The 132,565-nt window shown below is 46.0% G+C and overlaps 1 protein-coding gene across 1 annotated transcript; it reads left to right on the top strand.

The window, feature by feature from the left end:
• Positions 1 to 12,365: 12,365 nt before the first annotated feature.
• GPC2 (glypican 2) lies at positions 12,366 to 103,045 on the top strand. Its single transcript, XM_069767380.1, has 11 exons — positions 12,366 to 12,441; positions 51,479 to 51,661; positions 53,439 to 53,597; positions 59,553 to 59,866; positions 61,290 to 61,370; positions 61,700 to 61,865; positions 71,496 to 71,626; positions 72,094 to 72,228; positions 72,307 to 72,443; positions 75,591 to 75,766; positions 96,821 to 103,045. Exons 2-11 carry the CDS (start codon positions 51,508 to 51,510, stop codon positions 97,066 to 97,068), a joined length of 1,701 nt encoding a protein of 566 aa, XP_069623481.1. The 5' UTR covers positions 12,366 to 12,441; positions 51,479 to 51,507; the 3' UTR covers positions 97,069 to 103,045.
• Positions 103,046 to 132,565: the final 29,520 nt, after the last annotated feature.

Here is a 132,565-nt window from a genome sequence, read left to right as displayed (position 1 = left end):
AGCGCTGGGACGTGAGCGCACTGTGGGGACGTATGGGCAGCGGGGGATGTGAGCACAGCATGGATACGTGAGCGCACCGTGGGGACGTATGCGCAGCGGGGGATGTGAGCGCAGCATGGAAACGTGAGCGCACTGTGGGGACGTATGCGCAGCGGGGGATGTGAGCGCAGCATTGGGACGTGTGCGCAGCGCAGGGACGTATGCGCAGCGGGGGATGTGAGCGCAGCATGGAAACGTGAGCAGACTGCGGAGACATATGCGCAGCGGGGGATGTGAGCACAGCACGGAAACGTGAGTGCACCACGGGGACGTATGCGCAGCGGGGGATGTGAGCGCATTACGGAAACGTGAGCGCACTGTGGGGACATATGCGCAGCGGGGGATGTGAGCACAGCATGGAAACGTGAGCGCACTGCGGGGACGTATGCACAGCGGGGGATGTGAGCACAGCATGGAAACGTGAGTGCACTGCGGGGACGTATGCACAGCGGGGGATGTGAGCACAGCATGGAAACGTGAGTGCACCGTGGGGACGTATGCCGGGGATGTGAGCGCAGCATGGAAACGTGAGTGCACCACGGGGACGTATGCGCAGCGGGGGATGTGAGCGCAGCATGGAAACGTGAGTGCACCACGGGGACGTATGTGCAGCGGGGGATGTGAGCACAGCATGGAAACGTGAGTGCACCGTGGGGACGTATGCGCAGCCGGGGATGTGAGCGCAGCATGGAAACGTGAGTGCACCACGGGGACGTATGTGCAGCGGGGGATGTGAGCGCAGCATGGGAACGTGAGCGCACCGTGGGGACGTATGCGCAGCGGGGGATGTGAGCGCAGCAAGGAAACGTGAGTGCACCACGGGGACGTATGTGCAGCCGGGGATGTGAGCGCAGCATGGAAACGTGAGTGCACCGTGGGGACGTATGCGCAGCGGGGGATGTGAGCGCAGCATGGAAACGTGAGTGCACCACGGGGACGTATGTGCAGCGGGGGATGTGAGCGCAGCATGGGAACGTGAGCGCACCGTGGGGACGTATGTGCAGCGGGGGATGTGAGCACAGCATGGAAACATGAGTTCTCTGCACCGCTGAGACATGAGCGCACTGCGGGGACGTGAGCACAGCGGGGACATGAGTTCTCTGCTGGGACGTGAGCGTGCTGTTAGGAAGTGAGCGCAGTGCGGAGACGTGAGCACACCGCTGAGATGTGAGTGAACTGCAGGGACGTGAACGCAACGCTGGGATGTAAGCACAGCACAAGGACGTGTGCGGGGACGTAACGCAGAGACGTGAATGCACTGCTGAGACGTGAGCGCACCGTGGAGACATGAGCGCATCTGGGACATGAGCGTACGGACCTGAGCTCTCCACTGTGACGTGAATGCAGCGCAGAGACATGAGCGCACCGCTGATATGACAGCACAGCGCTGAGACGTGAGCGCAGCTTCTACATGAGAGCATGGACCTGAGCTTTCCGCTGTGACATGAGCACACCGCTGAGACGACAGCGCAGCGCGGGGACGTGAGCGCAACTCTGACACGTGAGTGCAGCACAGAGACTTGAGCGCACCGCGGGGACGTGTGTGCAGCGCAGGGACGTGTGCACACCGCTGGGAAGTGAGTTCACCGGGGGGGCATGAGCGCACCGCAAAAACATGCATACAAATTCACATTAAACTGAGGTAATGATGGTTTAATGGGCACAAGGTTTTGTCAGAAAAAATACCGCTGTGTTTCTGCATAGTTGCATGGCGCATGTTTTTGCAACTTTTTTAACAGTTATTATATAACTAGATGGAGGCCCGATGCGATAGTAATGTCCCGATGGGGGCTGGCTTTCCAGCGTTGAGAATCTCCCCCATGTGCTCACCCACCTATCCACTCTCTCTTTCCCCATGTGCTGACTTCTCCCGCCTGTGCTCTCTTCTTTGACCTGTCTACCCCATGTGCTATCCCCTTTGTCTGCTGTCTCTCTCCTTCCTGTGCTGTGTTCTCCCCTCATGTGCTGTCCCGTTTGAGCTGTCTCTCCCCCATCTGCTGTCTTCTTCTAAATTAGTCAATTAGACTGCCGCCATCTTTGTGCAGACAGATAGCGGCTGTCATATTAAAACTGCGCATGCGCTCCTCCTGTACAAAAGATGGCGGCGGTCAGTGAATCATTCAGCTGATCCCGGCAGCGGTGTGTTCACGACAGTGTTCCACTTGTGATACCTTGCAAGAGGCTGCGTATGGTGTATACAGTGTGGTGTGTACGGCATATACGGTGTGTGTGTGTGGTGCGACGGTGTTCCGCTGGTGGTATCGCGCAAGAGGCTGGTACCACCAGCAGTTTCCATATTGAAACACCCATCACTTGGGTGTCCCAATATGGAGGTCGGTGAACTTCTGCCGCTTGGAATTCTGGGATCCGGACACATCTGGACAGACCAGGATGTGAAGGCATTACAAGGCAAGTATATATTAAGATTACAACTAGTATATAGCGCACTGAAAAATTCAACACATGCACAAAGTATTTTGTGGCTCTGGGTATGTTTTTTACTTTTTTTGTCCCCCCCCCCCCTCTGGCCATATTGTCACAGAGCAGAAATGCTGTGTTTTTCTATATGTGTCTGAACCCAGTAGAAATCTGCCCCGATTTCTGTGGATTTTTTTTATGTTTTTCCTCTTTCTTTATGTTTTCCTCTATTTTTATGCGTTTTCCTCTTTTTCTATTCATTTTCCTTTTTATGCATTTTTCTCTTTTTGTGTGTTCCTCTTTTTTTTGTTTTCCTCTTTTCTATGCGTTTTCCGTTTTTTACTCGTTTTCCTCTTTTTTATTCATTTTCCTTTTTATGCATTTTCCTCTTATACTTTTTCCTCTCTTTTATTCGTTTTCCTAATTTTTTTATACGTTTTCCTCTTTTTCATGCACTTTCCTCTTCTTTTAAATGGTAAAAAAAAAAATCCAACATTTTTCTGAAAACATTTTGTTTGTTATTCTCCGAGACCCGTATAGTCTCCATTTTTCGGGATCTGAGGCAGGGTCAGGGCTATACCTAGCAGATTAATTTACCTTATATTTTCAACTTTATATTTTGATAAATCAGACATTTCTAAACGCAGCGATACCAAGTATGTGTATTTTTTTATTGTTTTATTTTCAATTGGGGTGATTTGAACTTTTTTTTTCATATTTTTAAAGAGTTGTTTTCCACTTTTTACTGTATTTAATAGTCCCCTTGAAACTGCGATCATCTGATCACTTGTGTTGTTCATAGCAGGGCTTCAGCACTGCGATGTGTAGCAGAAATCATGATCTCCTATGAACACCAGCCTCAAGCCCACGTTCACACAAGGTTTACAATGACAGGCATGGGGGTCTTCTGCAGACTCCCAGCTGTCATAACAACCCATCATCGCTCCCCAATCATGGGACAAGGGCGCCGATGGGTAGAATTTGAGATTGACAGTGGATTGACAATGGGATTTAACTAGTTAACATCCGTGGATGGAGCTTCAATCCACCCACGACTGTTTGGCCGACGTCACACTAGCAAGTTTTACGGACGTATGAGAGGCTCAAAAACTGCGCATTGCACACGGACCAATGATTTTCTATGGGGCAGCTCCTATCTGCTGTATATTTCTCGGCCATATTTTACGGCCGTAGAAAATTGCAGCATGCTGCGTTTGTCAGCGTATTGAAAAAAAAAATCTGCCAATGAAAGTCTATGGGGGTGAGAAAAATACGGATTACACACGGACCATCAGTGTGACTTGCAAGAAATACGCAGCGGTGTTCTATAGAAAAGCCGGCAATTCAGCGCGGTGTACAGTAAAATCACACTGACAGGTTAGAATAAAATAGCTAAGATAAATGTCTACACATAGTATAGGGATATATATATATATATATATATATATATGTATATACATACATATATATATATATATATATATATATATATATATATATATATACACATATATATTTCATACAGCGCTAGATAGCAGAAAAGCCGGTAATTCAATTGCCGGCTTTTGCTATCTTCTTATCAAACCCGACAGGATATGAGACATGGTTACATAGAGTAAACCTTTTCATATCCCTTTTTTTTTTTTTTTACATGTTCCTCACTACTAATGTTAGTAGTGTGTGTGAAAAATTTGGGGGCTCAGGCTGTTAAAATAAAGGGTTAAATCGCGGAAAAAACTGGCGTAGGCTCCCGTGCAATTTTCTCTGCCAGAGTGGGAAAGCCAGTGACTGAGGGCAGATATTAATAGCCTAGAGAGGGGCCATGGTTATTGCCCCCCCCTCCCCCCGGCTAAAAACATCTGCCCCCAGCCACCCCAGAAAATACAGATGCGCCTATTCTGGCACTTAGCCTCTCTCTTCCCACTCGCCTGTAGCAGTGGGATATGGGGTAATAAGGGGTTAATGTCACCTTGCTATTGTAAGGTGACATTAAGCCAGGTTAATAATGGAGAGGTGTCAATAAGACACCTATCCATTATTAATCCAATAGTAGTAAATGGTTAATAAAACACACACACATTAGGAATAAAGTACCGTATTTTCCGGCGTATAAGACGACTTTTTAACCTCTAAAAATTGTCCCAAAAGTCGGGGGTCGTCTTATACGCCGGGTACGGCGTGTGCAGGGAGCGATCCTTGATGTTCCCAGGGTCTGAAGGATAGGAGACTCTCCTTCAGGCCCTGGGATCTATATTCATGTAAAAAATAAAGAATAAAAAATATGGATATACTCACCCCTCCGCCGGACCCTGGCTCTCAGCGCTGCTATCGTCTGCCTCCGTTCCTAAGAATGCAGTGAGTAAAGGACCTTCGATGACGTCACGGTCAGATGACCGGTCACCTGACTGCTCACGTGACCATGACGTCATCGAAGGTCCTTCACTCACTGCATTCTTAGGAACGGAGGCAGACGCATCTTGGCACCATCCAGGTTGAAAACTGTACAGTGGGGCAAAAAAGTATTTAGTCAGTCAGCAATAGTGCAAGTTCCACCACTTAAAAAGATGAGAGGCGTCTGTAATTTACATCATAGGTAGACCTCAACTATGGGAGACAAACTGAGAAAAAAAAATCCAGAAAATCACATTGTCTGTTTTTTTATCATTTTATTTGCATATTATGGTGGAAAATAAGTATTTGGTCAGAAACAAAATTTCATCTCAATACTTTGTAATATATCCTTTGTTGGCAATGACAGAGGTCAAACGGTTTCTGTAAGTCTTCACAAGGTTGCCACACACTGTTGTTGGTATGTTGGCCCATTCCTCCATGCAGATCTCCTCTAGAGCAGTGATGTTTTTGGCTTTTCGCTTGGCAACACGGACTTTCAACTCCCTCCAAAGGTTTTCTATAGGGTTGAGATCTGGAGACTGGCTAGGCCACTCCAGAACCTTGAAATGCTTCTTCCAGTTCCAGTTTGGTTTCATCAGACCATAGGACATTCTCCCAAAACTCCTCTGGATCATCCAAATGCTCTCTAGCAAACCTCAGACGGGCCCGGACATGTACTGGCTTAAGCAGTGGGACACGTCTGGCACTGCAGGATCTGAGTCCATGGTGGCACAGTGTGTTACTTATGGTAGGCCTTGTTACATTGGTCCAGCTCTCTGCAGTTCATTCACTAGGTCCCCCCGCGTGGTTCTGGGATTTTTGCTCACCGTTCTTGTGATCATTCTGACCCCACGGGGTGGGATTTTGCGTGGAGCCCCAGATCGAGGGAGATTATCAGTGGTCTTGTATGTCTTCCATTTTCTAATTATTGCTCCCACTGTTGATTTCTTCACTCCAAGCTGGTTGGCTATTGCAGATTCAGTCTTCCCAGCCTGGTGCAGGGCTACAATTTTGTTTCTGGTGTCCTTTGACAGCTCTTTGGTCTTCACCATAGTGGAGTTTGGAGTCAGACTGTTTGAGGGTGTGCACAGGTGTCTTTTTATACTGATAACAAGTTTAAACAGGAGCCATTACTACAGGTAATGAGTGGAGGAAAGAGGAGACTCTTAAAGAAGAAGTTACAGGTCTGTGAGAGCCTGAAATCTTGATTGTTTGTTTCTGACCAAATACTTATTTTCCACCATAATATGCAAATAAAATGATAAAAAAAACAGTCAATGTGATTTTCTGGATTTTTTTTTCTCAGTTTGTCTCCCATAGTTGAGGTCTACCTATGATGTAAATTACAGACGCCTCTCATCTTTTTAAGTGGTGGAACTTGCACTATTGTTGACTGACTAAATACTTTTTTGCCCCACTGTATATCCCCCAGATATGGATTACTGCGTGGGACACAACGACTGACAGGTATGGTTATATTGTTGGTTTATTATTTTAATTTTATTACAGGAGATCAAGGGCATCGGGTAATTAGGTGTGACAGTAAGGCTATGTGCACACGTTCAGGATTTCTCGCAGAAAATTACTGAGAATTCCGGACATTTTCTGCAAGAAAACCGCATGCGTTTTTGCCGCGGTTTTGACGCGTTTTTGCCGCTGTTTTTTCCGGACACTTCCCAATGCATTTTGGAGTGGAAAATTAATGAACATGCTGCGGTTTTTAACACGATGCGTATTTTTCGTGGAAAAAAACGCATCATGTGCACAAAACATGCAGAATTCATTCTAAATGATGGGATGCTTATTGTATGCGTTTTTTTGGCAGTTTTATAGCGTTTTTATCGGAAAAAAACGTGAAAAAAACGCAACGTGTGCACACAGCCTAAGTTTGGTTAAATTTAGAACATTAAAGGAGTCTGCGTCTTTATTTCAATTCATTTAAAAAACTGACCGTCACATCCAAACATAGACTAAGTGTGAACAGGTGCTGAATCTAGAGTAACCATCTCGTATACAGTCAAGTAAATAAGGCAGCACACTGCAGAGCTGAAACATGCAAACATGAAACACGAAAATTGAACTGCATTACTGCACTAGAAATATGAAAAATGAGAGTGTGTACCTGGTAGTTACTTTAGGGCATCTCTCTTATACCAGGTCCTACACTTTCCTTTCCTCGCTGAGAATAAGCAGGTCCAATACCCCTCCACAGAGAGAGAATTTTAGTCTAAGAAGAGGTTTCACAGGTACCCATTCAGATGGAGATGTTTAACCCCTTACCGGCATCGGACGTACTATACCGTCCGATGCCGGCTCCCCTGCTTTGATGCAGGGCTCCGCGGTGAGCCCGCACCAAAGCCGGGACATGTCAGCTGTTTTGAACAGCTGACATGTGCCCGTAATAGGCGCGGGCAGAATCGCGATCTGCCCGCACCTATTAACTAGTTAAATGCCGCTGTCAAACGCAGACAGCGGCATTTAACTACCGCTTCCGGCCAGGCGGCCGGAAATGACGTCATCGCCAACCCCCGTCACATGATCGGGGGTCGGCGATGCTTGTGAATGGTAACCATAGAGGTCCTTGAGACCTCTATGGTTACTGATTGCCCGTCGCTGTGAGCGCCACCCTGTGGTCGGCGCTCACAGCACACGTGCAATTCTGCTACATAGCAGCAATCAGCAGATCGCTGCTATGTAGCAGAGCCGATCGTGCTATGCCTGCTTCTAGCCTCTCATGGAGGCTATTGAAGCATAACAAAAGTTAAAAAAAAAAAAGTTTAAAAAAATGTGAAAAAAATAAAAAAAACATAAAAGTTTAAATCACCCCCCCCTTTCGCCCCAATCAAAATAAAAAATATCAAATCTACGCATATTTGGTATCGCCGCGCTCAGAATCGCCCGATCTATCAATTAAAAAAAAGTATTAACCTGATCGCTAAACAGCGTAGCGGGAAAAAAATTCGAAACGCCAGAATTACGTTTTTTTGGTCGCCGCGACATTGCATTAAAATGCAATAACGGGCAATCAAAAGAACGTATCTGCACCGAAATGCTATCATTAAAAACGTCATCTCGGCACGCAAAAAATAAGCCCTCAACCGACCCCAGATGATGAAAAATGGAGACGCTACGAGTATCGGAAAATGGCGCAATTTTTTTTTTTTTTTTTAGCAAAGTTTGGAATTTTTTTTCACCACTTAGATAAAAAATAACCTAGTCATGTTTGGTGTCTATGAACTTGTAATGACCTGGAGAATCATAATGGCAGGTCAGTTTTAGCATTTAGTGAACCTAGCAAAAAAGCCAAACAAAAAACCAATGTGGGATTGCACTTTTTTTGCAATTTCACCGCACTTGGAATTTTTTTCCCGTTTTCATGCTAAAACCAATGATGTCGTTCAAAAGTACAACTCGTCCCGCAAAAAATAAGCCCTCACATGGCCAAATTGACAGAAAAATAAAAAAGTTATGGCTCTGGGAAGGAGGGGAGCAAAAAACGAACACGGAAAAACGAAAAATCCCCCGGTCATGAAGGGGTTAATTCAATTTTCAATGTTTCAGCGCTGCAGTGTGCTGCCTTATTTACTTGACTGTATACGAGTTGGTTACTCTAGGTTCACACTTAGTCTATGTTTGGATGTGACAGTCAGTTTTTTGAAATGTATTCTTTAGCCTTCTGACCGAGCACTCCGCCTCCTAGCCACAGGTGTTTTCATCGCAGCAGGTCCAATACCCCTCCACAGAGAGAGAGAATTTTAGTCTAAGAAGAGGTTTCACAGGTACCCATTCAGATGGAGATGTTTATTCTCAGCGAGGTAAGGCAAGCGTAGGACCTGGTATAAGAGAGATGCCCTAAAGTGGCTACCAGGTACACATAAAATTGGCCATTTTTATGCGCTAAAAACTCTCATTTTTCATATTTCTAGTGCAGTAATGCAATTCAATTTTCGTGTTTCATGTTTGCATGTTTCAGAGCTGCAGTCTGCTGCCTTATTTACTTGACTTTATTTCAATTCAAGGAATTATTATTGGGTGTAAGTGTTTTCTTAACAATTTGACTAGGGGGTTAGTAATGAGGGCGTCTTATTGATGCCTCTCTATTACTAACCTCTGGGCTTGATGTCACAAAGGTGACATCAACCCCCACAACTATTACCCCACTTGCCACCGCTACAGGGCAAGTGGGAAGAGCGAGGCTAAGTGGCAGGATTGGCGCATCTTAGAGATGTGCCTTTTCTGGGGCGGCTGAGTGCTGATGGTTTTAGCCAGAATGGGAGGGGCAATATCCATGGCCCCTTCCTAAGCTATTAAAACAGTGCCTTGTGAAAGTATTCGGCCCCCTGGAACTTTTTAACCTTTTCCCACATATAATGCTTCAAACATGAAGATACCACATGTAAATTTTTGGTGAAGAATCAACAACAAGTGAAACACAATTGTGAAGTTGAATGAAATTTATTGGTTATTTGACATTTTTGTGGAAATACAAAAACTGAAAAGTGGGGCGTGCAATATTATTCGGCCCCTTTAACTTACTACTTTGTTGCGCCACCTTTTGCTGCGATTACAGCTGCAAGTCGCTTGGGTTCTGTCTCTATCAGTATTGTACATCGAGAGACTGAAATTCTTGCCCATTCTTCCTTGGCAAACAGCTCCAGCTCAGTGAGCTTTGATGGAGATTGTTTGTGAACAGCAGTTTTCAGCTCTTTCCACAGATTCTCGATTGGATTGAGGTCTGGACTTTGACTTGGCCATTCTAACACCTGGATATGTTTATTTGTGAGCCATTCTATTGTAGATTTTGCTTCATGTTTTGGATCATTGTCTTGCTGGAAGACAAATCTCCGTCTCAGTGTCAGGTCTTTTGCAGACTACAACAGGTTTTCTTCAAGAATGGTCCTGTATTTGGCTCCATCCATCTTCCCATCAATTTTAACCATCTTACCTGTCCCTGCTGAACAAAAGCAGGCCCAAACCATGATGCTGCCACAACCATGTTTGACAGTGGGGATGGTGTTTTCAGGGTGATCAGCTGTGTTGCCTTTACGCCAAACAGATCGTTTGGCGTTGTTGGCAAAAAGTTCGATTTTGGTTTCATCTGACCAGAGCACCTTCTTCCACAGGTTTGTTGTGTGTCCCAGGTGGCTTGTTGCAAACTTTAAACAACACTTTTTATGGATATCTTTGAGAAATGGCTTTCTTCTTGCCACTCTTCCATAAAGGCCAGATTTGTGCGGTGTACGACTGATTGTTGTCCTATGGACAGACTGTCCCACCTCAGCTGTAGATCTCTGCAGTTCATCCAGAGTGATCATGGGCCTCTTGGCTGCATCTTTGATCAGTCTTCTCCATGTTTGAGATGAAAGTTTGGAGGGACGGCCGGGTCTTGGTAGATTTGCAGTAGTATGACACTCCTTCCATTTCAATATGATCGCTTGCACAGTGCTCCTTGGGATGTTTAAAGTTTTGGAAATCATTTTGCATCCAAATCCGGCTTTAAACTTCTCCACAACAGTATCACAGACCTGCCTGTTGTGTTCCTTGGTCTTCATGATGCTCTCTGTGCTTCAAACAAAACCCTGAGACTATCACAGAGCAGGTGCATTTATACGGAGACTTGATTACACACAGGTGGATTGTATTTATCATCATTAAGCATTTAGGACAACATTGGATCATTCAGAGATCCACAATGGCAGAGATGCACTTACAGGGGTTCTCCTGTGAAAAAAGTAATCACCTCTCCACAGGATAATTGATGACGTACTCATTGGTGGGGTCTCACTGCTGGGACCCAATCGGCAGAATGTGGAACTTTTATCCCCATTAGACTGGAGTGGCAAGGAGAGCAGGACGCACCGCAAGCTACAGAACCGGGCGTGTAGACAAACACAGAGGAACCATTTGGATGGTATACCCTGGAGGAGGTTTGATGTGATCTTCAACCACTCACATGGGATACACAGGAGGAGGGTGGAAGTGATCCGAAGCCTGTAACCAAGTATCCACACAGGAAGAAACAGAAAGTAATCCGGAACCACTCAGCTTGGCTACACAGGAGTAGGTTGGTGATCTGGAACTATAAAGTGAGGATACAGTGAAGGAGGCTTATAACGTGCACTTAGTTGTACCTGAGGTTTCTGAGGAGCCAGCCAGTCGCTGTTTGTCTTTGACTTGCCATCTTGTTCCATCAGCTGCATCTTCTCTGTAAACTGCAGTTGATTCTCCCTCTTGCATCTGCTGCTTCTGAGACCTGCTGGCTAACCCATCGCCTGCTGTAATTGCTGTTATTACAGTCTGTTCACATTACACTGCAGACTGCTGGCGATACTACAACTCAACTTGGCATCCACTGACTCCTGCTGGTGAACCCATCGTTTGCTGTAAGCATTATGCACTGTTATTAGAGTCTGTTCACATTGCGCTGCAGACTGCTGGCGATACTACAACTTGGCATCCACTGACTCCTCCTGGTGAACCCATTGTTTGCTGTAAGCATTACGCACTGCTAGTCTGTTCACATCACGCTACAGACTGCTGGCGATACTACAACTTGGCATCCACTGACTCCTGCTGGCTAACCCATCGTTTGTTGTATGATAATTGGTTACAGCACCAAGTCGCAAGGCAAAAGTAATAACTAAGGGGCTTGATGAGCAAAACATTGACATTTTAGATCCAGGAAACTCCCCAGACATCAATTCTATTGGTTTATCCTCAAAAAATGACAAAGACTCAGAAAATATGATAAACTTTGAGCCCTGATGAGACAGGATTTTCCCACAGAAGCTGTTTCAGGGCGGAAGTCTTAGATTTGTGAATAAAATTGTAAAAACTTATGAAATTCTGATAATTTTTATTATTATTTTTTATGGTGATCATTATGTGCGTCAGATAATGCGGTTATTATCCAGCTCTGGGCACCACTGATGTGACCAGACTAATGATGTGCCAACTGTACTGAATATGTTGGAGCTATATAAATAAAGATTATTATTCTTATTCTTATTATTACTGCTTTGCACTGACAATGTGCTAGGTGTAGGAGCATTTGATGATGCCCCAATTTCTCTATAACCCTGCCTGTCCCCTATCCTGTGAGAGGCAAGAGGAGGCGACACCCTCTGCTCATCATCACCAGCTATCTGTACTGAGCCCACTGCCAAAACCAGGAGGAGGCCATATATATATATATATACATCTATACAGCTGTATCTAATCTATAAATAAATGTATCTGCCTGTTCTGTCTAATCTATCTCTAGCTATCTGCTTATCCAATATCCATCACGTGCTGGTGCTGTCCTGCAGCCTAGGTGTGGAGGATCATGGATGTATGGAGGGGCTCTGACCCCCCTGTACACCCCCTGTACACGCCCCCTGTGCACGCCCCCTGTGTACGCCCTCTGTACACGCCCCCTGTACACTCCCTCTGTACACGCCCCCTGTACACTCCCTGCCTGTGCTCAGCATCCAGTGAGTCAGCAGCAGCCGGCGGCGGTAGGACCTGGGGGCGACGCACAGCCTCTTTGTCTTCCAGCTGATGCAGCGCCGGGGTCTGCTCTCCGCTGAGCTCTGGACGTGGTCCCTATAGGTAATGTATGCGGCTTATATCTGTGTGTATGGGGTCTGGCGGTAGCTGTATGTGCGCTGTATATACCTGCAGTACAGGGAGCCTCCATCCCTATATATACTGTATATACATCTGTGTCCTCCTGCACAGCACCCATGTGTCTCCTCTGTATATACCTGCAGTACAGGGAGCCTCCATCCATCCCTATATACTGTATATACACATCTGTGTCCTCCTCCTCAGCACCCATGTGTCTCCTCTGTATATACCTGCAGTACAGGGAGCCTCCATCCATCCCTATATACTGTATATACACATCTGTGTCCTCCTGCACAGCACCCATGTGTCTCCTCTGTATATACCTGCAGTACAGGGAGCCTCCATCCATCCCTATATACTGTATATACATCTGTGTCCTCCTCCTCAGCACCCATGTGTCTCCTCTGTATATACCTGCAGTACAGGGAGCCTCCATCCATCCCTATATATACTGTATATACACATCTGTGTCCTCCTCCTCAGCACCCATGTGTCTCCTCTGTATATACCTGCAGTACAAGGAGCCTCCATCCCTATATATACTGTATATACATCTGTGTCCTCCTCCACAGCACCCATGTGTCTCCTCTATATATACCTGCAGTACAGGGAGCCTCCATCCATCCCTATATATACTGTATATATACACATCTGTGTCCTCCTCCTCAGCACCCATGTGTCTCCTCTGTATATACCTGCAGTACAAGGAGCCTCCATCCCTATATATACTGTATATACATCTGTGTCCTCCTCCTCAGCACCCATGTGTCTCCTCTGTATATACCTGCAGTACAGGGAGCCTCCATCCATCCCTATATATACTGTATATACACATCTGTGTCCTCCTCCACAGCACCCATGTGTCTCCTCTGTATATACCTGCAGTACAGGGAGCCTCCATCCATCCCTATATATACTGTATATATACACATCTGTGTCCTCCTCCTCAGCACCCATGTGTCTCCTCTGTATATACCTGCAGTACAGGGAGCCTCCATCCATCCCTATATATACTGTATATACATCTGTGTCCTCCTCCTCAGCACCCATGTGTCTCCTCTGTATATACCTGCAGTACAGGGAGCCTCCATCCATCCCTATATATACTGTATATACACATCTGTGTCCTCCTCCTCAGCACCCATGTGTCTCCTCTGTATATACCTGCAGTACAGGGAGCCTCCATCCATCCCTATATACTGTATATACACATCTGTGTCCGCCTCCTCAGCACCCATGTGTCTCCTCTGTATATACCTGCAGTACAGGGAGCCTCCATCCATCCCTATATATACTGTATATACACATCTGTGTCCTCCTCCACAGCACCCATGTGTCTCCTCTGTATATACCTGCAGTACAGGGAGCCTCCATCCATCCCTATATACTGTATATACACATCTGTGTCCTCCTCCACAGCACCCATGTGTCTCCTCTCTCTGTATATACCTGCAGTACAGGGAGCCTCCACCCATCCCTATATATACTGTATATACACATCTGTGTCCTCCTCCTCAGCACCCATGTGTCTCCTCTGTATATACCTGCCGTACAAGGAGCCTCCATCCATCCCTATATATACACATCTGTGTCCTCCTCCTCAGCACCCATGTGTCTCCTCTGTATATACCTACAGTACAGGGAGCCTCCATCCATCCCTATATATACTGTATATACACATGTGTCCTCCTCCTCAGCACCCATGTGTCTCCTCTGTATATACCTACAGTACAGGGAGCCTCCATCCATCCCTATATATACTGTATATACACATCTGTGTCCTCCTCCTCAGCACCCATGTGTCTCCTCTGTATATACCTGCAGTACAGGGAGCCTCCATCCATCCCTATATATACTGCATATACACATCTGTGTCCTCCTCCTCAGCACCCATGTGTCTCCTCTGTATATACCTGCAGTACAGGGAGCCTCCATCCATCCCTATATATACTGTATATATACACATCTGTGTCCTCCTCCTCAGCACCCATGTGTCTCCTCTGTATATACCTGCCGTACAAGGAGCCTCCATCCATCCCTATATACTGTATATACACATCTGTGTCCTCCTCCTCAGCACCCATGTGTCTCCTCTGTATATACCTGCCGTACAAGGAGCCTCCATCCATCCCTATATACTGTATATACACATCTGTGTCCTCCTCCTCAGCACCCATGTGTCTCCTCTGTATATACCTGCAGTACAGAGAGCCTCCATCCATCCCTATATATACTGTTTATACACATCTGTCCGCCTCCTCAGCACCCATGTGTCTCCTCTGTATATACCTGCAGTACAGGGAGCTCCCATCCATCCCTATATATACTGTATATACACATCTGTGTCCTCCTCCACAGCACCCATGTTTCTCCTCTGTATATACCTGCAGTACAGGGAGCTCCCATCCATCCCTATATATACTGTATATACACATGTGTCCTCCTCCTCAGCACCCATGTGTCTCCTCTGTATATACCTACAGTACAGGGAGCCTCCATCCATCCCTATATATACTGTATATACACATGTGTCCTCCTCCTCAGCACCCATGTGTCTCCTCTGTATATACCTGCAGTACAGGGAGCCTCCATCCATCCCTATATACTGTATATACACATGTGTGTCCTCCTCCACAGCACCCATGTGTCTCGTCTGTATATACCTGCAGTACAGGGAGCCTCCATCCATCCCTATATATACTGTATATACACATCTGTGTCCTCCTCCACAGCACCCATGTGTCTCCTCTGTATATACCTGCAGTACAGGGAGCCTCCATCCATCCCTATATATACTGTATATACACATCTGTGTCCTCCTCCACAGCACCCATGTGTCTCCTCTGTATATACCTGCAGTACAGGGAGCCTCCGTCCATCCCTATATATACTGTATATACATCTGTGTCCTCCTCCACAGCACCCATGTGTCTCCTCTGTATATACCTGCAGTACAGGGAGCCTCCATCCATCCCTATATACTCTATATACACATCTGTGTCCTCCTCCTCAGCACCCATGTGTCTCCTCTGTATATACCTGCAGTACAGGGAGCCTCCATCCATCCCTATATATACTGTATATATACACATCTGTGTCCTCCTCCTCAGCACCCATGTGTCACCTCTGTATATACCTACATTACAGGGAGCCTCCATCCATCCCTATATATACTGTATATACACATCTGTGTCCTCCTCCTCAGCACCCATGTGTCTCCTCTGTATATACCTACATTACAGGGAGCCTCCATCCATCCCTATATATACTGTATATACACATCTGTGTCCTCCTCCTCAGCACCCATGTGTCTCCTCTGTATATACCTACAGTACAGGGAGCCTCCATCCATCCCTATATATACTGTATATATACACATCTGTGTCCTCCTCCACAGCACCCATGTGTCTCCTCTGTATATACCTGCAGTACAGGGAGCCTCCATCCATCCCTATATATACTGTATATACACATCTGTGTCCTCCTCCTCAGCACCCATGTGTCTCCTCTGTATATACCTGCAGTACAGGGAGCCTCCATCCATCCCTATATATACTGTATATATACACATCTGTGTCCTCCTCCTCAGCACCCATGTGTCACCTCTGTATATACCTGCAGTACAGGGAGCCTCTATCCATCCCTATATATACTGTATATACACATCTGTGTCCTCCTCCTCAGCACCCATGTGTCTCCTCTGTATATACCTGCAGTACAGGGAGCCTCCATCCATCCCTATATATACTGTATATACACATCTGTGTCCTCCTCCTCAGCACCCATGTGTCTCCTCTGTATATACCTACAGTACAGGGAGCTCCCATCCATCCCTATATATACTGTATATACACATCTGTGTCCGCCTCCTCAGCACCCATGTGTCTCCTCTGTATATACCTACAGTACAGGGAGCCTCCATCCATCCCTATATATACACATCTGTGTCCTCCTCCTCAGCACCCATGTGTCTCCTCTGTATATACCTGCAGTACAGGGAGCCTCCATCCATCCCTATATATACTGTATATACACATCTGTGTCCTCCTCCTCAGCACCCATGTGTCTCCTCTGTATATACCTGCCGTACAAGGAGCCTCCATCCATCCCTATATATACTGTATATATACACATCTGTGTCCTCCTCCTCAGCACCCATGTGTCTCCTCTGTATATACCTACAGTACAGGGAGCCTTCATCCATCCCTATATATACTGTATATACACATCTGTGTCCTCCTCCTCAGCACCCATGTGTCTCCTCTGTATATACCTGCAGTACAGGGAGCCTCCATCCATCCCTATATATACTGTATATACATCTGTGTCCTCCTCCTCAGCACCCATGTGTCTCCTCTGTATATACCTGCAGTACAGGGAGCCTCCATCCATCCCTATATATACTGTATATACGCATGTGTCCTCCTCCTCAGCACCCATGTGTCTCCTCTGTATATACCTGCAGTACAGGGAGCCTCCATCCATCCCTATATATACTGTATATACATCTGTGTCCGCCTCCTCAGCACCCATGTGTCTCCTCTGTATATACCTGCAGTACAGGGAGCCTCCATCCATCCCTATATATACTGTATATACATCTGTGTCCTCCTCCTCAGCACCCATTTGTCTCCTCTGTATATACCTGCAGTACAGGGAGCCTCCATCATCCCTATATATACTGTATACACATCTGTGTCCTCCTCCTCAGCACCCATGTGTCTCCTCTGTATATACCTGCAGTACAGGGAGCCTCTATCTATCCCTATATATACTGTATATACATCTGTGTCCGCCTCCTCAGCACCCATGTGTCTCCTCTGTATATACCTGCAGTACAGGAAGCCTCCATCCATCCCTATATATACTGTATATACACATCTGTGTCCTCCTCCTCAGCACCCATGTGTCTCCTCTGTATATACCTGCAGTACAGGGAGCCTCCATCCATCCCTATATATACTGTATATACACATCTGTGTCCTCCTCCTCAGCACCCATGTGTCTCCTCTGTATATACCTGCAGTACAGGGAGCCTCCATCCATCCCTATATATACTGTATATACACATCTGTGTCCGCCTCCACAGCACCCATGTGTCTCCTCTGTATATACCTGCAGTACAGGGAGCCTCCATCCATCCCTATATATACTGTATATACACATCTGTGTCCTCCTCCACAGCACCCATGTGTCTCCTCTGTATATACCTGCAGTACAGGGAGCCTCCATCCATCCCTATATATACTGTATATATACACATCTGTGTCCTCCTCCTCAGCACCCATGTGTCTCCTCTGTATATACCTGCAGTACAGGGAGCCTCCATCCATCCCTATATATACTGTATATACATCTGTGTCCTCCTCCTCAGCACCCATGTGTCTCCTCTGTATATACCTGCAGTACAGGGAGCCTCCATCCATCCCTATATATACTGTATATACACATCTGTGTCCTCCTCCTCAGCACCCATGTGTCTCCTCTGTATATACCTGCAGTACAGGGAGCCTCCATCCATCCCTATATACTGTATATACACATCTGTGTCCGCCTCCTCAGCACCCATGTGTCTCCTCTGTATATACCTGCAGTACAGGGAGCCTCCATCCATCCCTATATATACTGTATATACACATCTGTGTCCGCCTCCTCAGCAACCATGTGTCTCCTCTCTCTGTATATACCTGCAGTACAGGGAGCCTCCACCCATCCCTATATATACTGTATATACACATCTGTGTCCTCCTCCTCAGCACCCATGTGTCTCCTCTGTATATACCTGCCGTACAAGGAGCCTCCATCCATCCCTATATATACACATCTGTGTCCTCCTCCTCAGCACCCATGTGTCTCCTCTGTATATACCTACAGTACAGGGAGCCTCCATCCATCCCTATATATACTGTATATACACATGTGTCCTCCTCCTCAGCACCCATGTGTCTCCTCTGTATATACCTACAGTACAGGGAGCCTCCATCCATCCCTATATATACTGTATATACACATCTGTGTCCTCCTCCTCAGCACCCATGTGTCTCCTCTGTATATACCTGCAGTACAGGGAGCCTCCATCCATCCCTATATATACTGCATATACACATCTGTGTCCTCCTCCTCAGCACCCATGTGTCTCCTCTGTATATACCTGCAGTACAGGGAGCCTCCATCCATCCCTATATATACTGTATATATACACATCTGTGTCCTCCTCCTCAGCACCCATGTGTCTCCTCTGTATATACCTGCCGTACAAGGAGCCTCCATCCATCCCTATATACTGTATATACACATCTGTGTCCTCCTCCTCAGCACCCATGTGTCTCCTCTGTATATACCTGCCGTACAAGGAGCCTCCATCCATCCCTATATACTGTATATACACATCTGTGTCCTCCTCCTCAGCACCCATGTGTCTCCTCTGTATATACCTGCAGTACAGAGAGCCTCCATCCATCCCTATATATACTGTTTATACACATCTGTCCGCCTCCTCAGCACCCATGTGTCTCCTCTGTATATACCTGCAGTACAGGGAGCTCCCATCCATCCCTATATATACTGTATATACACATCTGTGTCCTCCTCCACAGCACCCATGTTTCTCCTCTGTATATACCTGCAGTACAGGGAGCTCCCATCCATCCCTATATATACTGTATATACACATGTGTCCTCCTCCTCAGCACCCATGTGTCTCCTCTGTATATACCTACAGTACAGGGAGCCTCCATCCATCCCTATATATACTGTATATACACATGTGTCCTCCTCCTCAGCACCCATGTGTCTCCTCTGTATATACCTGCAGTACAGGGAGCCTCCATCCATCCCTATATACTGTATATACACATGTGTGTCCTCCTCCACAGCACCCATGTGTCTCGTCTGTATATACCTGCAGTACAGGGAGCCTCCATCCATCCCTATATATACTGTATATACACATCTGTGTCCTCCTCCACAGCACCCATGTGTCTCCTCTGTATATACCTGCAGTACAGGGAGCCTCCATCCATCCCTATATATACTGTATATACACATCTGTGTCCTCCTCCACAGCACCCATGTGTCTCCTCTGTATATACCTGCAGTACAGGGAGCCTCCGTCCATCCCTATATATACTGTATATACATCTGTGTCCTCCTCCACAGCACCCATGTGTCTCCTCTGTATATACCTGCAGTACAGGGAGCCTCCATCCATCCCTATATACTCTATATACACATCTGTGTCCTCCTCCTCAGCACCCATGTGTCTCCTCTGTATATACCTGCAGTACAGGGAGCCTCCATCCATCCCTATATATACTGTATATATACACATCTGTGTCCTCCTCCTCAGCACCCATGTGTCACCTCTGTATATACCTACATTACAGGGAGCCTCCATCCATCCCTATATATACTGTATATACACATCTGTGTCCTCCTCCTCAGCACCCATGTGTCTCCTCTGTATATACCTACATTACAGGGAGCCTCCATCCATCCCTATATATACTGTATATACACATCTGTGTCCTCCTCCTCAGCACCCATGTGTCTCCTCTGTATATACCTACAGTACAGGGAGCCTCCATCCATCCCTATATATACTGTATATATACACATCTGTGTCCTCCTCCACAGCACCCATGTGTCTCCTCTGTATATACCTGCAGTACAGGGAGCCTCCATCCATCCCTATATATACTGTATATACACATCTGTGTCCTCCTCCTCAGCACCCATGTGTCTCCTCTGTATATACCTGCAGTACAGGGAGCCTCCATCCATCCCTATATATACTGTATATATACACATCTGTGTCCTCCTCCTCAGCACCCATGTGTCACCTCTGTATATACCTGCAGTACAGGGAGCCTCTATCCATCCCTATATATACTGTATATACACATCTGTGTCCTCCTCCTCAGCACCCATGTGTCTCCTCTGTATATACCTGCAGTACAGGGAGCCTCCATCCATCCCTATATATACTGTATATACACATCTGTGTCCTCCTCCTCAGCACCCATGTGTCTCCTCTGTATATACCTACAGTACAGGGAGCCTCCATCCATCCCTATATATACTGTATATACACATCTGTGTCCGCCTCCTCAGCACCCATGTGTCTCCTCTGTATATACCTACAGTACAGGGAGCCTCCATCCATCCCTATATATACACATCTGTGTCCTCCTCCTCAGCACCCATGTGTCTCCTCTGTATATACCTGCAGTACAGGGAGCCTCCATCCATCCCTATATATACTGTATATACACATCTGTGTCCTCCTCCTCAGCACCCATGTGTCTCCTCTGTATATACCTACAGTACAGGGAGCCTCCATCCATCCCTATATATACTGCATATACACATCTGTGTCCTCCTCCTCAGCACCCATGTGTCTCCTCTGTATATACCTGCCGTACAAGGAGCCTCCATCCATCCCTATATATACTGTATATATACACATCTGTGTCCTCCTCCTCAGCACCCATGTGTCACCTCTGTATATACCTGCAGTACAGGGAGCCTCTATCCATCCCTATATATACTGTATATACACATCTGTGTCCTCCTCCTCAGCACCCATGTGTCTCCTCTGTATATACCTGCAGTACAGGGAGCCTCCATCCATCCCTATATACTGTATATACACATCTGTGTCCTCCTCCTCAGCACCCATGTGTCTCCTCTGTATATACCTGCAGTACAGGGAGCCTCCATCCATCCCTATATATACTGTATATACACATCTGTGTCCGCCTCCACAGCACCCATGTGTCTCCTCTGTATATACCTGCAGTACAGAGAGCCTCCATCCATCCCTATATACTGTATATACACATCTGTGTCCTCCTCCTCAGCACCCATGTGTCTCCTCTGTATATACCTGCAGTACAGGGAGCCTCCATCCATCCCTATATATACTGTATATACACATCTGTGTCCTCCTCCTCAGCACCCATGTGTCTCCTCTGTATATACCTACAGTACAGGGAGCCTTCATCCATCCCTATATATACTGTATATACACATCTGTGTCCTCCTCCTCAGCACCCATGTGTCTCCTCTGTATATACCTGCAGTACAGGGAGCCTCCATCCATCCCTATATATACTGTATATACATCTGTGTCCTCCTCCTCAGCACCCATGTGTCTCCTCTGTATATACCTGCAGTACAGGGAGCCTCCATCCATCCCTATATATACTGTATATACGCATGTGTCCTCCTCCTCACCACCCATGTGTCTCCTCTGTATATACCTGCAGTACAGGGAGCCTCCATCCATCCCTATATATACTGTATATACATCTGTGTCCGCCTCCTCAGCACCCATGTGTCTCCTCTGTATATACCTGCAGTACAGGGAGCCTCCATCCATCCCTATATATACTGTATATACATCTGTGTCCTCCTCCTCAGCACCCATTTGTCTCCTCTGTATATACCTGCAGTACAGGGAGCCTCCATCATCCCTATATATACTGTATACACATCTGTGTCCTCCTCCTCAGCACCCATGTGTCTCCTCTGTATATACCTGCAGTACAGGGAGCCTCTATCTATCCCTATATATACTGTATATACACGTGTCCGCCTCCTCAGCACCCATGTGTCTCCTCTGTATATACCTGCAGTACAGGGAGCCTCCATCCATCCCTATATATACTGTATATACACATCTGTGTCCTCCTCCTCAGCACCCATGTGTCTCCTCTGTATATACCTGCAGTACAGGGAGCCTCCATCCATCCCTATATATACTGTATATACACATCTGTGTCCTCCTCCACAGCACCCATGTGTCTCCTCTGTATATACCTGCAGTACAGGGAGCCTCCATCCATCCCTATATATACTGTATATATACACATCTGTGTCCTCCTCCTCAGCACCCATGTGTCTCCTCTGTATATACCTGCAGTACAGGGAGCCTCCATCCATCCCTATATATACTGTATATACACATCTGTGTCCTCCTCCACAGCACCCATGTGTCTCCTCTGTATATACCTGCAGTACAGGGAGCCTCCATCCATCCCTATATATACTGTATATACACATCTGTGTCCTCCTCCTCAGCACCCATGTGTCTCCTCTGTATATACCTGCAGTACAGGGAGCCTCCATCCATCCCTATATACTGTATATACACATCTGTGTCCTCCTCCTCAGCACCCATGTGTCACCTCTGTATATACCTGCAGTACAGGGAGCCTCCATCCATCCCTATATATACTGTATATACACATCTGTGTCCGCCTCCTCAGCACCCATGTGTCTCCTCTGTATATACCTGCAGTACAGGGAGCCTCCATCCATCCCTATATATACTGTATATACACATCTGTGTCCTCCTCCTCAGCACCCATGTGTCTCCTCTGTATATACCTGCAGTACAGGGAGCCTCCATCCATCCCTATATATACTGTATATACACATCTGTGTCCTCCTCCACAGCACCCATGTGTCTCCTCTGTATATACCTGCAGTACAGGGAGCCTCCATCCATCCCTATATATACTGTATATATACACATCTGTGTCCTCCTCCTCAGCACCCATGTGTCTCCTCTGTATATACCTGCAGTACAGGGAGCCTCCATCCATCCCTATATATACTGTATATACACATCTGTGTCCTCCTCCACAGCACCCATGTGTCTCCTCTGTATATACCTGCAGTACAGGGAGCCTCCATCCATCCCTATATATACTGTATATACACATCTGTGTCCTCCTCCTCAGCACCCATGTGTCTCCTCTGTATATACCTGCAGTACAGGGAGCCTCCATCCATCCCTATATACTGTATATACACATCTGTGTCCTCCTCCTCAGCACCCATGTGTCACCTCTGTATATACCTGCAGTACAGGGAGCCTCCATCCATCCCTATATATACTGTATATACACATCTGTGTCCGCCTCCTCAGCACCCATGTGTCTCCTCTGTATATACCTACAGTACAGGGAGCCTCCATCCATCCCTATATATACTGCATATACACATCTGTGTCCTCCTCCTCAGCACCCATGTGTCTCCTCTCTCTGTATATACCTGCAGTACAGGGAGCCTCCATCCATCCCTATATATACTGTATATACACATCTGTGTCCTCCTCCTCAGCACCCATGTGTCTCCTCTCTCTGTATATACCTGCAGTACAAGGAGCCTCCATCCATCCCTATATATACTGTATATACACATCTGTGTCCTCCTCCACAGCACCCATGTGTCTCCTCTTTATATACCTGCCGTACAAGGAGCCTCCATCCATCCCTATATATACTGTATATACACATCTGTGTCCTCCTCCTCAGCACCCATGTGTCTCCTCTGTATATACCTACAGTACAGGGAGCCTCCATCCATCCTTATATATACTGTATATACACATGTGTCCTCCTCCTCAGCACCCATGTGTCTCCTCTGTATATACCTACAGTACAGGGAGCCTCCATCCATCCCTATATATACTGTATATACACATCTGTGTCCTCCTCCTCAGCACCCATGTGTCTCCTCTGTATATACCTGCAGTACAGGGAGCCTCCATCCATCCCTATATATACTGCATATACACATCTGTGTCCTCCTCCTCAGCACCCATGTGTCTCCTCTGTATATACCTGCAGTACAGGGAGCCTCCATCCATCCCTATATATACTGTATATATACACATCTGTGTCCTCCTCCTCAGCACCCATGTGTCTCCTCTGTATATACCTGCCGTACAAGGAGCCTCCATCCATCCCTATATACTGTATATACACATCTGTGTCCTCCTCCTCAGCACCCATGTGTCTCCTCTGTATATACCTGCCGTACAAGGAGCCTCCATCCATCCCTATATACTGTATATACACATCTGTGTCCTCCTCCTCAGCACCCATGTGTCTCCTCTGTATATAACTGCAGTACAGGGAGCTCCCATCCATCCCTATATATACTGTATATACATCTGTGTCCTCCTCCTCAGCACCCATGTGTCTCCTCTGTATATACCTACAGTACAAGGAGCCTCCATCCATCCCTATATATACTGTATATACACATCTGTGTCCTCCTCCTCAGCACCCATGTGTCTCCTCTGTATATACCTACAGTACAGGGAGCCTCCATCCATCCCTATATATACTGTATATACACATGTGTCCTCCTCCTCAGCACCCATGTGTCTCCTCTGTATATACCTGCAGTACAGGGAGCCTCCATCCATCCCTATATACTGTATATACACATGTGTGTCCTCCTCCTCAGCACCCATGTGTCTCCTCTGTATATACCTACAGTACAGGGAGCCTCCATCCATCCCTATATATACTGTATATACACATGTGTCCGCCTCCTCAGCACCCATGTGTCTCCTCTGTATATACCTGCAGTACAGGGAGCCTCCATCCATCCCTATATATACTGTATATACACATCTGTGTCCTCCTCCACAGCACCCATGTGTCTCCTCTGTATATACCTGCAGTACAGGGAGCCTCCATCCATCCCTATATATACTGTATATACACATCTGTGTCCTCCTCCTCAGCACCCATGTGTCTCCTCTGTATATACCTGCAGTACAGGGAGCCTCCATCCATCCCTATATACTGTATATACACATCTGTGTCCTCCTCCTCAGCACCCATGTGTCTCCTCTGTATATACCTGCAGTACAGGGAGCCTCCATCCATCCCTATATATACTGTATATATACACATCTGTGTCCTCCTCCTCAGCACCCATGTGTCTCCTCTGTATATACCTGCAGTACAGGGAGCCTCCATCCATCCCTATATATACTGTATATACATCTGTGTCCTCCTCCTCAGCACCCATGTGTCTCCTCTGTATATACCTGCAGTACAGGGAGCCTCCATCCATCCCTATATATACTGTATATACACATCTGTGTCCTCCTCCTCAGCACCCATGTGTCTCCTCTGTATATACCTGCAGTACAGGGAGCCTCCATCCATCCCTATATACTGTATATACACATCTGTGTCCGCCTCCTCAGCACCCATGTGTCTCCTCTGTATATACCTGCAGTACAGGGAGCCTCCATCCATCCCTATATATACTGTATATACACATCTGTGTCCGCCTCCTCAGCAACCATGTGTCTCCTCTCTCTGTATATACCTGCAGTACAGGGAGCCTCCACCCATCCCTATATATACTGTATATACACATCTGTGTCCTCCTCCTCAGCACCCATGTGTCTCCTCTGTATATACCTGCCGTACAAGGAGCCTCCATCCATCCCTATATATACACATCTGTGTCCTCCTCCTCAGCACCCATGTGTCTCCTCTGTATATACCTACAGTACAGGGAGCCTCCATCCATCCCTATATATACTGTATATACACATGTGTCCTCCTCCTCAGCACCCATGTGTCTCCTCTGTATATACCTACAGTACAGGGAGCCTCCATCCATCCCTATATATACTGTATATACACATCTGTGTCCTCCTCCTCAGCACCCATGTGTCTCCTCTGTATATACCTGCAGTACAGGGAGCCTCCATCCATCCCTATATATACTGCATATACACATCTGTGTCCTCCTCCTCAGCACCCATGTGTCTCCTCTGTATATACCTGCAGTACAGGGAGCCTCCATCCATCCCTATATATACTGTATATATACACATCTGTGTCCTCCTCCTCAGCACCCATGTGTCTCCTCTGTATATACCTGCCGTACAAGGAGCCTCCATCCATCCCTATATACTGTATATACACATCTGTGTCCTCCTCCTCAGCACCCATGTGTCTCCTCTGTATATACCTGCCGTACAAGGAGCCTCCATCCATCCCTATATACTGTATATACACATCTGTGTCCTCCTCCACAGCACCCATGTGTCTCCTCTGTATATACCTGCAGTACAGAGAGCCTCCATCCATCCCTATATATACTGTTTATACACATCTGTCCGCCTCCTCAGCACCCATGTGTCTCCTCTGTATATACCTGCAGTACAGGGAGCTCCCATCCATCCCTATATATACTGTATATACACATCTGTGTCCTCCTCCACAGCACCCATGTTTCTCCTCTGTATATACCTGCAGTACAGGGAGCTCCCATCCATCCCTATATATACTGTATATACACATGTGTCCTCCTCCTCAGCACCCATGTGTCTCCTCTGTATATACCTACAGTACAGGGAGCCTCCATCCATCCCTATATATACTGTATATACACATGTGTCCTCCTCCTCAGCACCCATGTGTCTCCTCTGTATATACCTGCAGTACAGGGAGCCTCCATCCATCCCTATATACTGTATATACACATGTGTGTCCTCCTCCACAGCACCCATGTGTCTCGTCTGTATATACCTGCAGTACAGGGAGCCTCCATCCATCCCTATATATACTGTATATACACATCTGTGTCCTCCTCCACAGCACCCATGTGTCTCCTCTGTATATACCTGCAGTACAGGGAGCCTCCGTCCATCCCTATATATACTGTATATACATCTGTGTCCTCCTCCACAGCACCCATGTGTCTCCTCTGTATATACCTGCAGTACAGGGAGCCTCCATCCATCCCTATATACTCTATATACACATCTGTGTCCTCCTCCTCAGCACCCATGTGTCTCCTCTGTATATACCTGCAGTACAGGGAGCCTCCATCCATCCCTATATATACTGTATATACACATCTGTGTCCTCCTCCACAGCACCCATGTGTCTCCTCTGTATATACCTGCAGTACAGGGAGCCTCCGTCCATCCCTATATATACTGTATATACATCTGTGTCCTCCTCCACAGCACCCATGTGTCTCCTCTGTATATACCTGCAGTACAGGGAGCCTCCATCCATCCCTATATACTCTATATACACATCTGTGTCCTCCTCCTCAGCACCCATGTGTCTCCTCTGTATATACCTGCAGTACAGGGAGCCTCCATCCATCCCTATATATACTGTATATATACACATCTGTGTCCTCCTCCTCAGCACCCATGTGTCACCTCTGTATATACCTACATTACAGGGAGCCTCCATCCATCCCTATATATACTGTATATACACATCTGTGTCCTCCTCCTCAGCACCCATGTGTCTCCTCTGTATATACCTACATTACAGGGAGCCTCCATCCATCCCTATATATACTGTATATACACATCTGTGTCCTCCTCCTCAGCACCCATGTGTCTCCTCTGTATATACCTACAGTACAGGGAGCCTCCATCCATCCCTATATATACTGTATATATACACATCTGTGTCCTCCTCCACAGCACCCATGTGTCTCCTCTGTATATACCTGCAGTACAGGGAGCCTCCATCCATCCCTATATATACTGTATATACACATCTGTGTCCTCCTCCTCAGCACCCATGTGTCTCCTCTGTATATACCTGCAGTACAGGGAGCCTCCATCCATCCCTATATATACTGTATATATACACATCTGTGTCCTCCTCCTCAGCACCCATGTGTCACCTCTGTATATACCTGCAGTACAGGGAGCCTCTATCCATCCCTATATATACTGTATATACACATCTGTGTCCTCCTCCTCAGCACCCATGTGTCTCCTCTGTATATACCTGCAGTACAGGGAGCCTCCATCCATCCCTATATATACTGTATATACACATCTGTGTCCTCCTCCTCAGCACCCATGTGTCTCCTCTGTATATACCTACAGTACAGGGAGCCTCCATCCATCCCTATATATACACATCTGTGTCCTCCTCCTCAGCACCCATGTGTCTCCTCTGTATATACCTGCAGTACAGGGAGCCTCCATCCATCCCTATATATACACATCTGTGTCCTCCTCCTCAGCACCCATGTGTCTCCTCTGTATATACCTGCAGTACAGGGAGCCTCCATCCATCCCTATATATACTGTATATACACATCTGTGTCCTCCTCCTCAGCACCCATGTGTCTCCTCTGTATATACCTACAGTACAGGGAGCCTCCATCCATCCCTATATATACACATCTGTGTCCTCCTCCTCAGCACCCATGTGTCTCCTCTGTATATACCTGCAGTACAGGGAGCCTCCATCCATCCCTATATATACTGTATATACACATCTGTGTCCTCCTCCTCAGCACCCATGTGTCTCCTCTGTATATACCTACAGTACAGGGAGCCTCCATCCATCCCTATATATACTGCATATACACATCTGTGTCCTCCTCCTCAGCACCCATGTGTCTCCTCTGTATATACCTGCCGTACAAGGAGCCTCCATCCATCCCTATATATACTGTATATATACACATCTGTGTCCTCCTCCTCAGCACCCATGTGTCACCTCTGTATATACCTGCAGTACAGGGAGCCTCTATCCATCCCTATATATACTGTATATACACATCTGTGTCCTCCTCCTCAGCACCCATGTGTCTCCTCTGTATATACCTGCAGTACAGGGAGCCTCCATCCATCCCTATATACTGTATATACACATCTGTGTCCTCCTCCTCAGCACCCATGTGTCTCCTCTGTATATACCTGCAGTACAGGGAGCCTCCATCCATCCCTATATATACTGTATATACACATCTGTGTCCGCCTCCACAGCACCCATGTGTCTCCTCTGTATATACCTGCAGTACAGAGAGCCTCCATCCATCCCTATATACTGTATATACACATCTGTGTCCTCCTCCTCAGCACCCATGTGTCTCCTCTGTATATACCTGCAGTACAGGGAGCCTCCATACATCCCTATATATACTGTATATACACATCTGTGTCCTCCTCCTCAGCACCCATGTGTCTCCTCTGTATATACCTACAGTACAGGGAGCCTTCATCCATCCCTATATATACTGTATATACACATCTGTGTCCTCCTCCTCAGCACCCATGTGTCTCCTCTGTATATACCTGCAGTACAGGGAGCCTCCATCCATCCCTATATATACTGTATATACATCTGTGTCCTCCTCCTCAGCACCCATGTGTCTCCTCTGTATATACCTGCAGTACAGGGAGCCTCCATCCATCCCTATATATACTGTATATACGCATGTGTCCTCCTCCTCAGCACCCATGTGTCTCCTCTGTATATACCTGCAGTACAGGGAGCCTCCATCCATCCCTATATATACTGTATATACATCTGTGTCCGCCTCCTCAGCACCCATGTGTCTCCTCTGTATATACCTGCAGTACAGGGAGCCTCCATCCATCCCTATATATACTGTATATACATCTGTGTCCTCCTCCTCAGCACCCATTTGTCTCCTCTGTATATACCTGCAGTACAGGGAGCCTCCATCATCCCTATATATACTGTATACACATCTGTGTCCTCCTCCTCAGCACCCATGTGTCTCCTCTGTATATACCTGCAGTACAGGGAGCCTCTATCTATCCCTATATATACTGTATATACACGTGTCCGCCTCCTCAGCACCCATGTGTCTCCTCTGTATATACCTGCAGTACAGGGAGCCTCCATCCATCCCTATATATACTGTATATACACATCTGTGTCCTCCTCCTCAGCACCCATGTGTCTCCTCTGTATATACCTGCAGTACAGGGAGCCTCCATCCATCCCTATATATACTGTATATACACATCTGTGTCCTCCTCCACAGCACCCATGTGTCTCCTCTGTATATACCTGCAGTACAGGGAGCCTCCATCCATCCCTATATATACTGTATATATACACATCTGTGTCCTCCTCCTCAGCACCCATGTGTCTCCTCTGTATATACCTGCAGTACAGGGAGCCTCCATCCATCCCTATATATACTGTATATACACATCTGTGTCCTCCTCCACAGCACCCATGTGTCTCCTCTGTATATACCTGCAGTACAGGGAGCCTCCATCCATCCCTATATACTGTATATACACATCTGTGTCCTCCTCCTCAGCACCCATGTGTCACCTCTGTATATACCTGCAGTACAGGGAGCCTCCATCCATCCCTATATATACTGTATATACACATCTGTGTCCGCCTCCTCAGCACCCATGTGTCTCCTCTGTATATACCTGCAGTACAGGGAGCCTCCATCCATCCCTATATATACTGCATATACACATCTGTGTCCTCCTCCTCAGCACCCATGTGTCTCCTCTCTCTGTATATACCTGCAGTACAGGGAGCCTCCATCCATCCCTATATATACTGTATATACACATCTGTGTCCTCCTCCTCAGCACCCATGTGTCTCCTCTCTCTGTATATACCTGCAGTACAAGGAGCCTCCATCCATCCCTATATATACTGTATATACACATCTGTGTCCTCCTCCACAGCACCCATGTGTCTCCTCTTTATATACCTGCCGTACAAGGAGCCTCCATCCATCCCTATATATACTGTATATACACATCTGTGTCCTCCTCCTCAGCACCCATGTGTCTCCTCTGTATATACCTACAGTACAGGGAGCCTCCATCCATCCTTATATATACTGTATATACACATGTGTCCTCCTCCTCAGCACCCATGTGTCTCCTCTGTATATACCTACAGTACAGGGAGCCTCCATCCATCCCTATATATACTGTATATACACATCTGTGTCCTCCTCCTCAGCACCCATGTGTCTCCTCTGTATATACCTGCAGTACAGGGAGCCTCCATCCATCCCTATATATACTGCATATACACATCTGTGTCCTCCTCCTCAGCACCCATGTGTCTCCTCTGTATATACCTGCAGTACAGGGAGCCTCCATCCATCCCTATATATACTGTATATATACACATCTGTGTCCTCCTCCTCAGCACCCATGTGTCTCCTCTGTATATACCTGCCGTACAAGGAGCCTCCATCCATCCCTATATACTGTATATACACATCTGTGTCCTCCTCCTCAGCACCCATGTGTCTCCTCTGTATATACCTGCCGTACAAGGAGCCTCCATCCATCCCTATATACTGTATATACACATCTGTGTCCTCCTCCTAGAGCACCCATGTGTCTCCTCTGTATATAACTGCAGTACAGGGAGCCTCCATCCATCCCTATATATACTGTATATACATCTGTGTCCTCCTCCTCAGCACCCATGTGTCTCCTCTGTATATACCTACAGTACAGGGAGCTCCCATCCATCCCTATATATACTGTATATACATCTGTGTCCTCCTCCTCAGCACCCATGTGTCTCCTCTGTATATACCTACAGTACAAGGAGCCTCCATCCATCCCTATATATACTGTATATACACATCTGTGTCCTCCTCCTCAGCACCCATGTGTCTCCTCTGTATATACCTACAGTACAGGGAGCCTCCATCCATCCCTATATATACTGTATATACACATGTGTCCTCCTCCTCAGCACCCATGTGTCTCCTCTGTATATACCTGCAGTACAGGGAGCCTCCATCCATCCCTATATACTGTATATACACATGTGTGTCCTCCTCCTCAGCACCCATGTGTCTCCTCTGTATATACCTACAGTACAGGGAGCCTCCATCCATCCCTATATATACTGTATATACACATGTGTCCGCCTCCTCAGCACCCATGTGTCTCCTCTGTATATACCTGCAGTACAGGGAGCCTCCATCCATCCCTATATATACTGTATATACACATCTGTGTCCTCCTCCACAGCACCCATGTGTCTCCTCTGTATATACCTGCAGTACAGGGAGCCTCCATCCATCCCTATATATACTGTATATACACATCTGTGTCCTCCTCCTCAGCACCCATGTGTCTCCTCTGTATATACCTGCAGTACAGGGAGCCTCCATCCATCCCTATATACTGTATATACACATCTGTGTCCTCCTCCTCAGCACCCATGTGTCTCCTCTGTATATACCTGCAGTACAGGGAGCCTCCATCCATCCCTATATATACTGTATATATACACATCTGTGTCCTCCTCCTCAGCACCCATGTGTCTCCTCTGTATATACCTGCAGTACAGAGAGCCTCCATCCATCCCTATATATACTGTATATACACATCTGTGTCCTCCTCCTCAGCACCCATGTGTCTCCTCTGTATATACCTGCAGTACAGGGAGCCTCCATCCATCCCTATATACTGTATATACACATCTGTGTCCTCCTCCTCAGCACCCATGTGTCTCCTCTGTATATACCTGCAGTACAGGGAGCCTCCATCCATCCCTATATATACTGTATATACACATCTGTGTCCTCCTCCTCAGCACCCATGTGTCTCCTCTCTCTGTATATACCTGCAGTACAGGGAGCCTCCACCCATCCCTATATATACTGTATATACACATCTGTGTCCTCCTCCTCAGCACCCATGTGTCTCCTCTGTATATACCTGCAGTACAGGGAGCCTCCATCCATCCCTATTTACTGTATATACACATCTGTGTCCTCCTCCTCAGCACCCATGTGTCTCCTCTGTATATACCTGCAGTACAAGGAGCCTCCATCCATCCCTATATATACTGTATATATACACATCTGTGTCCTCCTCCTCAGCACCCATGTGTCACCTCTGTATATACCTGCAGTACAGGGAGCCTCTATCCATCCCTATATATACTGTATATACACGTGTCCGCCTCCTCAGCACCCATGTGTCTCCTCTGTATATACCTACAGTACAGGGAGCCTCCATCCATCCCTATATATACTGTATATACACATCTGTGTCCTCCTCCTCAGCACCCATGTGTCTCCTCTGTATATACCTGCAGTACAGGGAGCCTCCATCCATCCCTATATATACTGTATATACACATGTGTCCTCCTCCTCAGCACCCATGTGTCTCCTCTGTATATACCTGCAGTACAGGGAGCCTCCATCCATCCCTATATATACTGTATATACACATCTGTGTCCTCCTCCTCAGCACCCATGTGTCTCCTCTGTATATACCTGCAGTACAGGGAGCCTCCATCCATCCCTATATATACTGTATATACACATGTGTCCTCCTCCTCAGCATCCATGTGTCTCCTCTGTATATACCTGCAGTACAGGGAGCCTCCATCCATCCCTATATATACTGTATATACACATCTGTGTCCTCCTCCTCAGCACCCATGTGTCTCCTCTCTCTGTATATACCTGCAGTACAGGGAGCCTCCATCCATCCCTATATACTGTATATACACATCTGTGTCCTCCTCCACAGCACCCATGTGTCTCCTCTGTATATACCTGCAGTACAGGGTGCCTCCATCCATCCCTATATACTGTATATACACATCTGTGTCCTCCTCCTCAGCACCCATGTGTCTCCTCTGTATATACCTGCAGTACAGGGAGCCTCCATCCATCCCTATATATACTGTATATACACATCTGTGTCCTCCTCCTCAGCACCCATGTGTCTCCTCTGTATATACCTGCCGTACAAGGAGCCTCCATCCATCCCTATATATACACATCTGTGTCCTCCTCCTCAGCACCCATGTGTCTCCTCTGTATATACCTACAGTACAGGGAGCCTCCATCCATCCCTATATATACTGTATATACATCTGTGTCCGCCTCCTCAGCACCCATGTGTCTCCTCTGTATATACCTGCAGTACAGGGAGCCTCCATCCATCCCTATATATACTGTATATACACATCTGTGTCCTCCTCCTCAGCACCCATGTGTCTCCTCTGTATATACCTGCAGTACAGGGAGCCTCCATCCATCCCTATATATACTGTATATACATCTGTGTCCTCCTCCTCAGCACCCATGTGTCTCCTCTCTCTGTATATACCTGCAGTACAGGGAGCCTCCATCCATCCCTATATATACTGTATATACACATCTGTGTCCTCCTCCTCAGCACCCATGTGTCTCCTCTGTATATACCTGCAGTACAGGGAGCCTCCATCCATCCCTATATATACTGCATATACACATCTGTGTCCTCCTCTTCAGCACCCATGTGTCTCCTCTGTATATACCTACAGTACAGGGAGCCTCCATCCATCCCTATATATACTGCATATACACATCTGTGTCCGCCTCCTCAGCACCCATGTGTCTCCTCTGTATATACCTGCAGTACAGGGAGCCTCCATCCATCCCTATATATACTGTATATACACATCTGTGTCCTCCTCCTCAGCACCCATGTGTCTCCTCTGTATATACCTGCAGTACAGGGAGCCTCCATCCATCCCTATATATACTGTATATACATCTGTGTCCTCCTCCTCAGCACCCATGTGTCTCCTCTCTCTGTATATACCTGCAGTACAGGGAGCCTCCATCCATCCCTATATATACTGTATATACACATCTGTGTCCTCCTCCTCAGCACCCATGTGTCTCCTCTGTATATACCTGCAGTACAGGGAGCCTCCATCCATCCCTATATATACTGTATATACACATGTGTCCTCCTCCTCAGCACCCATGTGTCTCCTCTGTATATACCTGCAGTACAGGGAGCCTCCATCCATCCCTATATATACTGTATATACACATGTGTCCTCCTCCTCAGCACCCATGTGTATCCTCTGTATATACCTGCAGTACAGGGAGCCTCCATCCATCCCTATATATACTGTATATACACATCTGTGTCCTCCTCCTCAGCACCCATGTGTCTCCTCTGTATATACCTGCAGTACAGGGAGCCTCCATCCATCCCTATATATACTGTATATACACATGTGTCCTCCTCCTCAGCACCCATGTGTCTCCTCTGTATATACCTGCAGTACAGGGAGCCTCCATCCATCCCTATATATACTGTATATACACATGTGTCCTCCTCCTCAGCACCCATGTGTATCCTCTGTATATACCTGCAGTACAGGGAGCCTCCATCCATCCCTATATATACTGTATATATACACATCTGTGTCCTCCTCCTCAGCACCCATGTGTCTCCTCTGTATATACCTGCCGTACAAGGAGCCTCCATCCATCCCTATATACTGTATATACACATCTGTGTCCTCCTCCACAGCACCCATGTGTCTCCTCTGTATATACCTGCCGTACAAGGAGCCTCCATCCATCCCTATATATACACATCTGTGTCCTCCTCCTCAGCACCCATGTGTCTCCTCTGTATATACCTGCAGTACAGGGAGCCTCTATCTATCCCTATATACTGTATATACACATCTGTGTCCTCCTCCACAGCACCCATGTGTCTCCTCTGTATATACCTGCCGTACAAGGAGCCTCCATCCATCCCTATATATACACATCTGTGTCCTCCTCCTCAGCACCCATGTGTCTCCTCTGTATATACCTGCAGTACAGGGAGCCTCTATCTATCCCTATATACTGTATATACACATCTGTGTCCTCCTCCACAGCACCCATGTGTCTCCTCTGTATATACCTGCCGTACAAGGAGCCTCCATCCATCCCTATATATACTGTATATACACATCTGTGTCCTCCTCCTCAGCACCCATGTGTCTCCTCTGTATATACCTGCAGTACAGGGAGCCTCCATCCATCCCTATATATACTGCATATACACATCTGTGTCCTCCTCCACAGCACCCATGTGTCTCCTCTGTATATACCTGCAGTACAGGGAGCCTCCATCCATCCCTATATATACTGTATATACACATCTGTGTCCTCCTCCTCAGCACCCATGTGTCTCCTCTGTATATACCTGCAGTACAGGGAGCCTCCATCCATCCCTATATATACTGTATATACACATCTGTGTCCTCCTCCTCAGCACCCATGTGTCTCCTCTGTATATACCTGACATACAAGGAGCCTCCATCCATCCCTATATACTGTATATACACATCTGTGTCCTCCTCCTCAGCACCCATGTGTCTCCTCTGTATATACCTACAGTACAGGGAGCCTTCATCCATCCCTATATATACTGTATATGCACATCTGTGTCCTCCTCCTCAGCACCCATGTGTCTCCTCTGTATATACCTGCAGTACAGGGAGCCTCCATCCATCCCTATATATACTGTATATACACATGTGTCCTCCTCCTCAGCACCCATGTGTCTCCTCTGTATATACCTGCAGTACAGGGAGCCTCTATCTATCCCTATATACTGTATATACACATCTGTGTCCTCCTCCACAGCACCCATGTGTCTCCTCTGTATATACCTGCAGTACAGGGAGCCTCCATCCATCCCTATATATACTGTATATACACATGTGTCCTCCTCCTCAGCACCCATGTGTCTCCTCTGTATATACCTGCAGTACAGGGAGCCTCCATCCATCCCTATATATACTGTATATACACATCTGTGTCCGCCTCCTCAGCACCCATGTGTCTCCTCTGTATATACCTGCAGTACAGGGAGCTCCCATCCATCCCTATATATACTGTATATACACATCTGTGTCCTCCTCCTCAGCACCCATGTGTCTCCTCTGTATATACCTACAGTACAGGGAGCCTTCATCCATCCCTATATATACTGTATATACACATCTGTGTCCTCCTCCTCAGCACCCATGTGTCTCCTCTGTATATACCTGCAGTACAGGGAGCCTCCATCCATCCCTATATATACTGTATATACACATCTGTGTCCGCCTCCTCAGCACCCATGTGTCTCCTCTGTATATACCTACAGTACAGGGAGCCTCCATCCATCCCTATATATACTGTATATACACATGTGTCCTCCTCCTCAGCACCCATGTGTCTCCTCTGTATATACCTGCAGTACAGGGAGCCTCCATCCATCCCTATATATACTGTATATACACATGTGTCCTCCTCCTCAGCACCCATGTGTCTCCTCTGTATATACCTGCAGTACAGGGAGCCTCCATCCATCCCTATATATACTGTATATACACATCTGTGTCCTCCTCCACAGCACCCATGTGTCTCCTCTGTATATACCTGCAGTACAGGGAGCCTCCATCCATCCCTATACAGTGGGGCAAAAAAGTATTTAGTCAGTCAGCAATAGTGCAAGTTCTACCACTTAAAAAGATGAGAGGCGTCTGTAATTTACATCATAGGTAGACCTCAACTATGGGAGACAAACTGAGAAAAAATAATCCAGAAAATCACATTGTCTGTTTTTTTAACATTTTATTTGCATATTATGGTGGAAAATAAGTATTTGGTCAGAAACAAACAATCAAGATTTCTGGCTCTCACAGACCTGTAACTTCTTCTTTAAGAGTCTCCTCTTTCCTCCACTCATTACCTGTAGTAATGGCACCTGTTTAAACTTGTTATCAGTATAAAAAGACACCTGTGCACACCCTCAAACAGTCTGACTCCAAACTCCACTATGGTGAAGACCAAAGAGCTGTCAATGGACACCAGAAACAAAATTGTAGCCCTGCACCAGGCTGGGAAGACTGAATCTGCAATAGCCAACCAGCTTGGAGTGAAGAAATCAACAGTGGGAGCAATAATTAGAAAATGGAAGACATACAAGACCACTGATAATCTCCCTCGATCTGGGGCTCCATGCAAAATCCCACCCCGTGGGGTCAGAATGATCACAAGAACGGTGAGCAAATATCCCAGAACCACACGGGGGGACCTAGTGAATGAACTGCAGAGAGCTGGGACCAATGTAACAAGGCCTACCATAAGTAACACACTACGCCACCATGGACTCAGATCCTGCAGTGCCAGACCTGTCCCACTGCTTAAGCCAGTACATGTCCGGGCCCGTCTGAAGTTTGCTAGAGAGCATTTGGATGATCCAGAGGAGTTTTGGGAGAATGTCCTATGGTCTGATGAAACCAAACTGGAACTGTTTGGTAGAAACACAACTTGTCGTGTTTGGAGGAAAAAGAATACTGAGTTGCATCCATCAAACACCATACCTACTGCAAAGCATGATGGTGGAAACATCATGCTTTGGGGCTATTTCTCTGCAAAGGGGCCAGGACGACTGATCCGGGTACAAGAAAGAATGAATGGGGCCATGTATCATGAGATTTTGAGTGCAAACCTCCTTCCATCAGCAAGGGCATTGAAGATGAAACGTGTCTGGGTCTTTCAACATGACAATGATCCAAAGCACACCGCCAGGGCAACAAAGGAGTGGCTTCGTAAGAAGCATTTCAAGGTCCTGGAGTGACCTAGCCAGTCTCCAGATCTCAACCCTATAGAAAACCTTTGGAGGGAGTTGAAAGTCCGTGTTGCCAAGCGAAAAGCCAAAAACATCACTGCTCTAGAGGAGATCTGCATGGAGGAATGGGCCAACATACCAACAACAGTGTGTGGCAACCTTGTGAAGACTTAAAGAAAATGTTTGACCTCTGTCATTGCCAACAAAGGATATATTACAAAGTATTGAGAAGAAATTTTGTTTCTGACCAAATACTTATTTTCCACCATAATATGCAAAAAAAAATGATAAAAAAACAGACAATGTGATTTTCTGGATTTTTTTTTCTCAGTTTGTCTCCCATAGTTGAGGTCTACCTATGATGTAAATTACAGATGCCTCTCATCTTTTTAAGTGGTGGAACTTGCACTATTGCTGACTGACTAAATACTTTTTTGCCCCACTGTATATACTGTATATACACATGTGTCCTCCTCCACAGCACCCATGTGTCTCCTCTGTATATACCTGCAGTACAGGGAGCCTCCATCCATCCCTATATATACTGTATATACACATCTGTGTCCTCCTCCACAGCACCCATGTGTCTCCTCTGTATATACCTGCCGTACAAGGAGCCTCCATCCATCCCTATATATACACATCTGTGTCCTCCTCCTCAGCACCCATGTGTCTCCTCTGTATATACCTGCAGTACAGGGAGCCTCTATCTATCCCTATATACTGTATATACACATCTGTGTCCTCCTCCACAGCACCCATGTGTCTCCTCTGTATATACCTGCAGTACAGGGAGCCTCCATCCATCCCTATATATACACATCTGTGTCCTCCTCCTCAGCACCCATGTGTATCCTCTGTATATACCTGCAGTACAGGGAGCCTCCATCCATCCCTATATATACTGTATATACACATCTGTGTCCGCCTCCACAGCACCCATGTGTCTCCTCTGTATATACCTGCAGTACAGGGAGCCTCCATCCATCCCTATATATACTGTATATATACACATCTGTGTCCTCCTCCTCAGCACCCATGTGTCTCCTCTGTATATACCTGCAGTACAGGGAGCCTCCATCCATCCCTATATATACTGTATATACACATCTGTGTCCTCCTCCTCAGCACCCATGTGTCTCCTCTGTATATACCTGCCATACAAGGAGCCTCCATCCATCCCTATATACTGTATATACACATCTGTGTCCTCCTCCTCAGCACCCATGTGTCTCCTCTGTATATACCTACAGTACAGGGAGCCTTCATCCATCCCTATATATACTGTATATACACATCTGTGTCCTCCTCCTCAGCACCCATGTGTCTCCTCTGTATATACCTACAGTACAGGGAGCCTTCATCCATCCCTATATATACTGTATATACACATCTGTGTCCTCCTCCTCAGCACCCATGTGTCTCCTCTGTATATACCTGCAGTACAGGGAGCCTCCATCCATCCCTATATACTGTATATACACATCTGTGTCCTCCTCCTCAGCACCCATGTGTCTCCTCTGTATTTACCTACAGTACAGGGAGCCTCCATCCATCCCTATATACTGTATATACACATGTGTGTCCTCCTCCACAGCACCCATGTGTCTCCTCTGTATATACCTGCAGTACAGGAAGCCTCCATCCATCCCTATATATACTGTATATACACATCTGTGTCCTCCTCCACAGCACCCATGTGTCTCCTCTGTATATACCTGCAGTACAGGGAGCCTCCATCCATCCCTATATATACTGTATATACACATCTGTGTCCTCCTCCACAGCACCCATGTGTCTCCTCTGTATATACCTGCAGTACAGGGAGCCTCCATCCATCCCTATATATACTGTATATACACATCTGTGTCCGCCTCCTCAGCACCCATGTGTCTCCTCTGTATATACCTGCAGTACAGGGAGCCTCCATCCATCCCTATATATACTGCATATATACACATCTGTGTCCGCCTCCTCAGCACCCATGTGTCTCCTCTGTATATACCTGCAGTACAGAGAGCCTCCATCCATCCCTATATATACTGTATATACACATCTGTGTCCTCCTCCACAGCACCCATGTGTCTCCTCTGTATATACCTGCAGTACAGGGAGCCTCCATCCATCCCTATATATACTGTATATACACATCTGTGTCCTCCTCCACAGCACCCATGTGTCTCCTCTGTATATACCTGCAGTACAGGGAGCCTCCATCCATCCCTATATATACTGTATATACACATCTGTGTCCTCCTCCACAGCACCCATGTGTCTCCTCTGTATATACCTGCAGTACAGAGAGCCTCCATCCATCCCTATATATACTGTATATACACATCTGTGTCCTCCTCCACAGCACCCATGTGTCTCCTCTGTATATACCTGCCGTACAGGGAGCCTCCATCCATCCCTATATATACTGTATATACACATCTGTGTCCTCCTCCACAGCACCCATGTGTCTCCTCTGTATATACCTGCAGTACAGGGAGCCTCCATCCATCCCTATATATACTGTATATACACATCTGTGTCCTCCTCCACAGCACCCATGTGTCTCCTCTGTATATACCTGCAGTACAGGGAGCCTCCATCCATCCCTATATATACTGTATATACACATCTGTGTCCGCCTCCTCAGCACCCATGTGTCTCCTCTGTAGATTCAAGATTCAAAGAAGCTTTATTGGCAGGACCAGATACACATCAGTTTTGCCAAAGCAAGTGTTTAAAGGCAATAGTGATAGGGACTGTGGGGATGTTGGGTAGGAGCTGTAAGGAAGGTGGATGGGGGCAGATCCAGGGTGGAGGCTATAGTCCATGGCATATGGGAGGTGGATGGGGCAGATCCATTGTGGGGGCTGTAGTCCATGGCATAGGGGAGGTGGATGGGGCAGATCCATTGTGGGGGCTATAGTCCATGGCATATGGGAGGTGGATGGGGCAGATCCATTGTGGGGGCTGTAGTCCATGGCATAGGGGAGGTGGATGGGGCAGATCCATTGTGGGGGCTATAGTCCATGGCATATGGGAGGTGGATGGGGCAGATCCATTGTGGGGGCTATAGTCCATGGCATAGGGGAGGTGGATGGGGCAGATCCATTGTGGGGGCTATAGTCCATGGCATAGGGGAGGTGGATGGGGCAGATCCATTGTGGGGGCTATAGTCCATGGCATAGGAGAGGTGGATGGGGCAGATCCATTGTGGGGGCTATAGTCCATGGCATAGGGGAGGTGGATGGGGCAGATCCATTGTGGGGGCTATAGTCCATGGCATAGGGGAGGTGGATGGGGCAGATTCATTGTGGGGGCTATAGTCCATGGCATAGGGGAGGTGGATGGGGCAGATCCATTGTGAGGGCTATAGTCCATGGCATAGGGGAGGTGGATGGGGCAGATCCAGGGTGGGCGCTATAGTCCATGGCATAGGGGAGGTGGATGGGGCAGATCCAGGGTGGGGGCTATAGTCCATGGCATAGGGGAGGTGGATGGGGCAGATCCATTGTGGGGGCTGTAGTCCATGGCATAGGGGAGGTGGATGGGGCAGATCCATTGTGGGGGCTGTAGTCCATGGCATAGGGGAGGTGGATGGGGCAGATCCAGGGTGGGGGCTATAGTCCATGGCATAGGGGAGGTGGATGGGGCAGATCCATTGTGGGGGCTATAGTCCATTGCATAGGGGAGGTGGATGGGGCAGATCCAGGGTGGGGGCTATAGTCCATGGCATAGGGGAGGTGGATGGGGCAGATCCATTGTGGGGGCTATAGTCCATGGCATAGGGGAGGTGGATGGGGGCAGATCCAGGGTGGGGGCTATAGTCCATGGCATAGGGGAGGTGGATGGGGCAGATCCATTGTGGGGGCTATAGTCCATGGCATAGGGGAGGTGGATGGGGCAGATCCAGGGTGGGGGCTATAGTCCATGGCATAGGGGAGGTGGATGGGGCAGGTCCAGGGTGGGGGCTATAGTCCATGGCATAGGGGAGGTGGATGGGGCAGATCCATTGTGGGGGCTATAGTCCATGGCATAGGGGAGGTGGATGGGGGCCAATCCAGGGTGGGGGCTATAGTCCATGGCATAGGGGAGGTGGATGGGGCAGATCCAGGGTGGGGGCTATAGTCCATGGCATAGGGGAGGTGGATGGGGCAGATCCATTGTGGGGGCTATAGTCCATGGCATAGGGGAGGTGGATGGGGCAGATCCATTGTGGGGGCTATAGTCCATGGCATAGGGGAGGTGGATGGGGCAGGTCCAGGTTGGGGGCTATAGTCCATGGCATCATAGTTCTCTTTCTCGCAGTCTATGGCATTCGCTCACATACCGCGCTGCTATCTCCACTGCTCTCTCTTCTTCTCCCAGCAGGATATATGTTTTCTCTTCCTCCTTCATGGTGATGAAGTCCGGGAAGAGATGTGAGAGTCTCCTGAAGTGAGTGTCCCTCACTGCTGAGTATTTGGAGCAGTGTAGCAGGAAGTGGGTTTCGTCCTCTATGGCCTCCTGATCACAGTGTTGGCATAGTCTTTCCTCCCTGGGCTTGTAGCTCTGCCTGTGTCGGCCACATTCGATGGTCAGACTTTGGGCGCTGAGTCTATATCGGCTCAGGATCTGGCGGTCTCTGGGGTCCGGGAGTTTCTCCAGATATGGGGCCAGTCTGTAGTCTCTCTGTAGGCTCCGGTACATGGTCAGTTTCTGTGAGCTGATGATATCATTCTTCCAGTCACTGACATACCTCTCCTGGCCTTCGTCTACCATCTTCCTGATTCCGGCTTTTGTCAGGTTGTTGTGATTGGTGTTCTGGTCTGGTTGGGTTAGGCTGGGCTGTTCCGAGGGTTCTGGTTTTTCTGTTTCACCTACATGTATCAGGGCTTTATGGTGATGGGAGCTTGGATTGCTCCTATGCAGGTGAGCCCGGAATGACAGCGCCCTCTTTAGAACTGTTAGGTGTAGAGGGAATCTGCCCAGCTCGGCCCGACAAGCACTGTTGGTGCTCCGATGGACCTGGAGAAGGTGCTGTGTATATACCTGCAGTACAGGGAGCCTCCATCCATCCCTATATACTGTATATACACATCTGTGTCCTCCTCCTCAGCACCCATGTGTCTCCTCTGTATATACCTGCAGTACAGGGAGCCTCCATCCATCCCTATATATACTGTATATACACATCTGTGTCCTCCTCCACAGCACCCATGTGTCTCCTCTGTATATACCTGCAGTACAGGGAGCCTCCATCCATCCCTATATATACTGTATATACACATCTGTGTCCTCCTCCTCAGCACCCATGTGTCTCCTCTATATACCTGCAGTACAGGGAGCCTCCATCCATCCCTATATATACTGTATACACATCTGTGTCCGCCTCCACAGCACCCATGTGTCTCCTCTGTATATACCTGCAGTACAGAGAGCCTTCATCCATCCCTATATATACTGTATATACACATCTGTGTCCTCCTCCTCAGCACCCATGTGTCTCCTCTGTATATACCTGCAGTACAGGGAGCCTCCATCCATCCCTATATACTGTATATACACATCTGTGTCCTCCTCCTCAGCACCCATGTGTCTCCTCTGTATATACCTGCAGTACAGGGAGCCTCCATCCATCCCTATATATACTGTATATACACATCTGTGTCCTCCTCCACAGCACCCATGTGTCTCCTCTGTATATACCTGCAGTACAGGGAGCCTCCATCCATCCCTATATATACTGTATATACACATCTGTGTCCGCCTCCACAGCACCCATGTGTCTCCTCTGTATATACCTGCAGTACAGAGAGCCTTCATCCATCCCTATATATACTGTATATACACATCTGTGTCCTCCTCCTCAGCACCCATGTGTCTCCTCTGTATATACCTGCAGTACAGGGAGCCTCCATCCATCCCTATATATACTGTATATACACATCTGTGTCCTCCTCCTCAGCACCCATGTGTCTCCTCTGTATATACCTGCAGTACAGAGAGCCTCCATCCATCCCTATATATACTGTATATACACATCTGTGTCCTCCTCCACAGCACCCATGTGTCTCCTCTGTATATACCTGCAGTACAGGGAGCCTCCATCCATCCCTATATATACTGTATATACACATCTGTCCGCCTCCTCAGCACCCATGTGTCTCCTCTGTATATACCTGCAGTACAGGGAGCCTCCATCCATCACTATATATACTGTATATATACACATCTGTGTCCTCCTCCACAGCACCCATGTGTCTCCTCTGTATATACCTGCAGTACAGGGAGCCTCCATCCATCCCTATATATACTGTATATACACATGTGTCCTCCTCCACAGCACCCATGTGTATCCTCTGTATATACCTGCAGTACAGGGAGCCTCCATCCATCCCTATATATACTGTATATACACATCTGTGTCCTCCTCCACAGCACCCATGTGTATCCTCTGTATATACCTGCAGTACAGGGAGCCTCCATCCATCCCTATATATACTGTATATACACATGTGTGTCCTCCTCCACAGCACCCATGTGTATCCTCTGTATATACCTGCAGTACAGGGAGCCTCCATCCATCCCTATATATACTGTACATACACATCTGTGTCCTCCTCCACAGCACCCATGTGTATCCTCTGTATATACCTGCAGTACAGGGAGCCTCCATCCATCCCTATATATACTGTATATACACATCTGTGTCCTCCTCCACAGCACCCATGTGTATCCTCTGTATATACCTGCAGTACAGGGAGCCTCCATCCATCCCTATATATACTGTATATACACATGTGTGTCCGCCTCCACAGCACCCATGTGTCTCCTCTGTATATACCTGCAGTACAGGGAGCCTCCATCCATCACTATATATACTGTATATACACATGTGTGTCCGCCTCCTCAGCACCCATGTGTCTCCTCTGTATATACCTGCAGTACAGGGAGCCTCCATCCATCCCTATATATACTGTATATACACATGTGTGTCCTCCTCCACAGCACCCATGTGTATCCTCTGTATATACCTGCAGTACAGGGAGCCTCCATCCATCCCTATATATACTGTACATACACATCTGTGTCCTCCTCCACAGCACCCATGTGTATCCTCTGTATATACCTGCAGTACAGGGAGCCTCCATCCATCCCTATATATACTGTATATACACATCTGTGTCCTCCTCCTCAGCACCCATGTGTCTCCTCTGTATATACCTGCAGTACAGGGAGCCTCCATCCATCCCTATATATACTGTATATACACATCTGTGTCCGCCTCCACAGCACCCATGTGTCTCCTCTGTATATACCTGCAGTACAGGGAGCCTCCATCCATCCCTATATATACTGTATACGAACCACCGCACCACTGACCTCATCTATACTCTGCACAGCCTCATTCAGAGACACGTCTACAATACAAAGAATGGGAAGATATACGCCTGCTTTGTGGACTTTAAAAAGGCCTTTGATTCAGTGTGGCACCCGGGCTTATTCCTGAAACTGCTGGAGAGCAGAATAGGAGGAAAGACCTACGATGTCATCAAAAGCTCCTACACCGAGAACCGCTGCAGCGTGAGTGTGAACGGCAAAAGAACGGCTTATTTCCAGCAGAGCCGCGGAGTCAGACAAGGCTGCAGCCTAAGTCCAACGCTCTTCAACATCTACATCAACGAGCTGGCTACCGCCCTGGAATCCTCCTCAGCACCAGGTCTCACCCTCCACGACGCTCAGGTGAAATTCCTGCTGTATGCAGATGACCTGCTGCTGCTGTCACCAACCGAGAAAGGCCTCCAGGACAACCTGAAAATCCTAGAGAAATTCAGCTCCACCTGGGCTCTACCGGTCAACCTAAAGACAACCAACACCATGGTGTTCCAGAGGAGAAAGAGAAGATCAGACCAACACCCATCATTCGTCCTCAACAACTGCGACCTCACAGGAACGGACAAATATACCTACCTGGGCCTAGAGATTCACCGGTCAGGGAGCTTCAAACAAGCCATAGAGACCCTGAAAGACAAGGCCTGCAAAACCTTCTATGCCATCCGAAGGACACTCTACCATCTGAAGCCACCAGTGAGGGTCTGGCTAAAAATCTTCGACTCCATCATCGCCCCAATCCTCCTGTATGGCAGCGAAGTCTGGGGTCCTCACACCTACCCAGACTGGTCAAAGTGGGATTCCAGTCCAACAGAAATATTCCACCTGGAATTCTGCAAGCACCTTCTCCAGGTCCATTGGAGCACCTCCAACAGTGCTTGTCGGGCCGAGCTGGGCAGATTCCCTCTACACCTAACAGTTCTAAAGAGGGCGCTGTCATTCCGGGCTCACCTGCATAGGAGCAATCCAAGCTCCCATCACCATAAAGCCCTGATACATGAAGGTGAAACAGAAAAACCAGAACCCCCGGAACAGCCCAGCCAAACCCAACCGGACCAGAACACCAATCACAACAACCTGACAAAAGCTGGAATTAGGAAGATGGCAGACGAAGGCCAGGAGAGGTATGTCAGTGACTGGAAGAATGATATCATCAGCTCACAGAAACTGACCATGTACCGGAGCCTGCAGAGAGACTACAGACTGGCCCCATATCTGGAGAAACTCCCGGACCCCAGAGACCGCCAGATCCTGAGCCGATATAGACTCAGCGCCCACAGTCTGGCCATCGAATGTGGCCGACACAGGCAGAGCTACAAGCCCAGGGAGGAAAGACTGTGCCAACACTGTGATCAGGAGGCCATAGAGGACGAAACCCACTTCCTGCCACACTGCTCCAAATACTCAGCAGTGAGGGACACTCACTTCAGGAGACTCTCACATCTCTTCCCGGACTTCATCACCATGAAAGAGGAAGAGAAAACATATATCCTGCTGGGAGAAGAAGAGAGAGCAGTGGAGATAGCAGCGCGGTATGTGAGCGAATGTCATAGACTGCGAGAAAGAGAACTATGATGCCATGGACTATAGCCCCCACAATGGATCTGCCCCATCCACCTCCCATATGCCATGGACTATAGCCCCCACCCTGGATCTGCCCCTTCCACCTCCCCTATGCCATGGACTATAGCCTCCACCCTGGATCTGCCCCCATCCACCTCCCCTATGCCATGGACTATAGCCCCCACAATGGATCTGCCCCCATCCACCTCCCCTATGCCATGGACTATAGCCCCTACCCTGGATCTGCCCCCATCCACCTCCCCTATGCCATGGACTATAGCCCCTACCCTGGATCTGCCTCCATCCACCTCCCCTATGCCATGGACTATAGCCTCCACCCTGGATCTGCCCCATCCACCTCCCCTATGCCATGGACTATAGCCCCTACCCTGGATCTGCCCCCATCCACCTCCCCTATGCCATGGACTATAGCCTCCACCCTGGATCTGCCCCCATCCACCTTCCCTACAGCTCCTACTCAACATCCCCACAGTCCCTATCCCTATTGCCTTTATACACTTGCTTTGGCAAAACTGATGTGTATTTGGTCCTGCCGATAAAGCTTCTTTGAATCTGTATATACACATCTGTGTCCCCCTCCTCAGCACACATGTCTGTCACTGGTGTCAGGGGCTGTGTGTGCTCTGTGCACTTTCTATTTCTCTTTGCTTTATATCGTTCCAAGGTTTCCATATCTTTACTGTGTCCTCATTATGCTGCTCACAAGTCTCTCCATCTATCTCTATACTGTCACTGTATGTATAAATACTGCCCCATATACACCTGTTCTCTCCACATATATCTCTACTCTGTCTTTATATAGTTCTGTACTGCCCCTATATCCCTATACTGCCCCTATATATCTCTATACCACCCCTCTTTATCTATACTGCCTTATATATTTCTATACTGCCCCTATATACCTCTTTGTAGCCCATGTATCTCTATACCACCCCTCTACATCTATACTGCCCTATATATTTCTACACTGCCCCTATATCTCCATATTGTCCCTATGTATCTATATACTGTACCTAAATATATTTAAACTCTACCTCTATATTTGTACATGACCCCTATACATCCATACTGCGACCATGTCTCTACACTGCCCCTATACATCCATACTGTGACCATATGTCTCTACACTGCCCCTGTACATCCATACTGTGACCATGTCTCTAGATTGCCCCTGTACATCCATACTGCGACCATGTGTCTCTACACGACCCCTATACATCCATACTGTGACCATATGTCTCTACACTGCCCCTGTACATCCATACTGTGTCTATGTCTCTACACGACCCCTATACATCCATACTGTGACCATATGTCTCTACACTGCCCCTGTACATCCATACTGTCTGTCTCTACACGACCCCTATACATCCATACTGTGACCATATGTCTCTACTCTGCCGCTGTACATCTATACTGTGACTGTATGTCTCTACACTGCCCCTATATATCCATACTGTGACCATATGTCTCTACACGACCACTATACATCCATACTGTGACCATATGTCTCTACACGACCCCTATACATCCATACTGTGACTATATGTCTCTACACGACCCCTATACATCCATACTGTGACCATATGTCTCTACACTGCCCCTATACATCCATACTGTGACCATATGGCTCTACACTGCCCCTATACATCCATACTGTGACTATATGTCTCTACACTGCCCCTATACATCCATACTGTGACTATATGTCTCTGCACTGCCCCTATACATCCATACTGTGACTATATATCTCTACACGACCCCTATACATCCATACTGTGACCATATATATCTACACTGCCCCTATACATCCATACTTTGACAATATGTCTCTACACTGCCCCTATACATCCATACTGTGACCATATGTCTCTACACTGCCCCTATACATCCATACTGTGACCATATGTCTCTACACTGCCCTTATACATCCATACTGTGACTATATATCGCTACACTGCCCCTATACATCCATACTGTGACTATATATCTCTACACGACCCCTATACATCCATACTGTGACCATATGTCTCTACACGACCCCTATACATCCATACTGTGACTATATGTCTCTACACGACCCCTATACATCCATACTGTGACCATATGTCTCTACACTGCCCCTATACATCCATACTGTGACCATATGTCTCTACACTGCCCCTATACATCCATACTGTGACTATATGTCTCTACACTGCCCCTATACATCCATACTGTGACAATATGTCTCTACACTGCCCCTATACATCCATACTGTGACCATATGTCTCTACACTGCCCCTATACATCCATACTGTGACTATATGTCTCTACACTGCCCCTATACATCCATACTGTGACAATATGTCTCTACACTGCCCCTATACATCCATACTGTGACCATATGTCTCTACACTGCCCCTATACATCCATACTGTGACTATATATCTATACATGACCCTTATACATCCATACTGTGACCATATATATCTACACTGCCCCTATACATCCATACTGTGACACTGTCTCTACACTGCCCCTATACATCCATACTGTGACCATATGTCTCTACACTGCCCCTATAGATCCATACTGTGACCATATGTCTCTACACTGCCCCTATACATCCATACTGTGACTATATGTCTCTACACTGCCCCTATACATCCATACTGTGACTATATATCTCTACACGACCCCTATACATCCATACTGTGACCATATATATCTACACTGCCCCTATACATCCATTCTGTGACAATATGTCTCTACACTGCCCCTATACATCCATACTGTGACCATATGTCTCTACACTGCCCCTATACATCCATACTGTGACCATATGTCTCTACACTGCCCCTATACATCCATACTGTGACTATATGTCTCTACACTGCCCGTATACATCCATACTGTGACTATATATCTCTACACAACCCCTATATATCCATACTGTGACCATATGTCTTTATACTGCCCTATACATCCATGCTGTGACTATATGTCTCTACACGACCCCTATACATCTATACTGTGACCATGTGTCTCTTCATGACCCCTATACATCCATACTTTGACCATATGTCTCTACACTGCCCTATACATCCATGCTGTGACTATATGTCTCTACACGACCTCTATACATCCATACTGTGACCATACGTCTCTACACGACCCCTATATATCCATACCGTGATCATATGTCTCTACACGACCTCTATACATCCATACTGTGACCATATGTCTCTACACGACCCCTATATATCCATACCGTGATCATATGTCTCTACATACCCCTGTAGTCTCCATTCCCGGAGCGCCTTCAGCTTGGCATTACATTGATTAGGTGGAGGAACCAGTGGTGCGGCCATTCCTCCACAGTGTCCCAGGAGCCATTTTTCTACACAACAACCCCAGGCTACATGTTGCTGGAGCTACTGTGAGCAGCCTGCATGGCCTAAACCTGCTCCCATGGCTGCAGCATCTCCGGACTTATCTCCCATTGAGTACATCGGGGGCGTCATTGGTTGGTGATTACACAGGAGCTGCCAGCAGCGGATCTTGATGATTTGTCTCACATGTAAAGTGCCATGGAATAAATGGTGCTATAATAATAAATAATAATAATTTGTACATTCAGCGGCAGAACCTTCCTCAGACAACCATTAATAACCTCACTGATAGCAGCCGAGGCTGGAAGTGCCAGGATTTCTGCACGTGGCTCAGACTCCAGACTGAAGAAATTGAGATCTTTTAATAATGTCTATTTTTTCATGATTTGCTGATCAGTAACATCTCCATCTGGTGATTTCCATCATTCCACCACCACTTTCCCTTCTTGGTGTTGTAATTACCCCATATGTCTATAAGCTGTATCTATGTACCTCCCTGTACTGCGTCTATGTATGTTCCTGTATCTTTAGTATAATGCTGATGGAAGCTCTTGAGACAACTTTATCTTTATATATTATTCTTTTCTCTATCCTCTCAGTTTATCCGTCGTATATAGTCCCCTTATAATGCTCCATTTCTCTACATCGGACCACTGTTTTGTCTGTATCACTTCTCTCATATCGCTCTCGGATATTCTGCAGACGTCTCCTGGACAGAGACCCCGGCCGCCATGCTCGGATACAGGCTTGTCCTCTTATTCCTGACTGCTGTCCCTGAAATCCTCAATGCCAGGGCTAATGAAGTGCGAAGTTGTGTGGATGCTGCCCGGGAGCTTAGAGACAGGGGCCTGAGTGACATCCCGGAGGTCCGGACCCCAATATCCGGTAGATCAGCCACTTATATGTCCTGTTATTGCTATATATGCTGTATAGACACAGTATCTGTCCTCATAGGGGTAGACGGGTATGATTTCTGACAGTACACTCCCTGACAGAAGTTATGTCGCTTATCCATGTTATGTAAATAAAAGTTTAAAACCTGACATTAAATTCAGCCATTGGTTGTATAAATTATTCTTTTGAAAGCTGAAACCCTCCGAAATATGATTTAGGTTAAGAAAATGAATTGGCATCAGAAATATTGATCCGTTAATGGACACAGAATGGTCAGATTTTGGCAAGACAAAAATTTTGTCGCCCACAGAAAGTAAAACAAATAATTAACTTAAAATACAAACATATGTTGCATAACATTGGTGAATGAAGTTGTGGTGCTATTAGAGTCATATTTAATATTTTGCGTGACTTCCATGAGCTTGAAGGACTGCATCCATGAGGTTCAACAATGATTCATACAATTTATTAATGAAGTCATCAGCAATAGCAAAGAATGCAGTCTTACTTGCCTCCCATAGTTCATCCAGAACCTTTGGTTTTGTCTTCCAAGCTTCCTCTTTCATCCTACCCCAAACATGCTCAATGATGTTCATGTCTGGTGACTGGGCTGGCCAGTCATTGGGCACCTTGATCTTTTTTGCCTGGAGGAATTTTGTTGTAGAGATGGATGTATGAGATGGAGCACCATCCTGCTGCAGCATTTGACCCCTTTTATGATTTGGAATATTAGAGGTAGCTAATACTTCTTGATATTTTAGGCTATTGATATTGCTTTCCACCTTGCAAATGTTTTGCACACCCCCATACATCAAATGTAACTGTTTTCTGGGTGTATTTTGGATCCATTTTGGATCCATATGGGCTCCAGTAGGTCTCCTGCAGTATTTGTGGCGGCTGTGGTGTAATTCTACTGTATATTCATCAGAGAAATCCACCTTCTTCCACTTTTCCAGCGTCCATCTGTTTAGCAGGCTGTGGCAAATGCCACATGGTTTTTAATTTGCCTTTTGTTTAGTGCTGGCTTCTGGGCACTGATTCGACCATGGAGGCCATTTTGAGACAGAATCCTACAAACTGTTCTAGTTGACACAGGGACTTGAGGTGACCAGACCTGTTGGAGCTCTGCTGCAGTGGAAGAGGGGCTTGCTTTGGATTTTCTAACCAACAAACGTTCCTCCTGAGCAGTTGTCTTGCGGGGTCTGCCGGACCTGGGCTTGTCAAACACATCTCCAATATCTTCAAATCTTTTTTTTAATTTTTTGTACTTGACGCTGAGACACATTAAAGGTGCCAGCCACCTCTGCAGTGGATCTGGTCTTCAGCCTCTTGATAATCCAGGCTTTGGTCGCAGGGTGGATTTTTGGCATGTTGTCAGAGCTCAAGTTGCAGTTCAAGTGAAGGTCTGGGGTGCTGGGTTTCTTTTTATACACACACACTAATTAACCGATCATTTACTGAGCACAGGTGAGGATGTAAACTAGGATTGGGTGCATTATATGACCAGGCGACAAAACTTTTGTCTTGCCATAATCTGACCATTCTGTGTCCATTAACTGATCAATATTTCTGCATTGATGCCAATTTATTTTCTTGACCTATACCACATTTGGGAGGGTTTCAGCTTTCAAAAGAATAATTTATACAACCAATGGATGAATTTAAAGTCAGGTTATAAGCATTTATTTACATAACATGGATAAGCGACATAACTTCTGTCAGGGAGTGTATCTTACACCCGATGATGTATTTTACCTTTGTGCTGTAGGGGAACATCTTCGGATATGTCCTCAGGAGTACACGTGTTGTCCCAGTGAGACCGAGCAGCGGCTGAGTGAGGAGAGTGTCAGGGATCTGGCTCGCATTGTCAACGAGACTGTCGGCTATCCCACTGGAGTGTTAACCAAGGCGAGGAAGAGGTTCCAGGGTGAGTGCGGACGTGTGTACGGCGTCTCTTACACGCTTTACCTACACTGAGGATATGTAGTAGCTTTACAATTGGCGCTATAGTCCACCCTCCCCCCCAGATTGGATCATGTAAACCCCTCATTTTATTGAGCCATGCTATGAAGCTGGGTATATGGGGCCATTGAGGGATCCTCCATCCAGGCACCCTCGATAGTGCTAGTTATGATATGTAGGCACCACAGTGAGAGTACTATGTATGATGGCTGGCACTGTTATATGGACCTGCTATTGTCGGCACTGTAATATGGGCACTGACATTGTCGGCACTGTTATGTGGGCCCTGATATGGTCGGCACTGTTGTCTGGGTCCTGATATGGTTGGCACTATTGTCTGGGCCCTGATATCAGGGGTGGGATTCAGCCTGTCTGGGCCCTGATATGGTCGGCATTGTTATCTGGGCCCTGATATGGTCGGTACTGTTGTCTGGGCCCTGATATGGTCAACACTGTTATCTGGGCCCTGATATGGTTGGCACTGTTGTCTGAGTCCTGATATGGTTGGCACTGTTATCTGGGCGCTGACATTGTCGGCACTGTAATATGGGCCCTGATATCAGGGGTGGGATTCAGCCTGTCTGGGCCCTGATATGGTCTGCACTGTTATCTGGGCCCTGATATGGTCGGCACTGTTATCTGGGCCCTGATATGGTCGGCACTGTATTCTGGGCCCTGATATGGTCAACACTGTCATCTGGGCCCTGATATGGTCGGCACTGTTATCTGGGCCCTGATATGGTCGGCACTGTATTCTGGGCCCTGATATGGTCGGCACTGTATTCTGGGCCCTGATATGGTCAACACTGTTATCTGGGCCCTGATATGGTTGGCACTGTTGTCTGAGTCCTGATATGGTTGGCACTGTTATCTGGGCGCTGACATTGTCGGCACTGTAATACGGGCCCTGATATGGTTGGCACTGTTATCTGGGCCCTGATATGGTCTGCACTGTCATCTGGGCCCTGATATGGTCGGCACTGTTATCTGGGCCCTGATATGGTCGGCACTGTTATCTGGGACCTGATATGGTCGGTACTGTTGTCTGGGCCCTGATATGGTCGGCACTGTTGTGTGGGCCCTGATATGGTCGGCACTGTTATCTGAGCCCTGATATGGTCGGCATTGTTATCTGGGCCCTGATATGGTCGGCATTGTTATTTGGGCCCTGATATGGTCGGCACTGTTATCTGGGACCTGATATGGTCGGTACTGTTGTCTAGGCCCTGATATGGTCGGCACTGTTGTGTGGGCCCTGATATGGTCGGCACTGTTATCTGAGCCCTGATATGGTCGGCATTGTTATCTGGGCCCTGATATGGTCGGCATTGTTATCTGGGCCCTGATATGGTCGGTACTGTTGTCTGGGCCCTGATATGGTCGGTACTGTTGTCTGGGCCCTGATATGGTCGGCACTGTTGTCTGGACCCTGATATGGTCGGCACTGTTGTCTGGGCCCTGATATGGTCTGCACTGTTGTCTGGGCCCTGATATGGTCGGCACTGTTGTCTGGGCCCTGATATGGTCAGCACTGTTGTGTGGGCCCTGATATGGTCGGCACTGTTGTCTGAGTCCTGATATGGTTGGCACTGTTATCTGGGCCCTGATATGGTCGGCACTGTTATCTGGGCCCTGATATGGTCGGCACTGTTGTCTGGGCCCTGATATGGTCGGCACTGTTGTCTGGGCCCTGATATGGTCGGCACTGTTGTCTGGGCCCTGATATGGTCGGCACTGTTGTCTGGGCCCTGATATGGTCGGCACTGTTGTCTGGGCCCTGATATGGTCGGCACTGTTGTCTGGGCCCTGATATGGTCAGCACTGTTGTGTGGGCCCTGATATGGTCGGCACTGTTGTCTGAGTCCTGATATGGTTGGCACTGTTATCTGGGCCCTGATATGGTCGGCACTGTTATCTGGGCCCTGATATGGTCGGCACTGTTGTCTGGGCCCTGATATGGTCGGCACTGTTGTCTGGGCCCTGATATGGTCGGCACTGTTGTCTGGGCCCTGATATGGTCGGCACTGTTGTCTGAGTCCTGATATGGTTGGCACTGTTGTCTGGGCCCTGATATGGTCGGCACTGTTGTCTGGGCCCTGATATGGTCGGCACTGTTGTCTGGGCCCTGATATGGTCGGCACTGTTGTCTGGGCCCTGATATGGTCGGCACTGTTGTGTGGGCCCTGATATGGTCGGCACTGTTGTCTGAGTCCTGATATGGTTGGCACTGTTATCTGGGCCCTGATATGGTCGGCACTGTTATCTGGGCCCTGATATGGTTGGCACTGTTGTCTGAGTCCTGATATGGTTGGCACTGTTATCTGGGCCCTGATATGGTCGGCACTGTTATCTGGGCCCTGATATGGTCGGCACTGTTGTCTGAGTCCTGATATGGTTGGCACTGTTGTCTGAGTCCTGATATGGTTGGCACTGTTATCTGGGCCCTGATATGGTTGGCACTGTTATCTGGGCGCTGACATTGTAGGCACTGTAATACGGGCCCTCATATGGTTGGCACTGTTATCTGGGCCCTGATATGGTTGGCACTGTTATCTGGGCCCTGATATGGTTGGCACTGTTGTCTGGGCCCTGATATGGTCGGCACTGTTGTATGGGCCCTGATATGGTCGGCACTGTTGTATGGGCCCTGATATGGTCAGCACTGTTGTATGGGCCCTGATATCAGGGGTGGGATTCAGCCGATTCTCCCCGGTTCGATGGAACCGCTTGTTAAAAAAGCAGCCGGTTCCCCGAACCGGAGAGATTCAGAGCCGCGATCCGGTACCACACCTCCCAACCTTCCCGTATCCCGCTGGGGAGTCCCGATTTGAGAGTGCCCTCTGGTTTAGCACTGCAGAGCTGTATCCCTCCACCCACACAGAGCCGCACATCACATGTATGGCTGTCGCTGCTCTGTGCGCACAGGACCTGTGATTAGGTCACAGGAGGGGAGGAGTCAGAGGTCACATGATCAGGGGCCAACATGTATTGCAGGACTCTGCTGTGCTGTCATGGTGCTAGACGTGGTAAGCTTATGTGTGGGGTCAGGAGTTGTTTACAGTGTGGAATCGGATGTAGCAGAGCCGTGTGTGTATGAGGTGTATAGAGCGGAGCCATGTGTGTATGAGGTGTACAGAGCGGAGCTGTGTGTGTATGAGGTGTACGGAGCAGAGCCGTGTGTATGAGGTGTACAGAGCGGAGCAGTGTGTATGAGATGTACAGAGCGGAGCCGTGTGTGTATGAGGTGTACAGAGCGGAGCCATGTGTGTGTATGAGGTGTACAGAGCGGAGCCGTGTGTGTGTATGAGGTGTACGGAGCGGAGCCGTGTGTGTGTATGAGGTATACGGAGCCGAGCCGTGTGTGTGTATGAGGTGTATGGAGCCGAGCCATGTGTGTGTGTATGAGGTGTACGGAGCGGAGCCGTGTGTGTGAATGAGGTGTACGGAGCGGAGCCGTGTGTGTATGAGGTGTACGGAGCGGAGCTGCGTGTGTAGGAGTAACTATATGTGGCCATTATAATGTACACAGTATCATGTGTGGCCATTATACAGTATGGAGCATCATGTGTGGCTATTATGCAGTACTGAGCATCATGTGTGGCTATTATACAGTATGTAGCATCATATATGGCCATTATACAGTATGGAGCATCATGTGTGGCCATTATACAGTATGTAGTATCATGTGAGGCCATCATACAGTATATAGCATCATGTGGGGCCATTATACAGCATTGAGCATCATGTGGGGCCATTATACAGCATTGAGCATCATGTGGGGCTATTATACAGCATTGAGCATCATGTGGGGCCATTATACAGTATGGATCATCATATGGGGCCATTATACAACATTGAGCATCATGTGGGGCCATTATACAGTATTGAGCATCATGTGGGGCCATTATACAGTATTGAGCATCATGTGTGGTCGTCATACAGTATGGAGCATCATGTGCGGTCATTATACAGTATGGAGCACTGTGTGACCATTATACAGTATGGAGCATCATGTGGGGCCATTATACAGCATTGAGCATCATGTGTGGACATTATACAGTATGGAGCATCATGTGTGGCCATTATACAGTATGGAGCATCATGTGGGGCCATTATACAGTATGGAGCATCATGCGGAGCCATTATACAGTATGGAGCATCATGCGGGGCCATTATACAGTATGGAGCATCATGTGTGGCCATTATACAGTATTGAGCATCATGTGTGGACATTATACAGTATGGAGCATCATGTGTGGCCATTATACAGTATGGAGCATCATGTGGGGCCATTATACAGTATGGAGCATCATGCAGGGCCATTATACAGTATGGAGCATCATGCGGGGCCATTATACAGTATTGAGCATCATGTGTGGCCATTATACAGTATGGAGCATCATGCAGGGCCATTATACAGTATGGAGCATCATGTGTGGCCATTATACAGTATGGAGCATCATGCGGGGCCATTATACAGTATGGAGCATCATGCGGGGCCATTATACAGTATGGAGCATCATGTGTGGCCATTATACAGTATTGAGCATCATGTGTGGACATTATACAGTATGGAGCATCATGTGTGGCCATTATACAGTATGGAGCATCATGTGGGGCCATTATACAGTATGGAGCATCATGCGGGGCCATTATACAGTATGGAGCATCATGTGGGGCCATTATACAGTATTGAGCATCATGTGTGGTCATACAGTATGGAGCATCATGTGCGGCCATTATACAGTATGGAGCATCATGTGCGGCTATTATACAGTATGGAGCATCATGTGTGGCCATTATACAGTATGGAGCATCATGTGCGGCTATTATACAGTATGGAGCATCATGTGTGGTCATACAGTATGGAGCATCATGTGCGGCCATTATACAGTATGGAGCATCATGTGGGGCCATTATACAGTATTGAGCATCATGTGTGGTCATACAGTATGGAGCATCATGTGCGGCCATTATACAGTATGGAGCATCATGTGTGGCCATTATACAGTATGGAGCATCATGTGTGACCATTATACAGTATGGAGCACTGTGTGGCCATATTTTTTTGTTTATAATTATTGTTTATAAAACAGTGTGATCAGCAATGCTAAATGGGTGTGGTTGGGATGTGGATATGGGTGTGACTAGATGTGAAATGAGTGTAGTCAGAGGCATGGCTTAAAGTTTCCCGCGGCGCACTCAGTGCGCCGCAAACTTTATCCCTCTTTCCCGTCTTCAAAAGTTGGGAGGTATGGTTTAACTTCGCCCCTACTTGTATATGTTTGAGGAAAGGTGTGTGTAAATGGGTGTGGCTCTAAAAATGGGTGTGGTTTTCCTACACACAAACACAGAACCTGTTGTTAAAAATTTGAATCCCACCCCTGCTTGCTATGGTTAGCAATGTTATTTGGGTTCTGATACGGTGGGCACTATTATATAGACACTGATATGGTCGGCACTGTTTTCTGGGCTGTATCTGTGGACCATGTGGCGCTGTTATTTTGGCACTGTTCAGCATAGTATGGCAATATATTTTGGATCCATAGGTGCTGATATTTGTGGATCGCATTACATTGTTGCTCGGGGAATGTGCGGTTCTGTTCATTGGGCACAAATCTGACTTTCAGGCTATGTCCACACCTGGCATACAAGTTGCAGAATTTCAGTACAACAGTTGTAAGTGGGGAATCAGCAGAATGGATGAAATTTACCCAAACATTTCACACGTCTCATGCCGAACACGAGTGGATTTTCCGCATGGAGTTCACTGGGGATGTCACAGTCTCATCAGACCTCACATGTTGCGGATTTTGCTGTGGATCCCTCCAGATCCTCCGAGAAATTTGCAATGCCTACAAGTCACGATGGAGGCCCTGTTAACGGTCTCCTGCTCATCATTATTTTGCCTTTTTTTCAGAGTTTTTCCTCGCACTTCTTGACTCCTCGGAGAACTCTCTCTCCGCCATGTTTGCGCTCTCTTACGGACATCTTTACTCCCAGAATGCCGCTCTCTTCAGCACTCTCTTCTCGGAGCTGCGAGCTTACTATATGGGAGGAGGAGCGAGTCGGCTGGCCGAGGCCCTCTCCGAGTTTTGGGCTGCACTTCTGGAGCGTACACTGCGGCTGCTGCTCCCCCATTATGAGCTGAGTGCAGACTACATGGAGTGCGCCGGCCGGAGAGCCGAGGAGCTCAGGCCCTTCGGTGACATCCCGCGGAGGCTTCGGATACAGGTTTGATGGAGAAAGTTCTCGTATAATAAATATCACACAAATGTCCCTTCATGCCAGATTTACCAAAGATTTTCTGCAAAAGTTCAATCCAAAATATCTCCAAGGCTACACGACGACTTTAGCAACGTCTGCATCCGTGTCCTACACCGCCCCAGAACTGGCGCTAATAAACCTCCAATCTCCACTGTTTAACATTATGACCGCCACGGTCAAGATTAACCAGGGAGCAGCCCCCTTCCATCTGATTACTTGGTTTTTCAATTAATCAGGGACTGGAGGATCCCTATGCTGTCTGTACTCCAAGTATTGCCTTCACAGCCAGGGATGTGGAGTCGGTAAGCCAAACCTCCGACTCCTCAATTTCCATGACACCAACTCCGACTCTGACTCCACCAAAATGGGCTCCGACTCCACGACTCCGACGCCACAGCCCTGATAGGGCTGTGGAGTCAGTAAGCCATACCTCCGACTCCTCAATTTCCATGACACCAACTCCGACTCTGACTCCACCAAAATGGGCTCCGACTCAACGACTGCCACTCCACAGCCCTGATAGGGCTGTGGAGTCGGTAAGCCAAACCACCGACTTCAACTCCTTAATTTCCATGACACTGACTCCGACTTCACCAAATTGGGCTCCGACTCCACGACTCCGACTCCACAGCCCTGTTCACAACTGACCATGACAGTAAGCCTGCTAGTCTATCTTACAAGTTTAACTCTTCTCTTACGTTGGCGAATGTCAGGTGCAAAAGTTTAACCCTTAAATGCACGATCAATAACGACCACAGCGTCTAAGCGGTCAGACAGTGGGAAGCCCTTGTGTTGTCATATCACCATTCATTCACTTCTATGGGAGGTCTGACATTAGCGAAACTGTCATGCTCTGCTATGTGCAGGATTCCCATAGAAATGAATGGAGAGAAACAACCAAGTAGGATGGGGTCCTGTTCTTAAGATTAGAGCAGGTATGGCATCCATCAGTGTGTCGTAATTAACACTTTAAAGGGGTATTCCCATCTCCAATATCTTATCCCAATATGTAGTAGGTGTAATAATAATAATAATAATAATAGCAAATACCTCCAATTAGAAATGTAGTGTAGTTCTTCTTATTCACTATGTTGCTTACCCCATGTGCAGGGCATAGTGGTAGCTTAGGTATCCATGGTTACGACCACTAAGAATTACCTGTCAGTATATCAGTAGTTATAACCATGGATATCTAAGCTACTGCAATGCCCTGCACATGGGGTAAGCAACATATTGAATCAGAACAATATGACATTACTAATTGGAGGTAGTTGCTAATATTATTATTATTACACCTACTACATATTGTGATAGGATGACTACTCTTTTAAGGCCCAACATGACTCTTCCATAGGCAGTTACTATAACTGTCATTATCCATCTTTTCCAGGTCACACGAGCACTGGGAGCTGCCAGGACACTGGTCCAAGGACTGGCAACGGCAAGTGACATCATCATCAGGGCAACCAAGGTACGACAGCAGCTGATTATACCAGACCGCTCCTAGTTCACACACAAAGGTCAGAAAGCCCAGCGATCAGGGGCTTGTTCGTAGGGTCTTCGCCACGTTATACGGTCACCACTTAATTAGTGATCTCCCCAGATCTCAGCTTTACAAACCTTCATTCATCACTTTCTATATTCGGCCAGGGGAAGATTAAATGGTTGTGGTTGAGGGTCTGGACCAAACATTTTTGCCGCCCTTTATCATCTGTCCCTCTTTAGCTTTTTGAATAGATGGGAGTTATGCATTTTATGACGCAGATTTTGTCCTGATACTTCCCTCACTCCTCTCTCTAGACCGTGCCTCCTCCTGATTGTCTCCGAGCCGCCATGCGGATGTGGTATTGCCCGTTATGCAGAGGTCACACCGGCCTGCTGCCATGTCACGGCCTATGTCTAAACGTCATGAAGGGCTGCCTTGCCCACCAGGCAGACATGGATGCCGACTGGAACAGTTTGATTGGTGAGTGTTATTTTTAGATAAAGGAGTTGCTTGAACTGCGCAAGTGTAGGAGGCACAGTCATGAACGAAAGTGTTGACACCCATGAAATTGTTCCAGAAAATGATGTATTTCTCACAGAAAATTATTGCAATTACACGTTTTGTTACACACATGTTTTATCATGATCCGTTCCAGGGTTTAATCCTGTCTGCCCTTTTTCCGGGCCGATCATGTCAAGGGTTAACTTTGCTCTGCCTCATTCTGGGTTTAGGTTTGCTATTTAGCTCTTATGCATCCTACTGGCGGTGTCCGCTATAGTTCTGCCTTCGGCATGTGAACCTGACTCTGGTAGCCTTTAGCTCAAAAATATCTCCAGAATCCGTCCTTTCCTCAACCGTCAATCTACTAAAATGCTTGTGCATGCCCTCATCATCTCCCGCCTTGACTACTGCAACATCCTTTTCTACGGCCTCCCTTCTAACACTCTCGCACCTCTCCAGTCCATCCTTAACTGCCCTACTAATTCATCTCTCTCCTCGCTATTCCTCCACTTCCCCCCTCTGCAAATCTCTTCACTGGCTCCCATTCCCTCAGCGTATCCAGTTCAAATTACTAATAATAACCTATATCCAAAAAGTATCGTTTCTCCTTGCGGAGATCGACATGCTAAGCATGCCGAGATGAGGAGACTTAAAGCCGCAATCCTCCTTTGGGTAATATGCTATTTATGCAAATTGTCTCTTCAGAGAGAAAAAGAGCTAGAACTCTAGTGCCATCCTACAAGTCAATGTTGACCCTTTAACAAGCCTTGTCACATGGTTTAGCTATTATCCTAAGTCATGTGACAAGGCTTGTTAAAGGGTCAACATTGACTTGTAGGATTGCTACCTTCCAATAGGTGGCACTAGAGTTCTAGCTCTCTTCCTCTCTGAAGAGAAAATTTGCATAATTAGCATAATACTAACCTACAAAGCCATCCATAACCTGTCTCCTCCATATATCTCTGATCTAATCTCCCGATATCTTCCCTCACGTAATCTCATGTCCTCCCAAGACCTCCTTCTCTCCTCCACACTTATTTGCTCCTCACCCAAAGGCCTCCAAGACTTTTCCAGAATATCCCCCATCCTCTGGAATTCTTTGCCCCAACACGTCCGACTATCAACCACATTCGGATCCTTAAGACGGAACCTGAAAACCCACCTCTTCAGGAAAGCCTACAGCCTGCACTGACCCCGCTGCCTCCTCACCACTACTGAAGCTACCGCCTCACCAACACCAGAGCTCCTGCAACCCTCAACCTATTGTCTCCTTCCCCCACCATCCTGTAGAATGTAAGCCGGCGGGGCAGGGTCCTCTCCCCTCTGTATCAGTCTGTCATTGTTAGTTTGCTTACTGTAAGTGATATCTGTAATTTGTATGTAACCCATCCTTATGTACAGCACCATGGATTCAATGGTGCTATATAAATAAATAATAATAATAATTTGTCCTGCTGTGATCCCTGACTTGCGTGTCGGTTGTCTCCCTCTATCTGTCCTTTTCCCAGCGTTTCCCTGTCTGTCGATTTGATTCTCTGGTTTCTGACTTGGCTTGGCTTCTGCCTTCTGACTTTGTCTTATCCGCCTCCGACCGTTGCTGAACTTCCTGGCTTGTTCCTGACCACGGGTATTGCTGATCCCTTTTGCACTTCTGTCTCAGATTGTCTTTTGACTCGGCTTGTCTGACCACTCTCTCGCCACTTGGTGGCGCCTGTACTGCTGCTCTGTGGTGCTACTCTGTGTATGCAGTCTCACTTCCCTCTCAAGCTCCCTCTGGTGGAGGTTGCGCTATTCTCCACTGCAGCAGCATGACTTGTTTATTTCCATTGTGTGTATTGGAACAACACAAAAAAAGGGGAAAAAAGGCAAATCGGATCTAATTTTATGCATAACCCCAAAAATGGGATGGACCAAATTGTTGGCACCCTCAACTTAATATTTGGTTTCACAGCCTTTGGAATCAATAACTGCAATCAGTCACTTCCTATAACCATCAACAAGCTTCTTACTCCTCTCAACTGGAATTTTGGACCACTCTTCATTTGCAAACTGCTCCAGGTCTCTCGTATTTGAAAGCGCCTTGTACCAATGGCAATTTTAAGATCTCTCCACAGGTGTTCAATGGGATTTAGATATGGAATCATTGCTGCCAGTGCTTTGTTTCCATCTATTTCTGGGTGCTTCTTGAAGTATGCTTGGAGTCATTGTCCTGCTGGAAGACCCATGACCTAGGACGCAAACCCAGCTTTCTGACACACACATTGCGACCCAAAATCCTTTGGAAATCTTTAGATTTCATGATGCTTTGAACACAGTCAAGGCACCTAGTGCCGGAGGCAAAAGAACCCCAAAACAGCTTTGAGCCTCCACCATATTTGACTGTGGGTACAGTGTTCTTTTCTTTGTAGGTCTCATATTGTTTTGGTAAACAGTAGAATTATGTTCTTTACCCAAAAGCTCTATCTTGGTCTCATCTGTCCACAAGATGCGTTCCCAGAAGGGTTTTGGCATATTCATATACATTTTGGCTAACTGCAGTCTAGCATTTTTATGTTTCTGTGTCAGCAGTGCGGTCCTCCTAAGTCTCCTGCCATAGGGTTTAATTTAACACAAATTTTTACGGATGGTTCGCACTGACATTGATGCACTCTGAGCCTGCAGGACAGCTTGAACTTCTTTGGAACTTGATTGGGGCTGCTTATCCACCATCTGGACTATCCTGTATTTCAACCTTTCATCAATTTTTCTCTGCTATCCACGTCCAACGAGATTAGCTATAGAGCCATGGGTTGTAAACTTCTTGATTATGTTGCACAACATGGACAAAGGAACAACAATATATCTAGAGATGGACTTGTATCCTTGAGGTTGTTGATATTTTTCAACAATTTTGGTTCTCAAGTCCTCAAACAGTTCTCTTCTCCTCTTTCTGTTCTCCGTGCTTAGCGTGGCACACACAGTGTCACGATACCCAGGTATAAATGCTGCAGGGGAAACTGCACCCAGCAGCAACAGAGCTGGACCAGAAACCGGGTAACTAACCTGATCACCGATGGGACCTTCCACATGAGACAGAGTGACCAGGTAAAGCAAAAGGACCTACGATCATGTGACAGAGTGGGAGGTGGTCAGGGGGCGGAGCCAGACGCCGGGGAAACAGAGAAGGGACAAGCATAAAAGAATAGTGAAACAAGCTGCTTTCGTAGCCAGAAGATTACAAGATACCAACAGGGAGAGTCAGAGAATAGTCAGAAACCAAGCCAGGGGTCAGTAATCCAGGAAAACGAATAAAGAACGTGACAGTAAGACACTAAGCAAACCAGCACACACTTCAGAGGTCAAGCAAACAGACTGCAGAAAACCTATAGCTGACAAGGATACCAGGTTAGGAGCGAGTATAAATAGCCCTCCCATCTTGAAAGAGAGGCTAAGAACATTAACCCTGAGAGTACAAGACATAACCTTGTCCTAACCATGACACACAGTCACACAATGCAAAGATTGAGTCAACTTCTTCCCTGTTAATCTGGTTTCACGTGTGACTTTGATATTGCCCACACCTGTTATTTGCCACAGGTGAGTTTGAATGAGCATCACATGCTTGAAACAAAGTTGTTAGTCCACATTTTTGGAAAGATTCCAACATTTTTTGTTTTTTTTTATGTGAAATTATGTCCAGTTTGCCTTTTTGCCACAGAAAGGAAATAAATGTATATAACAAAATGTGTGATTGCAATAATTTTCTGGGAGAAACACTTCATTTTCTGGAACAATTGGAGAACTCTTTGTGTAAGAAGGGGACAACCACCTAAAGAAATTATTGTAAAACTGTGTAAGCCATGTAGGTAGTATTAGTCATAACGGCATGGCATATAGGGGCATAAAGCAAGCTCTATAAAGAAAAAATTGGGTTATATCAGGGTCCTTTTCCCCCCTGGGCTTTCTTCCCTGTCTTCAGCCCCTTTTGGCTGCAATTTTTGTTCTTCTTTTACCTCTCTTTGCAGGTATTGTCAATCTTTTGGCTCTTTTTTTGCACCTTTTCATGGGGGTCAATAATGGTTCCAATGGCCCCTCTGAGTCCCCCTCATCTTCCTTTGAATGGTGGGGCCTTTTTCTGGCCTCTGGGCCTCTGCCGCCAAGGGTGTCTCGTGGCTGGAAAGCCTCAGTAATCGAAGCCCCCCCGTTTTTTCATTCAGCTAGGCCGCAAGTTTCTCCTGCGCTCAGCACACTCTGGCACTTCTCCCTGCTTCCCTCCCAACTTATGGGTGGAGGGATCAGAAAGCAGGCTATATCTTCCCCCAGTAAGGGCTGTCATGGGCCCCAAGCTGGTTCATCCTTCTGGGGTTTTCTTGCCTACCCTGGCTACCTTCCCTTCTACAACTCATAGGTTTCATCCAGACACGATGTAGCCGCCTCTCCACCATTGGCGCCACTTGAGGGACACAGACCATGGCTTTCCGGATCCTGTACTTTCTAGTGCCAGTAGGCACTTATTTATATTGGGTTTTTTTCCAAGCACATATGTCTTTTTCCTAGGAAGACCCCATAGACAGCCGTCACCACAATGGTTACTTACTTCTTTTGTTCGTACAGTGACAAACATTGAGCACGCTAACAGCAAGGTAAATCTGTCCTAGTGCCTAAACCTCCCACCCAAGACCACCTCAATACCCAAGTCTCCCTGAACGGGTGAGGTCTGTGGAGCACTTCCCAGCCAAGCTCACCTGTGAGTATTTATGGAGTAGAGCTTGTGGTTTTAATCACACCTCCTCACATCTTCTCCTTGACATCTTTAGGGAGACAAGCGCTTTGGAGAGAAGCACCCTCATGACATCAACAAGGATTTCACACAGTATGAGAGTTATCTGCCCCCAAAACCAGGATGTCACACAGTATGAGAGTTATCTGCCCCCCAAAACCCACACATTCTCAGCTGCCTATGAGCTCAACTCTTCCTTTTACAGAGACAAAAAGTACTCTTCCTGTCTCTACATCTACAGCCCTCGTTTGGACTTAAACCTTTCTGAAAAGACTGCCCTATGACTTTGCACTACTTTAAGGAGATCTTGTCCCTCTTACACATCACCCTTTCAGGTGAATAGAGGTCTTCTATTCCTCAAAGAGATTTGAATGGTTAAAAAAAAAATGCTGCTTGGGTGAGGCAAATGGTATATCTCAGCTACAAGACAATCAAGACAGCCTTCAAAACCCTGCTCAGGAACAGTTTTATTCTTTCGGCTCCTCTCAAGCCTCGACCTTTTGCTCTCGCATTCTTCGGAGCCATCAACTACAGACGTGGAACGTTTTCCAGTGATGTTATTTCAACCTTTTCACAGTTCCAAAGCAAGACAGCTTAGAAGACCATCCTGCAATAGAAAAGGCTCAGCTAATCGGCACGGGTATGAAGATGTCGAATGGACTCCCTCTGTTCTGTTGTTACATCACGGGCAATAGGAGAATTCATCTTTCCAGTAGACTTACACAATATGTATCTTCACATACCCATCAATGAGTTTCACCAGCGTTTTCCTCGCTTTGGAGTTGGTTCTTTTTATTTCTAGTTTATCGCACTGTACTTCAGACTTTCAACAGCCCTCATGTTCTTCACCCTGACTGCGCTACTCCATGCCAGAGAAGTGGCATATATTGGATGATATTTTGGTGAAAGCTTGGTCCAATGAGCAGAATCTGTAAAGTGTCCAAATTTTCAGGGATTTTCAGGAATTCTTTGTTTTTTTTTTTTTTGGTTAAGCAATCAACCATTAGAAATCTGGATTCACTTCATCCCATCTCATGGAATTTTTGAACATGGCTTTCAACACCTGAGTGTTTTTTTAGCCACCAGAGAAGGTTTTCCCTATCGATCTCCCTCCTTGTGGATGGTGTTTTTCATGTTGCATCTGAAACGTATTAGTGGACGCCTTAATCATCGTATCCACTTTTCTGCTCCATGCAGCAGAGGCCTTCTTGGTGGTTGTTGGCCTCCCCTCTGTTTTTGACAGATCAATCTTTTCAATTTAATGGTAGGTGACCACCAACATGAGTCTGGCAGACTGAGGAGGAGTGTTCGACCATCACAGCCAGCAGCCTAACTGTGCTAATCCAGTCCACACTTACCTATGCTTGGAAGTTAAGCAATAATGAGCTTGGTTCTGCCTTGGATTGAACATGAGCCTGGAGAAATCCAGGAGGTGCCTTGTTCTCTTATCCTGGCTGGTCGTGTGTCTCTGATGGAAGCCCACCCCCAGATCAACCTACTAGAAATGAGACACATCTTATGTCTCTTTCTCTCAATGGTCCTCCCTCATGTACGCTTCATGTACAGACCAACAGCTCAAATGAGCTGCCTTCCTGAACTGTCAGGAGGTCACCAGACCCCTACAGCGGGGGAAGGGAACCACCAAGACTCTTCTATGCAAAGTGCTCCCTGTCCCATCTGAGAAAAGAGACTCTGGATTCAGGGGAGTGATTATCCTCCCATATATCTTCAGTCAATAATGTCCTCTTGGGGCTTCACTGAGGTGAACCTCTTCACGTCTCGCCTTCATCACTAGGTCTTTCCTACATTGCTAGGTCCTAAGGGCATGGCACTAGACCAAGGATGTCAAATTCAAATACAAATTAAAAACTTGCAAGGAAGGAAACTTGGTACAGCTGAATATGGCGCTCAGACCAAGACAGACACTCGTTTAAGATAGTGACCAAGTAAAGAAGTTTATTTTCTATCTTCTCGCAAAGCTTTGGACAAACTCGCTGGCCAACCTTGATATTTATTAAAAAAAATGTCGACAATTCAGAAAGTTTTTCCTTATCATCAAATATAAGATGAACCTTTTCATATGGAAGCAAACTTAAAGGCATTGTCCTACAAACAAAGCACATTTTAATCTATAGATCTTAGAATAAGATAAACACCTAATCACAAATAGGGCATACTGGAATAATATGTTATGTAAAAGCATATGGCACAATGGCCTAATTTAAATATGAAATAACAAATTACAAAAAAACTTGAATAATTCAGAAAATAATGTATGATGCCAATTAAAGTGCCTGTCAAACACTGTAAGATACCACCACAGTGAATTCCTCCACAGTACCCTGGACATGCACGGTATTGTAACCCCAACTTATACACCCCTTCCCCCGGAAAAGTATGGTAACACCATCACAGTATGATTACCCAACTGTGATCCCTCCACAGCCCTCCATATAGTACAATGCACCCCAGATAGTCTTCCATACTGCATATTGAACCTACATAGTCCTCCATACAGTATAATGGGCCCTGCATTGCCTTCCATACAGTATAATAGCCTCACATAGTGCTCCATATAGTATGACCCTACATAGTCCTCCATACAGTATAATAGCCCCACATAGTTCTTCATAAAGTAGAATGCCCCTACATAAAAAAAAATCAATACTCACCTCTACGGTCTCAACAGCGAGCGCTCTGATCCTTTATACTGCTTGGCACAGGGGGCATATTGTAGCGACATCACTCCCGCAGCACTGAGACGTCAGACGCAGAAGGAAAATGATGGCTGAGAAAGTGTCAGCCGATGGCTCCCTCTTTCATTGTTGCTTTTAACTGTATCCGCATCCAAAATGCTGATACAGTTGAAAGTGCGATGCCTGATCTGTGGTGGGGGGGCACCCGGCGTTGCAGGCCAAATACACTCACCCTGAGGGCCAGATTTGGCCCGCAGGTCATAGTTTGACTTGTGTGCACTAAACACTGTGGTCACTCCATGGACAGAGTTTGCTCTGCCCTATTTTTTCCCCTCCTTTTCTGCTGCTTCAAGCTGGTCAAGGCAAGCTGTGATAGCTCTGGATTGGTGTTGTGTGGCGTGGTATTCCAGCTTTATCGTTAGTTGCAGATGCTATTTAGCCTCTCCCTTCTTACCCTTACCTTCTTCTCAAGGACCCATATTCTCTCCCACGTCACTTCAAACCACTGCATTTGTTGATGAGGTTCTGAAATCTGTTGGGTCCCTCTGACTTGGTTATCCAGGTCATTCTGAAGGTTCATAAAGTACAGTTTGCCAGCGGTCATCACCATACTTACTGGTCCTTCTTTGGTGTGAACACAGGGACTTCCATCCAAAGCTTCTTTCTATTCCTAGGATTCTTCATCCTTGACTCCAGTCTTCTTCTTGGAAAGATTTATTTCTGCCCTATCCATTCTTTTTTATCATACGCTGTCTTTCTCACAAAAAGGTACAAGACCTTTCTTCAGGAAGTAGGTAATTACTCCACTCCTTCCGGCATCCAGGAGACCTTTTCCTTGTTCTGTCTGTTCTCCAAGAGTTTCCTTTGAGCCTCTCCGCAGCATCTCACCAAAGCTCTTTTCGTGGACTGTGGCATTTCTGGTAGACATAACCTCCATAAGTTTGGTGTCTGTGCTTGCTGCTTTTTCCTGCATTGCTTCCTTCCTTGTTGTCCTTACGACAAGGCAACCTTTTACTTCCACGTCAATGAGGACATCACCCTCCTCTTCTTTGGCCAGCTACAGCTAATCTCTCCTCTGCGAACATTCCCTCCACTGTCTATATCTGGAAAGGGCCATTGTGGTCTATCCCTTAATTGGAAGCTTTTTTTGTTCCAATTATCTTGGTGATCCCTGATAGGCCACGTAAAGGCCATTTCCATACGCATCACATCTGTTATGTGGAACCCAATAAGATCAAGGGCAAACTACTGTCCTTTTGGGTCACTATTCATTCCACTAGGGCGGTCAGGGCCTCCTGGGCAATCAGGCATCAGGCCTTTATTGCTGTTCCTGGGCCCCCATCCACAACTTCCTCAGGTTCCACATATGGCTTCTACCGATTCCAGTTTAGGATGTAAGGTACCACATGCCACCGGTGGCTAAACGGTCGATATGACCACTTGTTGTGTTTTCTCACCTATTAGGTCTGCTTTTGGACATCCAACATTCCTGTGTCCATCACTGCTATTGCAGAAAAAAAATCGGATTTTTGTAAAAGTTGGAGGGTAGAGCCTACCAATCCAGAATATTCTCCATTACCTAGAAACAAAAACGATAAAGTGAACGGATCCTCGCCTGGTCATTGAGATATGTCGGATCTCATATTGTCTGCTTTAGATATTTAATTTACAAAATATCTGTCCCCAGGGAGCAGCGGGGTTATAAAATACTCTTGTGGTAACACACACAGTATTTATTACAGCTTCTAGCTATCCTCTAATTGCTTTCCTCACTTAGTGCATCGATTTATTTATTTTCCGGCCCGGATCCAACTTTCCATCAAGAGGAAACGACATAAAAATACAATCTGACTTTTTCTGATTTTTATACTTTTTAGTGTAGGATGTGAATGATTTCTTTATGATATATTTACTTCCACCTGGGGACCAATGTGAATGTATATATAGTGTAGTGACAAGTGTATTAATATGGTTACCGATCGCCATCTTCTCCGGCATTCAGTGCCGCTCCAGTCTTCCGATTCTGATCAGCTGGATCACACTGCGCTCTACGTGTGACCAAGAAGTCTCTATTTACAATGTTTTTTCTTTATGTGAAAACTGATTCTTATTATACAGCACATTATAGTGTCGCTGCCATGTGTCTCCTTGTAGATGGGCTGCAGGAAGTGGCTGAGCGTCTCACCGGACCGTTCAACGTGGAACTCGCCACCGAGTCCATCGCAGTGAAGATTTCGGAGGCAATAATGACCCTGCAGGAGGAGAGCGTCCAGCTCACGGCTCAGGTACTTCCCTCCCTAGTGATATGAAAGAACAGTCCTCAATACGAAGATTCAGCGCTGGTGCCGGGGGGAGGGCAGCTCTAATATCACATTGTCCCCGACCCAGGAGACCCTCTATGTCCTTACTATCTGTGTAATTCTGGATTCACACTTCTGAGTATGGACACAGACCGGCCACGGCTCTCTTGACCTGCACTTGTCAGACTCATATATCCCTATGAGGTCGTTGAGTTTAGGATCGGGTTACTTGGTGCACCCTCGGTGTGGCCAAGAAACTCAATGCACTTTTCGGCTCTCTGATTTTGCATGTTTCCACCTCCCTTACTGGTGATTGACATCCATGGTGTGCCTTAGCTTTCTCTGCAGTCAGTGCTCACTACAGATAAGGCTGTGGGTCGCGAGTGAGGGTCCGTATCAGAGCCTCGGCCTCCTGTGTCCTCAGTACAAATGATCACAGTGTCATTGTGCAGATCTTCCAGTCATGTGGCACCCCGCGTCCATCCCGAACCAAACGCTCCCCTCAGCAAGAGCCAAGGAGGACGTTTCATGTGTACAGCAACGAGGAGAAGCCCACCTCAGCGGCCGGCACCAACATCGACAGACTGGTGAGGAAAGAAGCGTTTACTATAGCCGCCCATTATCTGCCCATTGTGCTCCTTTATGTGGCATTTTCTTCTGCCCAGGTGTCAGACGTGGTCTCCAAACTTCGACAACTGCGCGGTCTCTGGAAACTCCTCCCTCTGTCTCTGTGCTCGGATCACCGGGTGTCGGCCGGGCTCAGTAACCAGGACCGGTGTTGGAACGGACAGACCCGAGGAAGGTGAGCAATGGCCAACGTGACCCAGTGGTTGTCAGACTGATGTGTGCCCATTACTAATCCTTTAGAAACACATTTTACAGAAGCGGAAAATTGTAGAGGGGCTGAACCAAATTTGTATATACTTTTTCAAGTATTTTGAAAACTTTTTATATATATAGATATATATATATATATCTATATATATAATTGCCTAAGGCAATTGTCTGTCTGTCTTTCTGTCTGTCCTGGAAATCCCGCGTCTCTGGTCGAGGCCGCCAGGCCTCGACCAATCAGCAATGGGCACAGCGACGATGATGTCATAAAGGACGTAGAAATCCCACGTTTTTGATTCAGCGACAGGCACAGTATCGACGTAGATGTCATAATGGTTGCCATGGCGACGATGATGTCATAAAGGTTGCCTATATATATATACTAGATTGTGGCCCGATTCTAACGCATCGGGTATTCTAGAATATGCATGTCCCCGTAGTATATGGACAATGATGATTCCAGAATTCGCGGCAGATTGTGCCAGTCGCTGATTGGTCGAGGCAACCTTTATGACATCATCGTCGCCATGGCAACCATTATGACATCTACGTCGATACTGTGCCCGTCGCTGATTGGTCGAGGTGAATTCGCGGCAGACTGTGCCCTTCGCTGATTGGTCGAGGCAACCTTTATGACATCATCGTCGCCATGCTGTGCGGCCTCGACCATTCAGAGACCCGGGATGTCCAGGACAGACAGACAGACAGAAAAACCCTCAGACAATTATATATATAGATACATATACTAGATGGTGGCCCGATTCTAACGCATCGGGTATTCTAGAATATGCATGTCCATGTAGTATATTGCCCAGCAACGTAGTATATTGCCCAACCACGTAGTATATTGCCCAACCACGTAGTATATTGCCCAGCCACGTAGTATATTGCCCAGTCACGTAGTATATTGCACAGTCACGTAGTATATTGCACAGTCATGTAGTATATTGCCCAGCCACGTAGTATATTGCACAGTCACGTAGTATATTGCCCAACCATGCAGTATATTGCCCAGCCACGTAGTATATTGCACAGTCACGTAGTATATTGCCCAACCATGCAGTATATTGCCCAGTCACGTAGTATATTGCCCAGTCACGTAGTATATTGCCCAGTCACGTAGTATATTGCCCAGCCATGTAATATATTGCCCAACCACGTAGTATATTGTCCAACCACGTAGTATATTGTCCATCCATGTAGTATATTGCCCAGTCACGTAGTATATTGCCCAGTCACGTAGTATATTGTCCAGCCATGTAGTATATTGCCCAGCCACATAGTATATTGCCCAGTTACGTAGTATATTGCCCAGTTACGTAGTATATTGCCCAGTTACGTAGTATATTGCTCAGTTACGTAGTATATTGTCCAGCCATGTAGTATATTGCCCAGCCACATAGTATATTGCCCAGTTACGTAGTATATTGCCCAGTTACGTAGTATATTGTCCAGCCATGTAGTATATTGCCCAGCCACATAGTATATTGCCCAGTTACGTAGTATATTGCCCAGTTACGTAGTATATTGCCCAGTTACGTAGTATATTGCTCAGTTACGTAGTATATTGTCCAGCCATGTAGTATATTGCCCAGCCACATAGTATATTGCCCAGTTACGTAGTATATTGCCCAGTTACGTAGTATATTGCCCAGTAACGTAGTCTATTGCCCAGCCACGTAGTCTATTACCCAGCCACATAGTATATTGCCCAGCCACGTAGTATATTGCCCAGCCATGTAGTATATTGCCCAGCCACATAGTATATTGCCCAGCCACGTAGTATATTTCCCAGCCACATAGTATATTGCCCAGCCATGTAATATATTGCCCAGCCATGTAATATATTGCCCAACCACGTAGTATATTGTCCAGCCATGTAGTATATTGTCCAGCCACGTAGTATATTGCCCAGCCACGTAGTATATTGCCCAGACACGTAGTATATTGCCCAGTTACGTAGTATATTGCCCAGTCACGTAGTATATTGCCCAGCCACATACTATATTGCTCAGTTACGTAGTATATTTCCCAGTGACATAGTATATTGCCCAGCGACGTAGTATACAGTACAGAGCCATGTAGTATATTGCCCAGTCACGTAGTATATTGCCCAGCCACATTTGTCACAGGTTAAAAAAAATAAAATAAACATATACTCACCTTTCCGAGGGCCCCTTGTAGTCCACGGCAGCTTCCGGTCCCAGGGTTGGTATGAGCGCAGGAGCTGTGATGACGTTGCGGTCACATGACCGTGACGTCATGGCAGGTCCTTCTCCCATATCTTTGCCACCGGAACCTGCAACGGAAGATGGCGACCGGCGCGAGGGGCTCAGCGGACTACGGAGGGTAAGTATAGCAGGTTTTTTTTATTATTATTATTTTTAACATTACATTTTTTACTATTGATGCCGCATAGGCAGCGTCAATAGTAAAAAGTTGGGGACACACAGGGTTAATAGCGGCGGTGACGGAGTGCGTTACCCGCGGCATAACGCAGTCCGTTACCGCCGGCATTAACCCTGTGTTAGCGATGACCGGAGGGGAGTATGCGGGCGCTGGGCAGTGACTGCGGGGAGTTAGGAGCGGCCATTTTCTTCCGGACTGTGCCCGTGGCTGATTGGTTGCAGCAGCCATGACAGGCAGCTGGCGAGACCAATCAGTGAATGAATATCCGTGACAGACAGAAGGACAGATGGAAGTGAACCCTTAGACAATTATATAGTAGATATTTAAGGTCATGGCATGGGCTCCCCCTAGACTGCCAAAATGTTATAATTTGAGGTGGTTACCCCGGAGCTATTATCTCTTCTTTACCCCTGCAGATCCTGAGCTGATGCTTCAGTGGCCGCAGCCATACAACTGGCATCACCGCTCAGTGATGGGAGCCATGGTGCCAGTGGTGCCACATGTGGCCGCTGGAGCCACGGCCACCAGAAACACAAGCTGGACCCCTGTAGTACGAGCACTGGATCAAAATTTTGCAGCTTTTTAGAAGAAAGTTGTATGACCCGTTTAGCTCTATAGCTGGGGGAAATCTATTGTATCAAAAGTTAAATGCTTAACATTTTCTTAAACTTTTGCTGACATTTCTCTCCATATTGTGATTCCCCAGGTATCTCCCACAGGTAACAGGTGATGGTGTTGTCAATCAGATCAATAACCCGGAGGTGGAGCTACCAATGTCGCCCCCAGATCCTAGAACCCGTCAGCTGGGGCTGCAGCTCCGCGTGGTGAGGAGCAAACTGCGAGCAGCGTACAGTGGGAAGGACAGCGAGACGCAGGATCCCTGTAAGTGTTACCTACAGATAAGCATTCAATGTCACGTAATATACTGCATATAGTACACTGATATATACTGTAATATGCTGCATGTGGTATACTTATATATACCGTAATATACTGCATAGAGTACACTGATATATATACTAATATACTGCATATAGTACTCTGATATATACTGTAATATACTGCATATAGCACACTGATATATACCGTAATATACTGCATATAGTACACTGATATATACCGTAATATACTGCATATAGCACACTGATATATACCGTAATATACTGCATATAGTACACTGATATATACCGTAATATACTGCATATAGCACACTGATATATACCGTAATATACTGCATATAGTACACTGATATATATACTAATATACTGCATATAGTACTCTGATATATACTGTAATATACTGCATATAGTACACTGATATATACCGTAATATACTGCATATAGTACACTGATATATACTGTTATATACTGCATATAGTACACTGATATATACTGTAATATGCTGCATGTGGTATACTGATATATACTGTAATATACTGCATAGAGTACACTGATATATACCGTAATATACTGCATATAGCACACTGATATATACCGTAATATACTGCATATAGTACACTGATATATACTGTAATATGCTGCATGTGGTATACTTATATATACTGTAATATACTGCATAGAGTACACTGATATATACCGTAATATACTGCATATAGTACACTGATATATACTGTAATATACTGCATATAGTACACTGATATATACTGTAATATGCTGCATGTGGTATACTGATATATACTGTAATATACTGCATAGAGTACACTGATATATACCGTAATATACTGCATATAGCACACTGATATATACTGTAATATGCTGCATGTGGTATACTTATATATACTGTAATATACTGCATAGAGTACACTGATATATACTGTAATATACTGCATATAGCACACTGATATATACCGTAATATACTGCATATAGTACACTGATATATACTGTAATATGCTGCATGTGGTATACTTATATATACTGTAATATACTGCATAGAGTACACTGATATATATACTAATATACTGCATATAGTACTCTGATATATACTGTAATATACTGCATATAGCACACTGATATATACCGTAATATACTGCATATAGCACACTGATATATACCGTAATATACTGCATATAGCACACTGATATATACCGTAATATACTGCATATAGCACACTGATATATACCGTAATATACTGCATATAGCACACTGATATATACCGTAATATACTGCATATAGTACACTGATATATATACTAATATACTGCATATAGCACACTGATATATACCGTTATATACCCTAGTATGCTGCACGTCGTCAAAATTGTTGGTCCCCCTCGTTTAATGACAGAAAAACCCACAATGGTCACAGAAATAACTTGAATCTGACAAAAGTAATAATAAATAAAAGGACTTTGAAAATAAACAAATGAAAGTCAGACATTGCTTTTCCACCATGCTTCCACAGAATTATTTTCTAAATAAAACTTATGGAGGCCTGGACAGAGATGATGGTAGCCCTGAAAATAATGTGACAAAAGGGACATGTTAAATCACGGTGTGCCCACTAACTAGATCACAGGTGTCTACAATCTTGGAATCCGTGAGTGGGCCTGTATTGTGTATAGGGCTACAGATACTCACTGTGCTGTGTGGTGACACGGTGGGTATCACACTCAACATGGACCAGAGGAAGCGAAGGAAAGAGTTGTCTCAGGAGATTAGAAAAAAAATTATAGACAAGCATGTTAAAGGTAAAAGTTATAGGACCATCTCCAAGCAGTTTGATGTTCCTGTGACTACAGCTGCACATATTATTCAGAAATGTAAGATCCATGGGACTGTAGCTAACCTCCCTGGAGGTGGCCGCAGGAGGAAAACTGATGACAAATCAAAGAGACGGATAATACGAATGGTAATAAAAGAGCCAGAAAAATTTCTAAAGAGATTAAAGGTAAACTTCAAGCTCAAGGAACATCAGTGTCAGATCGCACCATCCGTCGCTGTATGAGTCAAAGCGGACTTCATGGGAGACGACCAAGGAGGACAGCATTGTTGAAAAAAAATCATAAAAAAGCCAGACTGGAATTTGCCAAACTACATGTTGACAAGCCACAAAGTTCTGGGAGAATGTCCTATGGACAGATGGGACAAAAATGGAACTTTTGGCAAGGCACATCAGCTCTATGTTCACAGATGAAAAATGAAGCATATCAAGAAAAGAACACTGTCCCTACTGTGAAACATGGAGGAGGCTCTGTTATGTTCTGGGGCTGCTTTGCTGCATTTGGCACAATGTGTCTAGAATCTGTGCAGGACACAATGAAATCTCAAGATTATCAAGAGATTCTAGAGAGAAATGTGCTGCCCAGTGTCAGAAAGCTTGGTCTCAGTCATGGGTCTTGCAACATGATTATGACCCAAAAGACACAGCTAAAAACACCCACGAATGGCTAAGAGGAAAACATTGGACTATTCTGAAGTGGCCTTCTGTGAGCCCTGACCTAAATTCTATTGAGCTTCTTTGGAAAGAGCTGAAACATGCCGTCTGGAAAAGGCAACCTTCAAACACGAGACAACTGGAGCAGTCTGCTCCTGAGGAGCGGCCAAAATACCTGTCGAGAGGCGCAGACGTCTCATTGACAGTTACAGGAATCGTGTGATTGCCTCAAAAGGTTGTGCAACAAAATATTAAGACCTGTGATGCTGGTTAGTGGACACACCGCGATTTAACACGTCCCTTTTGTGACATTATTTTCAGGGGTGCCATCATCTCTGTCCAGGCCAATTTCATGAGATTTATTTATTTTATTTAATTCTGTGGAAGCATGGTGGAAAAGCAATGTCTGATTTTCATTTGTTAATTTTCATAGATCTTTTATTTATTATTACTTTTGTCAGATTTAAGTTATTTCTGTGACTATTGTGGGTTTTTCTGTCATTAAACGAGGGGTACAAACAATTTTGACCACTTGTGTATACTGATATATACTGTAATATATTGTATATAGTATACTTATATATACCATACTATACCATATATGGTACACTGATATATGCCGTAATGTACTGCATGTAGTATACTGATATCACCATACTATACCGTAAATAGTATACGGCTATAGACGTAATATACTTAATATAAGGTACGGTTATATACCGTAATATACTGTATACGGGGTACGGATATATACCGTAATATACTGTAGCGGGGTACTGATATATACCGTAATATACTGCATATAGTACACTGATAATACGTGTAATATGCTGCATGTGGTATACTGATATATACCATGATATACTCTATATAGTTTACTGATATATACCGTAATATACTGTATATAGTATACTGATATACAGTAGCATGTAAAAGTTTTGGCACCCCTGGTAAAAATGTAATTTTATTGTTAACAGTTATGCAAGTTCAAGATGAAGTGATCTTTAAAAAGCCTAAAATTAAAGATGACACATATTCTTTGTATTTTAAGCAAAAAAAAAAATAATTAAAAAAAAAAATATATAAATATATTTCATCTCTTTTACTGAATGGAATGGCGCCAGCTGCAGTACACATTTGGGCACAAGCCTTCACCTGGCCTCCTGCTGGATTGGCGCCAGAACATGTGTTGTGGCTGGCGCCATTCCAGCAGGAGGAAGTTATGGGTAGAGTGGTTTTTCATACTTGTTTTTATTGTTCCACCATTGTTGTTTCCCTTTGCTGAAAACTTGTTCCATTTATTTATTTACTACATGTGATTATAGATTTTACTAGATGGTGGCCCGATTCTAACACATCGGGTATTCTAGAACATGTATGTAGTTTATTTATGAAGTTTTCAGAATAATACAATTTATACACAGGATTCAGCCGGCCGGCCACGACCAATTAGCGAAGCGTGGTTCGAATTCCGTGCCAATTCGCGGGCGGACTGCGCCTGTCGCTGATTGTTCGAGGCCGGGCGGGACCAATCAGTGAAGCCAGGGCCGGCTCCAGGTTTTTGAGGGTCCCAGGCGCAAGAAGTCTCAGTGGGCCCCCCTCTTTAACACATACCACGATTCATGATGCACAGATACAGCAGAGAAATATAGCACAGCCAAGTAGCGTACAACACAGCCCACGTAGTATATAACACAGCCCACGTAGTATATAGCACAGCCACGTAGTATATAGCACAGCCACGTAGTATATAGCACAGCCACGTAGTATATAGCACAGCCACGTAGCATATAACACAGCCCACTTAGTATATTGCCCAGCCACGTAGCATATAACACAGCCCACGTAGAATATAACACAGCCCACGTAGTATATAACACAGCCACGTAGTATATTGCCCAGCCACGTAGTATATAGCACAGCCCACGTAGTATATAGCACAGCCCACGTAGTATATTACCCAGCCACATAGTATATTGCAAAGACACGTAGTATATTGCCCAGCCGCGTAGTATATTGCCCAGCCACGTAGTATATTGCAGACACGTAGTATATTGCCCAGCCACGTACTATATTGTCCAGCCATGTACTATATTGCTTAGCCATGTACTATATTGCCCGGCCACGTAGTATATTGCCCAGCCACGTAGTATATTGCCCAGCCACGTAGTATATAGCACAGACACGTAGTATATAGCACAGACACATAGTATATTGCCCAGCCACGTAGTATATAGCAGACACGTAGTATATAGCACAGACACATAGTATATTGCCCAGCCACGTAGTACATAACACAGCCACGTAGTATATAGCACAGACACATAGTATATAGCACAGACACGTAGTATATAGCACAGACACGTAGTATATAGCACAGACACGTAGTATATTGCCCAGCCACGTAGTATATTGCACAGCCACGTAATATATTGCACAGCCACTTAGTATATAGCACAGAGACGTACTGCATAACACTGCCCATGCAGTATATAACACAGGGCACATAGTATAGAGCACAGCGATGTAGTATATTGCCCAGCCACGTAATATATACCACAGCCATGTAGTATATAGCACAGCCCATATAGTATATAGCACAGAGATGTAGTATATAACACAGCCCATGCAGTATCTAACACAGCCCATGTAGTATATAGCAATGTGGGCACCATATCCCTGTTAAAAAAAGAATTAAAATAAAAAAATTATATACTCACCCTCCGTCGGCCCCCCGGATCTAGCCGAGGCGTTTACCGATGCTCCTCGCGACTCTCCGGTCCCAAGAGTGCATTGCGGTCTCGCGAGATGATGATGTATCGGTCTCGCAAGACCGCTACGTCATCATCTCGCAAGACCGCAATGCATGAACCGGTCACCGGAGTGTCGCGAGGATCCGAGGGGCCAACGGAGGGTGAGTATATAATGATTTTTTATTTTTTTTTATTATTTTTAACATTAGATCTTTTTACTACTGATGCCGCATAGGCAGAATCAATAGTAAAAAGTTGGTCACAGAGGGTTAATAGCAGCGTTAACGGAGTGTGTTACACTGCGGCATAACGTGGTCCATTAATCTGCCATTAACCCTGTGTGAGCGCTGACTGGGGGGAGTATGGAGCGGGCACTGACTGCGGGGAGTGGAGCAGCCATTTTGCCACCGGACTGTGCCCGTCGCTGATTGGTCATGGCCGTTTTGCCACGACCAATCAGCGATTTGGGATTTCTGTGACAGACAGACATACAGACAGACAGACGGAAGTGATCCTTAGACAATTATATAGTAGATTTTTTACTTCTGACCTTCCAGCAAACCTCTTTCCTGATTACCGTATTTCTTTCCCTTTCCTGACCTTCATACATTTTCTACATATTTGTAATCTTCTATCTTCCTCCTGCTGTGTTTTGTCACCCTCCTTGTTTCCTGATTTTAATACACTTGACTTTTATTAATTGTAATTATTTCAATAAATCTTGTATTTAGACTATGTGCACACGTTGCGGATTAGCCTTAGGAATTTCTGGTGCGGAATCTGCCTCTCCTGGCAGAAAACGCACCTGCGGATTTGTCGCGTTTTTTATGTAGATCCGCAGCGTTTTTTCTGCTTTTTTTGCAGATTTGCTGCGTTTCTTACCCCTGCCGTTTTCTATAATGGAAAATAAAAACGCTGCAGATTCGCAAAAAAGAAGAGACGTGCTACTTCTTTTAAACTGCAGCGGATTTTCCGCAAACTCTGCACAGCATTTTTTTTTTGTCGTTGATTTACATTGTACTGTAAATCAATTGCGGATCTGCAGCGTTTCTGCACCGCAAAAAACGCTGTAGATCCGGAGAGAATCCGCAACGTGTGCACATAGCCTTATATGTCCTTATTTGGCTGCACAATTCTTTGTAGGTTTTTCTGGTTTCCCAGTTTTTTTCAGCCTATTTTGTGCTTGTGTGCAGTGCCTTCACTATTGTTATTATTATTTGTATTATTTTTTATCCCTCTTTATTAATTTATTTGCATTTATTGAAATACATGCACCAACCATTTGACTGCTGCCCCTTTTGTTTAACCTTGATATATACCATACTATACTTTATATAATATAGGATATATAACGTAATCTACTGCATGTAGTGCACTGATATATACTGTAATATACTGTACACCGTATACTGATATATACCATAATATACTGTAAAATACCATATACTATATACCATATACAGATTTATATTGCAGTATTACTGTATGTAATATACTAATATACAGTGCCTACAAGTAGTATTCAACCCCCTGCAGATTTAGCAGGTTTACACATTTGAAATTAACTTGGCATTGTGACATTTGGACTGTAGATCAGCCTGGAAGTGTGAAATGCACTGCAGCAAAAAAGAATGTTATTTCTTTGTTTATTTTTTTTTAAAAATTGTGAAAAGTCTTTTCAGAGGGTCATTTATTATTCAACCCCTCAACCCACCAGAATTCTGTTTGGTTCCCCTAAAGTATTAAGAAGTAGTTTAGGCACAAAGAACAATGAGCTTCACATGTTTGGATTAATTATCTCTTTTTCCAGCCTTTTCTGACTATTTAAGACCCTCCCCAAACTTGTGAACAGCACTCATACATGGTCAACATGGGAAAGACAAAGGAGCATTCCAAGGCAATCAGAGACAAGATCGTGGAGGGTCACAAGGCTGGCAAGGGGTACAAAACCCTTTCCAAGGAGTTGGGCCTACCCATCTCCACTGTTGGGAGCATCATCCGGAAGTGGAAGGCTTATGGAACTACTGTTAGCCTTCCACGGCCTGGACAGCCTTTGAAAGTTTCCTCCCGTGCCGAGGCCAGGCTTGTCCGAAGAGTCAAGGCTATCCCAAGGACAACAAGGAAGGAGCTCCGGGAAGATCTCATGGCAGTGGGGACATTGGTTTCAGTCAATACCATAAGTAACGTACTCCACCGCAATGGTCTCTGTTCCAGACGAGCCCGTAAGGTACCTTTACTTTCAAAGCGTCATGTCAAGGCTCGTCTACAGTTTGCTCATGATGACTTGGAGGACTCTGAGACTGACTGGTTTAAGGTTCTCTGGTCTGATGAGACCAAGATCGAGATCTTTGGTGCCAACCACACACGTGACATTTGGAGACTGGATGACACTGCATACGACCCCAAGAATACCATCCCTACAGTCAAGCATGGTGGTGGCAGCATCATGCTGTGGGGCTGTTTCTCAGCCAAGGGGCCTGGCCATCTTGTCCGCATCCATGGGAAGATGGATAGCACGGCCTACCTGGAGATTTTGGCCAAGTACCTCCGCTCCTCCATCAAGGATCTTAAGATGCGTCGTCATTTCATCTTCCAACAAGACAACGACCCAAAGCACACAGCCAAGAAAACCAAGGCCTGGTTCAAGAGGCAAAAAATCAAGGTGTTGCAGTGGCCTAGTCAGTCTCCTGACCTTAACCCAATTGAAAACTTGTGGAAGGAGCTCAAGATTAAAGTCCACATGAGACACCCAAAGAACCTAGATAACTTGGAGAAGATCTGCATGGAGGAGTGGGCCAAGATAACTCCAGAGACCTGTGCCGGCCTGATCAGGTCTTATAAAAGACGATTATTAGCTGTAATTGCAAACAAAGGTTATTCCACAAAATATTAAACCTAGGGGTTGAATAATAATTGACCCACACTTTTATGTTTAACCCCTTTCTGACATCGGACGTACTATCCCGTCGAGGTGGGGTGGGCCCCTATGACCACGGACGGGATAGTACGTCCAGCGCGATCGGCGGCGCTCACGGGGGGAGCGCGGCCGGGTATCAGCTGCCTATCGCAGCTGACATCCGGCACTATGTGCCAGGAGCGGTCACGGACCGCCCCTGGCACATTAACCCCTGGCACACCGCGATCAAAGATGATCGCGATGTGCCAGCGGTGCAGGGAAGCATCGCGCAGGGAGGGGGCTCCCTGCGGGCTTCCCTGAGCCCCCCGCAGCAACGCGATGTGATTGCGTTGCTGCGAGGGTCTTACCTCCCTCCCTGCCTGCTCCAGACCCGGATCCAAGATGGCCGCGGATCCGGGTCCTGCAGGGAGGGAGGTGGCTTCACAGAGCCTGCTCAGAGCAGGCACTGTGAAGGCTGCACTGCTCTAAGTCAGATCAGTGATCTGACAGAGTGCTGTGCAAACTGTCAGATCACTGATCTGTGATGTCCCCCCCTGGGAGAAAGTAAAAAAGTAAAAAAAAACAATTTCCAAATGTGTAAAAAAAAATTAAAAAAAAATATTCCTAAATAATGGAAAAAAAAAAATATTATTCCCATAAATACATTTCTTTATCTAAATAAATTAAAAAAAACAATAAAAGTGCACATATTTAGTATCGCCGCGTCCGTAACGACCCAACCTATAAAACTGTCCCACTAGTTAACCCCTTCAGTAAACACCGTAAGAAAAAAAAAAAACGAGGCAAAAAACAAAAAAAACAACGCTTTATTATCATGCCGCCGAACAAAAAGTGGAATAACACGCGATCAAAAAGACAGATATAAATAACCATGGTACCACTGAAAACGTCATCTTGTCCCGCAAAAAACGAGCCGCCATACAGCATCATCAGCAAAAAAATAAAAAAGTTATAGTCCTGAGAATAAAGCGATGCAAAAATAATTATTTTTTTCTATAAAATAGTTTTTATCATATAAAAGCGCCAAAACATAAAAAAATGATATAAATGAGGTGTCGCTGTAATCGTACTGACCCGAAGAATAAAACTGCTTTATCAATTTTACCAAACGCGGAACGGTATAAACGCCTCCCCCAAAAGAAATTCATGAATAGCTGGTTTTTGGTCATTCTGTCTCACAAAAATCGGAATAAAAAGCAATCAAAAAATGTCACGTGCCCGAAAATGTTACCAATAAAAACGTCAACTCGTCCCGCAAAAAACAAGACCTCACATGACTCTGTGGACCAAAATATGGAAAAATTATAGCTCTCAAAATGTGGTAATGCAAAAAATATTTTTTGCAATAAAAAGCGTCTTTCAGTGTGTGACGGCTGCCAATCATAAAAATCCGCTAAAAAAAACGCTATAAAAGCAAATCAAACCCCCCCTCATCACCCCCTTAGTTAGGGAAAAATTTAAAAAATGTATTTATTTCCATTTTCCCATTAGGGCTAGGGTTAGGGTTAGGGCTAGGGCTAGTGTTAGGGCTAGGGCTACAGTTTGGGTTGGGGCTAAAGTTACAGTTAGGGTTTAGATTACATTTACAGTTGGGAATAGGGTTGGGATTAGGGTTAGGGGTGTGTCTGGGTTAGAGGTGTGGTTAGGGTTACCGTTGGAATTAGGGTTAGGGGTGTGTTTGGATTAGGGTTTCAGTTATAATTGGGGGGTTTCCACTGTTTAGGCACATCAGGGGCTCTCCAAACGCGACATGGCGTCCGATCTCAATTCCAGCCAATTCTGCGTTGAAAAAGTAAAACAGTGCTTCTTCCCTTCCGAGCTCTCCCGTGTGCCCAAACAGGAGTTTACCCCAACATATGGGGTATCAGCGTACTCAGGACAAATAGGACAACAACTGTTGGGGTCCAATTTCTCCTGTTACCCTTGGGAAAATACAAAACTGGGGGGCTAAAAAATAATTTCTCCTTCGCCTTATTGGGGGACACAGGACAGTGGGTGTATGCTTCTGCCGCCAGGAGGCTGACACTAAGTAAACTTGAAAAAAAAAAGTGAGCTCCTCCTCCATCGTATACACCCTGACACTGGCTACCAGAGACTCCAGTTTATGCTTAGTGTCTCAAGGAGGCACATCTCTGGGTCCTGGATCGTTGGACCCGATTTTTCAACATCTTTGGATTGAAGGGGCGACGGACCTTTTTGAGGGTCCGATCTCCCCAAACCATCAACGGGCAAGTACGTGCGATGTTTCTCCACGTATCCTTCCCCGCTACGTGGGATTCTTAACCGGACTTAGCCCTGACCACCCTGAGGTAGCTAGACTCCAGGCTGTACAGGTGCCCGTAAGATGTCCGTGTGTTTCCCCCTGATTCTACACCCCTGCGGGTGTTAGCTGGGGTGGTGGACGGTCCCTCTCCTTATCCTGGGGATAATGGAGATAGGGTGCCTGCACCGTCATTTGTTCTACCCCTCGCTGAGTGCGGTATGACAAGGGGGGCTCCTGGCATTACCTGCTGCTGCGTCCTCCAGGAGTGCGGTGTCTTTTTTAGCGTTGCTGAGGATGAGCGGCGCTGCAGCGTTAGGACAGCGGCGCTGTGGCGTGATCCGGCGCTGCAGCGTTAGGACAGCGGCGCTGCAGCGGTGTTAGGAGCGACGCTGCGGGTATGATCGGCGCCGCTGTCCCCCCAGAGGCTTCGGCCCTGCCTGGCTGCTACGGGCGTGGGGCAGCTTCCTGGAGCCCGGGACTTCCGGCCATCGGGCCACGCTGTGAGGCTCCGCCCCCTCCGGCGCGTCACTTCCGGTTCCGGCTCTCCTCTCTCTAAGGGGGAAAAATTGAGGCCCCGGCTTCGGGCCTGCTCCAGGCCGCAGCATCGTTTGGCGGTCCCTCCCCCCTAAGGCCTGCTGTGCATATAAGACAGCGCTTTTGGGCTCCGCATCGTGCTGTCAGGATCCATCACGGTACTCGAGGGGACTCAGGACTGGGGTAAGTGCTTCTCCCTCCATCTGGCTGAAGCATTCTTTTTGTCCCAGTCTCTGGCCCTGGGTATAGCTTTACGGATCATTATGTCTAGAAGGGTTAAGACTCACACTGTTCTTTTTACCGGTTGTGTATCTTGTCGTGCCCCTTTTCCGCACGCCCAAAGTAATCGCCTCTGCGAGGCCTGTGACTCTGAACGCGCCCAGGAGCCCCCCCCCGCCAGTTCTCCAGTAGTCTCTCCGTCTCCGGTTCCTCAAGCAGATGCTGGGGCAGCTCCGCCAGAATGGGTCACGTCCTTGTCGCAATCCATGGCGTCCCTTACTGAAGCGATCAAATCTCTGCAGACCCCGGCAGTCAGGGACGGTAGTCCACCTGTCTCGGAGAGGGCCTCAGGGTCTCAGGAGCCTTCGGCCTGCAGGGGCCGCACTCACTCTAGACAGACGCATGGAAAGTGGATTTGCAAAGTGTCGTCCAGGCACTCAGGTGCTTCCGCATCCTGGAGTTCCGTATCTCGTTCTCCTTCCCCTGCAGAAAGCGGGGAAGTTGAGACTGATTTCGAGTCAGAAGGGTCTCTTAATTTTGAGAAACCTGGTTTTCAGGAGTCGGTAGATAGCCTGATTGAGGCTGTCAATCAGTCTTTAGGGATAGAGGACGAGCTTGCCTCATCCTCTGATCATAAGGTCTCATTTAAGCAGGCTAAACGGGCCCATAGGGTTTTTTCCTCTCACCCTGAGTTTGAGCATCTGATTCAACGCAACCGGGAGCACCCGGACAAGCGTTTTTCAGGGCAAAAAGCTCTGAAGGCCAGGTATCCCTTTGCTTCGGAACTTTGTAGTATCTGGGCAGGAAGCCCTTCGGTAGATCCTCCAGTGTCCCGTTTAGCCTCTAACACGTTGCTATCTCTCCCTAATGGCTCATCGATTAAGGATCCTACGGATCGTCTTATAGAAAGCTTGGCTCGTTTCGTCTTTGAGGCTTCAAGTTCAGCTCTTTTTCCTTCCTTTGCAGCAACTTGGGTTGCCAGGGCTATGATTTCTTGGTCAGAATCGTTATCTAAGGCTCTCCAAGAAGGTAATTTGTCAGCAGAATTGGCAGAAATGTCATCTCAGGTAGCAATGGCTGGTAGTTATCTGATTAACGCATCCCTAGATGCGGCAGATTGTGCTTCTTCGGCTGCATCTAATGCTATTGCCATCAGAAGGGCCCTTTGGTTAAGGTCCTGGCGGGCTATTCTACCTCTAAAAAATCTCTTACATCCCTACCGTATCAGAGTGGTCGTTTGTTCGGAGAGAAGCTGATTCAGCTTATTTCTGACTCCACAGGAGGAAAGAGTAAGTTTCTTCCTCAGCAGAGGTCTAGACAGCCTTTTCGTCACCAATTTCAGGCCCGTTTTAGAACCTTTCGCAACGTTAGATGGGCCCCAGCATCAGGCTCTCCTGCGCAGGGTCGACCCAATCAGGACCGAGACGGTCGGACCCCTTATACGGCCAGCCAGGGGGGAAGAATGCGTCCCCAATCTACTAGATCCAGGAGGATCTAGGACGCAAAGATTTTCGGCTAAGTGACTGGAGGCCTCCTCTGGGTGTCTCCAACAGAGTAGGCGGACATCTACTTCTATTTCGCCAGGTCTGGCTTCAGGTAATCCACGACCGGTGGGTTGGAGAGCTCGTATCTTCAGGGTACAAAATAGAGATGGTTCAGCTGCCTCCTCCCCGGTTCTTTCCATCCCGTCTTCCCAGGTCCGAGTCTCTTCGTCAAAGCCTGTTCAATTCCGTAGAGTCCCTTCGTATCAGCGGTGTCATTTCTCCTGTTCCAAGGGAAGAAAGGTTTCAGGGCTTTTATTCCAATCTTTTTGTAGTGCCCAAAAAGGACGGAGCAGTGAGGCCTATCCTAGATCTCAAACTCTTAAACAGGTTTGTCTGCGTTCGTCACTTTCGGATGGAGTCTCTCCGGTCAGTCATCGCCTCTTTGGAAAAGGGAGAGTTTTTGGCCTCAGTAGACATTCAGGATGCTTATCTACATATTCCCATCTTTCCACCTCATCAAAGATTTCTCCGGTTTGCCGTAAACAATCTACACTTTCAATTCACGGCATTACCCTTCGGGCTGGCCTCCGCTCCCAGGGTGTTCACAAAAGTCATGTCTACTGTGGTTTCCATTCTGCACTCCCAAGGTATAATAATAATAATAATAATCTTTATTTTTATATAGCGCTAACATATTCCGCAGCGCTTTACAGTTTGCACACATTATCATCACTGTCCCCGATTGGGCTCACAATCTAGAATTCCTACCAGTATGTTTTTGGAATGTGGGAGGAAACCGGAGTGCCCGGAGGAAACCCACGCAAACACGGAGAGAACATACAAACTCTTTGCAGATGTTGTCCTGGGTGGGATTGGAACCCAGGACCCCAGCGCTGCAAGGCTGTAGTGCTAACCACTGCGCCACCGTGCTGCCCACGGTATAGTTGTCTTGCCATACCTAGACGATCTGCTGATCAAGGGACCGACTTTTCAATCTTGCAGGGAAAATGTCGGCTTCACTCTGGACACCCTTTCTCGTCTAGGTTGGCTGGTGAATTTAAGGAAGTCATCCCTACAGCCGTCCCGGAAGATCTCTTTTTTAGGCATGATCTTCGACACCTCTCAAGCCCTATCAATCCTTCCCCAGGACAAGGTCCTAGCCCTTCGGCGGGAAGTGAGGAATCTTCAACAACCAGGCCCTCATACGATTCGGTCTGGCATGAGGGTGTTAGGAATGATGGTTGCGACTATAGAGGCGGTTCCGTTTGCGCAGCTTCATCTTCGACCCCTCCAACAAGCAATCCTATCAGTGTGGAACAGAAATCCTCTCTCTCTCAACCGCAGATTTCGGTTGTCTCTCCAGGCCAGGATGGCCCTCTCTTGGTGGCTAAACAGCTCATCTCTACTCAGGGGGAAGCCCTTCCCCCCAACCAATTGGCTAGTGGTCACAACGTATGCCAGTCTCCTGGGTTGGGGAGCAGTATTCTTTCATCACACTGCTCAGGGGCTCTGGTCTCCTCTGGAATCAGCCCTCCCCATCAATATCTTAGAGATTCGAGCAGTTCGACTAGCCTTGTTACATTTCCACCATCTTCTGGCAGGTCGCCCTGTCCGAATTCAATCGGACAACGCCACAGCGGTAGCCTACATAAATCACCAGGGGGGCACCCGCAGCAAGGCAGCCATGCGGGAGGTAAAGCAAATCCTACTCTGGGCAGAGAGGAATCACTCTGTAATCTCAGCGGTCCACATTCCGGGCGAAGAAAACTGGGCGGCAGATTTCCTAAGCCGTCAGGGTCTGGCCTCCGGGGAGTGGTCTCTCCATCCCGAGGTATTTTTGCAGATTTGCCATCTTTGGGGGACTCCGGACGTGGATCTAATGGCGTCCAAGATGAATGCCAAGGTGCCCAGTTTTGTCTCTCGGTACCGAGACCCCCGGGCGATCGCCGTGGATGCGCTGGTATTGTCTTGGAACCAGTTTCATCTCTCTTATCTGTTCCCTCCTCTGGCACTGCTCCCGAGGGTAATCAAGAAAATCAAATCAGAGAGAGCACCGGCCATCCTGATCGCCCTGGATTGGCCACGACGGACCTGGTATGCAGACCTGGTACAACTTCTCGCCGGGGTTCCTTGGCGGCTCCCCGATCGGCCGGATCTTCTATCTCAAGGGCCGATCTACCACCAGAACTCAGAGGTCCTACGTTTGACGGCCTGGCCGTTGAATCTTGGGTTTTAACCCAGGCAGGGTTTTCTCAAGAAGTGGCGGATACCATGATCAGTGCACGTAAGCCCGTCTCGGCCAAGATTTATTATCACACTTGGAAGGTGTTCCTTTCCTGGTGTAGAGAGCGCGGGCTGCCTCCTCTGCGTTTTTCTATTCCGAACCTTCTAGCCTTCCTTCAAGCAGGCCTGGATTCTGGGCTTGCTCCAAGTACTCTTAAAAGGCAGATTTCGGCTTTATCAGTCCTTTTTCAGCGCAAGATTGCTACGAATCGTCAGGTCAGGACTTTTTTCCAGGGAGTCGCTCATAAGGTCCCTCCTTATAGGACTCCTTTGGAAGCTTGGGACCTTAATCTGGTTTTAAGGGCTTTATAGAACGCTCCTTTTGAGCCTCTTCAAGATATTTCTTTGATGTTTCTTTCGTTGAAAGTCGTGTTTTTAGTGGCCATAACGTCCATAAGACGGGTATCGGAGCTGGTAGCCCTTTCTTGTCGTTCCCCTTTTCTGCAGTTTCATCAGGACAAGGTAGTTCTCAGACCAGCACCGTCCTTTTTGCCGAAGGTTGTTTCGTCATTCCACATCAATGAAGATATTGTTCTGCCCTCTTTTTGTTTTTTCAGGGCTTTTATTCCAATCTTTTTGTAGTGCCCAAAAAGGACGGAGCAGTGAGGCCTATCCTAGATCTCAAACTCTTAAACAGGTTTGTCCGCGTTCGTCACTTTCGGATGGAGTCTCTCCGGTCAGTCATCGCCTCTTTGGAAAAGGGAGAGTTTTTGGCCTCAGTAGACATTCAGGATGCTTATCTACATATTCCCATCTTTCCACCTCATCAAAGATTTCTCCGGTTTGCCGTAAACAATCTACACTTTCAATTCACGGCATTACCCTTCGGGCTGGCCTCCGCTCCCAGGGTGTTCACAAAAGTCATGTCTACTGTGGTTTCCATTCTGCACTCCCGAGGTATAGTTGTCTTGCCATACCTGGACGATCTGCTGATCAAGGGACCGACTTTTCAATCTTGCAGGGAAAATGTCGGCTTCACTCTGGACACCCTTTCTCGTCTAGGTTGGCTGGTGAATTTAAGGAAGTCATCCCTACAGCCGTCCCGGAAGATCTCTTTTTTAGGCATGATCTTCGACACCTCTCAAGCCCTATCAATCCTTCCCCAGGACAAGGTCCTAGCCCTTCGGCGGGAAGTGAGGAATCTTCAACAACCAGGCCCTCATACGATTCGGTCTGGCATGAGGGTGTTAGGAAAGATGGTTGCGACTATAGAGGCGGTTCCGTTTGCGCAGCTTCATCTTCGACCCCTCCAACAAGCAATCCTATCAGTGTGGAACAGAAATCCTCTCTCTCTCAACCGCAGATTTCGGTTGTCTCTCCAGGCCAGGATGGCCCTCTCTTGGTGGGTAAACAGCTCATCTCTACTCAGGGGGAAGCCCTTCCCCCCAACCAATTGGCTAGTGGTCACAACGGATGCCAGTCTCCTGGGTTGGGGAGCAGTATTCTTTCATCACACTGCTCAGGGGCTCTGGTCTCCTCTGGAATCAGCCCTCCCCATCAATATCTTAGAGATTCGAGCAGTTCGACTAGCCTTGTTACATTTCCACCATCTTCTGGCAGGTCGCCCTGTCCGAATTCAATCGGACAACGCCACAGCGGTAGCCTACATAAATCACCAGGGGGGCACCCGCAGCAAGGCAGCCATGCGGGAGGTAAAGCAAATCCTACTCTGGGCAGAGAGGAATCACTCTGTAATCTCAGCGGTCCACATTCCGGGTGAAGAAAACTGGGCGGCAGATTTCCTAAGCCGTCAGGGTCTGGCCTCCGGGGAGTGGTCTCTCCATCCCGAGGTATTTTTGCAGATTTGCCATCTTTGGGGGACTCCGGACGTGGATCTAATGGCGTCCAAGATGAATGCCAAGGTGCCCAGTTTTGTCTCTCGGTACCGAGACCCCCGGGCGATCGCCGTGGATGCGCTGGTATTGTCTTGGAACCAGTTTCATCTCTCTTATCTGTTCCCTCCTCTGGCACTGCTCCCGAGGGTAATCAAGAAAATCAAATCAGAGAGAGCAGCGGCCATCCTGATCGCCCCGGATTGGCCACGACGGACCTGGTATGCAGACCTGGTACAACTTCTCGCCGGGGTTCCTTGGCGGCTCCCCGATCGGCCGGATCTTCTATCTCAAGGGCCGATCTACCACCAGAACTCAGAGGTCCTACGTTTGACGGCCTGGCCGTTGAATCTTGGGTTTTAACCCAGGCAGGGTTTTCTCAAGAAGTGGCGGATACCATGATCAGTGCATGTAAGCCCGTCTCGGCCAAGATTTATTATCACACTTGGAAGGTGTTCCTTTCCTGGTGTAGAGAGCGCGGGCTGCCTCCTCTGCGTTTTTCCATTCCGAACATTCTAGCCTTCCTTCAAGCAGGCCTGGATTCTGGGCTTGCTCCAAGTACTCTTAAAAGGCAGATTTCGGCTTTATCAGTCCTTTTTCAGCGCAAGATTGCTACGAATCATCAGGTCAGGACTTTTTTCCAGGGAGTCGCTCATAAGGTCCCTCCTTATAGGACTCCTTTGGAAGCTTGGGACCTTAATCTGGTTTTAAGGGCTTTACAGAACGCTCCTTTTGAGCCTCTTCAAGATATTTCTTTGATGTTTCTTTCTTGGAAAGTCGTGTTTTTAGTGGCCATAACGTCCATAAGACGGGTATCGGAGCTGGCAGCCTTTTCTTGTCGTTCCCCTTTTCTGCAGTTTCATCAGGACAAGGTAGTTCTCAGACCAGCACCGTCCTTTTTGCCGAAGGTTGTTTCGTCATTCCACATCAATGAAGATATTGTTCTGCCCTCTTTTTGTCCGGCTCCTACGCACCGTGTAGAAAAAGCTCTCCATACTTTGGATCTGTTAAGGGCTCTGAGGAGATACGTTTCCCGAACGGCTCCTTTTCGCCAGACAGATGCTCTGTTTGTCCTTCCGCAGGGTCGCAGGAAGGGATGCGCTGCTTCAAAATCTACCCTGGCCAGGTGGATAAGGGCAACCATTCAGGAGGCTTATCGCACCATGGGCATGACGGTTCCGGCCGGAATCAAGGCTCATTCAACAAGAGCGGTGGGGGCTTCCTGGGCCGTTCGGCACCAGGCCTCAGCAGAACAGGTTTGCAAAGCTGCGACCTGGTCTAGTCTGCATACGTTTGTCAAACATTATAATGTCCACTCCCAGACCTCTGCAGATGCAAGTCTGGGTAGAAGGATTCTTCAAGCGGCAGTGGCGCATTTATAGACAACCATCATCTGGATGTCTTTGACTGGTGAGTTATTTTTTCCCACCCAGGGACTGCTTTAGGACATCCCACTGTCCTGTGTCCCCCAATGAGGCGAAGGAGAAATAGGGATTTTTGTGTTACTCACCGTAAAATCCTTTTCTCCGAGACGCTCATTGGGGGACACAGCTCCCTCCCTGGTAGCCTTATGGCTGCTTTGGTTATATCTGATTACATTAGTCAGTAGGATCTTTTCTAGACATAAAGTTTCTGTATTTATGCTGTTATATTATTTTTTTGTGTTTTGTTCTCCTACTGCTTTTTGCACCAAACTGGAGTCTCTGGTAGCCAGTGTCAGGGTGTATACGATGGAGGAGGAGCTAACTTTTTTTTTTTCAAGTTTACTTAGTGTCAGCCTCCTGGCGGCAGAAGCATACACCCACTGTCCTGTGTCCCCCAATGAGCGTCTCGGAGAAAAGGATTTTACGGTGAGTAACACAAAAATCCCTATTTTTGTGGGGAAAACAAAGATTTTTTATTTTTACGGCTCTGCGTTATAAACTGTAGTGAAACACTTGGGGGTTCAAAGCTCTCACAACACATCTAGATGAGTTCCTTAGGGGGTCTAGTTTCCAAAATGGTTTCACTTGTGGGGGGTTTCTACTGTTTAGGTACATTAGGGGCTCTGCAAATGCAATGTGACACCTGCAGACCATTCCATCTAAGTCTGCATTCAAATGGTACTCCTTCCCTTCCGAGCCCTCCCATGCGCCCAAACAGTGGTTTCACCCCCACATATGGGGTTTCAGCGCACTCAGGACAAATTGGACAACAAATTTTGGGGTCCAATTTCTCCTGTTACCCTCGGGAAAATACAAAACTGGGGGCTAAAAAATAATTTTTGTGGGAAAAAATTTTTGTTTTATTTTTACGGCTCTCCATTATAAACTTCTGTGAAGCCCTTGGTGGGTCAAAGCGCTCACCACACATCTAGATAAGTTCCTTAGGGGGTCTACTTTCCAAAATGGTGTCACTTGTGAGGGGTTTCTACTATTTAGGTACATTAGGGGCTCTGCAAACGCAACATGGCGTCTCATCTCAATTCCTGTCAATTTTGCATTGAAAAGTCAAACGGCGCTCCTTCCTTTCCGAGCTTTCCCATCCGCCCAAACAGTGGTTTACCCCCACATATGGGGTATCAGCGTACTCAGGACGAATTGTACAACAACTTTTGGGGTCCAATTTCTTCTCTTACCCTTGGAAAAATAAAAAATTGGGGGCGAAAATATAATTTTTGTGAAAAAATATGATTTTTTATTTTTACGGTTCTACATTATAAACTTCTGTGAAGCACTTGGTGGGTGAAAGTGCTCACCACACCTCTAGATAAGTTCCTTAGGGGGTCTACTTTCCAAAATGGTGTCACTTGTGGGGTGTTTCAATGTTTAGGCACATCAGGGGCTCTCCAAACGAAACATGGCGTCCCATCTCAATTCCAGTCAATTTTGCATTGAAAAGTCAAATGGCGCTCCTTCCCTTCCGAGCTCTGTCATGCGCCCAAACAGTGGTTTACCCCCACATGTGGGGCATTGGCGTACTCAGGACAAATTGTACAACAATGTTTGGGGTCCATTTTCTCCTGTTACCCTTGGTAAAATAAAACAAATTGGAGCTGAATTAATTTTTTTGTGAAGAAATAGTTAAATGTTCATTTTTATTTAAACATTCAAAAAATTCCTGTGAAGCACCAGAAGGGTTAATAAACTTCTTGAATGTGGTTTTGAGCACCTTGAGGGGTGTAGTTTTTAGAATGGTGTCACACTTGGGTATTTTCTATCATATAGACCCCCCAAAATGACTTCAAATGAGATGTGGTCCCTAAAACAAAATGGTGTTGTAAAAATGAGAAATTGCTGGTCAACTTTTCACCCTTATAACTCCCTAACAAAAAAAAATTTTGGTTCCAAAATTGTGCTGATGTAAAGTAGACATGTGGGAAATGTTACTTATTAAGTATTTTGTGTGACATATCTCTGTGATTTAATTGCATAAAAATTCAAAGTTGGAAAATTGCGAAATTTTCATAATTTTCGCCAAATTTCTATTTTTTTCACAAATAAACGCAGGTACTATCAAAGAATTTTTACCATTGTCATGAAGTACAATATGTCACGAGAAAACAATGTCAGATTCACTGGGATCCGTTGAAGCATTCCAGAGTTATAACCTCATAAAGGGACAGTAGTCAGAATTGTAAAAATTGGCCCGGTCCATAACGTGCAAACCACCTTTGGGGGTAAAGGGGTTAAAATTTATAAAAATTTAACTGAGCAACAAAACTTTTTGGTTTGTAAGATTTATGCATCTGTTAATAAATCTTGCTCTTGTTTGAAGTTTGAAGGCTCTAACTTATTTGCATCTTATTAAACCTGCTAAATCTGCAGGGGGTTGAATACTACTTGTAGGCATTGTATACTGTATGTAGAATACTGATATATACCAAATTATATATTGTAATATACTATATGTAGCGTAATATACTGTATATACTGTATATTCTGTATATGTATAGTATACTGATGTATACTATACTGTATATAATATATGCATATGTACCATAATATAGTGTAGTATACTGATATATACTGTAATATACTGCATATAGTATACTGTAATATACCATATGCTATATACCGTATACTAATATACACCCTAATATTACTGTATGTAATGTACTGCTATATACTGTATGTAGTATACTGTATTATATTGCAATAAACTGTATGTAGTATACTGATATATACAATAATATACTGTATGTAATGTACTGATATATACTGTATGTATTATGTTGCAAAACACTGTAACGTTTGTATGTTGTTCCTTTCTCCATTAGATGATGAAGGCAGTGGGGGCTCAGGCGAAGGGGACCCTGTAACAGAGAAACCTACTATCAAAGTCCAGAGAGGCGACGAAGAGAGAAAGGAGCGACCCAGCAAAGACAAGACGAGGAGTGCAGGCGGCAGAGGGCGGGGCGGCAGGAGGGGTGGGAATAGTTACAACGTTGGGGCTGGACTGCCTGGTTCTTCCCCGTATGTCATCATTCTCATGGCTGTAATGGCAGGACTTGTAGTAACTGTGTGATTGCAGATATCTGGGTTCTGTCCTGAGCTGCATGAGATCGGGAATTACAACTTACTGTGGTTTCAGGTTTTCTGTACATAAGCGCGGGGTTACACGAGCACACTAGCTGTGACACACATCACTCTGCTAAAGATTGCACTATGGCACCGTCACATCGCACCATAATCACAGGGAATGTGTCTGCCTCTCTACCAGCAAGTCACATCTGCTCCATCTCTCGCTGTCACAGCAGCTCGCTCTCTCATCTTCTCCATCTCTCGCTGTCACAGCAGCTCGCTCTCTCATCTTCTCCATCTCTCGCTGTCACAGCAGCTCGCTCTCTCATCTGTTTCATCTCTCGCTGTCACAGCAGCTCGCTCTCTCATCTGCTTCATCTCTCTCTGTCACAGCAGCTCGCTCTCTCATCTGCTTCATCTCTCGCTGTAACAGCAGCTCGCTCACTCATCTTCTCCATCTCTCGCTGTAACAGCAGCTCGCTCTCTCATCTGCTTCATCTCTCGCTGTCACAGCAGCTCGCTCTCTCATCTGCTTCATCTCTCGCTGTCACAGCAGCTCGCTCTCTCATCTTCTCCATCTCTCGCTGTAACAGCAGCTCGCTCTCTTATCTGCTTCATCTCTCGCTGTAACAGCAGCTCGCTCTCTCATCTGCTTCATCTCTCGCTGTCACAGCAGCTCGCTCTCTCATCTTCTCCATGTCTCGCTGTAACAGCAGCTCGCTCTCTCATCTGCTTCATCTCTCGCTGTCACAGCAGCTCGCTCTCTCATCTTCTCCATCTCTCGCTGTAACAGCAGCTCGCTCTCTCATCTGCTTCATCTCTCGCTGTCACAGCAGCTCGCTCTCTTATCTGCTTCATCTCTCGCTGTAACAGCAGCTCGCTCTCTCATCTGCTTCATCTCTCGCTGTCACAGCAGCTCACTCTCTCATCTTCTCCATGTCTCGCTGTAACAGCAGCTCGCTCTCTCATCTGCTTCATCTCTCGCTGTCACAGCAGCTCGCTCTCTTATCTGCTTCATCTCTCGCTGTAACAGCAGCTCGCTCTCTCATCTGCTTCATCTCTCGCTGTCACAGCAGCTCGCTCTCTCATCTTCTCCATCTCTCGCTGTAACAGCAGCTCGCTCTCTCATCTTCTCCATCTCTTGCTGTCACAACAGCTCACTCTCTCATCTTCTCCATCTCTCGCTGTCACAACAGCTCGCTCTCTCATCTTCTCCATCTCTCGCTGTAACAGCAGCTCGCTCTCATCTGCTCCACCTCTTACTGTCACACCAGCTCGCTCTCTCATCTGCTTCATCTCTCGCTGTCACAGCAGCTCGCTCTCTCATCTGCTTCATCTCTCGCTGTCACACCAGCTCATTCATCTGCTCCATCTCTCGCTGTCACACCAGCTCTTTCTCATCTGCTCCATCTCTCGCTGTCACACCAGCTCTCTCATCTGCTCCATCTATCGCTGTCACACCAGCTCTCATCTGCTCCATCTCTCGCTGTCACACCAGCTCTCTCATCTGCTCCATCTCTCGCTGTCACACCAGCTCGCTCTCACTTCTGCAGCCACAGTCACGGCTGTATTGGTGCCATGTGGTATCAGCTGAGGGCGATGTGTGTTGGAGCCAAGGTGACATTGTAGCCCCGTCCTAATGAGTAATCGTTGTATGATGGAAGCAGAGAGGTTTCTAATACACTTTGTCTTTCCATTCATCTCATTATTTTCTGCTTGATGTCACTGAATACAACTACAGTATGTTTACGATCAGATGCTAAAATCCTGTTACTTTCTGGATTCCAGCCAGGAATTGTTAATTAGACTGACAGCTTTTTTAATGTAGATTTTTTTTTAGCTCTTGTCCGTTTATATGAATGTTAAAGAATCAGTATTTATCAAGTGCTGCTAAGACCGTGATTCATTTAGAGGAGATGTACACTTGAGGGTGGTCCCATTTCATATACTGTTTCCTGTAATATCCCTGGTGGTCTAGAGGGGTTTTTCTGTAAATACCTAGTAGCCCGGTGGTCTAGAGTGATAAGAGCTATATAGATTCTTTTTCCATAAATCTAATATTTTCGGCTGATTTATTTGGCTATACCTAATATCCCTGGTGGTATAGGGTAGTAGCTAGTATCCCTGGTGGTCTAGACTAGGGATTGCTATTGAAATCCGTTATCCTTGGTAGTGTTGGATGACCAGGGGTCTAAATTTATTTTTCCTGAGGGCCTTGAGTGGTTTAAAACTTAAAAAGTGATTTAAAATGTAGTATACCTGGTGGCTTAGAGGGTTTTGCAGTTGCTAACTATTATTTATGGTGGTGTATAGTAGTTTTGCTTTCAATACCTAGTATCCCTGGTGGTCCAAAATGATTAAGGGATTAGCAGTGAAATCCATTATTCTAGAATACCCCCAAGGCCTAGGCATCTGGATGGGTTTCATGTTTAATATCTTGTATCCATGGTGGACGAGGGTGATAAGTGTTAATATTTTTCAATGTCTAGAGTGGTTTATGGGTAATTCTTAGTTTTTATGGGGCTCTAGGGTGATTAAGGAGTCAAAAACTAAAATTCATGAAGCTCTGGAGGGATTTAACATGTAATATTTATTATCTCTGGTGGTGTAGAATGGTTTTACAATTAATACCAAGCAGCCCTGGTGGTCTAGAGTAGGGACTGCCATTGAAATTCACTCTCCTTGGTGGTGTATGATGGTCAGGAGTCCAAATCTAAATATTCTTGGTGGTCTTTGTTGCTTTTAGGCTTTCAAAGGTGATTAGGGGTTAGCATAAAATCTATTATTCCAGGTTGTGTCAGATATTTATGGGGTAAAGTCTGATATTCCCGATGGGTCTAGGGGTGATATAGCCCCACAAGAGACCCGTGCACAACTCCTCTACATGACATCCAGGTCATCTTACAGGGATCTCCATCTATATTTACAGGTGGAAACATCTGACTGATGGCGCGGCTGTCAGTCAGGGGAATGGCAGTGACTGCTGTCAGTTAGCCGCAGCTGTCAGTCAGGAGAATGGTAGTGACTGCTGTCAGTCAGCCGCACCTGTCAGGGGAATGGTAGTGACTGCTGTCAGTCAGCCGCAGCGGTCAGTTAAGGGAATGGTAGTGACTGCTTTCATTCAGCCGCAGCTGTCAGTCAGGGGAATGGCAGTGGCTGCTGCCAGTCTGCCGCAGCTATCAGTCAGGGGAATGGCAGTGACTGCTGTCACTCGGCCACAGCTGTCAGTCAGGGGAATGGCAGTGGCTGCTGTCAGTCTGCCGCAGCTATCAGTCAGGGGAATGGTAGTGACTGCTGTCAGTCAGCCGCAGCTGTCAATTAGGGGAATGATAGTGACTGCTGTCAGTCAGCCGCAGCTGTCAGTCAGGGGAATGGCAGTGACTGCTGTCAGTCAGCCGCAGCTATCAGTCAGTCAGGGGAATGGCAGTGACTGCTGTCAGTCAGCCGCAGCTGTCAGTCAGGGGAATGGCAGTGACTGCTGTCAATCAGCCGCAGCTATCAGTCAGGAGAATGGCAGTGACTGCTGTCAGTCTGCCGCAGCTATCAGTCAGGGGAATGGCAGTGACTGCTGTCAGTCAGCCGCAGCTGTCAGGGGAATGTCAGTGACTGCTGTCAGTCAGCCGCAGCTGTCAGTTAGGGGAATGGTAGTGACTGCTGTCACTTGGCCGCAGCTGTCAGTCAGGGGAATGGCAGTGACTGCTGTCACTCGGCCGTAGCTGTCAGGGGAATGGTAGTGACTGCTGTCACTCGGCCGCAGCTGTCAGTCAGGCGAATAGCAGTGACTTCTCTCAGTCAGCCGCAGCTGTCAGTCAGGGGAATGGCAGTGACTGCTGTCACTCGGCCGCAGCTGTCAGTCGGGAATGGCAGTAACTGCTGTCACTCGGCCGCAGCTGTCAGTCAGGGGAATGGCAGTGACTGCTGTAACTCGGCCGCAGCTGTCAGTCAGGGGAATGGCAGTGGCTGCTGCCAGTCTGCCGCAGCTATCAGTCAGGGGAATGGCAGTGACTGCTGTCACTCGGCCACAGCTGTCAGTCAGGGGAATGGCAGTGGCTGCTGTCAGTCTGCCGCAGCTATCAGTCAGGGGAATGGTAGTGACTGCTGTCAGTCAGCCGCAGCTGTCAATTAGGGGAATGATAGTGACTGCTGTCAGTCAGCCGCAGCTGTCAGTCAGGGGAATGGCAGTGACTGCTGTCAGTCAGCCGCAGCTATCAGTCAGTCAGGGGAATGGCAGTGACTGCTGTCAGTCAGCCGCAGCTGTCAGTCAGGGGAATGGCAGTGACTGCTGTCAATCAGCCGCAGCTATCAGTCAGGAGAATGGCAGTGACTGCTGTCAGTCTGCCGCAGCTATCAGTCAGGGGAATGGCAGTGACTGCTGTCAGTCAGCCGCAGCTGTCAGGGGAATGTCAGTGACTGCTGTCAGTCAGCCGCAGCTGTCAGTTAGGGGAATGGTAGTGACTGCTGTCACTTGGCCGCAGCTGTCAGTCAGGGGAATGGCAGTGACTGCTGTCACTCGGCCGTAGCTGTCAGGGGAATGGTAGTGACTGCTGTCACTCGGCCGCAGCTGTCAGTCAGGCGAATAGCAGTGACTTCTCTCAGTCAGCCGCAGCTGTCAGTCAGGGGAATGGCAGTGACTGCTGTCACTCGGCCGCAGCTGTCAGTCGGGAATGGCAGTAACTGCTGTCACTCGGCCGCAGCTGTCAGTCAGGGGAATGGCAGTGACTGCTGTAACTCGGCCGCAGCTGTCAGTCAGGGGAATGATAGTGACTGCTGTCAGTCAGCTGCAGCTGTCAGTCAGGGTGCTGGGCTGGGGACTCTGTTCCTGACCACCACAGACTTCTCTATAAGGTGTATATGGGGGAGCCATCATCTCTGTGGTTGGGGAACATAGCAGCGCTTCATACGGGGAGGCAGGATAAATGTCCCATCTGTAAGGTATTTATTCCACTTTTGCTATTGGACGTTTTTAGTGCCAGTGTTGCATTCCATTTTTATACTGAACATGTTATAAAGAATTTTATAGGGACGGACAGATTGTAAAGGGGTTTTCTACTTTCGGACAAAATCCTCTTAAAAATTATAAGCCCGACCCCTCAACGGCCACATTAGAAATACAGCTGATGCATCCCCCATCTTTATTAATCAGTTGTCTATAAATCTGCACATTCCAGTTGGCAACCAGGAAATTCTTGATGCAGCTTTGAGTGTGATTGGAGTAGAGGCTTAAAGGGGTATTTCCATATCCAAGATCCTATCCCAATATGTAGTATATGTAATAATAATAATATTAGCAAATACCTCCAATTAGAAATGTAGTGTAGTTCTTCTGATTCACTATGTCGCTTACCTCATGTGCAGGGCATTTCAGTAGCTTAGGTATCCATAGTTACGACCACTACCATCTAACTAACTAAGCTACTGCAATGCCCTGCACATGGGGTAAGCGACATAACTAATCAGGAGAACTATACTACATTTCTAATTGGAGCTATTTACTATTATTATTAGTACACCTACTACATATTGGGATGGGATCTTTGAGATGGTAATAACCCTTGGTCGCAAGGGAGTGCAAGCCTCAAAAAACATTGCAATGTCCATGTGCATGGGCACATTCCATGCCGGAGACGGCTGAATGTATGTTTTTGGCTTTGCTCCACCAATATCCTTCATATTTCTGGGGTTTTAGGATCTGAAGAAGGGTGATACAGGCGAGAAGGGTGTATAGAGGAAGATACATTCCCCTGACTCTGGTCGCCGGATGCTTCCAAAAGTGGAAAACCCCTAATTTTTTTAGTTTTTTATTTACCTATTTATTTATTTATTTCCGACGTTCATGTAAATAGATCGATCTTGTTTTATTGTTTGTACGGTAATTTAATAATTCTGTTAAAATTTCTATATATTTTTTAAAAATGCTGGGACGTTCTCCGATTTCATTTGATACCTGGACATTTTTTTAAATAAAAATTTCATTTATAAGATTTTTTTTTTTACATTTCTATTTTTTCTTTCTTCCATTTATGAAGATCCTGCAGTGACATAGTTCATTACAGCAAACGTGCAACTTTTGTAAATGGTATTTTCAGTATTGAGTCTGGACACGACTGCTCATACAGTCCTTTCCTTCTTCTTATTGGAGTGTGCACACTGAAAACGCAGACTGAAGGCGGCAAAATCACAAAGCGGACAATGTAGAAACAAGTAGTATACAAACACCTGGAATATATACTACACCCCTTTCACTCTGATGATAAAACACTTACTACAAGGCAAGATCATGATCTATCTCTTTTGCTTTGCTCCTCGCTCCTCCTCCATTCTCCATAGACTGTAATAGGCAGCTGTGATTTGGTCCCAAGCCGAAAGCTGATCGCTTCACCTTGTAGCCACCTGGAACGGCTTCCAATAGTCCTGAAGGAGTTCCCGGAGGTTCGGAGCTCTTGTCGGCTGCTTTACTTTTATTCCGCATCCATCTCATCCCAAACCATATCAGTTGGGTGGTCAAAGGCAAATTAGCCAAGTGTGATCTGTATTGGTGCCGGGATGGCTGCTGCCGGAATCAGGGAGGAGAAAACTGGGCAACTGCCTGAGGTCTCCAACCCCAAAAGGGAGCCCAGCCTTTACAAGTCAGACTCTGTACTGATAATGTCAGTCCTGCTTTATTGAATACATTATGCCACCCCAAACCAGACTCACAGCAGTAAGATCAGTGTGACATTTCCTTGTGAAGGCCTTTTTGTTGATCTCAATCCACGGCTCTCAAAGGCTATCGTGATGCAGTATTTGAGTGTTCAAGAATGACACTGTGCACCGAGGTGACAGAATAACATTTCATCAATACTGATGCTTTATTTCAGTAACATATCTAATATATAATTGCCTAGAATACTACTTCCTGCAATTTGTGCCAACTTCCTGTCCGGAGCTAATGTCCGGAGCTAATGTCCGGAGCTAATGTCCGGAGATAATGTCCGGAGCTAATGTCCGGAGATAAGTGACGTCAACAGTGTCCAGTGTCTGATTGGTTGCCGCCTGCTGCGAGCGACCAATCAGAAACGTGCCGTACTGTGACACACTCCGCCCGCCATTTTGGTGTGATTTTTGAATTTTTACCTCACAGCAAGTTTCTACTGCGTGGAGGCGGGCCCAGTGACGTTGCTCTTCAAGCTCCTGCCGAATTTCGTCAAAAAAATGATAATACCATTTACCAAAACTATATATATTTAGTTGTGAAGTGGTTCAGTGACATTTTCACACCAATTTTGAACTTTTGTTTGGTGTTTTCTCCATATACTGCCTATTATTCACTGACTGTTATACTGAGAGACTGCCGTTTATTAACCTCTTCTTTGCCACATTGGGTATATTGCTCTATTATTTGCCACATAAGGACATTGTCCATTATTGACCAGCAATTTCTCTGCAATATAAACTGCCTATTTATTAATATCTGCATTCCTGCAAAGAACTATTGCCTATTATTAACTGGCTATTTTCCTACTACCTGACACTGCCCACAACACGCAAAGTTGTCGTCTGATGTCTTTCATCCCTCCCCTCATAAGCATGTTCATGGATCCTGTGTAACTGTACCTTAAATAACAAGAATTGTCAAGAGCTGGTGAGTGCAGCCATTTTTTGTTCTTTCTTACTATTATTTATTAATTGTATTATTCTTACATTTGAATAAATAAAGTATATATGGATTCTAGACTCCCGATTCTTTAGAATCGGGCTGCCATCTAGTCTAATATATAATTGCCTAGAATACTACTTCCTGCAATTTGTGCCAACTTCCGTGGCTTTGTCCGGAGCTAATGTCCGGAGCTAATGTCCGGAGCTAATGTCCGGAGCTAATGTCCGGAGATTAATTGCCTAGAATACTACTTCCTGCAATTTGTGCCAACTTCCGTGGCTTTGTCCGGAGCTAATGTCCGGAGCTAATGTGCGGAGATAATGTCCGGAGCTAATGTCCGGAGCTAATGTCCGGAGCTAATGTCCAGAGATAAGTGACGTCAACAGTGTCCAGTGTCTGATTGGTTGCCGCCTGCTGCGAGCGACCAATCAGAAACGTGCCGTACTGTGACACACTCCGCCCGCCATTTTGGTGTGATTTTTGAATTTTTACCTCACAGCAAGTTTCTACTGCGTGGAGGCGGGCCCAGTGACGTTGCTCTTCAAGCTCCTGCCGAATTTCGTCAAAAAAATGATAATACCATTTACCAAAACTATATATATTTAGTTGTGAAGTGGTTCAGTGACATTTTCACACCAATTTTGAACTTTTGTTTGGTGTTTTCTCCATATACTGCCTATTATTTTTGTTCTTTCTTACTATTATTTATTAATTGTATTATTCTTACATTTGAATAAATAAAGTATATATGGATTCTAGACTCCCGATTCTTTAGAATCGGGCTGCCATCTAGTGTTTTTATAGTTGCATATAGAAAAGGGGTGGTTAGTTCAGGATCATATGGTCAAGCTTCTCTGTTATTGGTTATCTAAATATATGGAATATTGTTATGGCATAGCAACAGGCTGTAGCTTTTTCTGTATTTAGGCCAAAGGTTGAGATATCTGTTTTTCAGTTCTTCTTTATCTCTGAAAAGTCCCAAGGTGTTGTCTGGTCTGTGGCTGGCCATTTTAAGCAATTATAAGGTATAAGCTGTTAATATATATGCAAGTGAAATCTATATGTGTTATATATTTCCATCACAATCCCCACTTGGATATCACTTGCCTTAAAATCCTAACCTTCTGTCCCAATGTGCTAGGAACTCTTTAGTGCTGCCAATTAGACGACTTATGCCTAATGCATACACCCCCTTCGTACAGGCTCTCACAAAGGGAAGTCATAAAATCTGTCCCTAACAGGGGTTCATGGAATGGCAATCATGGTCTCATAATTGACAGCATGCGTGGTCAGAGGCGTGTATTCCTGGTCAGGCAGGTCAGGCAAGATATATCCAGTAAGGCGGGGCATCCACAGCATCATTCTGGCTTGGGTGTATCTTGTGATACGGGAGCTTTCTTGCAGTGCGATGCCTGGATCCAAGTGGGTCTTCCCTCCAGTTTCACAGAGGTTGGTGTCGTCAGCAGCACTTGGAAAGGAACATCAAATCTGGGATCGAGTGTTCTCCTTGCAAACTTCTTCACCAATACCCAGTTTCCTGGCTTCAAGGAGTGCATACTGGATACTGGATCTGGCAATGAAGAGAAAACACGAGAATGGACCTTAGCAAGGTTTTTTGTCAGTTCAATTACAGCAGACAAGGAGTCATATTGCATAGTCAGATGCTGAGGGAAGAATACCCCTAACCTGGGGCTTGACCCAAATAATATTTCATATGGGACATCTTTTCTGGGCCTCTGGGATTGTGCCTTTCACTAAAGAGTGCAATTGGGAGTGTCTCATGACATGGTTTGTTTGTCTCCTGGGCAACCTTCAACATCCTGTTCTTAAGTGTCCGGTTTAGTCTTTCTACTTTCCCGCTACTTTGGTGAAGGTAGGGAGTGTGTAGGAGTAGTGTATAATTCATAGGTTTCGTCAAACTCAATCTGACAGGTGCCCCGCCCCTATCAAAGTGTATCAAAGTGTGTAACCCCTCCCCTCCTCCTGTCAGCCAGCTGTCCCTGAGGCTGGCTGATTTCCCCTTTTGATATCGTTTGATATACTTTAATTTGTTGTAGTTTTGATATTATTCCTCGTATTTTGTTTTTATATGTAGTCCGAGTTTGATTCTGTAAGCTGTGTTTTGAGAACTTATATAACACATGTTTATAATTATAGCCTAGTCGTGTATTTATTTTACACGTGGTTTATAACACCTTTCTCATTTGTTTTATATTAGATTTTATACGTAGCCCGAGTTTGATTCTGCAAGCTGTGTTTTATTCAGTGTATTCATATAGTGGAGAACTTAAAGCTGTCTATTTGTTTTTTGTAAATGGTGAACACTAACTAAATGGTGAACATTACCTAAATGTTTAGGTTAACTGCGGTTCAGAGGTTTATAACACCTAGGTCAATTGTTGTTGTATTTGCGTACCCAATAAATGTTTATTTTCACAAGCAGAAGAGGCAGCTTTTCTGTTTGTACATGTATTGTACCTGAAGGTTATTGCGGGTCATGTGCCCAGGCATTGGTTTTTATAACGCCGAATGTTTGATATTTGCTTTCTCTTTTTTGTGTCCTGAAGATGGCATCTGAGAAGTTATTTAGCTGTTATCTGTGGGGCATTGTAAGCTGTGTTTATTCACAGTGTAGCAGATTTTCTCCTTGTGGCTGCCTTATATACACAAACAGAAGAGTTACTGGACAACTTATTTCTGATATATATATATATATAATATGACCCAATGTTACAACACAAGTAAGAAGCGGCGTGTTTTATACGAATAAAAACCAAAGACACGATATTGTAAAAAATTAAAAAAAAAAGATTTATTTCTCACAATAAAACAACAGCTCAAATTTTAAGTTAGCTAACAGCATGATGCTGGCAAATGCATCTTTGCGGTATCTGATAACGACACGATGAACAAAGGCCTGCGCCTGAAAATCTTGATGTCACAAAATCTGATACGGCTCGATCATTATTCTGCATGTCAGACGTAAAATTTTGTAAAATCTTCTTAAATGGAAAGCCTCGCGCTAAATGGTATAATACATATATGCAATAATGACCGCATACACGGCTATACAAATCTTGAATTTGTGCGCTCTGATAACAATAAGAATAACAATTCTTGTTCAGGAATGTCACAAAAGCGCGTGGAAAGATAATATTATCCGCACGGAAGCCGTAACTGTCAAAAAATATGCCCGTCTTATCGTCGCAGAGTACGATTAATATCCAGTGGCGACCAGCTTGATTCGCCGGGTCTGTATTCACAATATATGCCGCGGGTCTCTGAGTCACTCTTTCTGCCGGAAGCAAATCACACGGAAACACACCGGCGAATATGCGGTCTGTATAATTATCGGATCGCGCTACAACTGTAAGCTGCAGACTGTCCATCGTTGCTTAATTAAAATCGTGCAAGATCTCTCGCCTGTTATTAATTTCCAGAATGGTGTGGTTGACTGCAAAGACAATCATATTTATCGTGTGGGGTGTCGCTATCGCAAAGCGGACTTCAGCACGCAGATTACCTGTTTTAATGAGCGAGAAATGGCCTCCAGGCTCTTGATCAGGTGATAAATCAAAAGCAAATAGCGTGAAGCCAGCCATAAATTCTTCACGATCTATCGCCATGGCACAATCAGCCTTTTGCTTGCCCGATATATGGGCAAGCGCCATATATTCTCTGATGGCTAAATCCGCATTAAAATTAGGATTATAAGGCCTCGCGGGTATCTGCTGACCATCCAGATATAATGCCGCGTGGCTGACGTGGTAGTGGTGAAAGTCCAGTGGGTTTTTTGTATAAGAACCGCTGAAGCCCTCATTATCTACAAACCCCAATATAACAGTTTTTGGTATCTGTCCTAGGAAGAGGTTCTCGTGGTTCGTGATCCGTGTCCCTGCGGCGATGCTGTACACTTTCAGGCATGTTCGGTCAACAGCGTACTTGGCTGTAGCGGCTAGGAGGGCCTGGCTGTGGCCGATTCGGACAGCCGGTGATACCTGCACTCTTTTCACATAGAGAGCCGCCTGCGAGATTTGTACCTTCAGCGGCTCGGCTTCTGCGGACATGAGGCAGAAAATATCCTTATTTCTTGACAGCTTAACCTTAAGGTCAAGGCCGTTCAATATTAACTTTGGCTGGTTAAATATATCCCCAAAAATGGGTCCCAAAAGGTCGATGGGTTTTGAGTGAGAGGCGGCACTGGCTCTTTTGATAATTCCCGCATTTGCACCATCCAGGCGCCTGTCATTATGATGCCCCGCAGTGTCTTTATAGAACAAACCGGCTGTAAATTGCGATGCCAGCGTCTGTGAACTGTAATTTAAAAGGTTCTCTATGTACGCTCTATAGCTGTAGAGATTGTCCGATTGTGAGATAAGTCGGTCTCCCAGAGTAATATCGACCTGGTTAAAAAGAGTGGCTAGAGGGTAGTTTATGAGCGCCACACGCGCACCATCGGCGATGGCCGTATTATCCTGCTTCACGATGCGACAGCTTATGTACAGCAGCGTGTTGTTCAGATCATAATAATAATCACCGCTACCAGATATGTAAAACTCCAACGGTCCATTGTCTGACAGAGCAGCAACCGGCTGTACTTCTACAAATAGAGATTTCTCGATACTTGTTTGAGTCGGTGGTACGGCAAAAATATCCAGTTCAGATTTTGCGCACTCTACAGAAGCGTCATGCAGGAAAGCCATGGTAACTGATTAGAAGATGTCGTCCGCAGAGCGTCTTACTCGTTTCTGACGGGGCCGTCTCTTGGATGTAGTTTTATTCATGAGCATCGGCGGTAAAGGAGGGCAAACGCGCCGCTTTCTTTTTTGGGCTTTTTTAGCGACATAGATTATCCCAGAGCCGTCTTGCTGTGTTGGCGTATTTATCCTTTTCATAAGGGCCGTCGATGCTGATGTCACGGCATCTGCAGCGATGTTCCGGGCAGCCGTCCGAACGTGTGGTTTTACTAATTCTAAGCCTTTTCTGAAAAGCGGCACGGCGCGACGAAATAAGCCTTTAAATAGTCCTGCCAGTCCAGAGCCATACATGTACTCGCTCCCGCGGAACCCCTCTAGTCCGTGCCCCGACTGGGCAGTATAGTAGCGGGCATAAACAGCAGGATCTCCATACACCCTTTGAGACAGCATTTTATCGTGTCAATGCTGGCGAGGTCTAAAATGTAATCGCACTATACACTTGCCGTATCTGAATTTAACCGGCGTGCCCTGGTCCGACATGACTGTAATGTTTATGGAGTCAAAGTGTTGCTTGCACAGCGGTATGTAATCGGGCCGTGAGTAGCGCACCGTGACAATATCATTATCATCGCCGCTAACTTCTACGGTTCGTAGCAGTTGAACGTAACTGTCGCCTACAAGTTGATGTTGAATTATATCAGTGTATACAAAAAGCGAATAAAAACCAGCTTTTGAATCGGGGTAAAAGCGGCGATTCCACGGCATTAAAGCAACGGGGGAGTCATCGACGGTCTGCAGTCCGAAAATAAATTTTAACTTAGTACCCAGAGCAAACTGTATAGGGGATGGGTCGGTCAGGATCACCTCGCGGCGTAGCTCATCATACCGTATTCTGTAGGCAGGCGTAGATAAATACAGCGCTTCTATTCGGGCATTGACCGCGCCAACTAGCTTAGGAATGGACGAGTAAAATCCTGATTTTATGTGATACTGTACTAAAGGTTCGCCATGTTTAGCCGCATAGAAGCTCCCTTCAAAAGCATCAAACGTGTTCCACGTATGGGGGTACTGTATTTCCGTTAACGCCACCTCATAATCTGCCGAAAGATGAACGGCCCGCGCTAACTTGGTATTGTACTCCGATATTGTGTTTTCAGGGTAGATTTTAATTGACGAATTACTGGGTAATGTCACGAAAAATGAGCCCGCTTCCATGGTTATATATCTGTCAACTCCGAGGCCGGGATCCAACTATTGAATTTTTCGGGGTAGCCCAGCCATTTGACAAAGCAGTGACTCACACCCCTGACATGTTTTTTTCTCAAAATTTTTTCTACTCTGTAGACACGATCCTCATCCATAGGTATTTTTTGCAGCTCTTCCTCATAAAATGACCCCTCTACAGGCTCCCCGGCTAAATCACTGATTTTATAAAGGGGTTTATGAAATTTATTGGAGACGCCGGTGATTAAAAAAATCTCATCGCTGTACGTCTTCTCATAGCCCTTACAGAAGGTCGATTTATAGCGCGATATTCTCACATGAGAGCCAACCGTTAAAGACGGTTTAATCGGTTTATTAGTAATAGTAGAACTGTAAATATTGCGCCAGATTTGCATCACGTTTCTCTCTGACACAGACGCGGGACTACAGCGGATCGTTGAGTGGTACGTATGGTTGTAGCTATACAGCAAATCCGGTAAAATATCAATATACCTAAAGGTATTATGATGCGTAAGATAGCGCCACATACGGGTTTTTAATGTGCGATTAAAACGCTCGACCATAGCGGCTTTTACATCATTGTTTGTAAAAAAGTGATGAATATTGTGCGTATTACATAGCTGCTTGAGTGATGAATTTATAAATTCTTTGCCGCGATCCGTCTGCAGTTTCTTCGGTATGCGCTTATCATTTTGAAATATTAATTCGAACGATCTGGCGACACTAGCGCCTGTCTTGTTTGTCAAGGCCACGCACCATGCGTATCTCGATAGAACATCAATCACCGTCAGGATGTATTTGACATTATCATTTTCCCTTGAATAGTCAATTAAACTTACGAGATCCGCCTGCCACTGCGCATCAATGGCCGAGACGTAAATTTTATTTGTCAAAAAGCGTTTTCTAGCAGGCTTGTGTAGCGTGTAGGTGTCTTGCTTATTCAACCAAGCAATAACATCAGATTTCTTTATTCCGCGCGCTCTTGCAGATCTAAATAATTTGTCAATACCCGAGAATGATCCGGGTGCATGGCATGTAAAATATTGTTTTTCTAATATGGCATCATACGATTTAGACGTCATGATTGATTAAAATGATTGTGGCTCGTTAATCAACAGCCTGCTTCTTTCAGAAATTCAGCTGTATAAAAATTCCTGTTTTAATCCGGCTATATCATGCGTGAGTTAATGCATGCATTAATTGCATGTATGGTTGTGTTCTGGGTGTTAACAGAAGGCGTGTGATGGGGCGTAACTGGGTGTGTTTCTGGGTGTTAACAGGTGAGCTGCTTTCTGACACTCAGGATAAATACAGCTGGCTGGCCCACTAAGTACATCAGACAACTGATGGTGTTTTACTGAGCCGCTCTAAAAACATACACGCAGCACTGGGCATCCCTGATGATCAATTAGTGAGTTTTAGCGACATCCCTGCATTTGAAAAATATTTGGGGGTAACCATTAAAGTACTGTACTATAGTCAGGGCGATTGGCGTTACTTTCAGAGCGGTAATACACCTAATGGCAAAACAGTATTCATATTGTTCCATGATAATCACTACTACGGTATCAAAAATATGAAGGGTTTTATCGGTGCTAATTACTTTTGTGAGCTCTGCAATTCAGTGTTTCACCACAAAAACAACCACTCCTGCTAGTATTTTTGTAAAGCCTGTCAGAGAGAGAATTGCGTAGAAAGCGGTCCCGACCAACAGCCCAGATGTCCTGTTTGCAGAGTTTATTGCCGCTCGAGCGTGTGCTTAGATTATCACAAACAATTGGGATTAGGCGACCCGGCATTCTGCAGACTTAAAACATTTTGTGATAAATGCAACCTTTTTGTCCCCAGAAATAGCGAAACAGAGCATAAATGTAATGGTTTGCGCTGTCCTGTATGTCGCAGACATATAAATAAATTCAATGCCCATCTTTGTTACATGCGGAAGTATGTAGCACAGGATGAGTCAGATTGCTATATCTTTTATGATTTTGAATGTATGCAGGAGACAGGCACGCACGTCCCGAATTACATTTATGCTACAACGCTGTATGGCCACCCCTCCTGGGAGTTTGAGGGTGATACCTGTACACATGACTTTGTACAGTTCTTTACAAGCGGTAAATTTTCAGATCATACATTTATTGCACACAATGGTGGAAGATACGACACATACTTTATTGTTAAGGAACTGATTTCTGAAAAACTACAAGTACAGTTGATAACCCAAGGTGGCCGTCTCTTGTGTGTGTCGCTACCCGATTTGTCTATAAGGTTCATAGACTCTCTAAATTTTATCCCCATGAAACTCAGTAAATTACCACAGGCCATGGGCTTTTCAGGAGGCAAAGGGCATTTTCCACACTTTTTCAATACCCGAGAAAACCAAAACTATGTAGGTCCCATACCTGATGTAAAATATTATGGGGTGGAGTACATGTCACCTGGTGAGAAGGTAGAGTTCCTGGAGTGGTATGAGACACAGGTAAATACAACTTTTGACTTCAAGGCCAGGCTAAAATCTTATTGCAAACAAGATGTTGAAATTTTGAGACACGCCTGCGCGATCTATAGAGAGCGTATTATGCAGATGACGCAGAAAAATGTTAAAAAATACTGTAAGCGTCAAAAGCAAAGGATTGTAGTGAGCAGATGTGTTGATCCTTTTCAGCTCATCACCCTGGCCTCGGTGTGTATGACAATGTACCGGTTTAAATTTCTTCCAAAAAAGACAATCGCCATTTTACCTGGTGATAATTATCATAAGGCAAAAAAGCGCTACTCGACACCCGCTATACAGTGGCTCATGTATGTAGCCCACTCTGAGAACATCGACATACAGCACGCTTTGAGAGGCGGTGAAAAACAGGTCGGGAAGTATTTTCTAGATGGTTATGCCTATGTTAGCGGTCAGCACATAGCCTTTGAATTTCAGGGTTGTTTTTACCACGGATGTCCCGTGTGCTATAATGAAAATGACACAAATAAGGTCACAAGCACGTCCTACGGCCAGTTATATTACACCTTTTTAGCTAAAAAGCGTTACTTACAGTGTTGCGGGTACACAGTAAGACTGATGTGGGAACATGAGTGGAATGAAATGGTTGAAAATGATTCTAACCTTCAAACATTTCTTCGCCAGATGGAATTCCCCGTTCCTTTAGACCCCCGTGATGCGCTTTATGGCGGGCGAACTAACGCCATTAAGCTCTATCACCATCTGGAAGAAGGGGAGACTTTACACTACTACGATTTCACCAGTCTATACCCCTTTGTAAACAAAACTAAAACATACCCTGTAGGCCATCCAGACATCATCTACGACAATTTTGGATTCATTAAAAAATACTTTGACATTGCTAGAGTCAAGGTCTACCCGCCGAGAGATTTATTTTTTCCAGTTCTACCGGTAAAACTCAACAAAAAATTAATGTTTCCCCTTTGCTACACATGCGCTGCAAATTCCCAGGCAGATATTTGTGCCCACAGTGATGAAGAACGGGCGCTGACAGGGACCTGGTGCACTATAGAGCTCGAGATGGCGATAGAAAAAGGGTATCGGATCGCCCACATCTATGAAATATGGCATTTTCCTAAAACCACTGATGATCTGTTTGCGCCTTACATTAAATTACATCTTAGGGATAAGCAGGAAGCCTCTGGTTATCCTAGCTGGTGCACTGATGACGCCAAGAAACGGCAGTACATTGACTCTTTTCTTGAAAAAGAAGGTGTCCAATTACGGCCTGAAAATATAGCTGTCAATCCTGCTAAGCGACAGATCTCCAAGCTTTTCTTAAATTCTTTATGGGGAAAGTTTGCTCAGAGATCTAATCTATCATGTACCAGCATTGTTAGGGATCCAGATGAGCTTTTTAAGTATTTGTTCCTGCCTTACTATGACATTTCGATGTTACATTTCCTTGATGATGACACCGCAACCATTAACTGGAAATATGCAAAAGGCCACCACACACTCAACAAAAACACAAACATTTTTATAGCGTGTTTTACAACAGCGTATGCTCGGTTAGAGCTCTATTCGCTGCTGGACCGGCTGCAGGAGAGGTTCCTTTATCACGACACAGACTCAGTTATTTTTGTACAGAGGGATGGTGAGTGGCAGCCGCCTTTAGGCGATTACCTGGGGGAGCTGACCAGTGAAATACCCGATGGTACACATATCACAGAATTTGTATCCGCGGGCCCCAAAACTTACGGCTACAAACTCAACACCGGTAAAACTGTCTTAAAAGTTAAGGGGATAACACTAAATGTTGGTAACTCTCAATCTATTAATTTCAACAGTCTGAAAGATCTAGTTCTGGACTACCCGCGCAATTCTGCCGCAGAAACTCAGAAACGTATTGTCGTACAGCAGTCGTCCATTGTGAGAAATAAAAAGTACTGGGATATTGAAACAAGGCCATTACGCAAAACACAAAAGTGCGTTTATACAAAGCGGCGACTATTAGACGATTTCACAACATTACCTTTTGGGTATTAGTCGAGTATTGTGATGGATACGCGTCTGCAACACCCGTTCTCGTGCATTCTAGCAGGACCGTCTAATTCTGGAAAGAGCTATTTTGTAAAACAGCTGCTATATAATATTGAAGCTAATTTTTCTCAGAAACCTGATAATATTGTATGGTTTTATTCGTGTAGGCAAAAACTATATGATGAAATCTCTCTCTCTTTTCCCCACGCCAGATTTGTGGAGGGTCTGCCGAATACATTCGTAGATGACGAATTATTCCCACCGGAGAAGGTGAATTTGGCGATTGTTGATGATCTCATGGAGAGTGCTAGTGAGAATTGTGAGATAGAAAAAGCCTTTACCAAGTATGTGCACCACAGAAATCTCAGCATTTTCTACCTGGTGCAAAACATATTTTGTCAGGGTAAGAAAAGCCGTACGATAAATTTAAACACAAAGTACATGGTGCTTTTTAATAACCCCCGAGATAAATTACAAATTTTAACTCTAGCTCGTCAGATGTATCCCGGAAAAACACGTTTTTTCCTAGAAGCTTTTGAGGATGCCACGCGGGAGCCTTACGGGTATTTGCTTGTAGATTTGAGAGCTAATACTCCTGAGGATCTGCGTTTAAGGACTGGGTTGTTTCCACCCGCGTTGCCCGCTGTCTATGTTCAGAAGAAAAACACTTCTAAAAAGTGAATTTTACCCGGTATCAGGCATTCTACGCTGTGGGCGTTGTGATGTAAAGATGTCTGAGAGGCTCCGGCGTAACTGGGCTCTCTTAAAAACCCTAGTGAAAGCAACCCCCGCTGTCAGAAAGTCTGTTTTGCGCGATGCAAGCAATGATTTAATTACAGCCATAGGCGAGATTGCTTTAAATATCTTAAAAGGCAGGATTCCGCTGAAAGAGCGCCAAAAAGGTATATTAAAGAAGTGGCGTAAAGCTATAAGAACACTGAGCGACAGATCTCAGCCCATAAAGAAAAAGAAGCGACTACTAAAACAGGCCGGCGGGTTTATCGGTCCTCTTTTAGCTTTTGCAATCCCAATAATAACAAGCCTGATCGCCGGAAGATAATGGAGCATGCAGCGAAAATGTATCTAGTCCCCAAACAGGAGCTAGACAAACTAAGACCCGGTACTACAGATAACATACGCGACAGTGTTATTCGGCGCCTTGATGGTGAGATTAGCGACATTTTACAGCGTCGTGACATTCCCGATGATGTGAAAATTAAAATGTATAGCTCTGTGCTACAACGGTACTTGGTACATACGAGGCACAGCTCAAAAGAAGTAACGGCTTTAAATCTCGTTAGCCCTCCTGATCCTGATCAGCAGCAATTGCCAAATACCGACTCTGATAAAAATCATGAGATCGCTGAAATTGTCGGACATATAAACCAAAGATATAAAAAGAATGCTGAATTTTTACTAAACAGGCTGCTGCAGAATAAAAATGTCACAGCATGGAATAATAATGCTGAATTTATTTTCAAAGGATCCGTAATACCCGGGTCTAACTTACTGGATTTGGTACGTAGTACAACGCAGAGTCATGCTCTGAACAGTAGAAATTTACCGCCGGGTTGGGATTCATTTATGCAGGCTATGGCCGAGCTAAATATGCCGTCTACAGTTGTGGGTAACCCCGCTACTAGGAAGCTTTTAGATGAATTAAAAATTACCAACAGTGAGACACGCTCTGTATCTACACCGCTGAAGTTAGCGGCGGCTCCCCGTACAATTCAATCTTTACATTCCCCGTCATTAGGTACCACACGTGGGACTTTGCTACCTAAAAAAAAGGTCTCTACCGATGCTACAAACCATGTGGCTCACGATGTAAAGAATGTACTGGATAAATGCTGTACACGCCTTGTAACGCTATATTAATTATTTTGTAAGAAGTGTAATTGTTCATTGTACTATTTAATGTTTTTTACTTTTTATATTCTGTAAGAAGTTTTTATAGTATTGAAATGTCTTTGAGACAATATCGTGTCTTTGGTTTTTATTCGTATAAAACACGCCGCTTCTTACTTGTGTTGTAACATTGGGTCATATTATAGCTTGTGTTGTAACATTGGTGCATATTATATATATATATATATATATCAGAAATAAGTTGTCCAGTAACTCTTCTGTTTGTGTATATAAGGCAGCCACAAGGAGAAAATCTGCTACACTGTGAATAAACACAGCTTACAATGCCCCACAGATAACAGCTAAATAACTTCTCAGATGCCATCTTCAGGACACAAAAAAGAGAAAGCAAATATCAAACATTCGGTGTTATAAAAACCAATGCCTGGGCACATGACCCGCAATAACCTTCAGGTACAATACATGTACAAACAGAAAAGCTGCCTCTTCTGCTTGTGAAAATAAACATTTATTGGGTACGCAAATACAACAACAATTGACCTAGGTGTTATAAACCTCTGAACCGCAGTTAACCTAAACATTTAGGTAATGTTCACCATTTAGTTAGTGTTCACCATTTACAAAAAACAAATAGACAGCTTTAAGTTCTCCACTATATGAATACACTGAATAAAACACAGCTTGCAGAATCAAACTCGGGCTACGTATAAAATCTAATATAAAACAAATGAGAAAGGTGTTATAAACCACGTGTAAAATAAATACACGACTAGGCTATAATTATAAACATGTGTTATATAAGTTCTCAAAACACAGCTTACAGAATCAAACTCGGACTACGTATAAAAACAAAATACGAGGAATAATATCAAAACTACAACAAATTAAAGTATATCAAACGATATCAAAAGGAGAAATCAGCCAGCCTCAGGGACAGCTGGCTGACAGGAGGAGGGGAGGGGTTACACACTTTGATACACTTTGATAGGGGCGGGGCACCTGTCAGATTGAGTTTGACGAAACCTATGAATTATACACTACTTGTAGGCTTTTGTCTGCCCCTACTGCTGACCAGGTCTCTTGTGTCAGGTTTGCTGAGAATGTGGGTCCCTGATCCCTCGCTATCACTTCTGGAACCCCGTATCTACATACTATTTCCGAAGTACTGCGAAGTAGTTTCTTCGCAGTAGTCTTTGCCAACAGGTTCCTCACTGGGAAAGCTTCTGGCCATCCTGAAAACACATGTACAACGAAGAGGGCATATTCGAATGCTCCGCTTGGCGGCATCTGGATGTGGTCTATCTGGTTCCTCTGTAAAGGGTACAGTGGTCTGGCCAGATGATGTGGGGGAACTTTCTCCACTTGTCTAAGGTTGCATTTGCCACAAATCAAACAATTGCTAGTAAACTTAGCTGTTAGTGTGGAAATCCCTGGAGCAAACCAGTAAGTGCCAATCAGATCATTCATCTGTGTCTTGGATCTGTGTGTGGGCTCATGTGCCCACTGAACCACCAAGGTAGGCAAGGTTTGAAATCCATTGCGTATACCTTCTTCATGTGTTGCTCCCTTCCACATCCAGTTTTCCTTCTCCTCCTTTGGAGCCTGGGCTTGTAGTTTCTTGAACAGATCCCAGGTCATCATCTTGTCAGGTTTCTTGTCCCGAGTCATTATAAAGTAGCTGTCCGGCTCTATGACCTCTCCCACCTCTCCATACTGTCTTCCTTTGGCTGCTTCCTTGGCTGCCATGTCAGCCATGTTATTGCCTCCTGCCTCTACTGTTTTCAGTTTTCCATGTGCTTTGACTTTTAATATTGCCACCATATTTGGCAGTTGGAGTGCATCTAGCAAGTTTCTGATGGCTCCATGATGCTTCACGGTTGTCCCACTTGCCGTGATGAAGTTCCTCGCAGCCTAGATTGGTCCAAAGTCATGTACTATACCGTGCGAATACCTGGAGTCGGTATAAATGTTCGCAGTTCTGCCTTCAGCCATCTTGCAGGCTTTGGTCAGCGCTATCAGCTCTGCTTCCTGGGCTGACAGGCTAGGTTGCAGACTTCTGGACCATATGATCTCTTGATTTCTGGTGACTGCACATCCCATATGGAATCTTCCTTCATCATTTGCAAATCTGGAGCCATCTATGTAAAGGATCAACTCTGGGTTGGTCAGTGGCTCATCTGCCACATTGGGTAATCCTACTGTTTCCTGTTGCATGATGCTGAAACAATCATAGTCATCAGTCCGGAGAAAGTCCAGATTCTTGTGAAAGGTATCACACAGATTTTAATCTGAAGAGTCTGTATCCCCTCTTGGGAGGGGGAGTAAAGTGGCCAAGTTGAGGACCGTGCATCTGGAGATGGTGACATTGTCAGGCAAGAGCAGAGAGCACTGGAGTCAAAGATGCCTGGCGGTGGAGAGGTGTTTTGGCTGGGTTTGATTAAGGATTGCTGAGATGTCGGGATGAACCATGTTCTCCAGCGGATGTCCAAGAATGATGTCAGGAGTCTTGTCCAGGAGGGCGTGTGCTGCAAATACTGCCATCATGCAGGAGGGGGCTCCTCTTGCAACTGGATCCAGGAGAGCTGAAAAGTAGCCTAGAGGTCTCTGTTTTCCTCCGTGAATCTGTGTCAGGACCCCAGTGGCAGGGCTTTCTTTTTCCATCAGGTATAAACCAAATGGCTTCTCATAGTCAAGCAGGCCTAGTGCTGGCGCAGAGGCTATGGAGTCTTTTGGTTTCCTGAACGAGCTGAAGGCTGCATCCAAGAGAAGGAATGGGGTCACATTGATGCAATCATACAGAGGCTGCATCAAGACTGAGGCATCAGGGATCCAAGTTCCGCAATATGAAACTAGCCAAAGGAAAGTCTGATACTGTTTTGGAGCTGTTGGAGGAATCATCTTCCCCACCATGGTCTTCCGGTCGTCTGTCAGATGTTTCGTCTTGTGAGCAATACAGTGGGAATGTCACTCGCTTCTGGCACCACTGGACTTTGTCTTTTGAGACTTTGCATTGCTGTTCCACCAGATAGAGTAGAAGAGACAAGGAATGGGCTGTGCAGATGTTAATATAGTAACATAGTAACATAGTTAGTAAGGCCGAAAAAAGACATTTGTCCATCCAGTTCAGCCTATAATATCTGATGCACAAAGGAGGAGATCATCCACATATTGCAGAAGAGCGACTTCTGTATGTTCTGCAATCCAGTTGGCAAGAATAGAGGACATTGCTCTAGTGAACTGTGAAGGGCTGTACTGGTTCCCCTGGGGCATCACTATCGATGTATTTTGTGCCCCCTGGTGCATGAAGGCGAACAGGTACTGGTCGTCCGGGTGAAGGGGAATACTGAAGAAAGCATTTGCCAGATCAATCACTGTGAACACCATTGCTGTGGTGGATTTGATACAAATCACTGTGAACACCATTGCTGTGGTGGATTTGACACAATTGGGGTTTTAAATATCGTAGCCTCGTTCACGGCCCTCAGGTCATGCACCATTCTGAACTTAGCTGGTTCTCCTTTTATCGTCTTTTTCTTCACCGGGAAAAGTGGGGTATTGCAAGGCAACGTGCAGGGAACAATGATTCCTATCTTCAAGAAGACCTTCAGTTGGTCAGAGACGGCCTGCCTCTGGGTTATGAACAAGGGATACTGGGCCTTTCGAGGGTACGGGGTACCTGGCTTGAGTGACACCCATACCCGGGCAACTTGTAGTTTTCCCACGTTCTGGGGTCCGTTGGGCCATAGGCTATCGGGTACTACATCCAGTACCTCCTGAGGTAGACTTGCATCCGTTGTTTGAGGTTCTTGTAGGGCCACCAGCATAATTGATTCTTCTTGAGTCAGGGGTGAAGAAAGTGTCACAGTCCCATCTTCCTGGAACACTATAGGTCGCCTTCAGTTTCTGCAGTAGGTCCGCTCCCAGCAGGTTGAGTAGACAGGTTCTTGACACCACGAACTGGGACAGAATAGAACGTGCTGGCTGAGTCCAGACCCTCAGGGGCTTTGTAAGCGGAAAATGTCTGACTTGGCCATCAATCCCCGTGCAGGACACAGAGGACTCTGATAGGCAGGTTGGTCGGTGAGTTCCACATGTCGCATCACACTTCTGGCTGCAATCAGTGTCCACAAGAAAAGATCTGGCAACCTCATCTATCTTCAGGGCAATTGGGGTATTGGTCCTACTGGTGGTGTTTTGCATGTTAATAGCGTGGTGTCTTGTGGACCTGGCTTTCCCCTGTTCTATGGGTGGACCGCTTCACTGCTTTCTGTGTTTCCTCCTTGACTTGTCCCTCTGGGCAAATTCTTCGGTTGCCTAGGTGCTCTGCACTGGTTCCAGAAATGGCCAAACTTGCCACAGTTGTAACACTTGACATTTTTTCTGTCCTCCTGGGGTGGTTGCTCACCCAGGTCAGTGGCCGCCATAAGGGGGGCTGTCTTCCGCACTCCTGGTTGATTCCCTTTTGCTACTACGAGCAGGACATCCATTGCTATTGACCTGTACTCGGGTCTGGCCACTATCGGTGGTTTCCTGATTGTTTCCCTTAGTCCATGCACAAAGGCCTGTGCCAACATCTGTCTGTGTATTTGATCATGAATGGTGAAGTCCAAGTCTTGGAATACCTGCATCACTCTGCCATGAAACTTCTCCACAGACTCTGTTTTCTCTTGGCTCACGTCCTATAAGCTGAGAGCTTGCCCTGCCAATCTACCTTTGGCCCACTCTCGGAGTTGCTCCATTAACTTTGGTCCTGACTCCCAAATCTGTACATCTAACTCTGCTGGAAGTTTAAAGTGTACCTTCATGATTGGCCAGAATGCGTCACCTGCTTTTATTTCGTTACAGCCCAGAGATCTTTCCAGGTTGCAGCATATGTTCGCTGGTTCTGCTGCATTCTATGGTAAAATGGCATAAGATGCATTTCCAGGTCTGGCATCCCTGAGGCATCTATCCACCTGGATATGCAGGGGCCATGGCAGCCTCCAAGACCCAGGAATAGCATACTGCACCAGAGTATCCTGAAGCCTAGGTGACAGACCCTGACAAAAATGGCTTCTAAGAGCAGTGTCATTTCATTGCGTGTCTTTGGCCCATCTGCGAAACTCTGAGCAGTACTCCTCAGCCGGCCGGTCGCCCTGCTTGATCTTATGGAGTATCGACTCAGCCAGGGAGATGCCATCAGGATCCCCATACACCAGCGCCAATGCCGCAAAAAACACGTCCACTGACCGCAAAGATAGTATATAGGTCGGCAGGGAGTAGGCCCAGGATTGGGGATCATCCTTGTGAAGGGAGACTATAATCACACACTGTTTCTCACTCCCTGAAGAATGAGGGCAAAGCCTGAAATATAATTGACAGGCTTCTTTAAATACAATAAATTTATGTCTTCCTCCAGAGAATCGGTCAGGGAGAGATATTTTGGGTTCCGTTTGAGCCTGGACGTGAGCCGAGACCAAAAACCCAGACACCTGCTGAAACTGCTTCACAACCTAAGACCGCAGCTCCGTTACCTCATCCGTGAAGGTCTGGATCAGGAGAATTAAATCACAGTTTTAATCGATAAATACGTAAGAGACCAATCCCACACTAGCTCACAATTATCTCTTCAATTAGTATAAAAACTACAACTTTATTCACAAAATATAATGACACAATAGACAATCACTATACAAAAACCGCCTCATACCTAAAATGTGATGAAAACACCATGGGGAGGGGGTGCCTACCCCTATACTGGCCTGTTTGTACCTACCTAACCGCGGGGGTTGGCACCCTATCACCTGCGCATTGGCGCCCCGGTCCATGACGGCTCTCCCTGCTCACCCTATAGGGCACTACAGTGGCAGGGAGTGCAATAGAAATAGAAAAAAGTAGGTGAGAAAGAGGAGAGATGACTTAAAAAATGTAAGTCTCTTGGCTTGCTAATGGCCCAATACAGTATGTGTCAATATGTTTCTAGATAGCTAAAATTTTGTCTTATTAATAACTAGAGGAAACTGACACCTATACCGATCTACTTATAGAGGGCTATCCATTCTTTTTTTATGATAAACTAGGAGAACTGTCTAAAGATGAACTGTCTAGCTCTAAATTCTCTAATCAGAATTTTATATACCTAATATAGACAAGGCTCCCCCCCCCCCCAGGGTCCTACAAGTTGAAAACCCTGATAGGACAGAACAGTTTCTATATTATAGTGAGACCCAAATAACTGCCAAGAAATCCTCCTTTATACCCCAGGACACCACACCACCAACAAATAATATGCTCACATAGAAATGCCTATATATAAATATGTGCTTATATTCCCAAACAGATATATATAGTTCTCATAGGCCCAATCACAATAGTCCGAGTCTATAGACAAATGTAAATCACAATAGTCTGAGTATATAGACAAATGTCTTGATCAGGACTAGTGGGTAGCAAGATAACGCATATAGTATTAGACTATAATATAGACGTGAGCCAGAAAAAAAGTACCGTAATAATAAATCAAGCTAATCTAAAAGCAGCATGAGGACCATGCCAATGTTAGCCAGATATAACTGCAGGTCCTTCCAAAAAATCATGTCAAACAGGGGGTAACAGGCCACACAAGAACACAGCAAAATTAAAAACCCCACAATACAAGCAAATCTTACTCCAGGCCATATGAAAGTTCCCAGGCCAAATGACAACTCGATGCGTTTCCCTTCTTCTGAGGTTCATCAGTAGTGAGATAACATCTAGGAAAAACTTAGCTCATAGTCGTCCCGATGTATATGATGAAGCTGGATAGTCAGGGTCAGTGCCCTCTTCTGGTATGATGCTCGGACTAATGTGATTGGGGCTATGAGAACTATATATATAAATATAGAAATATATTGGCACATATTGGGCCATTAGCAAGCCAAGAGACTTACATTTTTTAAGTCATCTCTCCTCTTTCTCACCTACCTTTTTCTATTTCTATTGCACACCCTGCCACTGTAGGGCCCTATAGGGTGAGCAGGGAGAGCCGTCGTGGAGCGGGCGCGCCAATGCGCAGGTGATAGGGTGCCAACCTCCGCTGTTAGGTAGGTACAAACAGGCCTTTATAAGGGTAGGCAGCTCCCCATGGTGTTTTCATCACTTTTTGGGTATGATGCGGTTTTTGTGTAGTGATTGTCTGGATCAGGAGAGTAAAGGCCTCTGCTTGCACCATAGGTTCATTGGAAGAAAGGTACAGTTGGTAATGTTATCACGACCCAACAGGGGTCAGTCCAGTGGATGGCACAACACACACACAGCGGGATGGAAAAATGGTGAGGAAAGCCCTAACAATAGGGAACGATGGATGGAGCCCGTTTTTAACACAGTCTGTGCCTATCCCTAAGTTCCCCTAAAGCCCTATGAGGGTCCTTCCCCCTGTCATCATCACATGTCTAGTCCCTAGCTGTCACCTCACAAAACCTTGGCTAGTGGATTGGCCGGCAAGGATGCTAGCCTCGCCACTGCTTATGGTGTAAACTCAGGGGGTAGTGACAAGCACGAGACAGACAAGGAGATAAACAACAAAAACTGCCAATTTAATAACCAAAAGTTCCCTATTCCCATGCTTGGACTGGCCCACAGGAGAATAGGAGAATCCTCCGATGGGCCCCTGTGCAGGAGTGGCCACCACCCTCTTATATGAGCAGCACTTAGCACAATATACTTGAAAATTGTACAGACAAAGGCAGCATCTTATTCATTTTACAATCTACCCAGTTCATTGTTATATTAATTTGTGGTTGAGGATAATGTCACATTTGCATGTAGCTGAAAAGAGGGGCTCTGGAGGTGGTTACTGGTGGGCTCTTGACACTCCAGTCCGACACTGCCTATTACCCACAGCATAATTTCTCATCTCGGCATCGGGGTGACTGAGTATAGGGGCTGTGGAAAAACAGCTCTTTAAGGAGGAAAAAGGATGTACAGGTGGGCATCTGACCATTTGGAAAAGTCAGTCCCCTTCCTTGTCATGTCAGTAAAAGGTTTCACAACTACACAATAATTTTGGATACATTTCCGGTAAAAATTAGTAAAGCCCAAGAAACATTGTAGAGCCTTCAGGTTCTAGGGACGATCCCAATCAAGGACAGAATGGACCTTCTCAGGATCCATCCGAAAACCCGAAGATGACAACAGATAGCCTATAAACTGCACCTCCTGGATGGTGAAAACACATTTTTCTAGTTTGGCATACAGTTTGTTATCCCTTAATATTTGCAGCACCTGTTTAACATTCTCCCGATGTGTCTCCAAATCAGGAGGGTAAACCAAACTATCATCCAGATAGGCCACCACAAACTTGCCCACCAAATGATGGAAAATATCATTAATGAAATGTTGAAATACCCCAAGATCATTGGTCAGGACGAAAGGCATAACCAGGCTCTCGAAATGACCCTCAAAATGCCTTTTTCCAATCATCCCCTTCTCTGATTCTAACCAGGTTGTAGGCCCCCCTTATATCCAACTTGGAGAACACCTTTGCTCCCACAACCTGGCTGAACAGATCAGGAAGAGTGTATGGCTTTCGGATCGTAATCTGATTTAATTCCTGGAATTCTAAACAGGGACGTAGACCGCCATCTTTTCTCTTCATGAAGAAGAACCCTGCCACCACAGTGGAAGATGAGGGTAGGGGATATGTCCCTTCTCCAGACTTTCCGCAATTAAATCCTTCATGACTTATCTCTCAGGACCCGAAAGATTTTACAGTCTGAACTTAAGTAGTTTAGCTCCGGGGGTCAGGTTAATAGGACAGTCATATTAAGGCGAGGAGGCAAATCCTGACACCCATCTGAGAAAAAAGTTCTCAAAACCTGACAGGTTTTTGTAGAGACTGTAGAAAGGGAAATATCAAAACAATTCTCATGGCAGTAATCCCCCTACTCATCGATCTCCCTAGCTTGCCAATCCACCAACGGATTGTTTCACCAACCATGGAAGACCCAATACAATTGGGGTGGGGAGGCCATCCAGGACATAGCAAGGAATTATCTCACACTGAATCGACCCCACCCTCAGTCTTACACTATGTACAATTTGATTCAAAGCTTTCTGTGCAAGTGGTTCTGAGTCGTCAATCATGCTGACTCCAGCTCCACTGTCAACAAACACAGAAATCTCCTTGGTTTGTCTTCTAGCACCACCTCTGCTGTCAGGACAAACCAGGAACTCCAGGCTGAGGATAAATGTGGAGCGCCCGCTAGGGAGGTGAGGTACTCAGGCCGGGTCCGACGGTTCTTAAGGGGTGGTCACAGCAGCAGTGACCTGGTCTGTGGCCCTGGGTGTCCAATAAAAGTAATGAAATTAAGGGGAAATAGAGTCTATAGGGGGTTTTGTTCATGACGACACCTGTGGTGTTCGGCAATGGATGGCCGATGCTGTTTAAGGGGACCGCTGGGGCCAATGGTGATGCAGCTGGGATGGTTCTACTCCCCACAGGGGGAGCGGGGCTCCACAGTTACCGGTATAGTTGGTAGGGGATCGTAGATGATGGGACGCAGGGCTGAGGGTGCAGGAAATGACTGAAGGACACAAGGATTGCAGTTTCCTTTACCTTTACTTGTCAGTTGCAGGTGCAATCCGGGGCAAGGATAACAAATGATGATGGGGTCCGGGCAGCCTGGAAGCAACTTGGCATCCACCTAGCCAGGTGAGTTTGGAGGCCTTCCTTCTGCGCTATACTCTAGGTCCTTGCTGCTTTAAGCTCTGTACAGTCCCTCTCCTGCGTGTTGCTTCTAACCTGTATGGTAGGCAGCGTGAGCCTATTACAGGTGCTGCTTTTTCACTGGCAGCCCCAGCTCTTGGTCTACTGCGGTGCCTCCAGGCGTTCAGTGAGGCCACGGAGCTTGCAGTTCCCTGCCCTCCAGATTCAGCAGACGGGGCGTACAACACCAACACAGCCAAGGATTCTGGCGTCCTCTTTGTCAGCGCTCTCTTCTGGGGTGAGCCTTGCTACTGCTCCACTCCCCAGGTTCTCCTCGACTTCTCTCCTCTCTCCACCTCCAGGCCAGAACTTATAGGCAAGCTCCCCTGAAATCAAGTGTTAGAGCTCCCACCTTCTGGTCTGGAGTAGGAAAGTGTTGGATGCTGGTGTTACCTGGTAAGGGAATCCCTCCTTGCTTCCAGGCGTGACATCACCCCCTGCATGGGTTCCTCCACCTTCCCCATAACTGGCTCACCGCTAGCCACTCCCCTGGCAAAGGGGCAATACCCTGAAAAAGAGGCTTTGGAGAAGGTGGTCTTACCGACCGATCCAAAAGGCGTCTATTAATGCGAATAGCCAACTACATAGTAGCCACCAAGGACTTATAGAATTTCATACACTGCCAAAGCATCCTTCAATGGGCAGCACGGTGTCTCAGTGGTTAGCACTGCAGCCTTGCTCTGCTGGGGTCCTGACTTCAAATCCCACCAAGGAAACATCTGCAAGGAGTTTGTATGTCCCCCCCCCCCCCCCCGTACGTGCGTTGGCTTCCTCCCACCCTCCAAAGACATACTGATAGGGAATGTAAATTGTGAGCCCCAGTGGGGACGGTGCCGATAATGTCTGTAAAGAGGTAAAGTGCTGTGGAATTAATGGTGCTATACAGCTTTGGCAAAAATGAAGAGACCACTGCAAAATGTTCAGTTTATCTGATTTCTCTCTTTGTAGGTATATTTTTGAGTAAAATGTAAATTGATCTTTTAGTCTATAAACTTCTGACAACATGTCTCTGAATTTCCAAGTAATACATTTTGTATTTTTTTTCTGACAAAGAAAATAAATCCAATGCTTTCAGACATCAAATAATGCAAAGAAAACAAGTTCATAATCATTTATAAACAGTTCATAATCATCATCAACAACAATACTAATGTTTTAACTCAGGAATAGTTCAGAAATCAGTATTTTGTGGAATAACCATGATTTTTAATCACAGCTTTCATGCGTCTTGACATGCTTTCCACCAGTCTTTCACACTGCTTCTGGCACAAAAGTTTAAGCAGTTCTTTGTTTGATGATTTGTGACTATCCATCATCCTCTTGATTACATTCCAGAGATTATGGGGTTCAGTTCTGGAGATTAGGCTGCCCATGACAGGGTTTTGACGTGGTGGTCTCTTAATTTTTGAGAGAGCTGTATAACTGAGTATAATAATAATAATAACAACCTTTTAGTAAGGCCCTGTAGAAATTGGCTTCTGAGAGCCGGGTCATTCCATTTAGTATCAGTTACCCATCTGCAGAATTCGAAGTTATACGTCTCCACTGACCAATCTGCCAAAGTTGACACAACCTGGACTCAGCCAAGGCATCATGGATAAGGGCTAGAGCATCAAAGAATCCTTCCACAGACTGGAGACAAACCAAATCCTGCAGAAAAGAGAAAGACCAGGACTGAGGATCGCCTTGCAGCAGAGAGATCACAATACCATCTTGATGCTCATAATTTCAGGAGGAGTGAGGATGAAGTTTAAAATACAGTTTGCAAGCTTCATTGAAAACAAAAAACTTGCTTCTACCTCCAGAAAATCTGTCCGGGAGAGCTGGACCATCCTACCTGCAGAGACCCCAACATTACTGACCTGGAGCTGATGTTTCTGTTGCAGAACCTCATGGCAGAGGTCAGTCACCTTCAGAGACAGCATAGCTGCTCTGGCAGCCCTGCAACCAGATTCATAACCAAGGGAGAAAAGGAAAAAAACGTGCCTGGGTAAAAAAAAAAATCCAGAAATAAGACCAAATGTACAACACAAGGGGATTAGGGGAAGGCAGATATAATAACATCCTACCTGCTCTACCATCCCTAAATTAGTTCATCACCAATCGCCAAGCAAGAAGCCTAAGCCCTGTATCTCCCTAGAGCTAAGCCCTGTATAGGGAGGAGGAGGGGATGTGCACTGGTCAGTCCCCACGGTATCCAGCAGATACTTGAAGAGTTGGTTGATTTTAAAAAATGACCACCGTCACTCCAAGTTCACCGGGGTGCAGAAGTGAGCCAGTCCCCCACCATTAGGTGAGGATGCCTCGTCGAGAAGGACCCCCCACATGTTACAACTATGGAGAATCCGGACATATAGCTCGGAGTAGGCTTCTGCAACACTGTCCTTTAAATTAGGAGGCTCTGAATCTGGGGGACATCGCTCGGAGCCTGAACAGTCAAGGCGGTGTACTAGAAGTCCCATAAATCTTTTTTTCATGTGTCCTCTCGTCGGGGCTGAAATGGATGGCCGGGCTGTACGTTGCCTCTTTGATACGGGTTCACAGGTGACCACAATGACCGAAGCATATTTTCGCTGACATTTCACAGAGGCAATGAGGCCTGAATGGGGCCCAGTGATTAGTTTGACAGCTGCTAATTACCAGGCCATCCCGGTCACAGGGGTGGTCTTGTTGCACACTATGGTCTGCCGCAAAAATCTCAGACGAAAAGGCATGGTACTGACAGCTGAAGATGTGAGTAAGGGACACACTGTCACATTAGGCATGAACGTGTTGAAAGAATTCAGGAGTCTTCTTATTAATGAGTCTCCAAACAAGCTTCTATGGCAGTGGAGCCCTCGCACCCCACAGTGGAGGGTCTTCCAAAAGCTAATCAGGGTGGCTCAAGCCCAAGAAACCTCCAGCGGTGGTAAAACACTGGGGAAGGTAATTGCTCCAGCTTCAGTCAATCGAGTGCTGCCACCAGGACAAACAGGGCTTACCCTACCCATCCGGGCCTGTACCCCTGTGAAAAGAGTTGAAGGCCAGATTGAGCCCGCCAATGCAGAACAGCTACCTCCGGGACTATTAGTGGCGCGTAAGCTAGCTACTGTACATGACTGTATGGTCCTTGTACATTGTGTCAACTTATGGAATAGTGATATCATGCTCCCACCCAGAAGTGAAGAGGCCCAAGTCATGGGTATGCAGGAGGAATTGATATCACCACAGGCCGTGCAATTGACAGTTAACCAGGAGAACCCTTGGAAGGTAGCTGTAGATACTACTCTGGTGTCCTCAACACCTGCGAGAGGGGCGACACATTTTTTAACAAATGCGGGCCAAACTAACTGAACTCACACCATAGCAGTTCCAGCAAGTGGAAGCTCTGTTAGGGCGATATCAGGGTGTGTTTGCACGTCATGAAGACGATTTTGGTTGCACCATAGCGATCACGCACGAGATTCCAACTGAAAACACCGTGCCCATAAGAGAACAATACCGCCAAATTCCCCCGCAGATGTATCAGGAGGTGGAAACTCACTGGATACTTCAGAAAAATATTTGGAATTTAGAGTCCTCAGTGGTTGATACCTTTAAATGGCTAACTGAAAACATGGTAACAAATTGCAAGCTTTCGAGACTACTCAGGCCTCTTCATCAGGCATAGACTAATACAACATCTGAAGAATCACATATTTATACACAACACAGCACAGAACTGTCATTATGGGAGAGTGATAAACAGATGTGTCCATAAATATTGGAACAGTTCATAAATAAGGAGTGAATGTTTTATTGTCCTCTGATTGGGGTCTAGTTCTATGTTATGATGCCCCCACAAGGTCTGAAGAGCAAATTCCTTAATTGACGTAAAAAGACATAAATCCATGCGACACATTCATTCCTGCACTGTGTCAAAGGTTGTCATAAGTTTATACTCCCAGATTCTCCTGTCTCTCTGAGATTTGAAGCTACCTTTCAATACAAGTAATTTCAGGTCCATGGTGCTATGATCAGGCATACAAAAATGTTTGGCCACAGGCAGATCCATTCTTTTTTCTCTTATTGTGTGGCGGTAAGAATTTATCCTTGTCCTTCAGCTTTTGCCCTGTCTCCCTGTTAAATATGCTTATTTTGCACATTTATTTAATCAGGACTATTCACCAGGTGTTTACTCTTAAAGAAAAATGTCATGATATTCTCATGAAAAATATAGTGGTTTATTGAATTGTCCACAGGAAAACCAAATTCCAGCAAAACATAAAAATAGATGAAATAGTTACGAACAGATTGTCCATGTGTAAATATCAGCGCTTGTCTTGTTACTCATCTTTCCCAAAGGTCCTGAATGGTAAAACCGTCTTTCTGTGTGAACTCTGAAGTCATCATGGCTACCAGCTGTTGAATTGTCTGATGTCCATGGAGAATGATGGTGAAGGCAGGAAGTGACAGCCCCACGTGACAAAAGCCCCCCACCCTCCTAAGAGACGTTATTTATATGTCCCACAGACCACGTGTCCTCTGTATATGGCATTGACTTATACTCTGAGCTACATACACAGAAATAGCTTTTGGTAATGTCAGCAAGAAGCAATGTGCTTAGTACAGAATAAGAATAATTTAATTAATTAATATTTAACACTCCCCAACATACAGACCCCCAGCTGGATATTTGGTACATATAATTAGGTACACCATAATAGATATGATGCAGCTGAAAGTACCTGGGATCTTGTAGTCCTGAATTGGGGATCATTATCTTGTTCGTGTTCATGATAAATGGACAGGTTTGACATTTTTTCTGGTTGCAAGGAAAGGTTCCTGCAGCTGTTGGAGAGGACAGGGAGCGTCTGACAATGATGCTTAGATTTGGGGGCTGCCTAAAACACAGTAGTGGGGGTTCTGGAAAAATGGATTGTAAGCGGGCATCTTTTTGTAGTAAAGGTTGTAATTTCCATGCAGCTCCGCTTAGCAACTCCATATTTGGATTGTAGGTGACTACTAGAGGCACCCGGTTATTTTCTTCTTTAGCTTTGTAATGTAGCAGGTGATTCCTTGATATTCTCGTGGCTCTTGTGATCTGGTTTTCAATTGTTCTTTGATGATGGCCCTGATTCAAAAAGGTCTTTCTGAGACGACCAAGGTGTTCATCTCTATCCATGGGGTTGGAACATATACGATTGCATCTGATGGCATGGCTGTAGACAATTGAGTTTTTTATGTGTTTTGGATGGAAACTGTCCCATTTAAGGTAAGCTGACCAAATGTGTGGCTGCACTAACCAAAACCGTGCAGTCCATGCAAGTGTCCCCAGAGGAGAATGTCACGGATCCCTACTCCGTGGGATCACTTATTCGCCACGTGCCTGCTCTCACACGTGACTTGGGGTTGTGCCTGCAAGGGTTAATCTATCTCCCCACTCTGTTCCAGCATTCAACCTCTGTCCTAAGCTGTAATGGGAGCATAAATCACACACCGACCCAGGCCACACACCCGCTCATACGCGCTGCCACCACTCATCGAATACACAGGCGATGAGTCCTGGAACTAATAATACTAATAAAAATATGTCTATCACTCATAAGGCTCACACACCTTTAGGCTATGGATTCTTTAGAACATTCAAGGTTCAACTTGTTAAAGTTTTATACTTTAATAGCAAAAAGTTCAATGCTTACAATAAGAAAAAGGTATAAAAATATAATAATAAAAAGACATACAACTTATGCAAAACAGTGTCAAAATAAACAGGAGAAAACTTACAAAAATTATCTAACGGGTAGTTGCTTTCTGCGCCCTGAGGGAAGGAAGAATGTAGATTGGATCACATCAGCTTCTCAGGCTGCCCTCATCATGTGAACACAATTCTCT

Source organism: Ranitomeya imitator, chromosome 4 (genome assembly GCF_032444005.1).
Source record: "Ranitomeya imitator isolate aRanImi1 chromosome 4, aRanImi1.pri, whole genome shotgun sequence".
NCBI lineage: Eukaryota > Metazoa > Chordata > Amphibia > Anura > Dendrobatidae > Ranitomeya > Ranitomeya imitator.
The sequence above is the reverse complement of the archived record's forward strand: the minus strand, read 5'-3'. Positions and strand labels throughout refer to the sequence as shown.

Bases quoted from the DNA above. Each gene is read 5' to 3' on its own strand.
- GPC2 (XM_069767380.1), top strand. From the start codon at position 51,508: ATGCTCGGATACAGGCTTGTCCTCTTATTCCTGACTGCTGTCCCTGAA. The intron at 71,627-72,093 runs GTACTTCCCTCC...GTCATTGTGCAG, and splicing joins GCGTCCAGCTCACGGCTCAG to ATCTTCCAGTCATGTGGCAC. The intron at 72,229-72,306 runs GTGAGGAAAGAA...TCTTCTGCCCAG, and splicing joins GCACCAACATCGACAGACTG to GTGTCAGACGTGGTCTCCAA.